General features: G+C 34.5%; 1 protein-coding gene across 2 annotated transcripts; it reads left to right on the top strand.

The window, feature by feature from the left end:
* Positions 1-20,037: 20,037 nt before the first annotated feature.
* LOC100917223 (carbonic anhydrase 13) lies at positions 20,038-66,650 on the top strand. 2 transcript variants are annotated; one of them, XM_031946204.1, is made up of 8 exons: positions 20,038-20,280; positions 23,789-23,986; positions 36,539-36,657; positions 48,985-49,080; positions 50,628-50,690; positions 52,688-52,843; positions 63,290-63,344; positions 64,421-64,495. In XM_031946204.1, exons 1-7 carry the CDS (start codon positions 20,244-20,246, stop codon positions 63,341-63,343), a joined length of 723 nt encoding a protein of 240 aa, XP_031802064.1. In that variant the 5' UTR covers positions 20,038-20,243; the 3' UTR covers position 63,344; positions 64,421-64,495. The 2 variants fall into 2 exon arrangements, with proteins under 2 accessions (XP_031802064.1, XP_003759714.1); XM_003759666.4 differs by lacking the exon at positions 63,290-63,344 and having other exon boundaries at positions 20,041-20,280; positions 64,421-66,650.
* The last annotated feature ends 55,246 nt before the right edge of the window (positions 66,651-121,896 follow it).

Here is a 121,896-nt window from a genome sequence, read left to right as displayed (position 1 = left end):
TTGCTTAGACTATTACAACAGCCTTCTAATCACTCTCTCTGCCTCAAGAACCCTCTCCCATATGATTCATCCTAATTGTGCTGCTACCGGGCTTTTTCTTAAGTACTGATCTGATGATGTCATCCTACTCTTCAATCAACTGCAGTGACTTCCCATTGTCTTTTGAATAAATTACAAATTTCTCACTTTATATTTTAAAGTCCTATGCAATCTGACCTCAACCTATCTTTCTAGACTAACTGGATGTTCCTCCCCTCCCACACTCTGCAATCCAGTCACTGATTTTCTCTCTTTTTCTCACCTATGATAACTCCACCTTCAGGTTTGGTGCTCTAGCAGCAGACAAGTCATCTTGTCTTCTCCAATTCTTGCTCTCTTTCACTTCACAAAATCCCTCACTTTAAGATGTTGGTCAGGCATCATCTTCCACACTAAGCTTTTTATGATCTCCCCAACTATTAGTATCTTTTCCACTAATCTTTTATTTAGTTTGTGTTTATTTTCTGTTTATTATCTATATATTTACATACACATATGTCCCTCTCAATAAAATATAAGTAGGTGGAGAATAGAGATTTTTTTTTTCATTTTTCATCTAATATCTTCAGTGCCTAGAATAGTGCTGGGACAAGCGCTAGGCATTTGACAAGTGCCTATTGATTAGTCAATAATTGCCTAGTTTTCCGAACAAATACTGCAAATCTGAACAAATTAAGTTTTAAAATCTTTTTTTGTCTGTTTCTGAATGATTTTATATGATTTCTATACAATTTAAAAACAATCTAAAACAGACAACTGCTAAACTTCCCCTTCACTTTTCAGGGCATGATCTAAGGTAGATTATAATTAATGGAGCTCATATTGCAACATACAATGCATCATTGTGTTAGAGACTATACAAACTAGATGTTTTGCAAACCTTTAGCATCTATCTTTGACTTTGTGTAGGGGGACAAATTATTTTGTCTTTGTCTCAGAGGGCAGAGAGGTAGGTTAACTTGCCAACTTGTAAGAATTAATGATAGAATGTCTGTCTGCATAGCCTGAATCTTCAATTTCTAAGTGACTTTATATTAAAAAAAAAAAAAAAAAAAAAAAGACAAATTAAATAAACTGAAATTCATTCCAAACAAAGCAAAAAGACAAGAGCAAACTTCATGGAAGTAAGTGTAATAATCTGATGAATCCATTTATACACTTCCCCCTAACAATTCTAAATTGCGTCTTTTCTCACTACAATATGTAACCTTTGTAATGTACTGAGATAACTTTTATAATCTACTCAGAAAAAGATATGAGACACTTTAAAAGAGAAGAGATAAATATTGCCATTAGAATCGGGTAGTATTAAGCAAAAAGGAAAAATAAAATAAATGATTTTAATCTATTGCACTTTTGTCTGAATATTTAAAAAATAAAAGATTTTGTGGTTTGTGGTAGGTCTGCAAGAGATCTCAGTTCTGTGAAAGATAAAAGAGGTGAGCTATTAAGATACTTCTTTCAATTAAAAGATCACAGAATCTTAGAGCAAGGAAGGGACTTAGAATTTAGTTATACTGACTCTCCCATGTTGCAGATAAGAAATCTAAGTTTAACAGTGGTAATTTGTGGAAGATCATGAAGTTAGTGAATGACCCTGGACAAGTCCCTAATTTGAAAAAAAAAATTGGTAGCTTTTTAAAAAAATGCCATTTTAATTTCTGAACATATCCTTTTCTTTCTTCTATCATCCCTTGTAACATTTTTTTTAAAAAGAGAAATTAAGCAAAACTAAACAATAGGAAATTATGAGAAGATGGCAAGTGGAAGTGTTTAAGGAGCTAGAGAATTCAAATGTCCTACAAATAATCGACTAAAGTTCAAAAAGGCAAACTAGGTGGTACAGTGGATAGAATACTGAGCCTGGAATTAGCAAGACCTGAGTTCAAATTCATCTTCTAGCACTATTTGTGTAACTTTGGGCAAATAATTTAGTTTCTGTTTGCTCTCAGTTTCCTCAACTATGGAAAGGGTCAATAATAGCATCTACTTCCAAAGACTGTTGTGAGGATCAAATGAAAGAATATTTATAAAACTCCTGATATTATGCCTGGCACATACTAAGCACTAAACAAGTATTTTCCTTCCTTCCTTCCTTCCTTCCTTCTTTTTTTCTTGCTCTCCACAAGACTATAGGGAAATGTGATTAGGAGAAAAAAATAAATGCTTGGTAATAGAAATTGCATTTAATTTTTTAAAAAGTCATATATATTCATATCAGTTCCTTCCAGAATCAGGATCAATAAACAGATAATAAACATTACCTAATAATAGCATATAGGTAGCATTTTTTCAATTTACAAAGTGCTTTTCTTTTAGCATCTCCCAATGAAAATAATGCAATCCAATTTAATTTATTAAGTATTTATTATCTGGCTCCTGTATACCACAGTCTATTCTAGTTTCTAGATGTACAAAGACACAAAAAAACAGTCTTTGCCCTCAGGAAACTTACATTTTCCTGCGGAGAAATAATATGCCTCCAAGAGTCAGTAGAATGGTGGCTCAATTCATAGCTCCATTAAAAAGTTATATGTGTTGTCTAGTTTCCTTTAAGAAATTATCATTTTCCAATTTTTTTTCTTTGTCAATCTGATAAGTATTAGGTAGTCTCAGAGTTTTTTAGTTTGCATTTCACTTGTTATTAGTGATTTGAACCGTTTAAAATATATGGTTGTTGATAGCTTACATTTCTTTTGTCCATTCATATCTTTTGATCATTTATTTATTGTGGAATGGCTCTTATTGCTATATATTTTTATCAATTCCCAATACATTTTGGACATTAAGTCTTTATCAGAGAAATTTGCTGCAAAAATGTCTCAAAAGTATTGAAAAGTATTGAAGAGCTTATAATTCTAATCAAAGAAGACATCACATATGAAAGAGTGGTGGTCATGGAAGGAAGTCTATGTCTGGGTAAGTTGATGTAGAGGGCAGTTAACTGACATGCCCTTTATGGAAAAAAATATATTATCAATTTATTACTGTGTCTAGAATAAGAGATGGGAAGTTGTATGTGTGGTAGGAGTCAGATAGCAAGATACCCATACTAGATGGCTGGATGGGATATGAAGCTAAAATATGGTCTGAAGGCTGGGGCCAGTTAGATGAAGTAGGAAGTGTAGTTGTTTTCACTCATTCAGTTGACTCAACAGTCAAGATGGCTAGACCCAAAGGCAAGAGTTTCAAGGAGAGGATTAACCACTCTAGAGATTGGGAGAATGGATTCTGGAGATCAAGAGTAGAAGTACATACAGTCCAATGAAACTGACATAGGTTTTGGGTGGAAAAAAGACAAACTATTTTATAGTATTTTAAAGGATTTTTATTTCTGGAGAACATAATCTAATTCCTTCAATATTCCAAGAGATGAGTAGAAAAAACTATTATTCTTATTTTACAAAGAAGTAAACTGAGATAAATAGGGGCAGTAAATTGAGGCAACTGGGTGGCACAGTGGGTAGAGTGCTGGCCTGGGAGCCAAAGAAATTTCTCTTCCTGAATTCAAATCCTGCCTCAGAAAATTACTAGCTATGTGACACTGGGCACTTGCCTTAACTTAACTTTCTTTGCCTCAGTTTCTTCATCTGTAAAATGAGCTAGAGAGGGAAATGGCAAACCATTCCAGTATTTTTGCCAACAAACTTCAACAGGGGTCACAAAGAATCAAACATGACTTAAAAAATGACTGAACAACAACAAAGTGAAGTGAATATTTCCTAGTTCACAGGCTGATTAGTAAAGTCAAGGATATAACCCTAATCGGTTAAGTACAAAGTCCACAGCATGTTTCTGTTCTGTCCTATGGCCCCAATTCATGTATTTCCTTCAGCAGGTACTTATTAACCAGTAGAATGCCTTAGAATTTGGATGTTTTCTAGGGAGTGGTAATATTTATGGGACTGATATGCTCTACTAATTTTTTGTTCCTATAATTGGAAACATTCAGATTGCCCTCTTCTTTTTATGAATTATGAAAAGTGGGTAAGATAAGTAAGATTCTAAGGATTCTGGAAAATAATTTGGAATTATGCTAAAATAGTGACTGAAATTTACATTCCCTTTCACTCATTCCCACTGCTAGTCATCACCCTAAGGAGGTCAAAAGAAAACCACCATATACTTAAAGAAGTTTTTTTTTTGTTTTGTTTTGTTTTTTGTTTTTTGCAAAAAGCTCAAAGAAACTAAATGCCCATTGATTGGAAACAAATTGTTTTGTATGAATACAATGAAATATTATTACAGTGTAAAAAACAGTATTGACTAAGAAGAGTTCGGAGAAATGGCTTGGGAATCAGAATATCTGGATTCAATTAACAACTTTGATGCTTCTTTCTTGTATGACTCCAGGCAACTCCCTGAAACATAGCTTCATGAAAAAGATGACCTCTGAAATTCCTTCTATGATGCATGATTTGCATGAACTGATGCTAATGGAAGCAGAAAAGGGGGACAGCAATGATTACAACAATGTAAATAGAAAAAAAAAAACAAAAGAGGGAAACTAAATGGTGTGGAAGAAGTTATAACCATGACTAAAGAAATCCTGAAGAAAAAATGAGAAAACATATCTTTCTCCCTTCTTTGCAGAGGTAGGGAATTATGGATGTAAAACATCACACACATTGCCAGATTCAGAAGATACATTGTTTAGTTCTTTTTATTTTATTTTATTTTTAATTAAGCATTTAGTTTGTCTTCCTCCAAATTTCCCCATCCTAAAAAAACAATTCAACAACAACAAAAAATGAAAACAAAACTTTTGAAAAAAAAATTAGTGATCAAACAAAACATTTTTACATTGATCATGATTAAAAACAAATGACTTATTTGAATGTTGAGTTTATCAATTCTCTGTTAGAAGACCAGGTAACATTTTTTTTTTTTAATGCTGCTAAAATTACTGCACAATAGTATGCATAGATAGATAAAGATACTTGTTTAGTCATTTTCAGTTGAGTCTGATTCTGTGACCCTTTTTGGGGTTTTCTTGACAAAGATATTGGGTTGATTTGTCATTTCTTTCACGAGCTCATTTTACAGGCAAATAGAGCTAAGTGACTTGCCCAAGGTCACATAGCTACAAAGTTACCTAGCTGCACACACACACACATGTACACATATATGTATATGTATATGTGTATGTGTGTATAGGTGTGTGCATATGTATATTCTGCATGCATGTATACATATATACATGTATACACACATGATCATATACATATAAATATTTAATTTGTTCAATCATTCCAATTTATGGGTACCTTCTCAGATTCTTTGCTACCTTAAAAAAGATCTGAATTTGTACAACCTTAGAGTTTGTTTTCTTTGGACTAATTTCTCCCTAATCTATGCTCTCTCTAATTCATCCTCCTTTTTCTTCCCTTTTTCTTCTGTTACTCTGTTGAGTGAAATTAATTTCTGTGTTCAACTGGCGCTCTGTGTGTGTGTGTGTGTGTGTGTATTTTACTTTCTTTGGAATAGTTCAAGTGAGAGTAATGTTCAAGTGATAACCATACCCTCAACCCTATTCTTATTTGTAGAATTGTGTACTTGTCTATGAACTGGTCTATTCCCACGCCTTTTTATTTGAGCCCCTTCTATCAAACCTGATAACAGGGTTCAGAGGGGCCAAATATATTATCTCCTTATATTGAAAGGAAGCAGTTTATTCTTTAGTAGTTTATCATTGTTCATTCATGTTTACCTTTTCATGCTTCGTTTTACTCCCATGTTTGTATTTCAAAGTGCCTTTACAATTCTAGTATTTCTAGCATTTCCATAATTGGAAGTTCTTTATTTCATTAAAAGTTTGGTTTTCTCTCTTATAACATTTTACTTAGTTTTGCTGGGCAAGTTTTTCTTGGTTATAAATTCAAATCTTTTGCCTTTGCCTTCTGAAATACCATATTTTACAACTGTATAGTGGTGGCTGCTAAATCATATGTGATCCTGAGTGTAACTCCTCAGTACTTAAATTCTTTTTTTCTGGCTTCTTGCAATATTCCTTTAACTTGGAAGCTCTGGATTTAGGATATGATGTTCATTTTAAGAGCTTTCATTTTGAGGTTTCTTTCAGGAAATGACTAGTATATTCTTTCTGTTTTCACTTTATTTTCTGGTTCTAAGAGATCTAGGCAGTTTTCTTTTGAGATTTCTTGAAAATTTCTGAGGCTCTATTTTTGGTCATTGCTTTCAGATGTCTTAAGGTTTTTTCCCTTTTCAATATGTTTTCCAAATCAGTTATTTATGCCATGAGAAGTCTTAAATTTTCTTCTATTTTTTTCAGCCTTTTAATTTTTTTTTTTTTTTGTGGATAGGGGGAGAAAGATGTAGGGTCAAGATAGTGGAGAGGAGACAGGAATTTATTTGAGCTCTCCCCCAAATCCCTCCAGAAACCTTTAAATAATGCCCTAAAACAAATCTGGAGTGGCAGAATCTACAAAAGGCAGGATGAAATCATTTTCCAACCCAAGACAACTTAAAAGTTTGGCAAGGTGAGAGTAAAGCACAATCCAGTGCAGGCCATGTCAGTGCTGACTAGATCCCAGCAAATCAAGATCAGGTCTTGGGAGTGAATGGATCAGTAGTTGTAGGAGCTGCCCCCAGAGCTCTCAGCCTAAAAGATAGTAAGGGAATTGAACAAATGGTCAGAAGGAGGTTATAGGGGTCTCTTTGATGGCACTGCAGACATGACTTTTCTTTGCCATTCTCAGATCCAAGTCACAGTCCTGAGAGGCAGTACTAGCACATCAGAGCTTGTTGCCACAGTAGAGCTAGGACCCTCATCATAGTTCCAGCGCAGAAAAGAGTGCTTGTAGTCACTCATAGACTAGAGTACAAGTCAGGAGAGTAATAAACAGACCTCTTTTTAAGCTCATAATGAAAAGCTTAGAGGTCCTGAGAAGTATCTTTAATACTGCACCATACCCCTGAAGCTTGTGACAGTGCACCCTCCACATTGGAAATAGAGCCCCACTTTAGCAAAGAGTTAAAAATCAAATAGGCTGGAAAATGAGCAAACAACAACAAAAAATTCTCACCACAGAAAGATACTGTGGTGACAAGGAAGATCAAAATACTCAGAAGACAGCAAACTAAAAATTCCTACATCCAGAGCCTCCGAGAAAAATATGGATTAGTCTCAGACCATGGAAAAGCTCAAAAAGAATCTTAAAAATCAAATAAAAGAGCTAGAGGAAAATTGGGAAGAGAAATGAGAATCGTGCAAGAAAATCATGAAAAAAGAGACAATAGCTTGGTTGCCCTTTGAGTATCTTGATTATTGAGCCTGACAGTTCTATCACTTATAAAGAATATGAATACATGATAGCAACAAAATGTGTTTGTTGTTAACATATTGCCTTTGGAATTGTCTTGGGTATTGTATTGCTGAAGATAGCTAAGTAGTTCACAGTTGATTGACATGTTTTTGTTACTGTGTATGCTCTGTCCTAGTTCTACTCATTTCACTTTGTATCAGTTCATGTCTTTCCAAATTTTTTGAGAGCATTCTGCTCATCATTTCTTATAGTACAATAGTACTCATCAAAACTACTTATCACTGTAATGGGCCAGAACGTTGGAGAAAGGTGTTAACTCAGTAGAATTGATAGACAATGGTTATTCAGTTAGCATGGTGATTAATAGTTCTCTAGTTCAGTATGATTGATTTAATCTTACAACAAATAATGATTCCCTAGTGAGATAATGATTGGTTTATAGTCAGTATACTGTAATGATGTAATTGTAATAGAGTATATAAATTGGGGACAAACTCAGCCAGAGACAGAGAAGACTTGATTACCGTCCTTGTGGCTCTCCTGTCTCCTGCATTCCTCCACTGAAATCAAGACACATTCTGGTGACCTTCAGAAAGTTAGCCTGGCCAAAGGCAAAGGAGACAGACTGTGAAGTAGATAATAAAGACTTTGGACTTTATTCCTGACTGTTCTCATGGTGATTATTCTGCTGGTTCCAAGACCTTCAGAAAACCAGCCGGAACATTACATATCATAACTTGTTCAGCCATTTTCCAATTAATGTATATCCCCTCAATTTCCAATTCTTTTCTATCACAAAAGGGCTGCTATAATTAATATATATATATATATATATATATATATATATATATATATAGGTTCTTTTCTTCTTTTGTAAAAATTCCTTTGGGTTATACATGTAGTCGTCTGTATATAACTAAAAAAAAGTATGCACAGTTTTATAGCTCTTTGGGCATAGTTCAAAATTATTCTTCAGAATACTTGGATCAGTTCTTTACTCCACCAAAATGGCAGTATTATCCCAGTTTTCTCATATCCTCAACCACATTTGCTATTTTTCTTTTTTGCTATTATATTAGTCAATCTTATAGGGATGAGCTGGTGCCTCAGAGTTATTTTGATTTGCATTTTTCTATTAAACATTGATTTAGAGCATTTTTTTTTAAGTGACCCTATGTAATTTTTATTTCTTCATCTGAAAACTACTTCATATCCTTTGACATTTTTCAGTTAGGGAGTAACTTGTATTTTTATAGATTTGACTCAGTTCTCTATATATTTAAGAAATGATGCCTTTATTACAAAAATGTTATAATTTTTTTTGTATGATGATTACTAATTACATATTTCTTTCTGTCCTGTTTATCCTTTACTATATCTTCTTTCATCCTATACCTCCTCAAGTGTGTTTTGATTCTGATCACTGCTTTCCCCCAGTCCATCCTCCCTTTTATCACTCCCTTCTCTCTTTTCCATTCTACTTCTTCCTTCCCCTTCTCTTAGTGTATGCTTTTTTATCTCCCTTTAATTTTATTTTTTAAGATGTGATCCCATCATAGTCAAATCACACCTGTGTTCTCTGTCTATACATATTATTAACTGTTCTAGTAATGAGAAAGTTTTATGAGTTACAAATATCTTCCCATACAGGAATATAAACCAATGAATTTTATCAATCATTTAAACAATAATTAATTTCAATACTATACATATTGTTTGAAAAAATACGAGAAGATGGTGGAAGACAGGCAGCAACCTAGATGAAGTCTCCTAACATTCTCCTCCAAACAACTTTAAAATTAGTTCTACAATAAAAAGTTCAGGGTGAATTATTTTTTAGTGTAAGATAATTTAGGAAGTTGATAGGAGATACCAGAGTGGGAGCATTCCCTGGTCACAGTAATAGCACCAGTACAGTTAGTTGCAACAGCAGCAACAACTTCTGGAGTTCTCAGCCAACACAGACTATAATAAGGTTGAACAACTAGACAGAATGAGATTACAGGGAACCATTTGCTGGCATTGGGTGCAGCTGGCACTGATTAAGAATTCTATTGCCCATAAGCACTTATAGATTGCAGTTCTAGGACAGAGAGAAGTACTATCACTTACAGCAGTAGGGGAACAGGGGACCTTCCTTAGTAAAAACCAGAGTGCAAACCAAGAGAGCAGTGACCACACCTTCCCCTGATCATACCATCTTGAAAGCACCAAAAACTTTTAGCCCCCAGAATTAGTTCTGAAAATAGCAGTAGAGAAAAAGCCAAAAACTTAGATCAGTGATTCTACAACCTAATGTGAGCAGAACTCAACTTTAACATAAAGTAAAAAGTAAAGAACTAGGTTGGAAAACAATAAAAACCTTGACCATAAAAAGCTAATAGGGCAATAGAAGAAGACCAAGATATAAGCTTAGAAGATGACCAACAATAGGAAAACAGCTATAAGCAAACCCTCAAAGAAAAGCACTCTTTGAACCGAAGCCCAAGAAGAATTCCTGGAAGAGTTTAAGAAAGAGATAGAGATAGGTAGAGAAAAAAATTGGAAAAGAAATGAGAGCACTACAAGAAAATCATTAAAAGAGAATTAGCATTTTGATAAAAGAGGCACAAAAAATACTGAAGAAAATATCTTGAAAACAGAATTGGCCTACTGCTAAAAGAGGCATAAAAATTCATTGAAGAAAAGAACTCCTTAAAAATCAGAATTAGTCAGAAGGAAAAAGAGGTACAAAAGCTTCTTCAATAAAATAATTCCTTAAAAATTAGAATTAAACAAGTAGAAACTAATTATTTTATGAGACAAAGAAACAAAAGTCAAAAGAATGAAAAAAATATGAAATATTTCATAAGAAAAGCAATTGATTTGGAAAATAGATACAGGAAAGATCATTTAAGAATTATTGAACTATTTGAAAACCATAATCAAAATAGAGCTTAGACACTGCATTTAAAGAAATTATCTTAGATTCAGAGTGTAAAATAGAAACTGAAAGAATCCACTGATCACTTCTTTTTTTTAATTAATTTTTAATAGCTTTTAATTTACAAGTTATATGCATAGGTAATTTTACAGCATTGACAATTGCCAAGCCTTTTGTTCTAATTTTTCCCCTCCTTCCCTCCACTTGCTCCCCTACATGGCAGGATGATCAATACATGTTAAATATGTTAAAGTATAAATTAAATGCAAAATAATTATACATGTCCAAACCGCTATTTTGCTGTACAAAAAGAATCAGACTCTGAAATATTGTTCAATTAGTCTGTGAAGGAAATCAAAAATGCAAATGGGCAAAAATATAGGGATTGGGAATTCAATGTAATGGTTCTTAGTCATCTCCCAGAGTTCTTTCACTGGGTGTAGCTGGTTCAATTCATTACTGCTCCATTAGAACTGATTTAGCACTGATCACTTCTTAAGAGAGATTCCAAAATGAAACATCACAGGAATATTATAGCCAAATATCAGAACTTCAAAGTCTAGAAGAAAATGCTGCAAGCAGCCAAAAAGAAATAATTCAAATGTCATGAAGCCTTAGTATTACAGATCATACAAGATTTAGCAACTTCTATGTTAAAGGAGAAGAGGACTTGGAATATGCTATTCTGAAAGTCAAAGAAGCTGGTATTATAACCAAGAATCACTTACCCAACAAAACTGTATATAGTCCTTCAAGGGGAAATGGATATTAATGAAGTAGAGGAATTTCAAGCATTACTGATGAAAAGACCAGAGTTGAATAGAAAAATTAATATTCAAAAAAACTTAAAGGAAGCATAAAAATGTAAACATAAAAGAGTAATTATAAGGAATTCTATAAAGTTAAACTGTTTGCATTCCTAAATAGGAAACTGATATATATATAAATCCTAAGAATTTTATAATTATGATAGCAGTTAGATGGTATCTACATGGATAGAAAACATAAGTGGGTATATATTATGTTGGGATATTCAAAAAAAAAAGGAGAAAGAAGGATGCACTAGAAGAATGGCAAGGAAGAGATAAAATGGGGGATTTTTTTTTCTTATAAGGGTAAGGTGATGGGCAATGCTTGCATTCAAGCCCTATGAATTGTTTCAAAGAAGAAAAAATACACATATACACACTTAGTTATATTTTACTCAATAGGAGAACAGAAAGGGAAAGGGATCTAAGATATGGGGTGAGGGGGAAGAGAATGATAAAAAAGAGATCAGATTAAGGGAGACAGTGGTCAGAAGCAAAATAGACTTGAGAGAAAGGACAAGGATGAAAAGAGAGAGGAAAAAGATAAAGAATTTATCTGGAAGAATATACATAGTAATCATAACTGTGAATGTAAATGGAATGAGTTTACTTATAAAACAGAAATGGATAGAAGAATAAATTAGAAATCAGAATTCAAAAATATGCTACTTATAAGAGACATATTTGAAACAAAAAGACAAAGAGTTAAAATTAAGAGCGGGAGCAGCATTTATTGTGCGTCAGCTGAAATAAAAAAGAGGCACAAGTTGCAGTCCTGATAAAGCAAAAGTAAAAAGAGACCTAATTAAAAGAGATAAATCTAGAAACTACATTTTGCCCAGAGGATTAATACATCATGAAATAATGTCAAAAAATTTTCCAGCAAGTTTCATTTCTCAAATATATAGGGAACAGAGTCAAATTTATAAAAATAAGAATCACTTTCCAATTGCTAAATGGTTAAGGAAAATGAACAGGTAGTTTTGAAAAGAAATAATCCAAACTATTTATGTTCATAAGAAAAAAAACATGCTATAAATAACTATTAATTAGAGAAATGCAAATTAAAAACAATTCTGAGGTACCACTTCACAGTTATCAGAAATGACCAATGCTAGAGAGGATGAGGGAAAATAGATACACTAATAAACTATTGATGGAGTTATGAACCAGTCTACCATTCTGGAGAACAATTTGGAACCAGGAAATCATTGTGCACAGTGAAAGCAATATTCTAATGATGTACAATTGTTCAAGACATGGCTATTCTGAACAAGATAATGATCTAAGACAATTCCTGTACTCATGATGAAAAATGCTATCCACCTCCAGAGAGAAAACTGATGGAACTCAGTGCAAATGAAATATAATTCTTTCTGTCTCTCTTTCTCTTGCTTGCTTTTCTTTTTTTTATGATATGGCTAATACGGACATATGCTTTGCATGTTTTCACAAGTATAATTGATATCATTTTTCTTGTCTTCACTATAGTAGTGTATGAGGTGGAAGGAAGGGAGAGAATTTGGAAATCAATTTTTAAAAAAAGAATGTTTAAAATAATTTTAAAAAAGGAAAAATAGGAAACAAGGGATCCTATAAAATTCCTTCTGTGACTTAAATATGATCCTGATGTCTATACCAGAAAGAGTCAAAAAAGGATAAAAATTATAGACCAATATTTTTAGTGAATATTGATCTAAAAGTATAAATAAAATATTAACAAGACACCTATTGAAATATAGTACAAAGATTAAAAACTATGATAAGACTGGATTTATTCCAGGAATTTAGGATTGGCTCAATATTAAGAATACTACAAATATAATTGATCATATTAATATTAAAAACCCCAAATAATATGATTGTATCAATAGGTTCAGAATAAGCTTTGGACAAAATGTAACTATTCCTGTTGGCAATATTTTCCTAAATAAGACAAGTAGTTATGTAACTAATAAGAGGCAGTATGGGTAGACCAAGCCAAAATAGTAAAAATCACAATGCTGCATAAATTAATTTACTTATTCAGTGCCATGCCAAATTACTTTGTAAAGTTAAAAAAATTATTTTGAGGAACAAAAGTCAAGAATATCAAGAGAATTAATGGAAAAAAAATGGGAAGCAAAGGAGCCTCACTGTATCAGATCTCAGGTAATCAAAACAATTTGGTAATGGTAAAAAAAAAAATAGAAAGGTTGATCAGTAGAACCGGTTAAGTACACTGATGTACAGAAGCAAATGAGCATAGTGGTCTATGTTTTAAATCCAAAGACCACAGCTATTGGAGCAAGACCTCATTTAGCAAAAATGTTAGTAAAACTGGAAAACAGCATGGCAGAAAGTAGATATGGTACAATATATTATACTTTAAGCCAAGCCAAGTCCCAAATGATTTAAACATAATGGGTACCTTATAAACAAATTAGAGAAGTATGGAAGAAATTGCTAGTCAGATTCATGGATGGAGAAGAGTTCATGACCAAATCAAATGAGATAATATTTGTAAAAAGTACTTAGTACAAGGTCTAGCATTAGTACAGGTTAACATTGTACTTAGCACATGGGATGTAGCTACTATATAAATACTTATTTATAGAAAAGAAAGATGTTTACAGGAGGAAAAAGTTTAATTTTGATTATGTAAAATTAAAATTAAAATTTGCTCAAACAAAATGAATATCCCCCAAATTAGAGAAGTATGAAGTTGGGGGAGAATCTTTGCAGCAAATTTTTCTGGCAAAGATTTTATTTCTAAGATATGGAGGAAACTGACTCTAATTTATTAGAATAAGAGCCATACACAAAATGATAAATGGTCAAAAGATTAAGTGATTTAGCTGGTCACACGGTGTTTGAAGTTAGATTTGAACTCAGATGGCAGGCCTGGTGCTCTCTCTACTGTGCCACTGCCACCAAACATGCTAATCATCTCCATATAGGGAGGTGATAGGATCAGAAAGCATATTGAAGTGCACACATGTACATACACAGAAAAAAAAAAGGATTACATAAAGGATTTTTATATGTAAATATATGTAATATTCATGTATATGAGAATACATATATACATATATTGGATATGATTAATGTGGGAATTTATTTTACTTAACTATACTTATTTCCAGTGGGGTCCTTTATCTTGCTTTCTCAATGGGTTGAGGTGAGGGAAAGGTGGCAGGAAGAAAATTTGGAAGTAAAAATAAAATGAAATTGAATGTAAAAGAAGCTGATACCCCAGATAGGTAGAGAGATAAGAGAATACTTAATCCATCCTAGATTAGTACCATTCATGAATTCCTGATGAGTTACATTCCAGGGAACTAATAGAATTGAGACTTGATGATAAGTGATCTTTAAAATAGGGGAAAAGACTGGAAAAATGCAAATGTTTATTTAAAAATAAAGAAGGAGTGAAGTCTAAAAGTTATACATTAATGAAATTAACTTCAATTCCTGGAAAAATTTTAGACTATTTTATTAAAAGAAGGAATAATAAACAAATGAAAAAGGAAGTGTTGATCATAAAGAGGTAGCATGGCATCATCTAGAACTGGTTATGCCAGACTAACCACATTTTCTACTTTGAAAATGTGTTACTTCATTAAGGGAATTCTAGATCTAGTTTACCTAGATTTTTGCAAAATATTAGTTTCTTAGGCTTTTCTTTTGGAAAATATAAAGTTATGTGAAGTGATGATAATAGAACTAAGTGCATTTAGAACTGGTTGAATAGGAGAGGGACTACCAGGAGCTCATGTCATAGAAACTAGATACATTTAAGAATCAGTGAAAAGTTAGGAAGGACATGATAATTCAGTAAATATTTGAAAAACTGTTATGTGGAAAAGAAAATAGACTTTCTCCTGAGCCTCAAAGGACAGAATGGAGGATTCTCAGGATAGAAGCTAAGTGACAAATTTAGACTTGATGTAAGGAAGAAACTCAATTAGGAATTGTTCAGAAAGAAAATAGACTGCAGGGGAAGGTAGTAGGTTTCCTCTCATTAGAAACTATCAGGCAAAGCTGTATAGTTGCTTATGAAGTATGACAAAGATCCCCTAAACAAGAGGATTTTTTAGTTTGGGTATAAGGTGGCTTCAGGGGCTTCTGAGATGCCTTCTGAGACTGAGATTCTGTGATTGTGTGAATGTTTCAGGGAAGACAGTACCTGAACTGAACCCTGAAAAAAGCCAACTATTTTAAGAGATAAGAAGTACCATCCCAATTCTTGAAATGGGGCCAAGTTAGATTATTCATATTACAGGTTTATGAGCTTGACTTTGATTCCTGGCAAAATTCTAGAACATGTTATTAAAGGGATGGGTTATGAGCACTTAAAAAAGGAAGACAGTGATCACTAAGAGTCAGCATAAACTCATCAATAACAGATCATAGAATTTAAAACTAAATGGAACCTTGTTGACATGTTCATTTTATTTTCCATTTTTGCAGGAAGACTAGTCTGATTTCTAGATCATGGAATACCATAGTTATATTTCTATTTCAGCAAGGTATCCCATAGAGTTTAGCGTAATCCCTTTGTGGACAAGATAGAATTATATGTTAATTCAAAGTATAGCTAGGTGTTACAAGTTAAATGACCAAATCCCCAAAAGAATGAATTATAGATCAATGATAATAATATAGAGGGATAACTTCAGTGGCACCACAGAGCCCTGTCTTTCATCTTGTAATAAACTTTTTTTTTTTTTAAATTAGTGATTTGGATGAAGAGAGTAGTATCCTTATCAAATTTAAGCAGTATAAACATAGTTTTACACTTAGTTTTTTACAAATCATTAATGTAAATATAAATTGTAAAATCTTGGCTAGACAATGATTCAGTTGGAAAAGATTCAGGAATATTCATTGCTCAATTCATTGCATTCAGTTCTGGTTGCCACATTTTAGGGAAGATGGTTTAAAAAAACTGGAAAACATTTAAAGGATAATGGTAGGGGAATGAGTGGACTGAAGAAGAGCAGACTTATAAGGGGCACACAAGTTCTGTTTTTATTTAATTTTAATCTATGGAATAAAACTAGCATTTTCATAACATAGTACAATAAAAAAAGAATGATTTCATATGAAAATGAAAATCTATTATGCAATTTACTATTTCTTTTAAATATATGACAATGTTATCATGTAAATTTCATGTTTTTTTTTCCTTTTTCTCTCCTCTCCCCAGTTCTGAATATTTATATCATTTAGCACAAATAAATTTCCTTTTATTTATTCTTAGACTTTTTCTTAGATTTGCCCAGGGTCACACAGCTAGGAAGTGTTAAGTGTTTGAGACCAGATTTTAATTCGGGTCCTCCTGACTTCCGGGCTGGTGCTCTATCCACTGTGCCACCTAGCTGCCCCTCTTAAACCTTTTTTGGTGAGGTAGAAGGATGAGCTTTGCTTTGCTTGGAACTGGAGCAAAACTAAGAACAGTGAAAGGAAATTACAGATGGGTAGATTCCAGTTGGATATAAGGAAATTTTTCTAAATTGAGTTATTCAGATATATAGGAAGTATATAGGAAGGAACTGAGTTACCTCTTACCACTAAGTAGACTAAGTAGAATCTCATCTTATTATTAATTAGAATTTTTACTCAATTAAGAGTTGGTCTGGAATGAATGAATGAAAAGAAAACAAAACAAAACAAAAGCCCAATATTTACTAAACACCTACTCTAGGTAAAACATTTGATAAGTGCTAGGGAAGGCCACATTTATAGAACATTTTAAGGCATGAGTCAAATGGAAAAGCCCCATCGTCCTTAGGGAGCACAAGTCATCTGGAAAAGCCCCACAGTCTTTAGAATTGCAGCAGCCAAACAGTTTGTATGTCATTTCCATAGGTAAAGCCAAATCAATTTCAGATGTTGAATCACTTGAATGTGCCTAAGACTTTGGCTTTGAGAACTTTCTTAGATCTTCAAAAGCTGTGGCTGCTAAGGAGGTGGGGAATCCATCATCTGAAGAAGTAGTTACAAGATATTAGGTCCTCAGAGGGTAGTTTCTAGAAGGTTGTTTTTGGAGCCAGCTCTCAATATAAGAGCCAATTGTTAAACTTTCAGTATGAACATTTGTACCTCAGAAATACAAGTTTGATTTATTACTTTGTTGATTGTCTACACTTAAGAAAGTGTTAATATTGCAGATTTGTTTTAAAAGTGTGGGTCTATACGTATTCCTATCTCCCTACCCCTTTACCCTTAGTCTGATTGTTAAACATTTACCAGTACAACCCTGTATTGCCTATTTATATTTCAGGAGAAGGCTCAGAGAATGGAATCATTAACAGACTGGATGTGTGGTGGTTGTATAATAATGATAAAAATAATAACAATAATAATGATGATAAACACAATAAGTTGATGATAATAACAATTGGAATGATGATGATATTTGTATTTATAAAATGCTTTGAGGTCTACTAAGTATTTTACATGTTATTTGTACCTCATATCACCCCTGGTTACTTCCAAATCATTCCCAAGCCATGCTGCACTACACTCATGCTTAACCCTTCATATCCTACCAAATCTAAAGCTTAGATTCTGGGACCACCTTAGTCTCTAACAGGTGAGCTTTCACTTTATTTTGTCTAGAACCAAGCTTCTACTTCATTACTGGCCATTTCCAAACTATATGTACCCTTTTAGTTCATCTTTGTGTGAGCTAGATTGTAAATTCTTGAGGACAAATATACATCCCTAGAATTTAGCAGTTTCTGACACATAATAAGCATCTGCTATATGCTTTATCATCCATCCATCCATCCATCCATCCATTCATTCTCTGAATGATGGTTGATGGGGCTGGAGTGAAAATAGGGTCAGTGACCCAGGAGAGTAGGAGATGGATTGCTATAACTTGCACTTTTGGGCTTCTCTGCCTGACAATGCTAGGCATCCAGTAGATGTTGGTGGTAGTAGGAAAGATGATGGTGAACTCTGGATGCTCTTTTTTAGTTGAGTTTTCCAATTTCCAATCTGATTTCATAGTTAGATAATTGTAGTATGGTGGGGGGAACCCAACAATACTGGAGTATATATAAATCGGGGACCTTAATTCTAGTCTTGCCTTTGCCACAACTAACAATATGATCTCTGACAAACCTCTTCTTTTTAATTCTTAGTTCCCTCATCTGTAAAATTAGAGGATTGAATTATGTGGTATTTAAATCCCTTCTAATTCTAAAATTCTATGACTGACTTCAAGCTTCTAACTGGAATATATAGATAGATGTAATCAATTGTAGTATGTTGTCAGGACTTTTACTCAGTCAATTAAATTGCACTTTGGGCAGCCTAGGTAGCTCAGAGGATAGAGTGCCTAGGCTAAAGTCGGGAAAGATTAGTCTTCATGAGTTCAAATCTGGGTTCAGTTACTAGCTGTGAGACGCTGGACAAATCATTTAATCCTGTCTGCCATTTAACCCTCTTCTGAAAAATGAACTGGAGAAGAAAATGGCAAACCACTTCAGTGTCTTTGCCAAGAAAATTCCAAAAGAGGTCAAAAAAGTTGGACAAGACTAAATGACTCAACAACATGCAAACAACTATGTACAAACAAGCTTTACAGAGGATTAATTAGAAAAAACAGAAAGAAGCCACTAACATGAAAGGAAATCTGAGTTTTCTCATAGAAGAGGAAGTTTTAGCTGGGACATGAAGAAAGAAAAAGAAGTCAAAAAGCCCAGAGGCAGAGAGGAAGAGGGAGAGAATTCCAGGCTCAGGGAGACAGATCATTTTGTGGGAGGAACTGGAAGGAGGACCCTGTGTGTGGATCCCAGAGAATGAATGAGGGAGTGAAAAGATGTGTTTGTGTGTGGTGTTTCAAGTTATAATGGACTTTGAACACTAATCAGAGGATTTTATATTTCATCCTGGAGGTGATAGAGAGCTACTGGATTTTATTAAGAAAGGGGAGTGACATGGTCAAACCTGACCATAAGGAATAATCTTACTCTGACAATTAAGTGAAGTATGAGTTGGAGTGGAGAGAGATGTGGCAGGGAGACCAATCATCAGGCTAATCTAAGGATAGCCCACTACAGGCAGAAAGGAGGCTGGATGAGAGCTTAGGAACCATTTACTACAATCGACTTATTTTTTTCTGGGTCTGTGAGGTGGTGCAGAGGATAGAGTCCTGGGCTGTATCAGAATAGATCTGAGTTCAAATATGATTTCAGATACCTACTGGCTATGTGACTTGGGCAAATAACTTAACTTCTTTTGGCCTCAGTTTTCCTCTTCTGTAAAATGGGTAGGGAGAGGGATAATAGCATCTATCCCACAGGGTTGTTGTTAGAATCAAAAAAGAAATAATGAATGTAAAACTGTTTTTATATAGTAGGCACTCAATAAACAGCTGTCCTTACTGGGGCCTTAGAGACTGGGCTACTAAATGGGCAGTGGGTGGAACCCCGGACCTTTAATCAGCAAGACCCGAGTTCAAATGTGACTTTAAATGATTACTGGCTGTGGGACCCTGGGCACACTCTTCACCTGTTTTTCCCGTTTTCCTCATCTGTAAGATGGAGAAATTAATAGCAGGGTTGTCGTGAGGACCCAGTGGTAGTTTCTGCTATTGTTATTAGTATTGGGACCTTAGTCATGGGGAAACTGAGGCCGGGAGGTTAAAGTGACTGCCTATGTCCCCCACGGCAGAGGAGGGATTAGAATCCAGGACCTCTGCTGCCCTGGGGTTCCTTGACTGCCTTAGGGGATCTGTTCGACTCCAATTTGGGGGATTTGGGAGGAAGGGTAGGTACCGGGCAGAATTCATTGCTTTTCTCGTGTCTCTCCCTGCCCAGCCCTTTGTCGTTTTAGCCTGCCCCCGATCCCCTTAGGGCGCACGGTTTCCGGAACGTCCCTTCCTTCCCCTCCGGGGACGCCCACCCCGAATCCCCTTGGCCCCTGGGCGCCCCGCAGCCACACACCCCTACCCCTCCCTACCCCGCCCCCCCCCCGCGGCAAGCCTCCGCCCCGTAGTGGAGATGATGGGAGGGGCGCCGGGACCGGCCCGCCGCGCGCCTTAGAGGTTCGCTCCGGAGCCTGCTTGCTGCAGCGCTCGGAGTTGGCGGCGCCGCTTGTCGGAACGCTGCGCGCTTCGCTGTCCGCTTGTCCGCTTGGAGTTCTTGCTGTTCTCTCGGAAGCCTCTCCTCCCACTCACCCCGAGGGAACATGTCCAGGCTCAGCTGGGGATACTGCGAACACAACGGTGAGGGAAAGGAGCTGGGCTAACCCGGAGGAAGCCGAGGCCCAAGCGGGAGTAACTAGTGTACAGGGCGCGCGGCTGACTTTGCCCTCAGTGTGTGCGAGCGCACTGCCCCGGGCCGGGGGGAATGGTGGGCTGCAGGCTGAGCTGCAGAGGGTGCGAGAGTGGCCTGAGGGATGGGCTTCGGGCGTGGGCTGCGGAGGCCGCGGAGGGTGGGTGGAGAAGGCGTCGCGCTGCTCCTTCGGCCGCGCAGTTGGAGGAAACTTTCTGGTTCCTCTTTGGTTGGTTTGCAAAACCCACAGCCGGGGAAGAGTTGGCAGGGTCTGTGACGTGTTGCCCTGAAAAGCATTACTTATTAATTTTTTTTTTTTGGCGAGAGCTGGTATGTGTCATCATTGTCATGGTTACAAAAGCCCATCACAAAATAATTTCCTAAAATGTTTGTTAACTTTTGCTTTGCAGTTACTGCTTAATAAAGTAAGGAAGATTAGTTTGATCAAATCAAGCAACAATCCTATTTTTAAAAATTTATTGAGGCGTGCCATGTGTCAGGCATTTCTCAGCTCTAGGTCAGATACTAACGTGTGCAGGCCATTGCAACATGCGCAGGTGTAAGGAGACGTTTTTGTTTGGAAAGAAGGGGCGGAGGTGAGCAGTGGGGAAAGGACTTTGTGGCAGCTGGGATGGCAGAGGAGCGGAGCATACAGCAGTCTGGTTAACGGTTATGCCCCGTTTTCCAAGTATGAGATTCTTCCCTGTGAATTGATGATGCATTGATGCTCTTTCTTAACGCTTACTACCCCCTATCGAGATTAAGCCATACTATTTGTCATTAAAAGCATAGATTTCATGGATTGGGACACCTCCCAACAATGATAGGCATGTTTGTTCATGTAGATCCTTAGCTCGATGTAGTGAAACAAAAATTCTAGTTTTTCTACTTTAAATGCCAGTAAGTAGCAATCATCATCCCATGAATTCATGTTATGTATGGCTATCAATTAGGTCACTGTAAAATGAACCAAACGTTGATTATTTATATTTCCATATAAGATTTGTATTTACATATATATATATATAAAATATAAAATATAAAACTATAAAACAAAATTCAGTTTCCTGTGTTGTTCTGTGTATAAATATCTGTAGCATGCATACTAGGGAAGATGAAAAGATTGATTTATTTTCTAATTAGTGTTATCATAGAGTTTATAAAGAATGTGTTAGTTAAGTTAATGGCAGTAGGTGAAATTTAGAAGTATAATTTAATGAGTGTTATTATTTTAGAGCATTTCTTCCCAACTGAGGTCTTAATTACAATTTTATATTTGGCTAATTTCATCTCCTACTTTGAAAGAGAAAAATGCATTTCCCTTCATTTCCCTCTCAGCTGGAATCATTTTTATTATTATTATGTATTTGTTACTAGATGCCAGAAGTATGCTTAGTATTCAGAAGGAAGAAAAAAACAACACCCTACTCAGTAAGGTATTGATTAGCTAGTGATGAATGAAAACGTATGGCCTCAAGAGAAAATCATATTTAATTCTAAACTCTTTTCTCAGGCTTAGAAAAGTTTTGAGCAAATGAAGAACGTCTATCTTTGCTTAGGACTGTGATATATTCCCCTCTCTCTTTTAAATTCATTATTGTCTTGGACAGAGTATCTGAAAGTGGATCACCAAAAAGACATTTAATAGGTTTTGTCTGTTGCTTTTGCTCTTGGATATAGAATTTTCATATAACAAAAATTTAGAACTGAATTCAAGAGATGATTCTTGAGTTATTGAAGGGAAATCACTACATAACTGTTTTAAAACTGTCCATATCACTTTAAAATGTGTTTTAAATCTTATGCTCTCAAAAAAAAAAAAAAGAAAATATATAACCTTTTTAAGAAGTAGATTTGCTATTGCAACAAACTCCATATAATTCTTAGTTACTAGGTAATTTGATGCAAAGTAGCTTGAATGCCGGCTTTGAGCTTCAAATGGATTTGGATGGGAAAGGACAGTAAATACATGCTATACATATGTATATATACATATATGTATGTATATATTTTCATGGTCCACCTGTAACCTAATTTTCTTCCACTTACATCAAAACTTGTCACTCTTGAAACTACAGTTTTGGAAGTTTCTCCCTCATAAAAAGTACAGAGATACTTAAATGAGAAAATTGATACGGTAACTTAACCTATCCTTACTGATAAATTGAAATCAGATGATTGAAGCAAAGCTTCTAGTTAAGGTCACTGGACAAGACAAAGAGCTGAAGGAAACTGAAAAGTCTTTTAGCTTGACGTGATAAGGATAACTGAATTGACCTTAGGGAAGCATAAAAGAGGAAGAGTTAAAGATAAAGATATCTTGGTGAGATTAAGCAATGAGAGAGTATAATTGAAAAGAGTATCTAGGTTGTTTGATTTTCTTTAAATTTTGCTCTAATTTATAATCTCCCTTATCCAAAATTAGTAATTAGTAATTATGCTTTATTATTTTAATAAAGGACAGATTTTGTTTGTTTTTCCTAGAAGGAACTTCATTTGCTTACTAGTATGTTAAATACTTTTCAATTACCTATCTTTATTTAGCCACTTAGCTGGGGAAAAAAAAATTGTCACCACCATTTAACTAGTGTTTGCTATGCAAATTGAAAAGAGAGTGTTTAGGAGAAAATAAAAAGCCTCTCTAAATCTTTCCTTGCAAGCTCAAGGCTATAAGGTGAGGTTCAGCTAGCCAGGCGACTGTACTTTTCCTATTGATTTTATTGAATAGATAGGTTTTCAATATAATACTGTTCTGGTAATATGGTATTCATAGTAGTGTGAGAAAGCAAAAGTTCATAGGTTATTTACTGTGGGACCATATGTGAAGGAGTGTCATTTCCTGAGCCTATGCTCCATACTAAAAGACTGAAGGAAGACCATTTATTAAATTTTTACTTAAGATGAGGGTAGAGTGGCACAAATGGAGGCCTGTCAGATGTTTTATTTAAGATGAAACAAGGGCATCCTTAGGTTTCCCTTTCTGCCCACTTTCCTCCAAGTTTCTGCCTCACCTTCTGTAAGCCTGAGGGTTGCTGTCTACTACATTTACAAAAGGTTAGCATTCTATTTCTTAGAACATAAAAAAGGCACATCTTTTTCTGATAATGATGTTTTGGTTTTCTTTGGAAGTTGATCTTTTAAGGAACATGTAAACTTGTGTGACTTTCACATATACAAGGGGAAGATATTTTAAAAGTTGCTTTGAAAATTAATTCATAATTAAATTTAATTTTAAATTAAGGAAAAAAACCAAAGAGTTTTATATTGATAATAAAAAATTGTTGTAAGCTACAACTAGACCAGTAGTCTCCTTGAGATCAAGGATATTTTTTTTCCCTTTTTGTTTGTTCCTTAGCACTCAGGACATACTAGTTCTCTTAGAAAGACTGTATAGATTGTATAAATGTTTAACAAACGAATGAATAAACCGAGTTACTTAGTTCTTTCTTATTATCATAGGCCCTATTCATTGGAGTGAACTTTTTCCAATTGCTGATGGTGATCACCAATCTCCAATTGAGATTAATACCAAAGAAGTGAAATATGATTCTTCTCTCCAGCCTCTCAGTATCAAGTATGATCCAACTTCAGCTAAAATAATCAGCAATAGTGGTCATTCCTTCAATGTGGACTTTGATGATTCAGAAGACAAATCAGGTTGGTTTGGGGGAGGAGGAGAAAATACTATGCTATGTTGAAATTATTTTGTTATTGCTGTTTAGTTGTGTTTGACTTTTTATTACTTCATGTGGGGTTTTCTTGGCAAAGATAATGTACTTCAGCTCGTTTTACAGGATGAAAAAATTCATATAAATGAGGTTAAGTGACTTGCTCAGGGCCACATAGCTAGCTAATGCATTTTTGAGACTGTATTTGATTTTAGATCATCCTAACTCCAGGCTTAGCACTCTGTCCACCTACTTAATTATTCAATTAAAAACCTAATTCTGTGTGTGTGTGTATGTGTGTGTGTGTGTGTGTGTGTGTGTGTGTATGTACATGCACACAATTGTATTTCTATTATGCTTTAAAAGTAATCTTAATTTGTAACTATGACTACATAATATTCTATATCATGGAGTTGTTGACAACTCACTATTATTTTATAAAGTGATTACTTTAACTTTAGAATTCAAGGTATCACATACTTAGAATATTTAGAGCTGGAAGGAACCTTGTAGACATCCAGAGTTGCACAGCTAATAAGTGGTAGGGGCAGGATCCAATCCTATCTTTTCATTTGCAGTCCAGCTACCATAACACTGTACTATTAATTGGAACACATGCCATTCTTCTGAATAGAAATAGTTAGGATTTTAATTTTTAAAAAGGATATAAAACAACTTTCTGTCATGTGTTGATAAAATAGCAACTTGACATTAAAGGTCATGCTCTGATCAGCATTTACCACAGCACCTTGTTCACATCAAGCATTTTAATAAGTATTTGATGACAGACTGATTAATCAGTCCTAATCAGTACTTTAGTAGATCTATGATTCCTTCAGTTTGTATGCTCCCTCCTCTGGTGTAAAATAGAGTCTATTTGCTTCTTAGTGGTTAGATTTTAAGTTTTCAAGGGGAAAAAAAGAAAAAAAACGTATCTTATGATGATAATTCTTTCAATGATGATGATGTTCTCCTTGAGATAGGTAGTTCTCAGGTAACAGATAGAGTCTTTTCCTGGGTGTATCTTTGAAGACTTTTCAGTTTGGTAATAACCATTTAGGAGCTCAAGTTTTCTGCCTTAGTTTAAGGTCATTTCTACATCTTTTACAAACCCAGATGAATGTAGAATATATTACATTGTGCTGTCTTCCTTTAAATGAACATTTGTGATTTCTTTAGAAGCTGAGTGTGTGCGTTTTTACATTTATGAGGATTCCCTAGAAAATGGGTCATTAAAATGAGGCTATGGATGACAGAGAAAACTGTATAAGAATTGTACCCAGAGATATTCCTTGCTATCTTGGTTTTTTTTTTTTTTTAGTTCTAACAAATCATATAAAATGTCAAATTAATTGGAAGTTTTAAAAAGATTCATTAGAAGAAAATTTTCTCCTTTTTAGAGAAAAGTTGCTGTAGTTTAGCAGTAACATCCTAGATTTATGTATAGTTTTGCAACTGGCAAAAATTATTAACCCTCACAAATTTCTTTTTCCATATTTTCCAAATTTGCAGTGGTGATATATCTTTGCCCAGAGCATAACTTACTTGAAGAAGTACTGAACTCTTACAATAGACTTCATTTCTATTTTTATTTCCCTTCTATTTCCTATAGAATAAATCCATTTTCTTTCTAGCTTTCACCCTCAACCCTTTAAGCTAATTGGTGTGCTATGAAAAATAGATACATGAAACACACACTCCAAAGTCTAAGACTAAAGACTCTAAATACAGAGTATATACTGTTATTATTATAATTATTATCAATAATAATAATGTTTAGTGCCTTTGAAAAAAAATTATTTCAGGTTACTTAAAGAAGTATGTCCATCCTCTTTTTGTTTTAGGATAATAATTACTTAGGTTGTATATTACCTAAAAGTTAGCACTTTGTTTCCAAAGATACATTACATTTCATTGAAGGGGGCGGGTATTATCTTCTAGAACTGATGTTGGGTTGTGAGTTTTTGTAATAGCAGTGTCATACTCAAGATAGAAATAGATCCCTGTTTGTTGCATATTGATTTAGAAAACTAAAAGTTAACATCATCATTGTTTTATTGTATTTTTATTTATTTTGTTAAACCTACCCTAATTACATTTAATTTGATTCTTAGGGCTGCAAGTTTAACAACTCTGCTTTATATAGAGAAAAAGCAGAGAGAGCCTAGTGGTAGATTTATGCAGCACTGGGAACTCTAGTTACTTGGGTACCTTTCCATGTGTGCTTGCTTTTACTTTCTCTTTGAAGCATCTCTTGTGTTTGTCTTGGCTGTAATCTACTTGAGGTCCTAGGTATAGAATGAACTTAAGTGCTGAAACAGTGGTTATTTATGTCACAAGGTCTACATCTATGACAAGTTCCTGCAGGGCACACCATTTTAATCTTTGTGTCCATTTCCCTTTCTAACATAATGCCTGATACTTAGTAGACACTTAATAAATGCTTGTTCAATTGAACATCTTTTTAACCTTTTACTACTCTTTCAGTATGCCAGAGGTCAGCCTCTCCTGATAGTATACAAGGAACCCTAACAAGCAGCCATCAACATACAAAGGAGGTATCCCTTATTTTTATAGCTCTAGAGCTGGTGGAACTGTGACCTTAGAAGGGAGGATGCCCTTTGATAGCATGGAATAGTGTTGGACTTCTTAGCTACTTATTAGGTTTGTCACTGACCAAATCACTTAATCTCTCCAAGACTCAGTTTCCCCATCTGTAAAATGGATACAATAGCAACTAACTTAGAGGGTTCCAAATTGATGAGATCATAAACAGACCCATTTGAGCATATGCACTGTCATTAACTTTCCTTGGATCATTTACACAGAGTCAAGTCTTCAGTGATTCTTTACCAACAAGAGCCTTGAATTAAGGTGGGGACAAAATAAATATGATGATAATAGCTCACTTTTATAAAATACCTTAAGGTTACAAATCCTTTTTCTTTTCTTTTTTTAATATGTTGTTTTGCTAATTATCTAGATATATTTTTTAAAAGTGACAGAGAAAATGTTAATAATGCAGGTTACACTTTAAAAGATGTTCTGTGTACATTTTTTGGAGGAGAGAATTGGGTTGTCAGACATTTACTAAGTAACCCCTGAATGACAGATGTTTTTCAAATAGCAGAAGCCTATGAAGGTTACATTACACAGCCAAGTAAAAGGCCTATATAGGACAATAAAAGGGAATATGGAATTTCATTTTCTTTCTTTCTTAAATTTTTTTTTTAAGATCCTTACTTAAAAAAAAAAAAATCATCAGTTTATTTCTTGCTTGTTAAGGGGCAGGTCAATTCTCCAAGAGTCTCCACAGCTGTGGATCATAGTATCTGAAGGAGTTGTAGGCAGCCTTTGCTGACACAGATGTTGCTTGTGGACTGGGAATGAAATAATTGGAGGCAGAGGGAAGAGGTCAGACAATGCACCTGCCTCTCAGTGGAGAGGTCAGAGAACTCAACTGCCTCTCCTTGTATCATCCTCTCACAAGAGGAGAGATCCATTCTGCAGATCTGGGTTGAACCTCCAGCAGCCACTGTCAGGTGGCTCCCAGTAGCACAACATTTGCATTCCTTTTTTTAAAATGTTGAGTTCCAAATTTTCTCCCTTTCTCCAACCCCTCTCCAACCCATTGAAAAGGCAAGCAGTATTATAGCAATATGAACCCTTTTTTGAAACAACTATGTAAGGTAGGTAGGCAGTACAAATATTAATTTGTAGTTTTCTAAATCAATATGTGAAGATGCAGTGGCTGCCATTTTGTTCTTTCTGACAGAATATAGAAAATACAAAACCAAAAATAATCGGGATTAGAAAGTAATGCAAATGATTCCTTTGAAAGAGGAGCAAGAACTTTTGTTTTTCTTCCTGGATTATTTTTACCTTCTGTATCCAATTCTTCCTGTGCAACAAGAGAACTTTTTGGTTCTGCACACCATATATTGTATCTAGGATATACTGTAACCTATTTAACATGTATAGGACTGCTTGCCATCTGGGGGAGGGGGTGAAGGGAGGGAGGGGAAAAGTCGGAACAGAAGTGAGTGCAAGGGATAATAAAAAATTATTCTGGCATGGGTTCTGTCAATAAAAAGTTATAATTATTAAAAAAAAAACAAAAAACACCACCAGTGGTGGAACAACACCAGCACAAAAAAAAAAAAAAAAAAAAAAAAAAAAGGACCAAGAAAACAAGATTAGCCTAAGAAGATAGTTAATAAAGCATAATAAAATGCTTTATTATTAGCATGTCTTGGGGAATACTGTAACATAGGCAGGGTCACTGACAGAAGAGGAAGTGGGTGGGCCACCATTGATTGGTCTGACCAGCCCCAGACATATAATAGCTGGGTGACTGAGCAAGTCACCTCATCTCCATTTGCCTTAATGCACTGGAGAAGGAAACAACTCCACTATGTGTCAAGAAAAACCCACTGACAATATTGGTAAAATATTGTCCAAGGGTCACAATTGAACATAATAAGTTAACAGTTGGAGTGCAGGGAGAGGGAATCAAAAAGGATTTCATGTAGGAGATAGCACTTGAACTGAGTCCTAACAGAAGTTAGAAATTTAAAAATGTGGAGGCCTGGTAAGAAGTATATTGACCACATATGGGACAGGCTGTGCAGAGGCACAAAGGTGAGGGATGGAATGTTGTTTGACAAGAAGAGGACAATTCACTAGAGTATAGAAAGTATAAAGAGAAGTAAAATATAAGGCTAGAAAGATGGGTTTGAGTCAGGCTGTGAAGAGTTTCCTATTAAAAGGGGGATTTTATATTTGATCCTAGTTTTTAGAGATATTTACTAAGATATTGATGAAGTACAAAATAACCATTCCCCCTCCCCCCCCCAAAAAAATAATCTGTGACTTACAAGTATATAAAGAATCCAGGAAAAAATGAGCTCTAGCTTACTAAGGACATATGACAAATATATAACCTATAGCTCCTGGTTGCTGAAAGTAGTCTCCCATTTGTGGGCTCTTTAAGTGTAATGGATGTGTGTCTTTGTGTCTTTGGACCCCAATGCTACAACTGACTGCTGTGGAGGTTCAGGGACAGGCAAGAGAGGGAAGAGGCAGAGGGTGTGAGGATGCCATGGCTCAGATGCTGGTGAGAAGATGCAGAAATTCAGAATCTGTATCCTTCAGAGCTCATGAGGTCCTTGTGTACCTAGAATAGTGTGGGGTAGGAGATCTAAGGCTGAAGTGGAAGCCCTGTTTCCCTGACGGATGGTTCCTTCTCAAGGCATTCTATAAGAACTCTAGCTTCTGGATTGAATTAATTGTCAATTTGTTTGGTAATTTTTAGATGATCCTTGGGGAATGACCAAATTTCCTTGACCTATCCAAACATGATTCTTGGGCAACTCATTCTAGTTCAAAGGACTTTTTACACTTAATAATAATAGCTAGCATTTATAGCTTTAAAGTTTGCAAAGTACTTTATATATGTGGAATCATTTAATTTTCACAATTACCCTGTAGGTGGGTGCTGTTATTATTTCCGAAATGGAAATGAGGAAACTGAGGGACTATGAGAGCTTAAGTGTCTTGTTCAAGATCATCTAGTTTAGGAGTGTCTGAGACTAGGTTCAGACTCAGATTTTCTGGTTTCTAAGTCCTCAACTCTATCCTCTAGACCACTTAGCACTTACCCCTTATTTTAAGTGATGTAGAATTGAGTAAATCAGTTAATCTCATCTTTATGGTGGAAAGATTGATTAAAAATGAAAGCATGTCAGATTAACCTCATTTCCTGTTTTGATAAGGTGAGTCAACTGGTTAGTCAAATGAATACTACTGAGATAGATAGAATATATAGGTATTCAGCAAAGTATTTGACAGAATAGTTCATGTTTGTGAATAGAAAGGAGAGATAAGGGCCAGCTTAGTTGAATAGTTGGAGATATTGAGAATGTTTCAATGAATAGACCCAAGTATTAGTCATTACTGAGTTAATGACAAACATTTTTTTTAAATGTTTATTGTTAACTTGGATAAAGCATAGGCAGAAGCTTATCAAATTTGAATGAAGGGAATCAGTTTAGAAAGATGACCAAATTAAATGATGTGAAACTTAAGAGATAAACATAAAAATATTGAGTATCCTGAATTATCAACCTTACAAGTTCAAGATAAGAAATAATCAAATAACAAAGTGTTTGAAAATATTTTAAGAGTTGTATTGAACTACATGTATAATATGAGTGATTAATGTGATTTGGTGGATAATAAAACTAATGTGACCCTGGATCCCATTGAGAGAGGTATAATGTGCAGAACAAGTCAGAACTCTCACTCTATTCTGCCCCAGTGAAACCACATTTAGATTATTGAATTCAGTTTTGAGTGCTACTTATTAGCAAAGACATTATTAGGAAGGACATTGACAAACTGGAGAGCATCCCAGAAAATGATCAAGAGGGTAAGAGGTCTGGAAACTATTCAATGTGAGAACTGGGAGAAATGGAAAGACAGAGTAAAGATATAGGGGATTCATGATAGCTATCCTTTAAAGAGCAACTGTGTGGAAGAGGGAGGCACATTTAGGTCAGCATAAGAAGTCATATGTTTTGGGAAGTAGTGCAAGATTTCAAGAATAGATTAGATGACCACTAGTTAGAGAGTTTAGAGCCAACAATTATTGTGGACCCTTCCAGTGCTAAGATTTTAAAATGCATCTTCAATCAAATTGAAATTTTCAGATGTGACATTCTATGTAAGTGTTCATTAGTTAAGTGTTTTAAAGAAGTAGATCTTTTATTTCGATCTCAGGGAATTTCTATGATAAATTTGAAAATGTATCCCTTAGAGATAAGAACTGTATAAAACTGGGTCAGCATTATTCTGTGTTTCTCAAAATAAGTTAAAAGAGAACACTATGTTCATTTTATAAATTAAAAATGTGTATCTGGATTTAAGAAAGAAATAAAATTTCTTGCAGAGAGCTAATTGAAGAAAAAAAGCTGCTGCTAATATGTACTTGTAAACAGAAGAGATCTTACTATACTGATTTCATTTCTTTGGGAAGGAGGGGGGAAGGTTGACTTCAAGTAACTATCAGTAACCACGAGCAACATTCTGATCATAGGCAAATAACTGCAAGGGAAGTTTCTCAGTAGGAATTTTGAAGGCTTTACTCTTGGCAAGTTGGGCTTTGTGAACTACATATTCAGGGAATGTCATGTTTGACTCCCTAGTTGCAGACTCTACTTTTACCCTTTTTCAACAGTAGAGGGGGTTGTGAGATCTCTAACCACCTGGGGGAATATGAGAAAGTTTTAAGGGAAGATTCCTATTGATATAAAGAAATAATACTTCATTTAGCTCATAGAAGGCAGTTCTTTTCACTCCTGACCCAAATAAGAATACTTCTAGGGATTTTTAAATTTTCTTCTAAACCTGGGATTGAGAACATTGAAAACATTGTGGTTACTGTGAATGTAAGTGAAATACAGTGATATTGGAGAAGAAAGTGAGTAGCAGAATAAGTGTCAGGGAACCTGACTTCTTTTCCAGGGGTTGGTATAGTCATTTAATCTCATTAGCCTCATTTTTCTCATCTGTAAAGGGAATGATACTATATGATCTCTTTCATCTCTTCTGGTACTTAAGTGCTATGACTGTCTATTTCCCAGCAGAATATGCAGGCTATCTGGCTTATTGTTGCCATTGAAGTATAACTTGAAAACTTCAGCATATGGTACTCACCTAAAGGTAGTCAATGCCTCCCCCCCTTACAGATAACCAGGCTTAAAAGGCTTCAAAATATCTAACAATTTACATTGTTACACATTTAAGGATATAAGAAAGGATCCATGTCCAAATCCATGAACTAGAGATACCTTTACTTCTCTGATGGATTACTTTTTTGAAAAGATCTGTTTTCTCTCTTTGACTTTCACTGCTGTCCTGAAAACTGGAAAATAGCATGGGAGAAACTAGCTACTGACCAACATATAACACCCTATACCAAGATAAAGTTGAAATGGATTCATGATTCAAATATAAAGAGTGATATTATAAGCAATTTAGAAGAACAAAGGATAGTTTACATCTCAGATCTGTGGAAAAGAAAGGAATATGTGGCCAAAGAAGAACTTGAGTACATTATTGAATGCAAAATAGATGATTTTGATTATATTAAGTTAAAAAGAAACAAAACCAATGTGGACAAAATTGGAAGGGAAGCAATAAACTGGATAAAACCCTTCTACATTCAATGGTTCTGATAAAAGCTTCATTTCTAAAACATATAGAGAATTGACTCAAATTTATAAGAATACAAACCATTCTCCAATTGCTAAATGGTAAAAAGGATATGAACAGGCAATTTTCAGATGGAGAAATTAAAACTATTTCTAGTCATATGAAAAAGTGTTCTAAATCATTGATCAGAGAAATGCAAATTAAGACAACTCTGAGGTACCACCACACACCTCTCAGATTGGTTAAGATGACAAGAAAAGATAATGATAGATGTTGGAGGGGATGTGGGAAAACTGGGGCACTGATATGTTGTTGATAAGAGTTGTGAAGTAATTCCAACCATTCTGGAGAGCAATTTGGAACTATGCCCAAAATGCTATTAAAAGTGCATATTCTTTAACTAAGTAGTATTTCTCCTGGGCTTGTATTCTAAAGAGATCAAAAAATGAGGGAAAGGGACCCATATGTGCAAACATGTTTGCAGTAGCCCAATGTTGTAGTGGCAAGGAATTGGAAACTGATGAATGCCCATCAGTTGGGAATAGCTGAATTAGTTATGGTATATGAATATAATGGAATATTACTATAGTTCTATAAGAAATAATGAGCAGATTGATTTCAGAGAAGTCTTGAAAGACCTTACACGAACTATTGTAAGTGAAGTGAGCAGAACCAAGAGATCACTGTACACAGCAACAAGATTATGTGGTAATCAACTGTGATGGACTTGACTCTTCAACAATGAGATGATTCAAGGCATTTCCAATAAACTTGTGATAGAAAGTGCCATCTGCATCCAGAGAGAGAATTCTCGAGACTGGATGTGAGAAAAAGCACAAAATTTTCATCTTTTGTTGTTGCTCTCTTTGTTTATTTTCTTTCTTGTAGTTTTTTTCCCCTTTTGTCTTGCACAGAATAAAAAATATGGACAAATGTTTAGAAGAAATGCACATGTTTAATTTATATCAAATTGTTTACTGTCTGGGGGATAGGGGAGTGGAGGAGAGAGGGAAAAAAATTTGGAACACAAGGTTTTGCAAAGATGAATGTTGAAAACTATCTTTGCACATATTGGAAAAATAAAATACTATTTAAAATATACTACTGTCCTGGATAGAGTTCCAGTAATGAGGAAACTTGGATTTGTTTTTCTACATTCATGTTCTATTTGATGCTTTTTTTTTTTTTTTTTTTGGAACAACTCTAACCTGAGGTCTATAAAGCTTCATTGTTATTTTGTTGTTTTTTTCCTTCAATCCTAAAAAGGTATCCTGGGTTCTCTTATTATGCACTTATTTATATACATGTCATCTCCTTTGTAGATTGTAAGCTCCTTGAAGATAACTTAGGGCATCTCTTAGGTTCAATAAGTATTAATCAAATAATTGACTGACTTTTCTTAATTTATTATCTTAAAACTGCCTTGCTGTGGTTTTATTTTGTATTATAGCCAGATAATTAAGAAACTCAAGTCTTACTCTTTTCTTTTTTTTTTTTGTTTATTCTGAAGGATATCTACATTAGTCATGTTCTTCATGGCTGTACTCTTGCTGATTATAAAATATCTGCATATCTGGGATAAAACCCTCAAATTCAAGGCTCAATCAGGGCATTTTTGGCAATTTTTGTTCTGTGATCAAGTAATACACATCCTATTCAAGCCTAGATTCTGAACTTGACTTATTTTAGGAATGTGTTTTTGTTCTATCACTTTCCCACCCTCCTAGACCAACTTGTCCTCTCCTTTTTTCAAAGTTCATTCCGCAATTATTATTTAAACTCTGTAATCTTTTTATCTGCCCAGTGAATGGTTTTATGGTTTAGCTAGGGTCTTATTATGCAACAGGAAGTAGAGAAATAATATCCCTATTGGTCACTTTCCATGAATTATTTCATTGCCTCTTAGTAATTGACAACGTCATTTTGCAAAGCACTCTGCTTAGATAGACTTATTTCACTTTAGGAAAATGTGTTTTTTATAAAATCAATTGCCCTATAAATGACTTTCAAAAGTACTTTGTTAAAAGTTCTAGATGTACAAAGGATATGAACAGACAATTTTCAGATGATGAAATTGAAAGTATTTCCACTCATATGAAAGTGTTCCAAATCACTATTGATCAGAGAAATGCAAATTAAGACAACTCTGAGATACCACTACACACCTGTCAGATTGGCTAAGATGACAGAAAAAAATAATGATGAATGTTGGAGGGGATGCAGGAAAACTGGGACACTGATGCATTGTTGGTGGAGTTATAAACGAATCCAACCATTCTGGAGAGCAATCTGGAATTATGCCCCAAAAGTTATCACACTGTGCATACCCTTTGATCCAGCAGTGCTACTACTGGGCTTATACCCCAAGGAGATACTAAAGAAGAGAAAGGGACCTGTATGTGCCAAAATGTTTGTGACAGCCCTGTTGTAGTGGCTAGAAGCTGGAAAATGAATGGATGCCCATCAATTGGAGAATGGTTGGGTAAATTGTGGTATATGAATGTTATGGAATATTATTGTTCTGAAGAAATGACCAGCAGGATGAATACAGAGAGGCTTGGAGAGACTTACATGAACTGATGCTAAGTGAAATGAGCAGAACCAGGAGATCATTATATACTTCAACAATGACACTGTATGAGGATGTATTCTGATGGAAGTTGATTTCTTTGACAAAGAGTCCTAACTCAGTTTCAATTGATCAATGATGGACAGAAGCAGCTACACCCAAAGAAGGAACACTGGGAAATGAATGTAAACTGTTTGCATTTTTGTTTTTCTTCCAGGGTTATTTCTATCTTCTGAATCCAATTCTTCCTGTTCAACAAGAGAACTGTTTGGTTCTGTACACATATATTGTATCTAGGATATGCTGTGACATATGTAACATGTATAGGACTGCTTGCCATCTGAGGGAGGGAGGGGAAAAGTTGGAACAGAAGTGAGTGCAAGGGATAATGTTGTAAAAAAAAATTACCCAGGCATGGATTCTGTCAATAAAAAGTTATTAAAAAAAAAAAGTTCTAGACATATACTCAGATTTTTATCATATATTTGCATTGTGGAAATATAGCTGTCTAAAAGAGTGAGAAAGAATGGAGTCCTCTTTTCTAATATATAAGGTTAAAAATTATTAATTTTCAGGCTTCTTGTGCCTGCCACTATTGAGAAGGCTCTGGGAGATTGATATCTTTTTTATTATGAAGACATCTGAGAAAATATGTAAAGCCCTTGCCAGTTGGCCCCGTCTCAAAACTGATTAAATATTCTCAAACCATAGTCTATAAGTATAAGCTCTTATAATTGTGAGGAATTTTTAAAATCAGCACTTATTAGTCACAAATATTAAACTTGAAACACAGAGTCCTATTGAGCAAGGGAAAAGTGACTTAGAACAAGTAAATCTGTATAATTGTCACTATGAATTCCTGCTTTTCCACATGAAGCAAAAAGAAGAAAATGTCTCGGGCAAAAAAAAAAAATTATTGTTTTTGATTTAGTCTTATATTTGATTTATTCTTCTTGATTCTTTTTTCTTTTAGTATGCAATTAAGCCTGGTACCTCTGTTAGTAATTTTTATTATCACATATGGTAGATTGTATTTTATACTCTAATAGGAGAATGACTTTAAGTGAATTTTTAAGTGAATTCTTTGTCACCTTTTTCTCTCACAATTAGACAAATGGTTTTTGACAGGGGCTCAATAGTGCTTATGGTATTTCCATCTCTTCCACCTTCACTACTCACATTTTATTTTAAGTCTGCTCAAGGTAGAAGAATTGTGATGCGATTGCTCTCCTTTATACAGTTTATTGCTCTGGCTTTAGAGTCTGTAACATATGAAGGTTGGACTAGATGAAAGTATTCTTCCAGGGTGCTAAAGTTCTCTGGTTCTGTGTTCTTCCTTCAAGGGGACAAGATACTACCTAATAACAAATTAATTATTTTTTAAAGAGTGAATTGTGCCATGACCATCTCTTCTTTATGTGTTTATATCAGAATAATGGGTGGAGGGAAGAAATGCTTTGAGAGTTTTCCATCTCAATGAAAAAAGAGCTAACCTTATAGCATCATTTTTAAAGATAACTGAGCCAAAGTTCAAAGAGAATGACTTAGTTCAGATTTAAGGATTGCTATTTCTGATTTTGATTTTTTAACTTCTTTATCCATTTTTACTTTAATTGTATTTAAACAGGGAAAAACATTCCTTCTTGTTCTTTAAAAAGTTACTATGTGGACTCTGAAGGCTTTTAAGTCATTGATCTTTAAAATTGCAAAAAAAAGAATCCTTTTTCTTCTTAACGATATAATTTTTATTGGTTTTAGTTCTGAGAGGAGGTCCCCTCACTGGAATTTACAGACTACGACAATTTCACCTTCACTGGGGCTCCACTGATGATCAGGGCTCTGAGCATGCAGTAGATGGAATGAAATATGCAGCAGAGGTAAGACATCTAAGTGTATATTCATGACTAAATATAGAGAGGGTATTTATCCATTTGGTATAATTTGAGGGTAAGAAGATTTTCTTGCTCAATCCAAGTGCCACAGTGTCTTCAATTCCAGCAGTCTTATTTTTGGGTTTGATAGCACTCTCTCCAGGAACTTAAAAGCATAAACATTGGCAAGAAAAAGACAAAATTATTCCCATTTTCAGAGGATATAATTCTTTAGAAAACTCTGGAGAACAAGTTGTGATTAATAACAAGTATGGGATGCAAAAATAGATTTACAAAAAACATGAGCATCACTATATAGTACTCACAGAAATTTGGAGGAAATGATAAGAAAAATACCATTCAAAATAACTACAGAATGCACAATCTAAAACATTTAAGATTTCAATCGCCAAGACACATGCAGAGCATATATAAGTAAAGCTACAATACAAAATACTTTTTATAAAAATTAAAGAATACTTAAATAATTGAAAAGATATTTATTGTTCATAGTTGATCTGGGTCAATGTAATAAAATGATGAAATTACATAATTTTTTTCTTATTATAGCTTTTTATTGACAAAGCATATGCATGGGTAATTTTTCAACATTGACTCTTGTAAAAACTTCTGTTTCATTTTTCCCCTCCTTCCTCCACTCCCTCTCCTAGATGGCAGTTAGTCCTATACATGTTAAATATATTAAAATATATGTTTAATACAATATATGTATACATATTTATACAGTTGTCTTGCAGACAAGAAAAATCGCATTTAGAAAGAAGGTAAAAATAACCTGGAAAGAAAAACAAAAATGCAAGCAAACAATAACAGAAAGAGTGGAAATGCTATGTTGTGGTCCACACTTATTTCCCATTGTTCTTTTGATGGGTGTAGCTGGTTCTGTTCATTACTGATCAATTGGAACTGATTTGTATCATCTCATTGTTAAAGAGAGCCACGTCCATCAGAATGGATCCTCATATAGTATTGTTGTTGAAGTGTAAAATGATCTCCTGGCTCTGCTCATTTCACTTATCAGTCCATGTACGTCTCTCCAAGCCTCTCTGTATTCATCCTGCTGGTCAGTTCCTACAGAACAATAACATTCCATAATATTCATATACCTCAATTTACTTAGCCATTCTCCAATTGTTAGGCGTCCATTCAATGTCCAGTTTCTAGCCACTACAAAGAGGGCTGCCACAAACGTTTTTGCACATGTTTGTCTCTCTTCCTCCTTTAAGATTTCTTTGGGGTATAAGCCCAATAGTAACACTGCTGGATCAAAGGGTATGCACAGTTTAACAACTTTTTGAGTATAGTTCCAAATTGCTCTCCAGAATGGCTGGATCCATTCACAACTTCACCAACAATGCATCAGTGTCCCAGTTTCCCCCCATCCCCTCCAACATTCGTCATTATTTTTTCTAACCTTGGCGAATCTGAGAGATGTATAGTGGTATCTCAGAGTTGTCTTAGAAATTACTTAAATTAAATTGCAGACCTAGTGCTACACCAATCAGATTTTCTAGGGATTACTTTATAGAACTAGGCAAAATAATAAAATGTTTTAGGAACAAAAGTTAAGATCACAAGAGAAATAATAATAATAACAAAAATAAAAGGGGGCATAATATTATTAGGTCTTAAACTATACTACAAAGCAGTTAGATAAAAGCTATTTACAGGTTAAAAAATACAGAAATAGATCAAACTAGTGTCAGCTGGACCAGATCTCTTGACCTGGACCTGAACAGACTGAGTAAGCAAGAGCAATTATATAAAGACTAAGACAGAAGTTCATTTTCTATAGGGAGGGAAATGTCTTGAGTAAAATTAGGTATGTGCTGGGGACCCTGTCTCAGTGTGGACAAATCTCAGTACTTATACCAGTGGCTACATAACGAGTTGTAACTCTGATAGTGAAAGGTAACAGCAACAGTGAGATAAGTTTGATTCATGATAGAGCTTCATGACTGGACTGGAGGTACTTGTCTAAGCTTAGGGAGCACTTGGTATTCGTCAAAATAATACAATAATTATGTGAAACAGTTCTGGGATTTTGCTGTGGCTGAGATTATCCAGACAGTGAGTGCAAAGGATTAGTGACAAGCTCAGGGCACCACCTGCTTGTTAGGCCTTAGCTCTGGAAAACAGGATATATCCTAATACTATCTTGACAAGCAATCAAGTCAGTAAGCAATAAGCTCTCAATGTATACTAGGCACACACACAACATTTGAGAACAATTATAGTTTACAACTGATATTGGGGGATGGAAATTTATAACCAAACAAGAAACAGAGGCAATCACAAAAGAAGGAAAAAAATGGAATAAGAAGAAAAATGTTAAGTGGAAGAAAAAAATCTTTACCTTATCTATGTCTAAAAAACTCTGTTTTTACACACACACACACACACATGTAAAAACACACACACACACACACACACATAATTTCTGTCCGACTCATTCTGACCCTGGGTCAAGCATGAAAATGATCATAGCTTCTAATTGGTTAAGGCTCCAGCATTGGCAGTGGTTCTGTGGGTTCTCAGTTACCAACTCAAATCCTTATTCAATTTCTGGTCTTTAGGACTCTCATCTGGTATCAGTTAAGTAACCCTGAGAATTTCCCCACCATATATGGGTCTGATTTAGGAATGCCCCTTCTCATATTTGGCATTGATTAACCTACTCTCAACCAAACCCATATTTAAAGTATAAAACTTTCCCTCATATCCTAACTTCTACTGTGTACTGAAACTGAAATCTTTCATACTGTGATTGTTAACTTTCCTTAAATATATGACCCTGGCTCTAGGTATGTGGCTTAATCTCCATATTATCATAATATGTGTGTATGTATATGCTGTGATTTTGCTTGTTTGCTACATATAAGTTGTACTAGTTCCAAAGAACCATTTTCTTATATATTTCAAATCCAAATCTTTGTTCTTACCTGTGCTGTGAGATCAAATTTAACTTTTATGAATGCTTATTCAATGCTTAATGGCTACAAAACTTAATGAAATGCAGTGACTAGTCTTGGTGCTAGAAGACAAATGATGAATTACACAATTCTTCTCAGTAGAGAGATGGAAGGCAGTGAATGGAGAATGTTACATATGTGGTTGCTATATATGGTTTTGCCTAATAATTTTTCTTTATTACATGAAAAAGTTCATTTTAGGAATAAGTAGATGTTGCATTGAAAACTGCCCTTTTTAGACAGTCTTAAAAATACAATGGAACTGTTCATAAAAGGGGTACTGTGTTAAATCCCTAAGATCTTAATGTGAGCAATTTTGTTAATTTGCTTTCTTCTGTCACAGCAAGGAACTAGGACAGCTTAAGAGTCCTTATTAGGGTGTTTAAAGAAAGGAGAAAGAGGGCACCAGAATGAAACCTTATTATTTTTTTGTTTGTTTGGGCTGATCTTCTCCATAGTGAACACAATCATTAATGTATAGTAAAATGCCGTAACCCACATCGAGTATGTGCTATCATAAATAAAGTTCCATTTCTCAGAAAATTATCAACTATCTTTTCCTACCCATTCATTATGCCTTTACAAATATAACTTGAAATCCAGGTTCATTTAATTAGAAATATTGATGGGATTATCAGTGTTTTAGGGATATATTTCTTGCATATCAGAAAGTTTTGACAGTTACTTTCTTTACTGTAATTAGGGGAGCATATATATATGTATGTATATATATATATACATACATATATATATATGTGAATGTATGTATATGTGTATTATTTATTAATTAATGCAACTTTCATTTTTCCAGATTTCTATTTGGGATGTATCTATGTGACAACAAGAAAAATTGATTTACTTTATAATAGCAAATGTTGATGGTGTTCAACTTGATTAGAAAAAGTTGGAGAAGTTGTATGATACATATAGAACTTGTCCAAGTGAAAAGAAATAACTGGAATACAATCCAGGCAAGATAGAACTGTTACAATGAGACAAAAATAAATTTTCCTCATTTCCTTTTAGTCTTGAGGAAGTCATTGTGTATTGACATCTATTCAAGATCATAACTGGTTCAGAACATCTTTTTAAAAATTTTTCTCAAGTAAATTATGATCTGTTCTTTAAAGAAAGAATAAAAATGTATATAGCGCATTTAATTTTTAATAATTTTATTGATTTTTTGTTTTAAAATCACTTATTTTAGAATATGGTTCATGCTAGCCATTGTAACAAAATTTAAAAAAGAAATATGATGAGAGCAGTACACTAAAACTAATCAGTCCATCATTCATTACAGTAGATGTAGTATTCCATTCATATAGTCCCCCCACTTCTGTAAAGGGAGGGAAAAGGTATATTTTCTTATTACTACTCCAGAGCTTGGTCATTATACTTCAGCGTTAACTTTTTTCCTTTTTGTTTATATTATCTTGCTGTATCATTGAGTATAGAATTTTCCTTGCTTCTTTTGAATTCTTCATATTTATAATTTCTTATGATGCAGAATATTTCATTTATGTCCCAGAATATTTTTGGTTTTGCCCAGTTGATAGATATCTACTTTGTTCCCTGTTCTTTGTAATCTTCCTCCAAAGTGCTATTATGAATATTTTAGTGTATGTGTGGTCTTTTTTTCTGTCTTTTATTTTCTTGAGTATATCTACCAGTACAAAGAGTATTAGACAGTTTTGTTACTTTTTTGTAGTTCCAAATTCCATTTCAAAATTGCTGGACCAATGTTTTCAACAATGTAAATGGAAAGGAGACGTGGGAAAGGGGAAAGGATACCTTGGAAAATAGTGATCATGTAAAGCAAAAGGTGACCAAAAATTATTTTAAAAACCTAATTAGTAGCTAATATGAATTAGTAATCTCTGAGATAAAATGCTGAGACCCACATAGTCATGTTAGTACTTCTGAATCATCTGAAATGTTTAGGTGCTCTCCAACTCATTTTGGTTGCACTCTTAACTCCTTCTCTCCCTAGCCTTTCAATTAGGTATTAGGTCACAGGTGTAGAAATTTAGACATTTAGTTATATGTGCCTGATAATCCGTGCATACTGTCCTGGACCTGCAGGGTCATATACACCTGTCTCCGGGATAATCCTGGATACATATGAAGACGAGCTGATCTTGAAGTGGGAAACAACCTCTCTTTATTAGTAATCTCAGCAGGGGTTAGCAGGAAGCAAAAGCAAGAACATGCAAGAACAAGTGGGCGTATGGGTGCCTGCATCTCTCTCAAAGTTTGATTCAAAGCTAGCTGTTTATATTTACTTTCTTCCAGGATTACCCCGTGCCTAACCCATTCACTACTGTATAGGCGGATTCATAGAAGGGAAACACCTGGTGTTAATGCTGTGTCCTAGGTGGAGATCTAGCAAGAGGACAGATCCCTTGCTATCTCAAGGAACCTATTCGCAATTTCTTTAATACCTGCAAGACACAACCTCCTGCCTCAGAGGCCAAGCCCCTTTTTACCTCCTGGGCCTGCCTTACCTGCTGACATGGCAATTCTCAGAGAGAGAAAAACATCCCTACCTGTTGTATTCCTTCAATTTACAGAAAATAAAATAGGGATCTACCAAGACTTAAGTAATTACCTGTGGTGATACATGGATCTATTTATCACTTAGGCTTCTTTCCTTTGAATTTCTTCACTTTTCTTATTTATTTCACCATTAAAGTAACCCAGGAAACTAAGTACTAAAGTTTATTTCAATGCAATAATTAATGTCTCTATTTTTAGAGAGCACCTACTCCAAAAATAATTAAGTTCTTTATAGAGCAGATGCTAAAAAGAATATTAATATTTTCTAGTTAAATAAATTTCTAGAAAGTTGGTATTCTCTAGTTAAATAAATCTCTAAATGCAATCCGACAGAAATCAGTTTTGCTCATTTAGGGAAGTAAAATTTTTTAGATGCATACATCTGTACTTTTACTCCTAACACATAAATATTATGTTTATCATGTTTGGATGCATATTATATTTAGATAAATTATGATCTGATTAATATTATGACTAATTTTGATTGTGAAAAAATAATATGTTTTGATCTTAATTATTTCTATTTATATGGCATATCGGATCTTTATCAGAGATAATTGACACATACTAATACTAATGTCCAGCCAATTGTTGCAGATCAGTACCTGATATTGGTATCTCCTAATTTTTTATGGTATGACCTTTAATATTCAGCTCACATTTACTTTGAGTTTATTGTGCTGTGGACAATAAGGTATTCAAATAATTAGATGCTAAATTTGGCTTGTAACTCATGGTTTTTAAGATTTTGCATGCTGTTTTAATTGAAACTGTATCCCTAAACTTGGACGTTGGCTTCTTTTGACCATTTCTGATTTCTATAAATTATAAATAAACATAATTTTACCTTATTAATTTATGTCCACACTTTTTGAAATCGGCCAATAAACTCTTACATAGCAGCAAGTTTACTTCTCTTGGCAATGTTTTCTATGAGAAAATTTTAATATCCTGATATTTGGCAAAATCTCATGGCCTTGCTCTTCACAACAAAACAAATCTTTTGATCTTTACATACTCAGAAAGGTGGCAAGCATCTTATTAATTTTCTATTTATTACTGCTTATTAATAATTTATAATGTTTTACTTGTACCTGAAGAAAATTCATACAAAAAACACAATATTATGAATTAAAGACAGCATGACTTAGAGGAGAGGAAGCTGTCTGGAAAACCTGGATTTTTGTGTCTATATCAACCGTAAACTAGATATGTGACTGCACAAGTTACTTAATTTCTCAATGCCTTCAGGCAGTTCCTTAGGGCTATAAGTTGCAGATGAATTGTTGGTCTATTCTGTTGGAACTTCTTTTACTGCTGATGATGTGTGTGAACTCTGTATCTAGACCAAATATAAATATTTTATTTTTACATTAAAAGGTGAAACTTAGAAACATTTATTACTTTATATGATTTGTTCTATAAAGCTTTTCAGAGAATAATCTCCAGATAGATTACTTCAGTTGTTTTTGCTATGAATACTTCATTCAAATTTCTACAAATTTCAGTCTATTAACACCTTCACCTCTTGAGTGACTTGTCCATGTTCTCCTTTAAGTACTGAATAGAGTCTCGTCCATGTTCTTCTTTAAGTACTGAATAGAGTCTCCAATCTACAAACTGGGGTCCTTCCCCCCGAGGAACTTTTGAGAAGATGTAGGTAAAATGGGAGTTCCTGAACTATCCACTGGTTTTTCCCATTCTCTTGCTACATGATCTACACTTCCTTTTTTGATCATATATTTCCTTGATTATATCTTTTACCTCACTTTTCCTGCACATTTCTTTATTGTGAGTGTGCTGCAGGCTATCCATGCCAGTTATGCAAATCTCCATTGCTTTTGGTTGACTATCAACTCAGTACTTTTGAAATTGAGGCATTCCATGATCAGAGACATAAAGTATCACTGAAAGAGTGTTGGTGACTGGAAGAGTGTTGGTGTTTAAATTAGTGGTCTTTTGGTCTTTTGTTTCAGGAAGAAGACATATTAAAAGTGTTACATAGTTTTGCCAAGGTTATTTAACCTATTCTTTTCCAACTCTCTGATTTTTGGCACAGTTCATGGTTCTTCTGCAGTGAAAGTCCAACATAGATGTACTGATAGACTAACTCAACAGCTTATTCATACAGCTACATATCATAGTCTGGATAATTGAAATCTTCATTCACTTGACTTTCCTGGTGTGAAGTTAGGATCAATTCTTCTGAGTAATTGTGATTTTCATTAAAGAGGCTTTGTAACGTTATGGGCCTTGAGACAGCACTAGAGGAGAAAGGAGTAGAAGGGAATAAACATTTATTAAGCACCAGCTATATGGCAGACACTGTGATAAGTACTTTATTAATATTATCTCACTTGATAGGTCACAGGTTCCTCAGAAAGGAGAATTAAAGAGTTTCCAGAGTTGATTGAGACAAAAGGAAGCATGACTTCATGAGATAATTGTTCATTTTAGCAATGCCCTGTATTTTACATGTAGCATTCGGGATCCATATGACTAGTTTGTAGTATATCTTTCCTGAAAAAGTACCACCTAATGGGATATTTAATAAATTTGGTCCTGCTTAGCTTGATTATAGATTGAAAGATAGAAAAAGCCTTAGAAATCTAGAGAACATCTTCCTTATTTTTAAGATAATGAAACTGAGACTCAGAGAAGTTTAATGATTCCTGCAGTGCAAGATAGACAGCAAGTAGTCAAAATTTGAGCTCAGATATCTTGACTCCCAATCCAACCCAATTTCCATTATATCATGCTGCTTCCATTTCTGCTTCTAATAAAACATAGGTCAAAGAGAGAGGAGGAAGACATGCACTGAGGACCATATATTTTCCATCATTATTTGAGTTGTTACCAAATAATTCACCCTTTTATCAGCTGCCTACAAATAATGAGTCTTTCTGCAGTAAGCTACACTGGTTCTCAGAAAGTTCATACTCTTGGTCAGCAAAGACCAACTAAATCTTGAGCTCCAATGGCAAAACTATCAAAAAGCTCAGCCACTCTCACAAGCCATTAGAGTAGGACTGCATCATCAGACGTAAAGTTTTAAAATGATTGATTCAGATTCAGGGCATTAGGCATGACTTGGTCTCTTTGCAATTTTTTATATGTCAGTAATTTTACTGGAAAATGGTATTGCCTCAGAATAAAAGAGACAACAATAAATACAATTTAAATAAAACTCTTAGCAGAGTTTTTAGCTTCAATAACTAGAAATATAAAATCCACAATTTTCATCAGATTGAAAATTTAAATATTTCTTTTGTTCTTATTTATTTTTGTGAATTTTGAATAATTTGAATACTGAAATTGTTCAGGATTGGTTGCTCAGAACCAAAATCAAGTCAGGAGTTTGCAAAACTCAGATTGGAAGGATAGTGATAAGGCTTTGCCTTAGATAATACCACTTTGGAAGCACTGAAAGTGTCTTAAGTCTTCAACCTCAATTGTCTGTCCCAGAGATCCTGGGATAACACTTAAATTCTCCAAAAAATCAGCAATAGGACTAACCTAAATATTCCCTAAGTGTTCAGAACCTGACCTTAATATAAAGCTCAAAGTCTGGAAATAAGTTGGAAGAATGAGAAAACAAAAAAATTATGGTTTATTGTGCACATAGATATAGGGCATCTCATAGCAAAAACTGACTTGGCAAATAGATTAAGTAAAAAAAAATAAGAATTGATGAGTAACTCAAAAGCCATGAGAAAAAAAAAGTGCGTGGGCATCCTATTTTTAGGATACTTTAAGAGAAAATTGCTCAGATCTTTTAGAAACAGAGGGCAAAGTAGAAATAGAAAGAATCCATTGAGAACTTCCTAAAAGAAACCCCCAAACAAAAATTCCAAGGAGCGGCATTGCCAAAATCCAGAAAAAAGATTGAAAGTAGCCAGAAAGAAAGAGTTCAAGTACTGAGTTGCCACATCATCATCAAATTAGATAGAACAACTAGAAGTGATTCTGCTGTCTCTTGTTGATTTTAAAAGAATAGAAATAGAAAGAAGAGCAATACAAAAGGGGAGGATTAAGGAAAGTTTTCTCACAAAATCAGTATGTGCAAGTAGAAGTCTATAAAAATATGGAAGAAGAGTAAGGGGAGCAATGGATACTTGAACCTCAGTGAACTAGTCAAAGGAGGTGCAAATACATTTGTACACACATAATTGGTTACAGGAATAGATTTCACTCACAAAGGAAATAAGAGAGAAAAGGGAATAGCGAGAAAGGGGAATCATAGAAAGGGTAGAATAAGGGAGAGATTAGTTCTAAAGAAAACAGATTTTGTTCTTGTTACTTGTTTTCAGTTAGGCCAGACTCATTGTGATTCTTTTTGGGATTTTCCTGCCAAAAATATTGGAGCAATTTGCTATTTCCTTCTCCAGCTCATTTTATAGATGAGGAAACTGAGACAAATAAAGTGACTTGCCCAGGATCATAAAGCTAGCTAATTAGTGCCCGGAGTTAGATTTGAACTCGGGTCTTCCTTACTCCAGGCCTAGCACTCTATCTGTGCTATCTAGTTGCCCAAAACAAATATTAAGGATGCTCAAAATTTTTTGTAGCTCTGTTGATGTGGCAAAAAATTGGAAACTGAGAGGGAGCTCATCAATTGAAGAACATACGAATAAATTATTATGTATAATGTGATAGAATTATATTGTGTCCAAAAAAAAATACTGAAGGAGATGGTTTCAGAGAAATCTGGAAAGATTTGGAACTGATTTGGAGTGAATGTGAGCAGAATCAAGCGAAGAGTTTATACAATGACCATAGTACTGTAAAGAGAAATAACTTTGAAAGACTTAGGGACACTGATCAGCATAATGATCAGCCAGGATTACAAGGAATAATGATGAAACATGCTCTCCACCTCCATATAAGGTAATGATGATGAAAAACTCAGAATACAAAATGAAACTTTTTTGTGAGGAATAGGAAGTTGGAGATGTAGCCAATGAAGAAACTTGTTTTGTTTGCTACTTTGTAATTGGTTTTGTTTTCCTTTCTCAATTAGGTTAGAAGGGATTTGGGAGAGAAAGAAAAGATTTTTTTTTCTGATTGAATAATGTTAATTTAAAAAAGAAAAATTAAATGAATAACTTCTTCCACATTTAGAACTCTATTTGAAATTATCTTATGCTCAGTGTTTTTCTATCTTCTTTGCCTGATGAATCTCTACCTATCCTATTCCCCTACATGCAGTCTCTTGACATAGAACTCTGATACATTAAACATGTAATATTTTGTTCATTATCATGAACTATGAATAGATAGTTCATAGAATATCTATTCTAATGAACTAGAATAGAACTTCATTAAGACAGAGACTAGTTCTTAGCTAAATTTTATCTCTCAGGATCTTGTACGGGGTTTTGTTGAGTGAGCATGAATGATTGGGTAAAGAACAAATGTGAGTGCAAGCTTAGTTTTCCAAGCAAAGGATACATAATTTCATTCACCATTGTTATGTTGGTTTATAAAAACAAAGATGAATAGTATTATTATTGAAAATAATTTGAAAAATTCTGAAAACTTTTCAGTTAGGAAAAACAATCCTTGCTTTAAAAAAAAAAGATTAGAAGAACTTTCTAACTTGTCATATGGTTTGAGTCATTGTATGGCAATAAAAATTATATCATACAACCAACTTGATTTGGCTCTGTTACTGCAAGTTAAGCAAGATATGTGGGAGGGATGGGGCTTTTTTTTTTTTTTTAAGATATTTCTCATTGCTTCCTATCATCTTTCAAAATGCTGTAGTTTTTTTCTTGAGGGAAAAACAGGAGCATAATATTATTAACAAGTAGCTGTCTTTCATTTATAAACTCCATTTATTTTTGTGACCATAAAGAAGTTATTTCCTTGTTAACTCTTTGATGTTATCGCTCACTAAATAAACTGCTATATAGGTGCCAAGATATTTAAAAAATTTTGACCTCCCACTCAGCCTTCCCTTTCTGAAGATATGTGTGTGTCTCATATAATCCAAATGTATTTTGTTTCACTTGTGCAATTTGTTTAGGCTACTTTGTTTATACAACCACCCAACACAGACACTTTCACCATGTGGTTAGAGGACTCAGAATTTCCAGTGGCTTTTCTAACAGCTTCCTTTTGTCACTTATACAGAATAAGAATGGTTTATTATGAGTTTAAATTGTTGATTTCCTTTTTAAAAAATATGTAAGTACAGCAGAACTGCCCTGTAATATCATGTTTTGTAAAGCAGAATTTGGTCAGTGAAAAGATTTAAGTCATAAAAAGGAAAGCACTGTCAGGAGACTTCCTCTAAGAGGTTCTGTGGAGAGCATTTTGAACTTGTGATCTCATTCTTTCCTTCCCCTCTTCACCTCCCCTCCCATCTTCTCTGCTCCTCTCTTCCTCCTATTCCCTTCTTCCTTTCCCCTCCTCTCCCTTTTTCTCTCCTCCATTTTTCCCCTCACCTACTTTTTTCTTTCCTCCAATCTTTTCTTCGCCTCCCTTTTTTCTCTTCCTCTCTTCCCTTCCTCTTCCCTTTTTCTCTCTTCCCTTCTCTCTTCCCCTCCTCTCTTTCCTCCTCTCTCTTTCATGATTCTCATCATTCTTTGTCAGTCCTTTCCAGTATTGCCACTGTCCCAAACTTTGGTTGGGAAGTATATTGCACTTTGATGTCTCAATTTACCCTTCATTTGAAGTTATACGCATGAGTATATTTAGCATATAATATAATTAATTAGAATTTATTATGCTTTTAATTGTGGTTATTATTACTCTTTGAAGTTATGCCCTTTCTTTTTAGCTCCATGTGGTTCACTGGAATTCAGACAAGTACCCCAGCTTTGTTGAGGCAGCTCATGAACCTGATGGATTGGCTGTTTTAGGTATTTTTTTACAAGTAAGGACAAAGTGATTTCATTTATAATATTGAGTTTGCTAATAGCACCTGAGTTTCATGCACAAAGTAGGCACCAATTATCTTTTGATGATGAATTAGACTTAAGATTTACTTTTTTCTTTTCAAAACTGAATTTTAAAAAATTTTATATTATAATTTATTCTTTTAATGCTCTTTGATACTTATTAGATATTTTATAGGTTAAAAGAAAAGGACCCAAGGTTCTGAGAAAATAAGTCATTTGCTAGCTGAGCTTCCTTATATAAAAAGGCAGAAATATAGCCAAGAGTAAAATTCCACACTTTGAATCCCAGAATGAATGGTGGATAATTCCAGTTCCTCTAAACAGAGAATGGCTTTTTACATTTTCGCATTTTTCTTCATCCATTGAATTCAGTTAGACAAATAATTTTTTCTGTAACATTTATTGTCACGATGTCTACGAAAGTAGCATGATTATCCTGGGTTCTAATGCAGCCTGTTCTGATAGGGACAATACTTTTGCCCTGTCTGAGACCCCATAACACAGCCATGGAGAAGGGGTACTTGGGATTGGAAGAAAGAGAGGAGATAAGGCACAAGTGAGTACTGAGTCCAATAGCCTCCTTTTCCCCCCCAGCACCTACATATGGATAGTTTCCATGGTGGGGTGGGTGGAAAACTGAAGTTTTATACTTTGTACTTTGACACCAGAGCCTTAAAAAGTAAGAAAAGGACTTGCAGCTAATTGCTGACAGTGGCATGATCTAAGCAGGGGATCCAAATATCTTTTATTTAGGGTAACTTCATAGTCTTTTGACCCATAAGATTAGTGATACTTCTGAGGTCATTTTCACTTCAGTTAAAACAAAAAGCCCCAAAGCCTGTCATCTACATACATGTAAATGAAAGAATTCCTATTGCATCTTGAAAATATGAATTTGGTGGGGCAGCTAGGTGGTGCAGTGGATAGAGCACCAACTCTAAGTCAAGAGGACCTGAGTTCAAATCTGGCCTCAGACACTTAATACTTCCTAGTTGTGTGACCCTGAGCAGATCATTTCATCTCAATTGACTCGGCAAAAAAAAAAAAAAAAAAAAAAAAAAAAATTTAAGAAAGAAAAGAAAATATGAGTTTGGGTCCCCAAATTGTGGGGATATTTTGACCAATACTTTGATTACAGTGGTAGCTGGTATGTCCTGGAAAGTTATATCTTGGCTAAACAGTGAAAATGTCATGACTAAAGATGGAACATCAATCTTCTCAGAGGTTTTAGAGTTAATTTCCTTACTCCATAATGACTCATTAAAAAAAAAAAAAAAAAAGAAGTTCTTGTTGGATAAAGAACTAAACTGACTGTTTGGTTAAGTAATAATGTAATAATATCTTCTTGGTCTGTCTCATCCATAATGATAGGGTCAACAGGTAAATCATTATTTCATGAACAATCACTCCTTCACTCCTTGTTTTGAATTCTATTTGCTTCAAAGAGAATTTGATATTGATAGCTGAAATGTACTGTGACACATGTGTAATCCTGAGGAGCTATATATTGTGTTGTTTTCAGATTGGTGAACATAATCTACAACTGCAGAAAATTACTGATATTTTGGACTCCATTAAGGAAAAGGTAAATTACCTGTAATTTTTTTTTTTTGGCCATGTAGATAGTAACATGCTTTAGAGGAAAGTTCTCAAAGTAAATATCTAAAATAATTCTTCTAAAGGAACTCCTTTTATTTTATCTTTTTTTTCTTCAAAGCTTTTTATTTTCAAAGCACATGCATAGAAAGTTTTCAACATTCACTTTTGCAAAACCTTGTGTTCCAAATTATTTTTTTCCTCTCTTCTCCCCATCCCTTCCCCTAGAGGCCAGTAATCTATGTTAAATATGTGCAGTTCTTCTATACATATTTCTACAAATATCATGTTACACAAGAAAAAGCAGATCAAAAAGAGAAACAAATGAGAAAAGAAAAAAAAGCAAGCAAACAACAACAAAAAAGGCAAAAATATTATGCTATGATCTACATTCAGTCCCCACAGTCCTCACTGTGGATGCAGATGGCTCTTTCCATCACAAGTTTATTGGAACTTTTGAAAGGAGCCAAGTTCATCACAGATGATCATCACATTAATTTGTTAGTGCTTTGTACAATGTTCTCTTGGTTCTACTCAATTCTCTTAGCATCAGTTCATGCAAGTCTCTCCAGACCTTTCTGAAATCATCCTGCTGATCATTTCTTACAGAACAATGATATTCCATAACTTTGATATACCATAACTTATTCAGCCATTCTCTAACTGATGAGCATCCCTCAGTTTCCATTTCCTTGCCTCTACAAAAAGAGCTCCTACAAACATTTTTGCACTTGTGAATCTTTTCCCCTTTTTTATTGTCTCTGGGATACAAACCCAGTAGAGATACTGTTGGATCAAAGGATATGCACAGTTTGATAGCGTTTTGGACATAGTTACAAATTACTCTCCAGAATGGTAGAATCAGTTTGCAACAACAATGCAATAGTGTCCCAGTTTTCCCACATCCCCTCCAACATTCATCATTATTTTTTCCTTTCATCTTAGCCAATGTGAGAGGTGTATAGTGATAACTCAGAGTTCTCTTAATTTGTCTTTTGCTGACCAATAGTGATTTAGAGAATTTTTTCATATAACTAGAAATGATTTTAATTTCTTCATTTGAAAATTGTCTGTTCATATCCTTTGACCATTTATCATTTGGAGAATGGCTTGTATTCTTATAAATTTGAGTCAATTCTCTATATATTTTAGAAATGAGGCCTTTATCAGAGCCCTTGAGTGTAAATTTTTTTCCCCAGTTTACTATTTCCCTTCTAAAATTGTCTGCATTGGTATTGTTTTTACAAAACCTTTTTAACTTAATATAATCAAAACTATCCACTTTGTATGAGACATTTATTTTAGATGGAAATTCTGAGAACTTTTCTTTCTGCTGATTTATGTTTCTTGCTTTTAAGGATAGTTAAAAGAAAAAAAATAGTATAGATTAAGAAATGATCTATTGCTACTATTCTTTTGTAGAGTGTGATAAGTTTAATTAGCTATGGTATATGAATAAATGATGAATCTCATTATTTATAATGATCCCACTGATGGGGGAATCTTAGCACATTTAACTTTTGTGAAAATGCTTTAAAGGACATTTCTGTAAATGTAATCAAAATTTATTTGCTTTAATAAAGCTAATAAAATAAAGTTCTAATTTTAAGTAAATTTAGCTACACTATACTATAAATTTTAATATAGTATATTTAAACCATACTATATTGTTTTTCTAATAAACTCTGAAAGCTATATATATATATATACACACACACACACGTGTATATATAGGTGTATATGTGTGAGTATGTGTATGTATCTATTAAACTATATAGTATGGTTAAAGTATACTATAGAATACTGTACTGAATCATATAAGAAGTAAGTTGTTTAACTATATTATTTATTGGCCAAATACATCTTTTATGTTTTTGGCATTCCTAATTAACGTAATAACCTGGTAATCAGAAGACTTTCTCTCTCCCTCCTTCCTTCTTTCTCTCTCTCTCTCTCTCTCTCTCTCTCTGTCTCTTCATTCTCCAGGGTAAACAAATCTGTTTCACCAATTTTGATCCAACAACTCTACTTCCTCCATCATGGGACTACTGGACATACCCAGGCTCCCTTACAGTTCCACCTCTTTTGGAGAGTGTCACTTGGATAGTTTTAAAGCAGCCTATAAATATCAGCTCTCAACAGGTACCCTTCCCCTTGTCCCTCTCTAATTTGGTCTTTTTTTGGGGGGGTGGGGTGGGGGGAGATGAGGCAATTGGGTTTAAGTGATATGCCCAAGGTCACACAGCTAGTGTTTAAGTTATCTTTATGTTTTCAAAGGAAACTCTCTGGGAGTTTTTAGAACTATCTTAAATTAAGTTTCAGTTCACATATTTATCAGTGAAGCTCCTTGATGGAGTGAAAAGAGTAAGTCAGAAAACCTGGATTCAAGTCCTGCCTATGCTACTATTTGGTTGACCTTTGGCAAAATGTTTAACTTCTTCAACCTTCAACTTTCTCATCTGCTAAAAAAAAAAAAAGAGAGAGAGAGAGAGAGAGAGAGAGTATTGGATAAAATTGCAGGAAAACCAAGAAAGGGCAATGTAACAAAACCCTAGAGATGAGAGTATTCAAGAGAAGAATCATCTATAGCAATCTGCAAATGTGAGAAGAAGCATGAGGATTGAGAAAAAGCCATTATATTTGATAACTCAGTAACTGGTGACTGGAGAATATGGGTTCATTTGAATGATGCTGTTGAAAACCAGTTTTCAGAAGGTTCAGAAAAGAACAAGAGAAGAGGAAGTGAAGGCAGCAAGTGTAGATTGCTCTTTTAAGGAGTTTAACCAAGCAGAGAAAGAGAGATTTGGGATGATAGCTAATATGATTGGTCATTCAGATAATTTTTTTAAGGATGGAGAAGACCTGGACATGTTTGTAAGAGGCATAGAAAAAAAGTCAGTGATTGAGGAGTGACTGCAAATGATAGTGGGAATAATCTGTTGATGATACTTGTAGAGGAGTTGACAAGAAGGGCTGCCTCTTCAAGGGATATAGGGATGAAAGAGGAGTGATACGAGATGTAGAAGAGTGAGTTTTTTTGGGAGTAGGATTGGAGATATCCTCAGCTTAGAGAAAGAAGAGGAGGTACTGTGGGACGCTTGAGAATTATATAAAATGTGATAATAAAGGTTTTAGATTAAAAAAATAAAAATTTTAGGGGAAAGCCCTAGCAATTATGGGAAAGTAGGACAAGCTGTATCTAAAAGTGGCACTTCTTTATTTTTATTTTATCGTTATTAATAGCTTTTTATTTTCAAAATACATTCAAAGATAGTTTTCAACATTCACCCTTTCAAAACCACCTTATGTTCCAGATTTTTTTCCCTCCTTCCTCTCCAGCTCCCTCCCCATAGGTTAAGTATGTGCAACTCTTTTAAACGTATTTTCATATTTATCATGCTGCATAAGAAAAATCAGATAAAAAAGTGAAAAAATGAAATAGGGAAAAAAGCAAGCAGACAACAACAAAAAAAAGGTGAAAATACTATGTTGTGATCCACATTCAGTCCCCACAGGTCTCTCTCTGGGTGCAAATGGCTCTCTTCATCACAAATCTGTTGGAATTGGCTTGAATCACTTCATTGTTGAAAAGACCCAACTCCATTACAGTTGATTATTACATAATCTAGTTGCTATGTATGATGTTCTCTTAGTTCTACTCAGTTCACTAAGCATCAGTTCATGTAAGTCTCTCCAGGCCTTCCTGAAATCATGCTACTGATCATTTCTCATAGAACAATAATATTTATATACAATAACTTATTCAGCTATTCCCCAACTGATTGGCATCCCTTCAGTTTCCAGTTCCTTGCCACTACAAAAAGGGCTACTACACACATTTTTGCACATGTGGGTACTTCTCCCTTTTTTGTGAACTCTTAGAGATATAGGCCCAATAGAGACATTGCTGGATCAAAGGGTATGCACATTTTGATAGCCTTTTGGGTATAGTTCCAAATTGCTGTCCAGAATGATTAGATCAGTTCACAACTCCATCAACAATTCAAGTGTTCCAGTTTTCCCACATCTCCTCCAGCATTTATCATTTTCTTTTCCTGTCATCTTAGCCAATCTGAGAGGTGTGTAGTGATATGTCAGAGTTGTATTAATTTCCTTTTCTCTAATCATTAGTGTCTTGGAGCATTTTTTCATATAAGTAGAAATGGTTTTAATTTCTTCATCTGAAAATTGTTTGTTCATATTCTTTGACCATTTATAAATTGGGGAATGGCTTGTATTCTTGTAAATTTGGGTCAGTTATCTATATATTTTAGAAATGAAGCCTTTTATAAAAAAAAAAAAAAATCCCAGTTTTCTCCTTCCTGCTTCCCTTCTACTCTTGTCTGCATTAGTTTTGTCTGTACAAAAACTTTTGACTTGATATAATCAAAATTATCCATTTTGAATTTCATAATGTACTCTAGTTCTTCTTTGGTCATTAATTCCTTCTTTCTCCATAGATCTGAGATGTAGACTATTCCTCGTTCTCCTAATTTGCTTACTGTATCACCCTTCATGTCTAAATCATGAACCCATTTTGACCTTATCTTGTTATAGGGTGCTAGGTGTTGTTCACTGCCTAGCATCTGTCATACTATTTTCCAGTTTTCCCAGCAATTTTTGTCAAATAGCGAGTTCTTATCCCAGAAGCTGGAGTCTTTAGGTTTACACAAACACTAGATTAGTCATTGACTATTGTGATTTGTGAACCTAATCTATTCCACTGATCAACTACTCTATTTCTTAGCCAGTACCAACTAGTTTTGATGACAGCTGCTTTATAATATTGTTTTAGATCTGGTACATGTAAGAAAGGTACCACTTTGTGCTTTGAATTCAGATGTGGAGATGGGGAAGAAATGCATTACAGACATAAAGTCAAAGGCATAGAAACAGGAGAATAATAGCAGGGAGGCCACTTTGACTAGAGAAGGGAATATATATATATATACACATATATATGTATACATACATATATATGTATATATATGAGAATCTCATGTAGTAACCACAGAGTCCTGTTTCTAGTCCTTCTTCACTCCAAATTAATATTCTTAAGACACAGCGTAGGACTTGCACTTCTTTTGATCAGAAATTTTAATGCTTCTAAGGATAAAATATAATCTCTTCCATCTAGCATTTAGTGTCCCACAGTTTGGCTGCCATTTACCTTTCAAGCTCATTTTCATATCATTTCCTGTCAAGCACTTTGCATTCTAGTCAGACTAGCCTACTTGTTAATCAACAGCCCACTAGTTTTTTTGTGAGTATGTAACCGCAGTGACTTTCATCTCTTCAGGTAGTTTTTCCTGATATCCCTGTCTGTGTTCTCACCCTCCTTAAACTACCTTGAATTGATTCCTTTTTGGGCCTTCTCCCCAACCTTTCCTAGGAGCAAGTTCCTTCAGAGAAGTAATTGTTTTATGATTTTTTTTTTTGTTTACCGAATTACCTGTCAGGGCCAAAGACAGAGTCTTGGGCCACATCCACAATAAAGGGGCCAGAGAACCCAGCATAAGTGAAGGGAACCAAGAAGGAATGGGAGAACAGGATTGTGCAGGTCAAGAGAAGAGAGACTTTCCATGGGAATAGTGTTTTGTTTTTCTTAGGTATGAGTAGAGGCTTAATAAACATTTGTGGAATTGAATTGAATCATTTAGGTAGCTTCCTTGCCTTGAATTGGTGCCACAGAACATAGCCTTATGGTGGATGACATACACCGAGGCCTTGTAAATATATCATAAAGGTGATAAGAATAAGATCCATACTTTGTGAATGTGCTTCTTATTAGATGTGTGACTTTAACCAATTCACTTACCCTCAAAGAGAACCTATATATTTCTTCTTCTGGAGAATGAGAAAAGATCTTTTTCAGTTCTTAAATTGTAATTTTGTTACTTTAGGTAACTTTGTCCAGGCTGCCCTCCAGTCCTGTCACTAGAGGCAGGACTAGGTTAGATATAGTTGCAGAGTTATCATTTACCATACAGAAAGCACAGAGAATGACAGATATCTGTTATCTTATTTGTATCATTAAATGAAAATGAGGAGCCAAGAAACCTGGGTTCTTTCAAGAATCCTGCTACTGAGAACTTTGTGACTCAGACAAGTCATGTAAGAATTCTAAGCCTCAGTTCCTTATCTATAAAATGGGGATGATCATGCATATTCTATCTAATCCAAAATATTATTTTGAGGATCAAAAGAAGTTAGTTACAGGATCACAGATGTGGAAAGGACCCCAGAAGCCATTTAATCCAACCCCTATCTAGTCCTATCTTCTGTGTGGAAGACATTTGAAAGTAAACAATGCCATACAAATTGAAATTGATTCCCCAGAATTTGTTAGGTATTCCACTTTCCTTATGATTATAAGAAATATTCAAAAGAATAGAGTATCAGTTAGGAGATACAGGTTCTGAACCTAATTCTCCCATTATCTGTGTGTAATCCTTTCAAAAAAAAATTATAACAGTATTTTATTTTTCCAAATACACATAGTTTTAAGCATTCTTTTTTTTAAGTCTTTGTGTTCCAAATTTTTCTCCCTCCCTTCCTTACATCCTTCCTCCTCAAGAGAGAAAGCAGTCTGATATAGGTAAAACACATCCAGTCTTTTAAAATATTTCCATATTTGTCATGTTGTGCAAGAAAAATCAGACTAGGAGATGCTAAGTGAACTGAGTACTAAGTGATGCTAAGTGAACTGAATAGAACTAAAAGAACATTATATATAGACTGTGAAGATCAACTCTGATGGACTTGACTCTTTTTAACATTGAGGTAATTCAGGCCAGCTCCAACACCCCAACAAACTTGTGATGGAGAGAACCATCGGTCTCCAGAAAGAGGACTATGGGGACTAAATGTGGATCACAACATAATGTTTTCACCATTTTTGTTTGCTTGCTTTTGTTTTTCTTTTTCCTTTTTTCCCCTTTTTGATCTGATTTTTTTTGTGCAGCATGATAAATGTGGAAATATGTTTAGAACTGCATATATTTAACCTTTATTGGACTACTTGCTGTCTAGGGGAAGGGGAGGGGGAGAAGGAAAGGAGAAAAATTTGGAATACAAAGTTTTGCAAGGGTGAAAACTATCTTTGCATGTATTTGAAAATAAAAAGCTATTATTTTTTAAAAAGGAAAAAAAAAGAAAAATCAAACCAAAAGAGAAAAAAACCAAATAAACAAAAGGTGAAAATATTGTGCTTTCATCCACATTCAATCTTGACATAGTACTCTCTCCACATATGATTGGCATTTTCCATCTCTGTCTTGGATCCTCTCATTTCTGAGAAAAGCTAAGTCCATCACAGTTGATTATCACATAATCTTGTTACTGTGTCAATGTTGTCTTGGATCTGCTTACTTCACTCAGCATCACTTCATATAAATCTTTCCAGGTCTTTTGAAATCAGCTTGTTCATCATTTCTTATAGAATTATAATATTCTATTACCTTCATATATCATAACTTATTGAGTCATTCCCCAATGGATGGGCATCCACTAAGTTTCCGATTCTTTGCCATTACAAAAAGAGCTGCTATAAACTATGTATAATCTTGTATAAATTAATTTATTTCTCTGGGTCTTCTCTTCATCCATGAAACAGGATGGTTAAATAGATGAGAGCTACAAGTCTACCCACCTCCAAAATTCTTTAATTCAACCTCAGATCCCATCTCCTACATGAAATCTCTCCTGATTTCCTTCAATTGTTACTGCTTTCCCTACTCAAAATTAATGTGTATTTATTTTTGAAAAAATTTTTATTTATTTACTTAGGAATGGGTTTCTCTCTTATCCCTCCTCCTACAATAAAAATTTAAGTTCCGTAAGGGTAGGAATTGTTTGGGTTTCTTTTTACTTTATGTACCTTACCATTTAACTGGTATGTTATAAGCAGTTATTCAAGTAGTGGGCAAACATTTATTATGTGCTAGGCACCGTGCTAAGAGCTGGAATGAAATATCCACTGCACTCAAGAAACTTATGTTAATAAGTATTTGACTTGCATCTTAAATATCATGATTAATAGAAAGAGCTCAGGTTTTAGAGATGTAGGACCTGCATTCAAATTTTGGCCTGTGTGAGATATGTATGACAATGGCCAAATTATTTAACCTGTATGCATTATTTTTATCTGTAAAACCTGCATAATAATAAAGCCCTTCTGAGACTCTTACATCACTACAAGATGGTTTAACTTTTAGAAATTTTTTCGTGAACTGGAATGACCACCAGACGAATCCAGGAAATTTGGGTTCCACTTCTGGCTCCCTTAATCTTTACCTGTATGACATTTTCACAAATGACTTCACTCTCTTACGTATAAAAAGGAAAAAAAAACCAGACATTTATTAAGTAACTACTAATGCTAGGTATTGTATTAAGTGCTTTACAGATACTATCTTATTTGATCCTTGCACAAACCCTAAGAAGTAGATGTCATTATCTTTATTTTATACTTTGGTAAACTGAAGCAGCAAGCAGTGACAAACCTTGTCTAGGATCACTCAGTTATTGTCTATAGCTGGATTTGAACTCGGGCTTTCCTGACTGTAGGGCCCATTTTCTATCCTTGTACCATATAGCTGCCTCTTAAAAAAAAAAAAAAAATCTATAAAATGAGCAGAAGGAACTAGATGACCTCTAAGACCCCACTTAGTTTTATTTCTGTGATAGAATGAGGATAATAATTCTTGTACCTCCTATCTCATAAGGGTATTATAGGGAAAATGCTTTGCAGACTTTAAAGCATATGGGAATGATTTTTCCTTAATCTTAATGTCTTCCTTCTATATTATTTCCAGTTAAACCCACTGTATCTTGTTTATGTAGTTATTTGTATATTGTTTTTTCCGTTAGACTGTGAGCCTCCTTAAGAGTAAAAACTGTCTTTGGCTTTTCTTTGTTTCTCCAGTGCTTCTCAAGTATAGTGCCTGGCATATAAGAGGCACTTAATAAATGCTAGTTGATTAATAACAATGATAAAGTTAGGCTACCTCAGAGGACCCCTTGGCCTTAGCCTGTTTTATTTTATCGAGTGAAAAGTGCCATCCCTGGAAATTCTCCCTAGCATCCTTATCTCATCTGAACTGGACTGCTTTATGAAGTCTGACCGCTTCTAACCAAGTAACAGACATTGGGGAACATTTTCTGTTGAGCTTCAAACATGTCCCATTTTCCATTGGATGTTCCTCAGAATTCTCTTGTCCCTGTTCTTCCTTAGAATGGGAGGCAGTCTAGTACAATGGTAAGCACACCTAACTCTGGAATAAGAAGACCTAGGTTCAAGTTCTGTCTCTGACTCTTATTGATTGTGTGACCTTGGATAAGCCAGTACCTCTTTTGACTTCAGTTTCCTCTGCAAAATGGAAGAGCTGGCGTAGATGGCTTCCAAGGCCCCTAGCCATTCTAAATATATGATTTTGGTTGAGGCAAAAGACCTAGAAATGTTTATTTAACCTTTCAGTAGAAATCTGAAGTGGGCTATACTTGACTGAGATGGCAGCTACCCAGTGAATGGTTTTCAGCATGTCAGGTAAATTGCAGCCTTACAAAAGTCCTTCAGATGTCAAGGTGATTCTTCTTCTATCTCACATATTCTCTTATTTGTTAATTTCACCAGGATATGATTAATTTATTAAATACAGAAAAACGTGATTCTCACATACTTCAATGAGGGCATGATTGATTCTTTAAAGCCTCTTGAAAAATGTTCAACCAGTCATAGAATCACAGACTTAGAACTGGGAGAATCTTGGAGATCCTCCAGCCCAGCATCCTCATTTTTCAAATGAGGAAACCAAAGCCCTGAGAAATGAAATTATTTGCCCAACATCATATAGGTAATAAGTGGTAAAGTGGCAAAATTAGCATCACCTTCATCATTTTACATATAAAATTGTAGCTGGATAGGTTTTTAAGAAATCACAGCTCTTAAGAATCACAAGGTATTCATAGTTTGTCCAGAATTGACTTTTGAAGGGCAATTAATTAATGGATAGGACACAGACCCTGCAGAATGGCCATTCTTTATAGCTTAACCAAAGAACAGTTGCAAAGCAGAGTGCTAATGTGATTGTTTCACTTTGAAATGCTTTAATATGAATATTTTTCATAGTCAATAAAGAGTGTCAAAACTTTTCAAAAATGTTCATTCTTAATTGGGAATGAGGTTCTTTTGAAGGGTGGTAGTTTAAATATTTCTGTATAGAGTTTACAACTATGTTATGAAATAGGCATTAAGCTTTTTATTTTTTCAAAACTTTATTAGTATTGTGTGTTTTTATATCTCCTTCCTTTCTTAATATGTCCTTTTGTCCCATTATACTGAGCAAATCACTTTCTGTAACAAAAGAGTAAAAAAAAAAAAGAGGGGACAAAAACAATTCAGTCAATTTAAAACCACACATCAACTGAGTCTTGGTGATACATGCAGTGTTCCTCATCTATAGTCTCTCACCTTTGTTAAGAAAAGAAGGAGGCGCTGTAAAGTTACCCATGTATATATCCTGTAAATAAAAGGCTATTAAATAAATAAAAAAAAAAAAGAAAAGAAGGAGGCAGGCCACTTACATTTTTTAAAATATAAAAGGTGATTAAATGTTTTTAGCACTGTTGATAAGAGTTTTCTAGTCACTAATTTAATTCTTTTTATGAGGGAAAGCTAATAAATACTGTTTTTTATTTAGGTACCTTATAATGTAAATAAACAATACACTTTTATTTATCCATCAGTGCTTGTGGTATGTAGTCTCAGCAGTATTAATTGCTAACATTTTCATTAATATTTTAAAACTATGCTTTCATGTCACCTTAAACTTACCTCATACTTGGAAGAAAAACATTGGCAAGTAAAAGAGGTTTTTTTACATAAAAATTATTTTAGGATCCCTCTTCCACATTTGTATTTTTCCTTCTCAGTTTTCATAGATTATTTTTTTTTAATTAAGCATATTTGTGTTTGAGACTCTGTCACATTCTACCACATAATGTTATGAGCAGGGAAAATTTTTTTCTCTTTATTTAGGAAGTTGTTGCCAAATATTTTTCCCTTGAGCTTTGCCGTTGTTCTACCTTGCCAACTGAAGCTGTGGCCTGAAGTACAGGTTAAGTGTTTCAATCTCCCTTCTCCTGATTCACTCAAACCTATTTTTCTTCCCTGGACTCAAAACACTTAAGTGCTAAAGTCTTGATCTAATTAACATGCCAATGGGAAGATTTACTGTTTTCTAACATTTTGGGGAACATATTTTTCATTCTTGTCATTAATGCAGCTTGATTGCCAATGATTCAAGTTGTGACTTTTGATCACCTAGGTTGTCTGAATTGACTTTGCATATGAAATTCACTGGATCAAATTGCTCAGCTTTCTTCAACTTCATTATGATTTTTTTTACATTGTTTTTCTGTTAGTGATATTGGAGTTATATCAGTCTATATCCCAGAAAAATGACATAGTCTTTGCATGTAACATTTTTTACTATATGGTATAAAGGAAAAAAAATCCATTATTAAATTTCTTTCAAGTAATATAAAGTTCTGTAAAAATTTACCTTGCATAAAATCTATGCAATATAGAAAAATCATGAAATGTCCTTGGATAATCATTTAGAAGGATACTGAAAAGCCAACTTGTAAAGAAATTAATGTCCTGAAAAAGTCAGGAAATACTCTAATAAGCTTCATTGGTGTTACTGCTTCAGAAATGTATTAAGAGTTTGAGTTGAGAAGAAAAATTAGGTAAGATTTTCTTGGTCACATGGGTTGTCTCTAAATCATCAAGTAACTAGAAAATCTCTCTTAACTTTCACTGTGAAGACTTGGTTTAATCTGAGTTTTATATGTTGTAAACATCAGTATCCAAATTCCTTGAGATTACTTAATTTTTGTCTTGAATATAATAGGTGATTAATGAAAGTTGGTCTAATATATCACAGTGTATACAGTATATACAGAAGAATGTACCAAATTATTTACTATGGGCCTAGTGACTTTGATAGTAATAATGATAGCTAATATTTAGAAAGTGCTTTAATATTTGAAAATAACCTCATAACCTCTATTTTATCATTTGATCCTCACAACAGTTGTATGAGGTAGATATTTTTATTAGACAGTTTTACAAATGCGAGAGGCTGAGAAAGATTAGAGGCCTTGCCCAGAGACATATAGCTAGCTAGCTTCTGAATTAGGATTGGGATGAAGGCTTCTTATTTCACTTTATAGATGAAACATTTAGGTCCAAATACTAAACCAAAATATAACTAAGATCAACAACCAATATCAGTTGAATACAATATATAGTAGAAGCAGCTCAACATCTATTATTGACTTTAAGCTTTAGTTTAAACATTTATGAAACATCTATTATGTGTCAGAGATCGTGTTAAGCCTTGGAGATGCAAAAAGAGGCCTAAGACTGTCCTTGTTGTCTAGGAGTTTATGGTCTATTAGATACTTTGGCCAAAACAACCCAGGACCAACCTTAAAGTTTTCCATGTGTATTACATGCATTCTCATTCAGTCTTCACAACTCTAACAACAGTATCTTAATTTGTTATTTTTACCATTTTACAGATGGGGAAACTAAGGTTTAGAGAGGTTGTCCCCAGGCTCTCAGGAAGTGTTTGAGGTGGGTCTTCCTGACTTAAAGTTACATCTCACTGAGCTATCTGTCCAGTGATTATTCCCACTTAATAGATGAAAATGTTGGAGCTCTGAGAGATTGATTTATCTAAGGTCTACATCTGTCAAACAGTGAAACAAGGACTTTAAGCCTATGTCTGTATGCTGGATTTAGTATCAGAGGATCTGGGTTTAAATCTTGGTCCTGTCACTTAATAATGTTGGACTTTGAACACAATGAAATTAACTTCTCTCTCCCCGAGTTCCCTCATTTAGAGAATGAAGGGGTTAGATTTAACAACCTCTAAATTCCTTTCTAAATCTTTATCTACAATTCTATGACCTGATTTCCATATGAATACTCTTTCTACCATATTGAAACAATATATAGAAAATCACCTCAGTGAGAGAGAATGAAAGCCAGAACTGAAATAGTGCCTACTCTCAAGGAGCTTATGTTGTATTTGTGTAGGGCAAGAGGAGTGTTGTGTGTGTGTGTAACAATGCTGAGCAACATATGTGATATGGTCTATTGTAATGTTCGGGATTGGGAAGCTTAGTGGGGGAGGAGAAAGGGAAAGACACCAGGGGCAGAGTGCCATGGGGAACTGACCCAAAGAGAACAGCAGCCATGGGATGGTCCGCAAGTAGAGTTTATAGGGAAAATTTAACCTCAGGGACATGACTGGGATTTCTACATAGGGTGGGTTTCAGGAGTTTGGCATAACTTGGATTTCAGACTGGACCACCTCCCCAAAGGGTGGGACCATGGAGCTAAACTGATCTCTACCAGAACCTTTTGCCTGCCTGCCTCAGGGATCACTTCTTTAGTTTTTCTTGGTCCAAAACAATATTCAGGATCTCATCATATGGACATTCAAAAATATTAAATAATATTTATTTAGAAGAGAGGAAAAAGAGATGTTAGTAAAATTACTATATAGTTTCAGACTGACTGGTCATAGAGTTGTAGTAGATCTTGGCAAGGGTTAAGTGCTAGGTATGTCAACTTTCTGTGTGGAGGTATTTACCCAGTTGGCGTGACAATTGAGTGTTGAAATATCTGCCTCTTTTCTTTAACAGCTAGCCAAATTCCGAAGTCTCCTGTACACTGCAGAGGGTGAGGCAGCTGCCTTCTTGTTGAGCAACCACCGTCCACCACAACCTCTGAAGGGCCGCAAAGTGAGAGCCTCGTTTCGCTAAAAGTTTTCCCTGAAAACAGCTGAAACAGATAGATGGGACTGTGGAAGGGCCTTCCCTTTAAATTCACCTAGAGTGATTTGCTTGAAACCTTATTTAGTTTATGGGCACGACATTTTGAAGACTGAAGTCCTGAATTTATTTATGATGAAAGAGCACGTCTTTAAATCTTTAGTGCAAAATGTAATTTGGTCGCCCCAGATTAACACGTTAGCACACATGCATTAAATGTTGTTTGTCTTGTCTCAGACTGTGATATTACCTTCATGTCCATTGGTGAGAAAGTATCCTAAACAATACACCTTGCCAGGGAAGCCAAATTGCTCACTTCTCTTAAGGAATTTTTAATTAAAAACTGAATTTTGTTTTTAATGTTAGTAGGATTTTACTAGTTCTAGTACCAATGAATCTGTTTAGCAAATTAATTGAGAGTTTTAAAATTTGTAGCCTGTGGGTGCTGTCTCTTTTTAAAATAAATCTTTTGTCTTAATTGCCAATTTAGGTATTTGGAATTTTTTTTTTTAAAGAATTAATGTATTAGTCATTAAGGGACATGGAGCAAACTATTAAATGAATGCATCTGAGAGAGCCTGGATTAGTGGATATAGATCTTCCATCCAAGCAGGAAGGCAAGTCACTTCAACTCTCAGTGCCCCAGCCTATTCTTATACGTACTGTGAGTTACAGAACAGTTGCCATTTGATGGAGGAAATTCTCTGGAGAGATGAAATCCAGACTAAATAGAATAAATCAAAAAGTCTAGAGGCCAAGCATGACTAATAAAATATGTGGCAGAATAATCTGCTAATTGTATTATAAGGAATAAATTGGTACTTGATACTATATTTGACTTTTGCCATAAAAACACATTTTTATTAGCTCATTTGGAAACAAACAGAAATTTTTAAAACTGTGTGGAGTTCTCTATTATCTTATAAAGTGACTTTTGTAGGCTTCATTGTATTTCGCAGGCAAACCTACGCCTAGAGTATGGCGTGAACATAATGATCCATTGGCTCTAGGCTTTCCCTCCTCCAACACAGATACTTGCCAGTGACTGAAGGAACTAATCCTATTTCAGAGAAAGGGTAGGAATAGGGAAAGAACTGCATTGATTTGCTAGCTGGTGCTAAAATTACCAGAAATTCATGTCTATATACTACTCACAAATTTTGGGGTGCAGTATACCCTACTTCACTTCCACATTTGGTGAATAATTATTATGGTTTCTTTCTGGCTTTTCTAGGTGTCCACTTTATTTTAACTTGATGTAACTTGGTATTAAAAGTCTCCTCTGGGGTTATCTCAATTCATTTTTACTATTAAATGAATTAAATGACACTAAATAGAATATTTTACTGTTTCCAGATGGTTATAATTAATTTTCTTTGTTCTTGATTTTTTTTTTTTGAGAAAGTGTTGATTCTGTAGATTTGTTTTTCTTTGATTTTACAGATTTGTTTGATATTCAACTTTATTTGAAAATGGATTTTAACTATGAATTTGTTTCGAAATATTTTCTCAGAGTAATTTGGTATTAAATACATAATTGTAATAATTGTGTTTTATATTTTGGTTCAATTTAATTTGAAATTCTTTGAACATTTATATTTCTTCTTGAGACTAATATACCAAGAGTAAATTGAATGTTAAAAAATAACCTCAGGTCAAATGTCTTTATGATATAGTTTTTAAAAGGGGAATTCTGATTAAATTCTGATTAATTGAACTTATACACATGCTTTTGAGTTATAATTGTTCTAAAAATACCTGTGTTGAAAAAAAGAAACCAATTTGAAAAAGTTAACTGTGAAATCTTGTAGTTGGTTAAATAGCCTTGTTTTTCTCAGAAAATCTAGGAATATAGAACTGGAGAATATAGCCCTAATTGTGGTGTTCCTGAGTTATTGTTTCGGTATTATATATGAATTTCTTTTTCTATACATTTGTCTTTCAAATTTACCCTCAGGTTTGGCACAGCACCTAGACAAGCTAGTTCTTTACCTGCAGAACCTGGTGTCTTGGTTTCTGGCATCACTTCTGCTCTAGATCATGCAAGTTTGCTCCTATAACCTCTCTTCCCTTTCTTTTCTTCTTAGCAGCTGTTTTTTCCTTCCCTGCTCTTTCCTCTTTATCCCTTCTTTCTTTACTTTTTTCTCGTCTTCTCTCTTCTCTTCTCCCTGTTTTCTTTTTTCTTTCCTCCCTCTTTAAATACCACCAAAATGGAATACTTTTAAGTGTTGGGGACAGCTAGATGGAATAGTCCATAGTACTAGTCCTGGACTCTGAAAAACCTGAGAATAAATCCAGCCTTAGACACTACCTATGTGACTTTGGGCAAGTAATTTAATGTTTGCTCCAGTTTCCTCTTCTGTAAAATGGGAACAATAATAGCAACTATCTCCCAGGATTGTTGTAAGGACCAAATGAGAAAATTATAAAGCATTTTACATAGTCCCTGGCACGCAGTAAGTTTGATATAAATACTAGCTATTATTATGAAACAAATGACCTATCTTAGTTCATTTTAAGCCTGTTGCTAGTTGTTGTGAATACTTAAGGGGAAAAAAAAGGAAGACATTCCTCACTCTCCCTTAAAAGTAAGCTGCTATTATTGGGTAGACAGGTTAAGTGAGAAGAGAATAAAATCTGCTGGTTTACATGATAATGAATGCTATTGGGCCTAACACCTTAGTTAACAAGCTGCTTTAGTTGCTACATTGACAAGAGATATTTTAGACAAAATTGTAAAGAAGGGAAAGTTTATGGTGGGGGTAGTAGCATCTTTCCACTTAACCTTTCAGCGTGTTTCTTCCTTCAGCGCCCTCATTCCCTTCTCTCATAAACTAGAACATCTAGCATTTCTGACATCAATTATTTTTCTCTGTCCCTTTATCTTGATTAGCTCCATTTCCTCACATATCCACTTCTATTAAGTTAATTCAATTTAACATTTATTAAGGGGTTTACCATGAGTGAAGAACCATGCAAGCCAATCACTTTCCAATTGATAAATGGTCAAAGGATATGAACAAACAATTTTCAGATGAAGAAATTAAAACTATCTATAGTCATATGAAAAAATGCTCTAAATAATTATTGATTAAAGAAATGCAATTTAAAACAACTTTGTGGTATTACCTCATACCTATCTCTAACCATATTAGCCAATACTCCTTTATTTCAAGAAGCTCAGAAATCTCATTCTAAATATCATCAGGCTGCTCATTTATAATTTGGAATAACAAGAGAGGAAGCTAGGAGCATAATAAAAGCCTGTACAACTTGCCTTCCTTTCCATGCTCCTACACTCCCTCCAGGAAAGAACCCTTGTGGTTTGAGACCCAATAAAATTTGGCAAATGATTTGACCCATTATAAATCTTTTGGTCGTCTGTCTTTTATCCATATTATGGTAGACACCTTTTTGGGATTCACTTTTGCAATACCAGCAGCAAAAGAGACAGCCCAAGTGGTCACTGAATTCCTCATACAAGCATTTGCAGTTATGGGTGTGGCACAAGCAATAAAAACAGACAATGTCCCTACATATACTTCTAAACATTTTGCACACTTTTGTGTACAATATAAGATTTTACACACCACTGGCATACCTTTTAATCCTCAAGGACAGGCAATAGTAGAGAGGAGAAACAGAGATATTAAGACACTTCTCCAAAAACAAAAGAAAGGGGGAGCCACAGGTAGCCCTAGAGAACTTCTAAATCTAGCTCTTTATACTATTAACTTCTTGATTTTTGACAAAGATGCACTGGCTCCGGCAGACAGGTTTTATAACCCACCGGAAGGTCAGTGTCCAGTGCGAGCAGCTCCACTATCTTTAGATAATCTCCAGGTGATGTGGAGAGACCCAGAAAGTGGTGAATGGAAGGGACCAGATAGGTTAACTTGGGGGAAAGGGTTTGCTTGTATCTCTACAGATGGAGAAGGAATCAGATGGGTGCCAATGAGACATGTTCACCTTGTCCTTTAGAGAGAGACAGAAAAAGAGAAGATCCTCAAAAAAAAGAGAAGACCAAGAAACATCTGATGGTTCCATCTCTGACCACATGTGCCACTGAAAAAGCATGGCAGTGAACATCAAAAATTGTTGATGAGACTACTACAGGACTTCAAAATCTGTAGGAATCATCGAATTCCCTGACACATGATGAGACTGTTGCAAGATATCAAACAGTAAATTACCAACATTTAGGGAGAAGTTAGATTCTTTACCTTAATTTACATTGATGTCTGGCAGTAGTTAATCCTTAGCCTCTGTGATGGATGCTTCAGTCACATGAGAAAAGAGATACTAGATAGTACATTATATTTCTGTCTCTTTGGATAGACAGTAACCCAAAAGAGAAGTTTAATAAAACACAGACCCCTTTTCTTAAAACTTCAATTTCAAGAGAAGGTAGTATTACCTCAAGTCTTCTGTTCCAAGATCACTGTAGGATGAAGACTTACCTTGGTATTGCTTTTCTTGGTCACAGCTCATTTTTACCTTATTCTACTTTTCCTAATTGGCCTTGGACTATTGATTCTTTCCAGCTCCTTCCTGCACCTTCCAGAATCTTGAAATCTTTGATTCTTAGATAACTCTTCCTTTTTATACAAGCATGTAATGTTCAGGCTAGCTTTCTGAAGGACCTCAGGACCAGCCTTGATCTTACTGCAGGAGTGCAGGAGGCAGGAGAGCCCCCAGGAGGATGGCCAAAAATGGAATGTCTCTCTTGCAGTCCTTCTTAGCCCTTATATACCTTATTGTAATTACATCATTACAGTATAGTGATTATGTGTGAACTAGAGAACCATTACATCACCATGCTAAGTACTAAGTATATGTATACTAGAGACTCATCATCTCATCAGTTCCACTGAGTTAACATCTTGTTTCATGCATACTTCTCCAGAGTTCTGAAGAGTAATTTGGAACTATGTCCAAAGAGTTATTAAACTGTATATAACCTTTGATCCAGCAGCGTTACTACTGAGTTCATATCCCAAAGAGGATAAACGAGGGGAAAGAACCCATATGTACAAAATTGTAGCAATTCTTTTTCTTGTGGCAAGGATATCCATCAATTAAGAAATAGCTGAACAAATTATGATATATGAATATAATGGAATATATTACTATTCTTTAAGAAATGATGAGCAGGCTGATTTCAGAAAATCCTGGAAAGACTAGCATAAACATGAAGTTGAGTGAAGTGAGCAGAACCAGGAGAACATTGTACACAGTAACAAGATTATGTAATGATCCGCTGTGATAGATATAACTCTTCTCAGCAGTCTAGTGATCCAAGACCATTTCAGTAGACTTGGGATGGAAAATACGATATGCATCTAGATAGAGAAGTATAAGATTGAATACTGATCAAAGCATAGTATTTTCACCTTTTTGTTTGTTTGTTCCTTTGTTTTGACTTTGTTTTTTTTTTTTTGTTGTTGTTGTTGTTCTGACTTATCTTTTACAACATGGCTAATATGAAAATATTTTTTAAACGATTGAACAACATATATACCCTATATCAGATTGCTTGTTGTCTTGAAGAAGAGGGAAAATAAGTGGGGGAGGGAGAAAAAATTTGGAACTAAAAATCTTACAAAAATGTATGTTGAAAATTATTTTTACATGTAATTGGAAAAAGAAAATACTATTGAGAGGAAAAAAAGAAATACAGGTAGAACAAAGCAGAATTGAGATTCCATCCTAGACCCTTTGCCTCCGTTTCCTCACAAAGACTTGATGGTCTCTGAGGTCCCTTTTTGCCTCTCTATCTGTGATCCCATGGATGTACTCCAAAAACAGTATTTTCCCCACTGAACCATGCTGCTTCCTTCAGTGTTTGTTATACAGGAAAAATCCATCTTCTGAGAAGTATTTCTTTTGTTTATTTTCAAATTAAAACTTTATTTTTTTAGTTCCAAGTTCTTTCCTTCTCATGTTCCCCTTCTCTCCCCCTTGAAAAGGTAAGAAATAAGAGCCATATGAGATATGTATAGCAAAGCAAAATAAATTTTCACATTAGCTATGTAAAAAAAAATGGAAATAAAATAAAATATATTTCAGTCTGTACTCTTAAGTCTATTACCTTTCAATCTGGAAATGGATAGCATGGCTCATTATGAGCTTTTTAGGTTTGTGATTGGTCATTGTGTTGATCAGTGTTATTAAATCTTTCAATGTTACATATCTTTACCAGTATGTTGTAATTGTATAAATTGTTCTCCTGGTTCTGATCTTTTCACTTCTTATCAGTTCATATAAATGTTGGGTTTTTCTGAAAACATTTCCTTTATTATTTCTTATAGCACAATATTATCCCATCACTTTTATATATCATATTTTCTCCAATACATAGCACTACTTCATTTTTCAATCCTTTGCCACAACGAAGAGTTTCTATATAAAATTTTTTATACTTATATGTGTTTGTCTTTTTTCTTTTATCTCTTTGGCCTCATAAATCTACCACTTTTCACTAGGTCAAAGGGTATTCACAATTTAATAGATTTTGGGGCATAGTTCCAAAATGTTTTCTAAAATAGTTGTTAAACTCCATATGGTGTGTTAAACTCCATAAAGTACTTTCCCTCAGGAAATATATCATTTCCTTCTTTTCCCCAACTGTGCTGCTGTGAATATGAGGTGGTGCCTCAAAACTGTTTTTATTTGCATTTTTCTAATTATTTGTGATTCAGATAATTTTTCATATATAGCTATGTATACCTTGAATATCTTTATCCAAAAAATTGCCTATTCAAATTCTTTGACCATTTATCATTTGGGTAATGGATTTTGTTTTTATAAATTTGAATCAGATTCCTATATATTTTTGAAATTACCAGAAAAACATGCTACAATTTCCACACGTCCCTCACACACACACACACACACACACACACAATTTCCTGCTTCTCTTCTAATTCTAGTTGCTTGCTTTTGTTTCTGCAAAAACTTTAATGTTATATAATCAACTTTGTCCATTATTAACCTCTCTCTGTTTTGTTTGATCATGAATTCTTCTCTTATTCATAGATCTGACAAGTAATTTTTTCCCTGCTCCTCTAATTTGCTTATAATGTTATCTTTTATATCAAATGAGCACTTAGAGCTTATTTTGATGTGTGTGTATATATATACATATATATATATATATGTATATATATACATATACATATGCATATACACACACACTACTTTTTAGTTTTCCCAACGATTTTTGTCTAATACTGAGTTCTTACCCCAATAACTAGAATCTTTGGTTCATTTGCTTCTGTATATTGTGTACCTAGTCTTTTCCACTGATTAACTTTTCTGTTTCATTTGTTGCTCAGTTGTTTTAATCATGTCTGATTCTTTGTGATTAACCTCCCCACCCCCATTTTGGGGTTTTCTTGGCAAAGATATTGGAGTAGTTTGCCATTTTCTTCTCTAGCTCATTTTATAGATGTTAAGCGACTTGTTCAAGATATCCAGCTAGATTTGAACTCACGAAGATGAGTCTTTCTGACTTTAGGTCTGATATTCTATCCGCTTCACAATCTTGCTGCCTTCTTCTATTTCATACCCAGCACCAAAAATATGTCTACAAATATTTTGTAGTATAATTTGCTATCTTACTCATTCCTTATCAATTATTTTCATTAATTCTTTGATATTCTTGAAATTTCATTCCTTCAGATGAATTTGTTAATAATTTTTCTAACTTAAGATAATATTTGGTAGTTTGATTAGTATAATGCTGAATAAGTAAATTAAGTAGTATTTTCAATTGTATTATATTGACTGATTCTACCCAGAATAACTATATTTATTCAGTTGTTGTATCTGTCTTTGTGTAAAGAATGTTTTATAATTTTGCTCATATATTTCCAGTGTATGTCTTGACATATAGATTCTCAAATATTTTATATTTTTTGAAGTTATTTTCAATGAAATTTCTCTTTCTATATTTTCCAAGAAGTATTATTTGAACCTTGCTATTTCTTGAGCAAGAGGAGATGACAGAAAAATGAGACAGTTCTTTAATTCAAGCACCATGTAACATTTATTTGTGAAAATGACTGTTCTATATAAAATAATTAGGGAATATTGTGAGGTACAGACAGGTCAGGGAAGCAAGACAGACTGGCATATTTAGGGAATGCTTATTAGGGCTAAAAGGAGGAATAGGGTTTGAAAAAGTGGAGCTAAAGTAGATAAAAGGAGGGAGAACAGATGCAGCAAAGAAAAGGAAGGAAGACATTAACTATGTCATGCTCAATTAAGAGCAAGCTTAGTAGGGAGAAATTAGGTTGAATAGGTTGGGTGAGACCAGACTATGGACGTCCTGAAAAATGTGAAATTTGGATTTAATTTGGCAGGCAATAAAGGACAGTCATTAAGTTTTTGAACTGTGAAGTATGTGGGAGGAGGAACATGGTACCTAAGAAGATTAGTCTGGTAGCCACAGGGGTGGAAGAGGGCAGAGCTAGAGAGTCAGTTCTGTGCCAATGGAAAAACACTTCTTAAAACATTAATGTCTATTAATGGTTTAATATATTACCTCTCACAAATGACACTCAAGGCTGTTATTATCCCTTAGCTTGCATATTTACCCTGAGTATTATGATGCTACATGCTGGATTAGTGGCTGCCACAACTTCTTTTTACCTCTTGGCTGCTGCCTTGGCTTTGGCTTCTATAAATCTAAGTCCTATTCCTATCTTTCTCGTCTTCTTGCTGTAGCCCATTCTCAACTTTGGGGCCAAAGACAGATGAGTATATATATTAAGTAGGACTAATATTATCAAGGTTGTAGTAAAAGGCCAGTCCCCAGTTTCTTGTTTCCCTCATGGCCCAAGTCTTCTGGAATTTTTTTTCTAGTATCCCTAGTCCATGACCCATATTCTTGCCCCTTTAGGGCAAAGAAGATCATCTTTTCTGGACATCTCAATCCTGCCTTCCTTTTCCCATAAAGTGAATCACTCTAAGGAAGAAAGAAGCATATCAATCATTCTTCTCCCTATTTGTTATGGGCCAGAACTTTGAACTTGAAACAAAGGATTCTTACAAGGTACTAAGTGGAATTGATGAGACAATGGTTATCTAGTTTAGCATGGTTCAGTATGATTGATTTAATCTGACAACAAATAATGGTTTCTTAGTGATATAATGATTAGTTTATACTCAGTGTAGAGCATATAAGCTAGGAGCCTCAGCTAGATTCATACAGAGGCAGAGAAGACAAGAGAACTGGAGGCAGGAGCTTAAGCTCTCAGGACCAAGGAGAGAGATTCATTCGATCTTCAGTCAGGCTCCTGGGGGGACTGAGAGGCTCAGAATGAGAACTAGAGAAGACAAGTGAACTGGAGGCTGAAGCACAAGTCCTTGGAGTGAACTTCACCTTCATGCTCCTCTTTGGGGTTTTCTTGTCAAAAATACTAGAGTGGTTTGCCATTTCCTTCTCCAGCTCATTTTACAGATGAGAAACTGAGGCAAAGGGGAAAGTGACTTGCCCAGGATCAAGCAACTAGTAAGTGTCTGAAATAAGATTTGAACTGATGAGGATGAGTCTTCTTGACTCCAGGCCTACCCCTCTATCCATTGAACTTCTTCTGAAGATCTAAGTTCTGAGTCACCCACTTTGTCTCTTGAATCCCTGTATGTTTGCAAAAAAGCTCTAGGCACATGCTTCCTGGAATGGCTCCTATAAGCAATTTAATCTCTCATACTTAGTTATGATTTAGAAGTACAACAAACTTTTTAGACTTTTTTGGACTTCTCAGATTACAATTTATAAACATCTATTGTCTGTATTCTGTCTACTTGTAAGCCCAACTCCTCAATGTATATCAAGTGAGCTATCATGGACCAGAATAAGCCTGGCTTATTCTATTACCACAGGTAGCTTGTTGATCAAGCATAGAGGACACCTCTTTGGAGACTGTTGATCCTAAAGCAATAGAAAGCAATAGAAAAAAAGACAAAAATCATCATGATTGATAAAGGGAGAACCAAAGTTCACCAAGGTTCTGAACTGAGGAATACAAATAACTGAGGGAGGGGGCAGTTGAAAAGGAAACTTGGGGGTTGGGACTGAGTCTGCATATCTAATGAAAGAGGTATTGTTAGTAGAAAATGGGAACCTCAGCCAAGAAATCAACCCCCCAGTTAAATCTTTCACAGGAGAGTTCAGAGAATGGACTCAGTTTATTCATATGCATGAGTTCATGCACATTCATATATACTTTCACTTTCATATGTTCTGCCATTCCCATTTGTAATAGTTCTTTCTCTGCTCCAGCCAACTAGTGCTGCCCAAATTCTCTGCATTTACTAGCAATTAGAGGGGACTAAATACCACAGAATGTCCCATGATGCAAGACTACCAGGCCTACTTTCTAGGAATGGCAGGCTATGTGATGCTTGTCTCCTACTTTACAAATGTACAAAAAGTTCTAGTTTCCTTTTAGGTCAGCCAGACAAAAGCTTTCATTGCCCTGTGGAGGAATCCAACCCTTCTGGGAAGTTAACCTTATTCCCATGAGGTAGATTGCCTATCTCAGAATAGCAATGTGAATCTTTCAGTGGAGTCTGGTGACTTTTGGGACAACTAAAATTGCTTGCTCTTTTGTTGAAGTGATGGACAGATGATGACTTCCTCTGGTTGTTATGTGAGATTCTAGAAGATATTAGGGAGAAGGATGAAGATAACGTACAATTGATCTGGTAAATTCATCAATAGCTTTTACTTTGTTACATTTACACTGACATAACCTCATTCCTTCTGAGAAGACAATAGTAGCTGGTGGGATGGACTTCAACGCAGGAAAATCTAGGTTCAAATTGGAGTGATCTAGAGTTTCTTCCTTTTTTCTAAAGTTCTGATTTTTAAAAGTTCAGTCTTTTAAAGGACTTTCTTATTCAAAATCCTCTTTGAGTACAATAGCCATTGTTTTCTGCTCAGGCTTAAATAAATTCTTTGAGTAGATTGCCCAAGGCTGAGGGTGTTCAAGGTATAGAGATAGTCTCTCTAGGCGTGACATGTCACTCTGAGCCCCTAATTATAATCTTTTTTTAATTAATTGTTAATCAGAAAACATATAAGAATATATACACCCTAAACCTGCTATCATGATTGTTTTTGGTCTAAGAGAGAGGGCCAAATATCTATCCTTTTATTAATAAGCATGTTGGCCTCATTAATTAAATGATTAAATTATCTAGAAACTTTGTCTTTGACCATCACAAAATTCTGCTTCCAATACTGTTCTTCAGTTTCATCATTGGTAAAATAAATATGATAATACCAGAATCATCCAGGATTATTGTTAAATTCAAGTGAAATAATTTCTTAAAGTGCTTGTTAAACCTTAATGTACTTTGTGAATGTCTATTATAATTGCAAAAATAATTATTATTCTTTTAACAATTATAATTAATACAATAATTACCACATAAGCAGTTAGATTAAAGGGTGACCAACTCCCTTAAACTAATTTGGAGTACATGTACAATTTTGGTTTGATATTGAATTTTCTTTTAATTATTCCCCTGCTTTTTCCCTTTGCTATATTTTCTGCTCATCATTTGCAGGTGCTGAAGTTGATTCCTTTTAGCCTCATGTTCCCAGTTTGATTTCTTCTTGTAAACTATCATTTTTTTCCCTGGATCTTCAAGCTGCTCTTTCTGTATGAATAATTGGCTACCAATATTTTCTTTTTTCTACTTTTGTAACTTGTGCCTTCACTCAGATATGCACAGTCATACTTTATGCATTCATATTTACTCATCTGTTTCTAATTAAAATCCTTTTTAACTGGGTGAATCTGGCTTGCATATTGACAATTATGATACTCATAGTTTTAATTAGAATGATAATAATCACTGTTTTGATTGGAATGGCAATCAATGACTTCTGTGTGTTATGCTATTTCTAAAATATTTGACTATGTTATAGTGATTGCTTAGCAAGGTGACACAGTAGATAAAGTGCTAGACCTGGAAACATGAAGTCTTGAGTTTTAATTCTGCCTCAGATATTTATTAGCCACCTCATCCAAGCAAGTCAGTTAACCTCTGTCTGCCTTAAATAAAATGGTAATAATAGCACCTATTTCCCAATGTTTTTATCTTAATCAAATGAGATAAATCTCCCTTGAAATAATATTTATAAAGTATTTAGCACAGAGCCGGTATATAATAGGTTTTTAATAAATGCATTCCAGTATGTGGCAAACTTAATCTTTCAGTGGTTTTTAGTAGGGTCTTTTCTTGATGCTGCTGAAAGTACTCCTGGCAAATAAGCCAAGCTTTATTCTCTCTCATCTGTGCTTCTGACTTTTTAAAACTTTAATACTATGCCCTGACTCAGGTTCCTTTATGTCCTATTTCCTTTTCCACCATGCTGCTTTTCATTTTCTTTTTTTGTTGTCTTCCTTCATTAGAATGTAAGCTCCTTTTTGCTTGTATCAGTATGCCAGGTGATAACATGGTGTGTGATTCTTTTAATACTTGTTGCCTTCTATTATGACTTCATGACTATTCTCATCCCTTTGCCTATGTTTCCGTGGTCAGGAGGACCATGAAAGGGTCTGATAAGTGTTGAAGAAACCAAACTTGAAGGTATCTTGTCTAGATCTTTTAGACTGGTCTGACAGCCAAAATTAATTGATGGCATCTTTTTCAGAAGTTATTCTGATACAAGTAGTTTTAGTACATCTTGAAGTGTCTTTTGTCTTGGGAAAGTTGTTTGCATTTTTAAAAATTGAGCTGTTTTCACTAGAATGATGATTCAATTGGAATTCTTGCTATTCGAAATGCAAAGAAATCATATTGTCAAATAGAAAGGATCCCTATCTTGGTACCTGCTTATTTCCTGAAGACTCTCCCCTACCATACCTTCTCACCTTTCCTGTCACTTGATTGTCTTCTCCCACCCCTACTCTCCCTGAGGTCTCAACTAGTTCTTCATTAGAGAAGTTTTAAATCTGCACTACCATAGCAAAAAAAGGGTTTATCTTCAAACATACACAATTTAACTCCTTCCCAAGAATCTATTCTAGAATATATTATTTTTACATGTAGTCTGTTCGAGGAAATAGACTAATCCAATAACTCTGAGCCTCCCTCTCATTGCAATAATACTGTCCCTAATCACAACAGCAACAATTCTTTTCACTGAAAAACTGCTTTAGAATTTACAAAGTATTTTCAAATGATACAATAAGGAATTCAGGGTAGAGATCATTAGCCTCTTTCGACAAATGGGGAAAGTACATCTCAGGGAGATTAACTTGTTGACATGTCTAATAAATGGGAGAGTGAGAAGGAGACTCAAGATTATTTATTTCCCAGTCCATTGGTCTTCCATCATTTGTTGTTGTTGTTATTGTTGTTGAATCAGGTGTGGCTCCATTTGAAATTTTTTTTGGCAAAGATACTAAAGTGGTTTGCCATTTCCTTTTCCAGCTCATTTTACAGATAAGGAAACTGAGGCAAACAAGATTAAGTGACTTGCTCAGGTTCACACAATTAGTAAGACTCTGAGGTCACATTTGAACTCAGGAAGATGAGTCTTCTTAACTCCAGGCCTAGAATTTTATTCACTGTGCCTCCTAACTGCCCATGTTTTCCACCATACCAAAATTATAAAGACTTGGGAAGTTATAGGTATGTAGTGCCCATTTGATATGGCCTAAAAGTATCAGTCAAACAAATATTTCCTCGCCAGATATTATGCTAGGTGCTGGGGATACAAGTACAAAGAATGAAATGACCCCTACTTATATTTTCTAATGGGAGAAACAAATGCATATATACACATACACACACATATATGTGAAGGATAGATAGTGAATAAATACAGATCTATCTATCTAAAGTAGTTAAATACAAGATGTTTGGGAAGAAGGTCATTAATAGTTGATGGTGCTTGACCTGCATTTTAAAGGAAGGGAGTGATGCAATGAGGTGAAGGCAAGGAAGCCTTGCCTTCCAATTATGGGGTACAGTTTTCAGTTTCACAGAATCTTATAGCTGGAAGAGACCTCACATGCCTTCTAATCCTATCTATCCTGCACAGGAATCTGCATTAACCACAAATTTGACAAATGATCATTCAGTTTTTATTTGAAGATTTCTAGGCGTGGGAGTAAGGCAGCTAGATGGTGCGGTGGATAGGGTTCTAAGCCTGCAGTCAGGAAGACTCATCCTGAATTCAAAGCTGGTCATAAAACTTACCATCTGGGAGACCCTGGAGAAGTCACATAACTCTATTTGCTTCAATTTTCTTATCTATAAAATGAGCCAGAGAAGGAAATGGCAAATCACTCCCATATCTTTACTTAAAAACCCCAAATGAAGTCAGAAAGAGTTGGACTTGATTAAAAATGACTGAACAACAACATAAATGATGGAGAAGTCACTTTCTCCTGAATCAGCCCGTTTCTTTTTTGGTAGGTCTAATTTTTGGAAGATTTTCCTGGGTTATTTGTTTTTCTTTTGGGTCAATGTGGCATTTCATTAGTGTGGCCATTCCTAAATCAACATTGCGCCTATAACATGTCCTTAAAAATTTGTTTGGCATACTGAGAAAATGAGTGACTTGCCCAGTCATACAGCTAGTAGAATTAGATGAAAGGCTTTAACTTAGATCTTTCTGACTCCAATGCTGGCCCTCTATTCACCTACATGGCCTCTATAGTAGAATTGAACTTTTGAAAGTCTGATGGTTTTTACAAACTATTTGCAAAAAGAATTGGAAACTGAGAGTATCTCCATCAATTGGAGAATAGCTAAACAAATTGTGGTTATTAATATAATGGAGTACTATTGTGCTATAAGATAATGAACAGGCAGATATCAGAAAAACCTGAAAAGATTTAAATGAATTGATACTGAGTGAAATGAACAGAACCAGGAAAACATTGTACATAGTAACAGCAATATTGTGTGATGATCACCTGTGAATGACTTATTAGCTTTTCTCAGAAATACAATAATCCAAAATAATTCCAAAGAATTCATGATGGAAAATGCTTACATTCAGAGAAGGAACTAATAAGAGTCTGAAACACAGATCAGGGGATACTATTTTCACTTTTTTTACTTTCTGTATGATTTATTCCACCCTTTTGGTCTGTTTCTTTCACAGCATAAATAATATGGAAAAACTTTTTACATGATTGCACATATATAACATATTAACTTGCTTACATTTTAGGGTGGGGAAGAATAAATGGAAGGGAGAAAATTTGGAACTCAACATTTAAAAAAATTAATCTTAAAATTGTCTTTATATGTAATTAGAAAGAACAGAATGCTATTTAAAAAAAAAAAAAAAAACAACAAGCTATTTGTAAAGTTGCCATATAACTACAATTTCTTCGTTAGTCTTGGGGCTCAAAAAGGCAGACCTGATCCTTAACAGTTGTGTCTCTCCTAGACATCATTTAACTGTTAGATGATGCCTTTTTTCTTTTGGCTGAAGAACCAAGATATTAGGTTTCCCAGTATGTCACTGGAACTTCCTGATACTTAGCAAAGAAACAATCCTTCCCAAACCCATATCTGTTTGCCTACTTCATTTGTAGTAAAGCAGATATACTTTCCATGTTTTTCTTCCAGAAATCTGAGACAGAGCAAACAAGGAATTGGTAATGCTCCCTCATTTGAACAATACAAGGCCCTGTTGTGCTCTGATGCTGCCAGTAAGCATACTTTTATTTTGGCTGAGTTCAGTCATCAGTAGATGTTGGAATGTGAGCCCTGATTTTTATTTTCTTTTTAAAAGGTTTGCTGAGAGAAATAGAACTAAAACTGGAACTGTTCTTGGCAAAAAAAAGCAACAAAGGAGAAGATGTGGGGAAAATTCCTTTTTTCCATTCAAGTAGATGGTTCTATAATGAAAGTATAGTCTTATGTATTAGAGGGAGTAAGGATGAGTGTTCAATAATAAGACCCATAGGTAGCAACTTAGAAGACACTGGGATATAAATAAGACATTGGGATAAAACACAATTGTAACATTTCACAATATATCCTCCTAGCACATTCATGCTTTGGATTCTAGTGCCATTCCTTAAAACACTATTTGCAGTTAAAACATCTGTGGACAGTTTAAATCTGCTTGTATATTATAGTATATTACTGAGGGACCTGCAACACTGTGGAATCTCATATCTGAAATGTGAAAATTTGTGCTATCCTAAGTCCCAAATATATTGTAACAGGAGACTCATCCAGACACTGGATAATGTGGGGTCCATTCACCAATCAGTTCCAGTTCCTCCCCAAACTAATGGGGGCCCAAAATTCTCTGGGAGCAGAAGGGATGATCTCATCTTCTGAAACTACTTCCTGCTGAGAGTGGGCGTAGAGCTAAGTCACCTGGAAGATCCCATGCTTTTATAGAGAGTAGGAAGCTGGAACTGATTGAAGTATCCAATGAGTTGATTCAGTTCCTTGAAGCTGGTCAATACAGCTGTAATTGACCAAAATCTAAAATAAAAAACAAATCTAACAAATAGAGATTAGCATAATCTGAGATAGAAAGACAAGTCCACAGGGACTGCTATAAGATGTAGAGAAGTCAATATAGATTGGCCAGCAACTTTTCATGTGAAGAAATATATTTGTGTCATAGGAAACACAGTATATACAGATATTAAAGATGTTTCAGCTTTAGTTATAAAACTAACTAAACTATCTAAAACTGTTGAAAATAATAGTTAGTTCTTACAATCATGTTGATTGTTCTTACATTGTTTTGAAAATCTTTAAGATTGAAGGCTGGATTGCCAGAATTAAACGATTGACAAAGTCAGCAAAATTCTCATTAGATCCTTGCTTGATTTTTGTATAAGATGTTCCTCTATCAATTTTTCCTGGTACTTTTACCATGCTGCTCTAGGTTCCTCAAAAAATGCTGCCTTCCATATCAAATAGTCTCCTTCTTCTAAGGTAGTTTTTGCCACTGAGCACAAATCTAAAAGTATCAAAGCAGTTTGGGAGAATGCTTTCAGATAATATTCTCTGTCCCTGCTATCTGACTGATTTTGCCCTACTCCGATTAAATATGTGTACTATATTGATAGTAGCTGGACAGAGATGAATCTTATAAATTTTCTTATATTTTATATTTTTATATCTTTTATTTTATATTTTTATATCATAATATATACGCTATCTTATATTCTATTGTCATATATATACATATATATATAACAATATATATCATATTGTTATCTGATATCAAATATCTTATAACTTATATTTTATGTGTCATATAGTATATCTTACTCCTTATGTCAGCCTGGTGATAAATTACTTTTGGTGATTGATTACCTCTTGCTTGCTTGATCTTACCTCTCGTGTAAACTGCTTTCCCCTCTTACCTTAATCAAGAGGTCACTCTCCTGCCAGGACAAAATCTGTCAGATAGTTGGAGTCCAGTTCCAGTGAATACCAAGAATATGAATGAATATCCAAGGCCAGGCAGAAGGTATTCTTTGCAATCTTCATTTATTAATTTGAGTGTCAGAGTTTATATGCTCTTTAGTGTTATTTTAATACAGGTGATGCTATATACCTTCCAGGGTTAATGCATAGACCATACTTTGACATTTCAATTCACTTTAACTAGCAATAACAAATCATAACAGGGTAGTCAATCTCAGAAATTATCAGTAGCAAAGATATTTGTCAAAACAGAGATGTAAATAACATAGTTGTGATGCCTTGTTCGTATCAATGGATCCTCCATCAAGATTATTCTAAATTTATCCCGAGTATGTCTTTCAAAAATTGTTAAGGTAGATGGTGATCCAGTAGTTTGAATGGCTTCCCCTAATAGGGAGCAGGTCTCAGGTAATACTTGGATCAGACTCTTGCTGTTCATGGATTTATTCAATACTGGACCTCTATACCATAACATTCATATACCATAACTTATTCAGCCTTCCATTCTGATGGACTTCCATTCAGTTGTTAGTTTCTTGCCACTACAAAAAGGGCTGCCACAAACATTTTGCACATGTGAGTTCCTTTCTCTCATTTTTTGCTTTCTTTAGAATACAAGCCCAATAGAAACACTGCTGGATGTGCATTTTGATAGCACTTTGGCCATAGTTCCAAATTGCTCTCCAGAATGGCTGGATCCATTCACAATTCCACCAATAAAGAATCAATGTCCCAGTTTTCCCACATCCCCTCCAACATTCGTCATTATCTTTTCCTGTCATTTTAGCCAATCTGTTGGGGGTGTAGTGATATCTCAGTTGTTTTAATTGGCATTTCTCTGATCAATAATGATTTAGAGCACCTTTTCATATGACTAGAAATGATTTTAATTTCTTCATCTGAAAATTGCCTGTTCATATCCTTTGGCCATTTATCAATTGGAGAATGGCTTGAGTTCTTATAAATTTGAGCCAATTCTCTATTTTAGCAATGGGGCCTTTATCAGAACCCTTGAATGTAAAATTTTTTCCCACTTTATTGCTTCCCTTCTAATTTTGTCTGCATTGGTTTTGTTTGTACAAAATGTTTTAAACTTAATATAATCAAAATTATCCATTTTGCGTTCAATAATGTACTCAGGTTCTTCTTTGGCCACAAACTCCTTTCTTCTCCACAGATCTGAGAGGTAAACTATCCTTTGTTCCTCTAATTTGCTTATAATATCACTCTAAATGTCTAAATCATGAATCCATTTTGATCTTATCTTGGTATAGGGTGTTAGATGTGGATCAATGCCTCGTTTCTGCCATACTAGCTTCAATTTTCTGAGCAGTTTTTGTCAAATAGTGAGTTTTTAATCCCAAAAGCTGGGTCTTTGAGTTTGTCAAACACTAGATTATTATAGTCATTGACTATTTTGTCCTGTAAACCTAACCTATTCCACTGATTGACTATTCTATTTCTTAGCCAGTATCACATGGTTTTGATGACTGCTACTTTATAATATAGTTTAGGTTTGGTTCAGCTAGGTCACCTTAATTTGCATTATGTTTCATTAATTTCCTTTAAATTCTTGACTTTTTGTATATTTTGTTTGTCTAGGAAAATTTTGAAGGTTTTCTGAAGAGGAAGTGACATAATCCAGTGTGTTAATAGGCAGATGAGCCTGATAGTAGGTAGGCAGCATGAATTAAGCTCATTCCCTTAACTTCCTTATTATGTAGAAGGTTGTTAGTTGAATTAAATTATTATACTAGAGACATTAAGACCAGTTAGAGAATGCTGAAACAATAGCAGCAAGAAATTAATTGCTCAAAGTATTTTATGAAGTAGTAATAAAAAGATTAGATATTAGCTAATTTTTTTTAAAGCATTTCAATTAGTATAGATAAGCAAGAAATAAAAGTAATAAAAAGAATAGCCTAGTGTTTGATAAGTCACTGGAAGAAGAGTTCACTTTTTGACAAGAATTGTTAGCAAATTTAGGATCCACTTTGGCAGAAATTAAATTAGGATCTTATATCAAGTGCCATAATAAACTCAAATAGAGATATGGGACCAGAATAGAACAGGTCAAATAAAAACTTAGAAGAAAAAAGATGTATCTTCCATAGCAATGACTGGAGGGGGATGGGGTAAAGAAAAATGCTTAGCCAAGCAGGAGATAGAGAAAATCATAAAAGACAAAGTGGACAATACTGAATATATATAAAAAGTTTTTGCATGAACAAAATAATTGAAAGTGAACAAAATGAAAAAAAATAATAAAACAAATTCATATTATTTGTAACAAATTTCACCGATAAAAGTCTAATATACAAGCTATAGCTATATAGTGCAAAAATATTGGACTAAAAGCCATTTTCAGTAGATTGAACAAAGGGTATTAAAAAAAAGCTTTTTAAAAACATTGTGTTAATTCCAAATCACTAGTCGTAAGAGAAACATATCACAAACCCTGAAAATTGAAGATAGCATGTGTACCATACTGAAGACATAAGGATATACTGTTAGTGGAGTTGTGAGAGCATTTTGGAATTATGCCAGAATAGTAACTAATCTACCTGTACTATTGAACTGGATATATACCATCCCAAAGGTATAAAAGACAAAAAGGTTTATTATACAACTATGTTTATTTTCTGCAGCAAAGCACTAATAAAATAATGATTGTCCCTTAATTTGACAAAAGCAAAAATAAAAAACCCTATGGCATATAAATGTCTTGGAATATTAATGTACAACATGAAATTATGAATATGAGAGTTCAGAGAAATATAAGAAGATCTGTAAGTACTGAGGTAGAGTGAACTATGTAAAAAGAATAATCAAATGAAACAGAAAACAAAAACCATAGACAATCATAAATGATGTCATAAAAATTACTATAGCAATTATTATAGAATTGTATCAACAGTTAGATGGCTTGAATTTTACTTAATCCTCTTATCAGTCATTAAGGACAGTTTCCTTGGATTTTACAGAAAAAAAAATTCTAATCCATATAACAAGGATGGAAAATCTGACCTGTCACACTGAGTAATTAAAAAGTAAATGATAGTCCTAGAGAACAGATAATGAAATCTGTCTTCTGGTTCATGGCACCTCATCACTATGTCAAATATTTCTATTTGCTTTATTTTGTTATAAGGTAGGAAAGGGTTCCCTTTTGTACAGGGGCAGTTGAGCATGGATTTTTTTCCCCTCACAGAAATGGCTATGACATAACTACAAAAGGCATCAAGAAAAGATGTTTCCAAATAAATAGACATACTGGAGAAAGAAAGTTTATAAGAACCTTAACTCACATCATGAATCCAGCACCTAGAATGATAGATACCTATAGGCTTGTTTAATCAGTTTGCCTCCCACATACTGTGGCTACCTAGCTGCCACCAATACTTTGACACAATTCATACAGAATTTATTAACTGTCCCCTGTGTGCCAGGTGCAATGTGACGCCCTGGGTATGACCAAAAAAAATGAACTACAAAAACAAAAATGAAATCAGTTCTTGTCCTCAAGGAGCTTACAGTCTTTCTGAGAAACACCTAATATACAGATAAGAAAACAATAAAATATATACAAAGTAGTTTGAAGTCAAGCACTTTCTAGATGGGAAGTTTGGATCAAAGGAAACTAGCATATGAACATCTCCGTGGAAATTTTAGGCTTCTCTAATTATAAAAAGTAGCTTAAGACTTTAACTGATCTCTACCTCCATATCACTTACATATCAGTCTAGTTTAATTATCAACCAGCTACCTGCTTCATTCCAGTAATTTTTAAACATTATAATCCAGAAGTTTTTAAACATTAAAGACCCACTAAGAATCTAAGGAATATTCAGTAATCTGCTGACCACACTTTGAGAACTACTACTTTGAGATTCCTATCAATTGCCATCCTGAAGGGTGTCTGAATCCCAGTGATTCTTGGGACTTATTTAAGGTATAGATAGAAGAAGAAAAAATTTTTCCACAGAAAAACTTTAGGCACAAAAGAGAAGAAAATAGGTAGAGGTTTAGTGGTTTCAGGTGCCACTGATGATTTCTACTGGATGTGAGTGTTCAAACTATGAGAACCTTGGAGTCAAGATTAAAGGCATGTGTAGTACAAACCAGCTTAACATGGAGGCCCTGAAATGTCAGCATCTGGAGACTAGGAGGAAGTCAGCTGAAAGAAAATATAAAATGTCCATTTGTCAGGTATTGTCTAGTGTTAAAAACAGAAGCAAACAAAAGAGATCAGAAGCTGGGCCTTTAATATTAAAAAATTCTAGTATCAAAAAAATTACTATGTTATGGAAAGATGTTTTATTTCCTAAATTCAGAATAAAATAAAAAAATTTTTAAATCAACTACTGCTATAATTTCATCTTATCAGATACTCTCATATCTGTACAACTCAGCCTTTACCTTCCTTTTCATTTTTGTCTTTGTATTAAGCATCTAGCGTAGGAGCTTAATAAATATTTGTTGATTTTAATTTTTGACTTATACCACTATCTATCCCTTGTTAATCCTTTTCATTGTGCCCTGTGGAATTACTTTTCCAAACTGAGCAAAAGCCTCTTTATTCTTGACTTTCATTGTTAATCATCCTGCTTCATGGTCATCATAGTTTTGGAGTGTAGAAAGCTCTTAGAAACTGTTGAGTTTATCTCCTTTTACATGTAAAGAAACTAAGACTGACTCAGTTTCAATGGCAAGAGAACTGAGGCAGCCCAGTTTTCTTTCAGATAGCTCTAATTGTTAGAAAGTTCTTCCTTACCTAAAATCTAAAAGTTGTTCTTATTAATCTTATGGTAAGCCTCTTATTTACATACTAGCCTATCAATAATAAACAAGCATTTATACCTGCTATGAGCTAGACACTGCAATCCATACTAGGGCTAAAATAAAAGGGACCCTCTTAGGACTATCAACTACCCATTGGTCATAGAAGTTAGTTGGACTTTCTTTTTTTTTTGCTAAAGCAATTGAGGTTAAGTAACTTGCCCAGGTTCACACAGCTAGGAAGTGTTAAGTGTCTGAGGCCAGATTTGAACTCAGGTCCTCCTAACTTCAGGGCTGGTGCTCTATCCACTACACCAACTAGTTGCCCCTGGACTTTTTAAGGAGCAGGTAGGCAGGATTTATGGACACTCATCTAGGAAAAGGCTGAGAAAAAGGTACTGTCCATCAGCTATACAAAGGTTTGCTCTTCCAGATATGGGCACTGAGAATGATGAATCCAATAAAGTTAGTTGTGTGTATTATTAGAGGATATGAGAAGTGAACCTAGAAGCAATTCCCTTCCTAAACTGCAACAGAAGCTCATAGGGTACAGATTCAATTCATAGAGTCTGAACAGGCTGGTGACTAACCTAGCATGGCTGCCATCCCAGATGGAGACACAGGAATCTATAATGATTCTGATGGTCAGCCCATACCAACTACAAGCTCTGGCAAAGAGATCAATCAGAGACAGGAGAAGTGAGCCTATTAGACTAGTCATTAGTCTAAGTTATGATATTACAAATAAACTTGAATATAGTCACGTGTCTCCAGTCAATAATACCTACTTAAATATGCCTCTCATGTAATTACATATATTTATTGCTATACCATGTGAATAACTGCATCATTGAGTATGCTACTTTTTATTTTGCTGCTATGTTCATATGACTATGTTTTATGTTATCTTGATGCTATAAAAGTGTCCATTTGTTGATTGTTTTGTATACAATATCTACTAATGCTTATAGATATATTGGCTTATTGATAATGTTATTATTGTAGTTAGCTAGCTTTGTTAGTTAACCAACAAATAACATGGTTAACCATGTTATTGCTTTTGATTGATTGCTATATACCACAGATATTAATATGCTATCAGAATGTTCATTGTGTTATATGTTAGTTATATCATCTCCGTAGTTATGTTGTCTCCAAGTCATGATCTGTATAGTTCCATAATAATTGCATACATTATTAATATGCATTTGTTTTATATTTCAGTTTCAATGTTACTGATGATTGGTTTTCTGGAATGACAACAAAAAATCCTTGCTATTTTAAAGTTCTAATTTTTGTGTTTATATTGTAGAGTTTCAGGTTTTGGAATTGTCCAAGCTGATCTTTATAAAGGAATACAAAGAATTTTGGCCCAGGGGAGGAAAGTAACCCTAATTTCAAATCTCAGTAGTATGGATCTCTTATTGATGCCTTATTCAGTTCAGGGTAGAGTAGAATTGGTGAGAGCAGGAGAAATCTAGCTTTCTCCAGCCTTCAAGTTTTGAGTTGCTTAGGTTCCTATAGTTTCTTCAGGTTCTTCTGGCTTCCAACTTTGAGAAGGGAAGTGGAAAAGGTCAACACCTCTTTAGATGGCTGAAGGAAAAATTTCTATGAAGAAGTTGACATGAGAATAGCTGGAAGTCTTCATTATGTTCCTACACACAGTTTGCTACATAGAAATTTGGGGAAATTTCTCTTTGGGGTGAAATCTAGAACAGTCTCTCTCTCTCTCTCTCTCTCTCTCTCTCTCTCTCTCTCTCTCTCTCTTTCCCTCTTTCTGTCCCTCCTTTTCTCCCTCTGTCCTGCCCTCTCTCCCTGCCTCTCTCACTACCTCCCACCCTGTGTGTGTGTGTGTGTGTGTGTGTGTGTGTGTGTCTTCTTTCTTGCAGAATTACCTTGTTTCCAATGGGAAAGCTCCTTTACTCTTTATTCTCTGGCATATATTCACCTAAATCATCTCTAATTTTTGTTTTACTGTGATTGGATAAAATTATTTGCTAATTGTCATGTGTATTCATTGTGGAACTGGTATTTGATGGGAACGGAGTCAAGCATAGATGTAAAACTTGAGTCTTTCCCCACAGTAATGAAACAGCAACGGGGGCAATCTGTAAATGTGTATAATATAAAAAGAAAACCTAACAATGAAACTTTAGATAACCCATAATAATACAAATGCATTTATGCTCACACAGTGTTTCATTAATTAGTTCTTCACTAAATTTAAATGATTCACTAGTTACTTGAAATCATTCATAGGATCACAGATTTAGATATGAAAGGGCCCTTATGGATTAAGAAACTAGCTCAAGGTTGAAGAAAACTACTAAATTTACCCATTTTAGTAATTTATTCATTAAGATAATATGACTCAAAACTTAATAAATGTTCGTCAGGGTTATAGTACTATGCCTACACTTGGGATATTTTCATCTTGAGCTCTCCTATAAATAGGAAGAGAGAAGGGAAAACTGAGAAGAGGAAGTTTTCAATCACTCAGCATTTATTAAGTGCCTACTAAGTGTCAAGTCCTTTGCTAAGTGTTGAATACACAAAAAAGAGGCAAAAGACAGTCCTTGCCCTCAGATTTTAGATTTAAGGAAATAATTAAGTGAGAGAGGGTCATGGAAGGATGAGATATCCATGTGAGAAAGATTGCCTGAGTTGGGATTATCTGACTTTGTGAACAGTTAGTGAAATAAAGGCCTTTCTCCTTCATTTCCTTTCTTTTCTCTTTGGGAAAGGACGCTATGCAGTCTTTGGATTGGATACTCACTATGCCAATCACCAGGTAGTGGTACAGATCCAGGAGAGTTTGTTGTAGAATTAATGTTGAGAAGGAAGTTGGGAGTAGGAAGAGGAGGAAGGCATTATCATTATGGATTTTTTTTTGATGGTGGAGGGTGAGGATATGTACTTTGTGAGGACTATAATAATATTTATTCATAGTACAGAATATTGTAGGGTGGTTGGTTGTAATTGGGGAAATAATTATTTGGGTAGTTAAAGAAAAACAAATACTTTTTGATGATTATGTTATTGTGGAAAATTAATATAGTTTAGATGTTATTGATAGATGTGAATTATATTTCATCTATGTCTCAATCAGAGAAGAGTAGCATTTTGCCTGTTGGAAAAAAATTGCATATTCACATATTCATATTCATCATCCAATAACTAGGAGAGACTTGAACTTTAAGAAGGACTAAAACAAAGAAAAATTTTAAAATATCAATCTTTTCATGAACAATATGACTTTATTTAATATGGTAAATATAAAACAATGGAGTATTCCCATCAGGCAAAGCCAGAATTAGTTAGTGGTTGGGAATATAAGTACTATGGTACAATTTACAAAGAGACACAAAGAAAAACCCCTGTTAATATAATTTTTTTTTTCTGAATGCATACTCTTAATTTTTGAAAATTCTGCTCTTCATTGCATTGTAGGTATTTATTATATGGTATATCATCTATGCTTGTTGCAATGGGAATTCAAAGCCTTTGGTGGAGCCTAAAAAAAAAAAATTATCAGGACAGAGTCAAGATGGCAGAGAGGAGACATTTTGTTTTCTGAGCTCTCCCCATAGCCCTTAAATTAACAATAAATTAAGCTTCTGGACTAGTTTTGAAGTGACAGGACCCACAAATATTTGAAATGTAACAAATTTCCAACAAAAGTTAATTTGAAAGATCTTCAGAAAAGTTCTATTTCAATTGACATGAAGGGAGGTGGGCCAAGTACAGGCAGCTGCACAGAAACCCAAGTGCAGGCAGTGCACAGACCTAGGGTGGTGTGGACTCTGCATGCTGGCAATCTACCAAGAGGAATCTACAAGAATGTTGGCTACTCTGTCCTGTTGCAAACCAGTAGATCAGCAGATTATCTGTAAGATGTATAATACAAATACAAAAGGCAAACAGTGAGCCCCTAAACTCCAGAATATCAGGACCTGGTCATACTCACCCAGCACCAGAAGTCAGTCAGCACTGACCCAGTACAGCCACTGTCGTCTGTAGAGGAAGCCTGGACAATTTCCCCTTCATCCTAAAACCATACCTGAGCCTTTAAAAAAAAAAGAGCAGAAAAGCAAAAAGAACTTTGGCCATAGATAGTTTTTATGGAGAAAAAAAAGAACAGATTTAAAATCTGAGGACACTAAAAGTAGATCATCTCCAGATGAAGACTCAAAAGGTGATATGAATTGGTCCCCTTCTCACAAGCCTCTCTTGCAAGCATCCAAAAAGGATCTTAAAAGAGAATTAGAAGAAAAATGGGGAAAGAAAATGAGAACTTTGCAAGAGTGTTTAGAAAAGGAAACACAGAAATGATTTGAAGAAAACTTCTTACAAGATAGATTTAGTGAAATGGAAAAAGCATATAATTCCTTACAAAATAAATTTGACAAAATAGAAGAAGAAAACAATTCTTTGAAAAACAGAATTTGTGAAATGGAAAAAGAAAACAACTCCTTGAAAAACAGAATTTGTGAAATGGAAAAAAAAATCAATAGAACAAAACAATTCATATAAAAACTAAATTGGCCAAATATAAAAGAAGCTTAAAAAAGGTAGCTGAAGAAAATAATTCACTAAAAATTAGAATTGAACAAATGGAAATGAATGATTCAGTGAGACATCAAGAATCAGTCAACCAAAATCAAATAAATGAAAAAATAGAAGAAAATGTAAAATATCTCATTGGAAAAACTGATTTGGAATATATATCCTGGAGATACAATCTAAGGATTATTGGACTTCCTGAAAACAATGATGAAAAAGGAGCCTAGACATTATATTTCAGGAAATCATCAAGAAAATCTGTCCAGATTTCCTAGAATCAGAAGGCAAAAAAGCAATCGAAAGAATTCACTTATTACCTCCTTAAAGAGACCCCCAAAATGAAACCTCCAAGAAATATCATAGCTAAGTTTCAGAACTTTTGGACACAGGCAAAAATATTGCAAGCAGGCAGAAAGAAACAATTCAAATATCACGGAGTCACCATAACCTAGGATTATTTACAACCTAACAGCTTCCACCTTAAAGCATTGAAGGGCCTGAAATCTGATATTCCAAAAGACAAAGGAACTTGGATTGCAACCAAGAATCAACTGTCCAGCTAAATTGAGCATTGTCTTTCAGGAAAGGCGATGGAATTCAATGATACAAGTGAATTTCATTTATTTCTGATGAAAAGATCAAAGTTGAACAAAAGAAAAAACATTGAACAATGATTTTGAATGAATGAATGAATGAAGCATCTATTAAGTGAATACTATGAGCTCTGTTCCTAAGATATAAATAGAAAACAATCTCAATTCAATAATCAAGGAACTCACACTTTTTTTCTTCTGTTTTATAACTAATGTTTTGATATGCAACTGGAGGCTCAAACTTCATTCTATCAAACTATAATAGTAAAACAAAAACAAACAAAAAATACAGCCCTCCAAACACACAAACACACATCCCATCATCAAGTCAACAGATTCCCAAGCAGAGGGAACATAAGACAGGCTAAGCCAGAGAGGGGAAATTAAGCCCCAGACCCTGCTTGTGAAGCTTGACCTCTTCTTGACCTCCTCTTTGTGAGCTCAGTAGCAAGGCTATCTTCTCAAGAAGTTCCACCTTCTGTCCATCTGCATGAACTGTTATCTTCAGCAATGCTCTCTGGCTTGTGGAGCACAGGTTCAGGACTACAAGGGATTCTGGTTCTATAAGGACAGAGTGGCAAAGAGATCATTCTTTATGGATAGGTCCATCGTGTCTCTATTGAACACAATAGCTCACCTTATGAGGTAGACCACACATATACAAGATTTCAGATGGATAGGTCCTTAGGGTGCAACATTTTCTTTAATCTAAATTTCTGCTAATAAATTCACATGTTTCTGATGTTGAAACTTTCAATAGTGCTAAGTATAAAGTGAAAATAAGATGGCAAGAATCTTATTTTCTGAGACTTCAATAGGATGACTGATACTGAGGCTGGAGCACTTATCTAAGAGGTTGCCCCATCACATCTCCATGGAGAATTAGTTCTTGGAGGATAGTTCTGGAAGCTAAGATGGAAGCAAAGCTTGCTGTCTTTGGTCTGTTTCCATCAACACTTGAGGGAGGGTAATGGTGGTAGTGATTGACTCTCCTGGAACATGTGGTCTTTTGCCTTTCCTTCAGGGTACCTTGATTTTCAGTTATTCTGTCTTGCTCTGCTTTTGGCAATTAGTGGAAATGGATGAGATGAAGGAACTCATTCTCCACACGAGTTGTTTCTCTGACCACAGAGGCTGGCCTGAAAATGGGACCAGAAGAGGAGGAAGAGATAGTAAAAGTATTGCTATTATTGCTGCTGTTGCTATTTACATCTTTCTTGGGCTTACCTGCTCATGGGTGACAGTTGGTTAGTAATTGGTGCTGGGAACTATAAGGATGATGGGCCACTTCTTCACTGGGATTGCTCCCTCTAATGGTGGATGGAAGAAAATCAGGTTGGAAACTGAGTTGGTTTTATGGTGGGATGGAACACTGATATTTCCAGGGCTTGGAGGTTATGGTCTGGCATATGGTCATGCACATGTCCTGCCATCATCTTTTTAAAAGGATGTGGTGTTTGAAGTGGTAGAGGCAGTTTGAATTTCTTGCCACCTCCTGTCATTTCCTCATATTTCCTTTTTGAGTTTAAATCTTGATCCTAGTCCTAATTTTGGCCTAATCACTTAATCTCTTAGTGCCTCAGGCAACTTTTAAAAATTATATATTGCAGAACAGGTACTGGCCTAAGTTTAGGGCAAGTTATCTATAGCACAAAATCAAAAGCCTAGTTCTCCCTGTAGCCCAAAATGTTCTAGGCAATAAGGATACAAAAATAAAAATGAGATAACCTGACCCTTAGGAGCTTGCTTTTTACAAGAGTGATGTACAGAAAGTAACTAGGGGAGTGATGACAATACCTGGAATTAGAAAATACTTTCTGATGAGGTGAGCCTCCCCTCAAAATGAGCAAGAGGCTGAAGTGAACAGCATGGGAAAATAAAGAGAGAGAGAGAGAGACAGAGAGAGAGAGAGAGAGAGAGAGAGAGAGAGAGAGAGAGAGAGAGAGAAGCAGAAGAGAAGGAGGAAGAGGAAGAAAGGAGGGAGGGAGGGAGAGAAGGGAGGCAAGGAAAGAGGGAAAGGAAGAGAGAATATAGATGTCATAGAAACATATACACAGGGTAGTTTTAACTGACAAAGCTATCCCATACCTAAGGTATCTCAAGACTTGGTTTGCCAAGCTGTCTAGAAATGTTTACGAGGAAGAATAACTCTAATCCTGTCTTTGTGGCCTTAAATAGACCTGAGAGTTAGCATTCCATCTGCAGTTACCTTTCAAATAGCTATTCCTCAACACAAACATACACACCACCCTTGTCTCTTTCCTTGCAATCTTTTGACATTAAGTAAACATTCCAGATTAGTGAAATCTCTTATCCTGTCAACTGATTCCTGGGCTTTGGGCTACCTTGAAAAGAAGTCTATGCATACCAGTCTCTCAGGATTTGATTGAAACTCTGGATGGAAAGTTCCAGGAATGAGACCTTAAGATTAACATGAAGTTGTGGGAGTAAGTGCCTAAAGGCTTAGCTCTGTCTTATGGGAAGATATACAATAGTACTTGAAGGACTTGCCAGAAAGCATGGGTGTAGAAAAACAAGGGCTCCACCTAAAATCCAGGCCTGCAATCAAAGGCAGTTAAAAAAATTTCTCAACAGAATGTGAGATTGTACCAGTACTTCAGGAAATGACTTCAGAGCTTCAAACTAGATCATAAGCTAAGTGTGTCTGTCAGCAGTGCAGTTAGTTCACTAGTTAATACTGAGCATCAGATATTGGGAGATAGAATATATATATGGGACCAGAAGTGACTTTTTGGACATTTAGCCCTTGTCAGATACTTTGGGAACTATATACCTAGTCTGGTACTCTGTGACTAAAAGTTCATGGAGAACTTAAGTGGGGATCAGATAATATCCATCAGAATGTTGGAAAAGATGTGAAGGCATTAAAAAAACTTTAGAACAGAAGATCATTAGATCAGAAGACTAGTGTTTCAACTCCATTTTTGCCAAACTCTCTTCTTGACTTCAGGAGGTTACTTAACCTCTCTAAGTTTTAGTTTCTTCAACTGTAAGTAGAGGAAGTTGGAGGAAAAGTAATGAATGCCAACACAATTATGAAAAATAATACATGCTTGGAAGCTACTATCCAAATTCTCATTCCCAATGAGGAATTAAATCCTAAGAGCATAGCTACTAAATCCTTTTAGCACTTGAGGGGTTGAAGGTTATCTTTTTTAATCCTGTAGCTCACCGGTGTGCTTATCATGATTTTTAGTTGACATCAGTTTTATTAGTTTCCAGAAAAGGTTATTTTATGGTAATTTAGTTTATATAGTTGTTATCCCCCAAGGTTTTTATTTCCCTGAAAGTCTATTACACCCTGTCCCTTCAGAACATACAGAGTACAGGGAAAAATTCTCTTTCATTGAATGATTTATTGAGACATGTTCTCATCTGATAAGTTTATCAAGGTAAAGCGGTCACAATGTGTTCTTACCGGACAAATATATTAAGGCTAAATAGGTAGGGTTGATTTCTATTTGATCCATAGAAAATAAGTGTCTTCTAATTCCATCTTTGGAAGAGAAAAGAGCAAGAAACACTCTGATAATACTCTTCCAAACTGACGTTTATACAAAAGACAGTTTTCTGTATTAAAAAAAAATACTTTAGATCTGCAGCTGGGAGGAACCTCAAAAGCCATCTGGTCTTAGCTCTCTGCCTCCTCAAAGTACAAATGCAAGAGGAATTAAGTTCAAACTGCTTGATGTGGGCCTTGGGTAATACTTAATTAAAATTTTCCTAATTACAAACTCCTTGTAATAATAATGATAATGTAGATCCAATAGTATTTTGCAATATTCATAGCTTAATTTTCATATAATATGGCTTCAAAACAACCTTGTTGGGGCAACTAGGTGGTGCAGTTGATAGAGCACCAGTCTTGAAGTTAGGAAGACCTGAGTTCAAATCTGAGCTCAGACACTTAACACTTCCTAGCTGTGTGACCCTGGGCAAGTCATTTAACCCCAATTGCCTCAGCAAAACAAAATAAAAAAACAACAACCTTGTCAATTAATAATACAATGTAGTAGTTAGGGAAATGTATAATCTTCTTTTAAGGGGAAATAGATTCTCAACTATTTGGGAATGTTTTGGTATCATCCTGACTAAAGGTAGGGGGAAGAATTAGTCAGGATATTTCAATAATTAGGAAGAGTCCAGGCAAAGTATTTGTGTATCCTAGGCAAGGTTTGAAAATTATATACCCTATGTGTATCACTGCCCACTTGAAGACTTTAAGTCTTTTCTAAAACACATGTAACAACATCAGAAACAAATATCTTTAAATCATGAACAGTAGAATTTTTTGTCATTAAAAACATGCATTTATAAAAAGTAAGAAAAAAGTGGTCCTGTATGTTATAAACAAAATGGCTTCCTTGGTCCAAGTTCCACATCTGTCAATCAATAGTTAGGATCTACTAGGAGATTTCAGAGATTTAGGATCCCAGTTTCATAGATCTAGATCTGTAAAGAACTTTGAAAATTTTCTAGTGTAGGATTCTTAACCTATTCTTTGACAATCTGGTAAAGACTATTTATTAAATTCTTCTCAGAATAATGCTTTTTAAAATACATAAAATTGTTGTGTTGTGGTTGGTTTTCTGGAGGTCTCTGGACCAGCCTTCATTTCAGCAAAGTAATCACCAGGAGAATAGCTAGGTGTTAAAGCCCAAATTCCTTTATTATCTCCTTCAAAATCTTGTCTCCTTACCTGGAGCTTGGCTAGCTTTCTGGAAGTCCTCCGGAATATATCTTGGTTTCTGTAGGGAAGGCAGGGGGACCACAATGGTCTCTGTCTTGAAATCTGTTTCAGTCCGAAAGCTTGTCCTCCAACCTCCAGCCATTGTATTCACCCAGTTTGTTCCAGTCCCCTTCGGAGTCTGTCTCCGAGCCCTTCTGATCTGTCTCTGGCTCAGATGGACCTTGGTCTCAGTGGAGAAATGAAGGAGGACAGGCCTGCCACTAGGGTGGTGTGAGATGGAATGAATGAATCTGGCTGAGTTTGTCCCAGCTTTATATGCTCTATTATAATTACATTATCATAGGTGTGAATCTTACAGAACTATATTAAGTACCAAGTACATGTACTGAACTAGATAACCATTGTATTATCAATTCCACTGAGTTAGCACCTTGTAAGAATCTTTGTTTCAAATACAGAGTTCTGGCCCATAACATAAAATACATAGAATTATAAGAAATAAAGTTATGAAAATATAGTTTAAAAATCATAGATCCCAAATTAAGAATCCCTGATTTAATCCAATGGCCTGGGGAGTTTTAGTGATTTGGTCAAAGTCATACGGGTAGTAAATGGTAGAAATAATGTTCATAATCAAGTTTCATCATTCCAAATGTAGTGCTTCCATTGCACTACACTGAGCTTCCCATCTAGCAGTTCTCTAAGCTAACTGCTACACCTGCAGAAATTTTATTGCCAGCCTTCACACCAACCAGTGATCGTAAGGTCCTCCTCACAAATGGTTGGGGATCCCTGTATTATGCCAATTTGTACAGAATATCAGAGGTATTGTACCTCAGAGGTCATCTGTTCCAACTCACACCTGAATAAGAATCCAATCCATAACATTCTTCTACCATTGACCATCCAGTCTCTGATTTTAGTCAGATCATCAAGGGGACAAGACACACTACTTCCAAAGGCAACCCATTTTGAAATAATGCTGAGTATCTGGAAGGTTTTTTTTTTAATGTAATAAAGACTTCAATATTTTTGCTCCATCTGGTGATTCTGCATCTCAAAGATAGAATTTTTACTTGAAAAAGTTATTCAAACAAGGGAGCAGTAATTCAGTGAAGATATGGGGAGAAAAAGGGGGAGGAAGCTAATATTTTGTTACTTTTTACCTCAAAAAATAGTTTCCATCAATGGGAAACCCAAAACTCTTTTGTGATAAAATAAGACTAGGGGAAAGATGGACTGAATTCAGTTTTCTCACTGACGAGCTGGGTACCAGCATTGGGAGTGAGAAGTTAAAATCTTCTGCCAGAGTACCACAAGGTGTCACTGCTACCAAACTAATATTTGCTGCTTTCAAGAAAGCAGTTTGTAAAATTTCTTCTTTAAACCCAAAAGATGATCGTTTCTTTAGTGAAGAAGATGGAGTTTTGATTTCATCACTTTATAGTTATTTATAAAACTATCTGTGTTAGCACATAAAGCTCACACCAAAGCATCTGGAAAATCAATTGGCAATGGTAGGCACTTATATATAGGTAATTAGTTGTTTACAATTGGGGCAAAAAAAAAAATGGACTCAAGGGCTTATAGAAGGTTTGATCTGAAAGAGGCTTGAGAGAAGAAATATTCCAGTTCCCCACTTAACAGAGGAGAAGAATGATTCCCAAAAATTGAAGTGACTCACACAGTAAGTAGTACGTCAGGGACTCAAATATAGTTCTCTGATTCTGAGGTCTGTCTTTCCCTCCATACAAACATGTTTTAGAAATTTTTTTTAGGAAATAATAGTATGTAGGTGCTTGAAAACACAGATTCAGCTTTAGAATTTGGGAGTATGGATGAAAGCATTTCTTCTCCCTTGCCTCGAACATCCAATCAATTGATTCTATTTCTTCAATATCTATGGTATTCCTCTCTGTTTCTCCTTTATCATTGCCATTAATCTAGTACATGCCTTTGTTAGTATGCACAGGGAATATTGAGATAGTCCCTAACTATTGTTTTTTCCTAACAGATCTTCCCCCTCCAGTCCATCCTTCCTTTTGCTGCCAGACAAATCTTCACATATATGTGACCATATCATTCTGCCCAAATCTGGAGTAGTCCTTTAATACCCACTGAGTAAAGTTTAGATTTTTTACTTAGTATTAAGGTCCCCTACAAGCTGATGTCACCCTGATTTTCCAGCTTTATTTCACATTGCTCTTTGATACATCATTTATGTACTACTCAGTTAGATGGTACTTGTATAAAGTGCTGGGCCTGGATCAGGTATTCTCAAGTTCAAGTCTAGATTCAAACACTTACTGGCTCTGTGACCTTAGCCAAGTCCCTGTTTGCTTCAATTTCTTCAACTATAAAATGAGGATAATAATAGTAATTATAATAGTAATAATAATAATAACCTTTCAGGGTTGTTCTGAGGATCAAATGGGATGATTGTAAAATGCTTAGCACAGTGCCTGACACATATTAGGCATTATACAAATACTAGCTATTATTATTATTGCTACTACTATTATCATAATCAAACTAGACTACTTTCTTTTCACCAGCATTTCTTGTGCTTTTCTTTTTGCATGATCCTGGTTATTATGTGTTAGAACCCAGGGAAGCAGCAATGTAAATGATAAGATCAATTCTAGTTGGTCTCAAAGTCAGAAGTTTTACTTTCAAATCCTGGCTCCAAAACTTGAGTGATCCTGGGCAAAGACTTTTGGCAAAGAATAGCAGGGAAGGACTTGACTTCAAATATTACTACTTAGTGTCATAGGGATTAGAAGTAGAAGAATTATTAGAGAATATTTAATCCAAATAAATCATTTTACAGATAAGGAAACTTAGTCCCAGAAAAAGATTAAGTGATTTCTATAGAATCAGAGGTCATCCTGATTTGAACCCAGTCTCATCTCACTGCAAACTTTGTACCACAATCATCTATGTGGATTTTGGTAACAATCCCCTTGGGATTTCTTTGTGGGATTTTCTTTCCCCTCTTTGCATCTATGTTGTTTTGGAATATTTTTAGTATTTTTGTGGTAAAAAGGTGGAGGAAAGTGTGCTTATAGATAATGTTTCATTCAAGTATCTTGGTAGAGGTTTCATAACTTTCATAAATTTAAAGCTGAGGGGGAACTTGGGAATCATCTGATGCAATCTCCTTATTTTGCAGGTGAGGAATCTCTGGCATCACTTTTCTTATCTGTTGAAAAAAGTTTGGACAATGTGACTTTTTCTATGACCCCTCTAGAGATTGAAATAATAAATAATTTAATTTCTCTATTTCCTTCTCTTTAAAAGACAATTTTAATACTTATTTGCACTAACAACCTCACAGAGTTATTGTGAGATAGGCCTTTGCAAACTTTACATAAACATAATAAAACATAAGTTTATATTGTGGTTATTTCTGTATGCATTGCTATCCAGCTAATCACAAGTAATAACTATGTTTTCTTGAACCCTTTTTAGATTAACAAGGATTGATAGTAAAAGTATTGTTATCCCATTTTACAGATAAGGAAACTGAGAAGTCACACCTAAGGCCACACACAGATTTGTTTAGCATAGGTCCCTTGATTCTTTGCCTTGATCTCTTTGCCTTATTAGAAAACTAAAGGTATAAAACATCTAGTGCTGGCATTTTTCTTTTGTAAGCTTAGCAAAGAGAACAAGAAGCAATTGTGTCTTTGTGTACTTTTCAAAATGTCATCCCTTATGGAATGGACAGGAGGTATAATTTCCTGATAAAATATAAGGATTCTGATTTCCCTTCAAAGAGTCCCCCTCGCTTCCTTTATTAAGTCTTCTAATTACTGCCAGAGTTCATAAGGCCATTCTGGGATTCTCATTGTAGTGCCTGAAGAATTAGTCTCTCCTTCTGTACCTATATTGTCTTGCCCAATAGTGTTTCTTCATTATATTAGAAGTTTTTTTTTCCCCACTTGACTGGTGAAATAATCGATCTTTCTGCTGATTCCTCTCCTTTTCCCTGAAATTTCTTTCTTCTCTTTGCATCTATGTTGCATATTTTTATCAAAACACATCATTGTTTTGAATATTTTTAGCATTTTTGTGGTGATAAGGAAGAGGAAGGTGGGCTTATAAATAATACCTCATTCAGGTGTCTTGCCCGAGGTTTTATTACTTTCATAGATTTAGAACTGGGGAGGGGGAACCTTAGGGCTCATCTGGTCCAGTCTCCTCACTTTGCAGGTGAAGAATCTGAAACTATAGAGTTTAAATGATTTAGTTGTAGAGCTCAGTGAGTGGCAGAGCTCACACTTGAAGAACCTCTGACTCTTCACTCTCTGTAACCATGTCTCTTCTGATGAAACAGATGGACTCAATCTACTGGATTATATCGATGAAACCCTTCATGTTGGAAGGGGAAAAAAAGGAAGAACTAATCTTTTATCTTTAAATCCATGAATCAAGTAGCAACCAGGAATTTTCCTATCAAAACTCTATTTGAAGTTTTTAGCTTTGATATCTTGGTGTTTAGATTTTTGGAGAGGAGAGCTCATTTGAAGTTTTGCAGAGTGGGGGGCAGAGGGCTGCGGGTTGACCCCACCAGCTCATAACATCCTCACAGCTGCCTACATATTCAGATTTCATTGATGTCATGGGGAACTGCCTGTGCAGGACAACAGAACAGTATGGTTCAAAATCCTTGGAGATTTCCAGCTCTGTTTCAGGGACTTGTACCCTAGTGATATAGGTTGTTTTAACTTTGTTATGGTTTTGCCTCTTTGTAGGCCTTAGAGGCTCTTGGAGCTAGGATGTTGTCATGTTGTAGGGTAAGAAAAGAACATGGATATAACTATGAAAAGCAGAGACAGAATTGTGTACTGGAAAAAGGAGTGAACTTGATGGTAGGAGATATGAACTCAAATCTTAGCTCCCTGACCACTATTGATTGTGTAATCACTGGCAAATCAATTCACTTTTCTGAGCCTTCAAATTCAAATCCTGCCTAAGCCAATTACTACGTGTATGACCTTGGATGAAAAGCTTCAACTTTCTGGCCTGAGTTTCTTCATCTGTGAAAAGAAAGGGTTAGACTAGATGATTTAATAGTCTGTAGTTCAAGAACAATGATCCCTATGGTCTCTAGAGAATTCCAAAATTTCCAAAAGCAGTTATTCAGCACACTTTTTAGAATAATATTTTATTTTTCCAAATAAATGCAAAGATAGTGTTCAATATTTACCTTTCCAAAACCTTATGTTCCAAAATTTTTTCCCTCTTTTCCCCATTCCCCCATTTCAAGACAATCCAATATAGATTAAGCAGGTGCAATTCTTCTAAACATATTTCTATATTTATCATCAGCAAACATTTTTAAATTTCTACTATGTTATAGGCATTGTATTAAGTGTTAGGGACACAAAGAGATGCAAAGGACAAAACCTGCCCTCAAGGAACTCACAGTTTAATAGGGGAGCAGAAAATAAGCAAATGTGTTTTAAAAAACTGACTTGCCCACAGTCACACAGTGACAGTGGCCAGATTTGAACCCACATCCTCTAATTTCATCTCCAGTGTTCTTTTCATCGTACAACATTGTACTTCTTGGGTTTTGTAGGAAATTACTTTGTAATTTTATGGTAACTGTGTAACTTTGTAATTGTGAGGTAATCACTTTGTAATGTAAAAGGCTATATAAATTTCAATTGTTTTAGAATGACAAGTGCTTTAGGACCTGGGAATATGAAACTAATATTTCGGTGATGTCTGTATGAACTAGATCCCTCTAAGAGAATATCTTGATGTGGCACAAAAACATTAGACTGGAGTGAGGCTGGGGGCATCAGGAAACTTAGATTCTTGCTCAGGTCCTACTATTAACTAGCTGTGATTTCAAAGGAAAAGTCACTGAAACTTGCTAGGGGCTTGGTTTCTGTGAATATAGAAGGAGATTTGGCTATGTGGTCTCTAAGATTCTTTCCAAGTTTAATATTCTATGGTATTAACCACTTAGTACAAAGTCACAAATTAGAGACTGTAAGCAGGTCTGAATCTAGTGGAAGGTTTGGCAGAAAGGCTTATAGTTGTGTCATTTAAGAAACGAGGCAACTGTGTGATTTTAGATAAATTGTGATAGCCCCAAATTAAGCATTAAGTGGTTTGGGTTAATATACAAAAACTGAGAAGAAAGATCTACTAATCTATTTCTGGAAAAGGCTTTGTTTGTGCTTGAGCCATACTGTATTCTTATTATTGATATTAAAATATGACAGGTAGTATATTAATTTTCTGGTGTTCCTCACTTTACAATAATAGAACTCCTTTCCCATGGAAATTTGTTGGGAAAAAAAAGATTTTAGTATATTAAAATTAGACCTTTGAATTATACAAAGAAGTATTTGGAAAACTGAATCACATTCATTTCATATTTCCCCTAAGTTTCTTGTTAAAAAAAAAAAAAAAGGAAAGATATCCTTTAAAGAACAAACAACAGCAACATAATGCAAACTTAACTCTTGTAAGACCCTGCAATTTTCAAATCTTCTTCAAAGAATAGATGATTGAGGTTTCTACCTCCTGTTTGTACTGGCAAGAACACTCACATGAAAGTTCAGTTTGAGATGAGACATGGGTTCATCATCATCATCATCATCATAATTAACAATATCAATAATGCTGTATAGTCCTTTAGCTTTTAATAATAATTATATTGTACTTATAGCTTGCAAAGCAATTTGCATGTTATCTTAAAGTAATCCTATGAGGTAGTGTACTATTCTTATCTTCATTTTAGAGATGAGGAAAATTGAGACTGAGAGAAATTAAATGATACATCCAGAATCACACAGCCAGAAACTATCTGAGATAGATTTTAAACTTTGGTTATCTTTACTCTAAGACCAACTATGCTATCCACTGCACTACCAAGCTACCTTTGTTTATGTGGTCTTCCTTAAAATAGCCCTATAAAGTACATAATTTAGATATTAGTGAAATGACATACTTATAGTCACACATCTAGTGGGCTGAGACTCAAAACTGGGTTTCTCCTGACCCCATTCCAGTTCTTGGCAACTTAGATCCTGTGCCATCACCCCACCCCCTGTGCCCTGCCTATTCTTCTGCTGAATATTAGTATTCCCATAGTGTCCAGGGTCCTTCATCCTCAACCTACTCTTCTCAAACACAGTTCTAATTCTAATAGCAATGACATGTGCTTCCATTTTCAAGTGGAATAGCAAGAGGAATGCTAAGGCAGTATTGATTTCAATAAACACTGCTACATTTTGAGGCTTTTGTTCCAGTCCATCCAGGGAAACATAGAAGTAGCAACTTATTTATGGGCAAGATCCAAAATAAGGGAGCTAGCCAGTGACCACGTGTATGACCTCTTTCTGGTCAAGGAAGAAAATAGAGCATAGTTCAGAAAAGAAAGGGGGAGGAGACAGAGAGAGACAGATATACACACACATACAGAGACAGAGAGAGATAGAGAAAGAGAAATAGAGAAAGAAAGAGGCAGAGAGACAATTAGAGAGAAAAGGGAGGAGAGGAGAGATAGAAGAATACAGAGGAAGAGATAAAGTGATAGACAAAGAGACAAGTAGAAAGAGAAAGGCAGAGATAGACACACACATACATACACAGAAATAGAGACAAAGAGACAGACAAAAAGAAAGAGGCAGAGAGACAATTAGAAAGAGAAGGGGGAAGAGGAAAGATAGAGGAATACTAAGGAAGACACAGTGATAGAGAGACAAAGAGACAGGTGGAAAGAGAAAGGCAGAGATAAACACACACACACACACACATACACACACACACACAGAGAATTCCTTGAAGTACTTTCCCATTTTGAATGTCTCCAAAGATCTTAGTGCCTACTATAACTTCTCCCTAATTTGACTGAGGTATACAGGGAATCCCAGTTATGAAGGAGCCATGACGTGGGAAGAGACAACTTGAGATGGTTGACTGGCATTTCATAAAGGTCACAGGGCAACCACAAAAGGGCTTGGACAGAAGTAATAGTCACTCTTCTACTATACAAGGAGGAAAAATTCAGGTGCAGAAAATCATAACACTAAAGAGGATTTCAGAGGTTTGGGCTCCATTCCCCACCTTCCCACACTACTGAAAGGGCTGCATTTAAAAACCATTCAAAAAAAACAAGAGAAAATGGAACAAACCCCATAAAACTAGTCCTATTTTGGAAGCTATGCATGCTTCAGCCAGCTGGCGTCAGTCACCTCATGCATGGTATCTGAGCAGACACTCCAGAATAGCACAAAGCCCTTTTGATACTTTGGTTTTTCCTTACCTATGGGATTAGTTTTCCTTGTTTGCTTCTCAAAAGACAATGTTATATTTTGACCAGAAGTTTTGTGCCAATGAAATAAATCCTGGACAAGCACTTAGAAGAATCAGGTTCTATTACCATCAAGCTGTATAATCCTGTTGCTTCTTATTTACTTTTATGCTTAGCTTGCTCATCTGTAAAATGGGGATACTTGACCTACAATTCATTCAGCTAACTATGCAGAGTACTTACCTTATAGGGTTAATTTGAAGAAAGCACGTTGTAATTTCTCCTATTAATTTAAATTTATTTTCACTGGAGTTAAGGAAAGATACTAAATATTTTATTTTTACCTTATAATAAAGGTACAGCATATAAGATGGGACCTTCTGAAAATACATGGAGAAGCCCAGTTATTCTTGGTGTACTGTTGGCCTTTTAATCAGGGTGTTTTGAAGAGGAAATAAAGACAATAGACTTACTTCGATGATTTAATAATAATAAATAGTTTTTATGTAATATTTAAAAGTTTGCAAAGTGATTTACATTTATTATATTATTTGATTCTCACAACAACCCTGTAAGGTGATAATCAGGTCTTCTTAATTTTAAGTTGGGCATTCTATTCACTATGCTACTTAGCTGCTATACTAGGTATAGAAATCCAAACAGACACAAGAAGTGATGAAGGATAGAATTTCTTTTAAAAAATTTAAATTTAATTCTTCACAAAAATTATTTTTATTGATACATTGTTTTTGTAGCACAATTTTTGAATATTTTTCTTCTCTTCATCTAGTGAGCTTTTAGTAAAAAATAAAAATTGGAGAAAACAAAAGCAAAACAACAAAACTTACACATCAATGGACAGTTGAGGAATGTTTGCTCCCCTACCTCTGTAAAGAAACAGGAAAAGTAGATTATCTTCTCTCTTAGGAGAAGAATGTCTAGTGAGGATTTGAAGCAAATCAAAGATGGAAAAGTGTAACATGGCCCACCAGCCCAGCTCTCGTGTGTTATGATAGGCAGCTTTCCTTCTTTATTGCTTTGCTTCATTTGGTGTGCCAGTTTTCCAGGAGTCCAACACAACTCCCAATAAACTCTTTGGCACCTCTTGCTAATGTGACCCAGAAATGATTAACATTGGCTGCAAGATGGAATTTTAGTGTCCATCTATGATTTAGTAGTCTGGCAATATAGTTCCCTGTGATGACAGCAGAAAATAAGGCTTTTGGCTGAATGTATAGCATGTATTAAAAAGTATGACGTACACCAGAAGTTACACAGGGCAGGTAGTAAATCTGAGACCTGATACCTCTTTTGGATGGATGTAAGTAGAAGGCATAGAGAATTCACTCTCTCTTGACAAGAGTACAGAGAAAGACCAATGATTTTTTTTTTAGTTGAATGCTTCTTGTAACCCTCAAAAAGCATTAGATAAGTAGCAATTCAAAAAATATTTCTTATGTATATGCCATGAATGATATCCTGTTTTGAGGACTTGGATGTCATAAGATAGTTCTTACATGTGCTCATCTGGTCTTAACTCAAAGATTCTCAGGGGACCTTCTAAGTCAACCCATTCCACTTATGGACATTATGAATTATTAGGAAGTTTTCCCCTACTTCAAGTTGACATTTGTTTCTTTTCAACTTCTTACTTCCTAGTTTTGCCCTCTTGAGCCAAGCAGGAAAAAGTCGAATTTATCTTCCATGTGAAAGTTTTACAAATAATCAAGGATGGCTATGAAGTCCCCCTAAGTCTTTTATTGTACAAGCTGATATTATTTGTTTTCTTCAAGTCATTCTCAAATGTCACAATCGTGGGACTCTATCTTCCTTTCCATATGCTATCCAGTTGTCTTCTAAAATGTGGTACCTAGAGCCGAGCACAGTCCTCCAAATTGGTTCTGATTAAGGAAGAGTATAGTGGGATTCTAACTTCTTTAGCCTTATACTTGATTCCTGTCTTACTGCAGCTTGAGAAGAAAATGGGAAGAAAAAGGATCAAACTAAGTGGTATGGTATTTAGGTCATTGGACTTGGAGTAAGAAAGACTTAAATTCAAACCTTGCCTCAATTACCAGCTATGTGACTTAAGATAATCACTGTCTCTCAGTCTCAATTTCCTCATCTTTAAAGTAGGGATAATAGCACCTACCAATTGAGATATTAGAATGTCTTTTTTCTATTCTTATTCTTTACCTCATCCCCCAGTTAGATGCAGAATTAAGCATGGTCAAATATTTCCTTCAAGGAGTGTTTTTAAATGAGAATAATTTGTTTGTTCTTGGCTAGAAGCAGAAAACACCCAATGAATGTTAATTTACCCCTTCACAAAAGTATTTGTGTTTTATTTCTTTTCCTGGGCTTTGTACTCAGGGTAGAAAGCAAATGTTTTTAATTCAAGAGAAGTTTTTAACTCTTTCCTAACTGGTTTTTAAAATGCCTTTTGAAGGCATTTTACAACTTAGCCTACAACAGGGTAATCAAATTCTCATTGCCTAGTTTATGATCAAGCATTAATCTTCATCAGGGGCTTTTTTTTTGTATGTCACAAAACACCTTTGGCAGTCAGGTGAAGCCTGTGTCTCCCTTTTTCATAATAATGTTTTTAAATGTAAAGAACAAATACACAATATTACAAAAGAAATAAATTGAAATACAATGATCAATATATACATTTTGAAACCTCTTGGAATCTATCTACAAAATATTTCCGAACTTAGGCTTAGAAACTCTAATCTACATGATGACTTAAGTGAGTGACTCATCTTACCATTTTTCTCAACTTGGTCCTTTGAAATCAATTTAAGAGAACTGTGGGAAAAGAGTTAGCTTCATTCCCCTTCTCTCCCTTCCCCAGCCATGAGTTGTGCCCTTTCACTTGTTCCTAAAGATAAGAAACATAAGAAAATCATGCAAGGGGAGAATGTAGGAGAGGGTGTTTGTTTTGAAGGGCTATGTATTAGGTAGGAATATGGCAAAAAACCCAGCATAATATAAGAGCTCTCAGAGGTGACTTAACTAGAGGCAATGCAGATCTGTTTAGGGAAAGGTTATGGAAGGAAGAGTGAGGGAGAGGTTGAGAGAATAGAATGGTACATATGTGAGATAAGAGGAAGATATCAGACTACTCTGAGAAATATCTAATATAGCACAAACAAGAGAAAAGGTAATACAAATAGCTATAGTCATGGCCCAAAGTTATCATGTCTACAATTGGGACCTCATATTAATTAAGGGAAATCCCACCTTCGCCCTCCTCAAGACCCAGTGTTCTGGGGAGGGATAACAATTTCACAATGAAGGAATTAATGAAAAAGTACTAAGTTCTCTAGGGACTCTCTTAAGCTTTGAAGATACCCTCAAGGAGTTTATATCCTCATAGATGGATAATCTAAAGAGGTAAGGTGTAGGAAGAGTACATATAGAGGACCAGCCAGGTAATAGGATGGTAAATCCCTTTTGTTCTTTATTCATTATAGATAAGGAACACATAGCTATAAAATATTGCTTTTCATGCCATAAAACTTGTGCATATAATCAGACAAATGTTCATCATATGGATCTTCAACATCCTTTCTTGTCCTGGTTTGGGAAAGAAGGAAAAATTGCCCAAAGAGGCTACATGAAATATAGAATGGAAAGAACATGGGGGCAAAACTTTTTTTCACAACTTTAAAATCTGTGAGAGTTGTTAAAAGTACAAGAAAGACCTTTTCCAGAGAAGCTTCATTAAACCAATGTCTTTGGTTCACTCATAATGAGTTCTATTCTGGCCCATTTTGAATTTGGGCTAAGGTAGATCATTTTTCTTGAAGGAAAAAAGCACATATTTTTCTCTTTTAAGACAATTCTCTCCATAAAGATTCAGGATTGTCTCTCCATAAAGACTGATTGCATCTTACTAAGCAATTAGGAGAACATTGAACTTGCCTGTTCTCTACATTGAACCAGGAGCTTTCTCCCTTTAACTAAAATCAAGGCAAAATCAAGACAGAAGACAGTTCTAAAATTCTATGGGTAAAGGAATTTACTTGTTCTTAGCAAATGTCTATTTTTTCCAATTTCCTTACTTAACAGAACAGTAATCATTTATATATAAACTACTGTCTGTGTCTGTCAACACATGTATATATCAGTAATCAATATATATATAATCTGTATATATACATACTGATTACTGATATATACATGTGTTGACAGACACATATATTTGATAGACTAAAAAAATTACATTTTTTCATAAGATAAACAAGAAATAGCTCCATTGGGAGAAAAGTAAAGAAGAATCATAGGGAATAGAAGCCCGTAGATATGGGTTTCATTAGATAAGAAGAAAAATAATAGTAGGGACTATACTTTCTGAATACTTTGAACATTCTTATACCGCAGTTTTTAGCACAGAGTATATCTGAACTACCTCTTTATGCCAGAGCACTTAACACTGCATACACGATGCTCAGTATATTTTTATACTATCTGGTTAAGGCTTTGTTAGGTAAATAATATGTATCTCTAACAGTTATTATGTCATATAAAATAGATATAAGCTGCATTTTAGATTTATTTGCTTCAGGGAGCCATTCTTATCAGCATATAATTTATTTTATTATCTTTCATTTACTTTGCTCATAAATTCATCTCCCCCTCTGACATTTTGCATACTTGGCTTCCATAGACAGAATCACTGAGATACAAATGGCCAAATGATGTAACATACTGTTAATGCCTTCTATGATGCATAGTGTCAAGGACTGAGCCATAGCAACCTACTTTCTGAGTTCATTTGTCCATGTATTTTAAGACCAAATTCAGAAGGTGCTTTTTAAAATGTTAAATTGTGTGCAGTTTTTAAATCCTCTGAAGGAACTTCTTAAAAACATCTTTTTGAAGCAATCTAAGAGGAGCACATATTCTTTTTACATGGTTGTTCTAACAGAAATCCACAGAGCTTGGCATTCATCAACCTAAAGAGAGACATATTTGAACTAGCATTAGACTTGCCACTGGTTATGTTGTTTTCCATTTTTATTGGCATATTTTTAAACGTCTTAATAGAGTTCTTTTATGGTTAGATCAATTTCTTTAAGGGCCAAATGAGATTCAGTTTATTTGCTTGTTGTTTTGGAGAATACACCATTAGGGAAACCAACAGATATAAGAATTCAAATCCTGTCTGTACTGTGTAATGAATGATACATGATCTGGTTTTTTTGGTCTCATAAATATTAGCTCTCAAAGAAAAATTTCCTGAGATAAGATTTTTATAAACTATTAGGAGAAAATGCATGGCTCATAGTGGCTACAAGAATACAAGAGGAATAAGAAGAAGCCTTAAGAAATTATGACCTAATCAGGTCATGACTTTGGATAGCCAATATGAAGTTAGAAAATCTGATCTGAGCAAAACAAAATAGAATACTGGGTCTAATGGCAATTGTACCCAGGATATCCTGTGTCCTCTGACTTTTCTTTATTGATCATGACTTGTGTCTGCTATTATCTAGGCTCTAGAAAATACAAAATATCAACATCTATCACCAATTAAATCTGTGAGGGTTGAGATACTGGAGAAACAAGAGTAGCGCATGGCTGATATGATAATCCAAACAAGTATGTCTTCCAAAAGGCATTTCCTTTATCATCAAGCAATGCTGGCTCCAGTAATATGATAGCTGACATATGTGTCTGTGTCATATAGATGCATATGCATCTATGTGTCTGTAGATACATATATGTGTGTTTGCATAATTGCCCAATTTATAAAGCACATTATATACATAATCTCATTTGCTTCTCACAACAATCCATTCAGTGAGTAGTGGGAATACAATTATCCCCATTTTACATATGAATAAATTGAGCCTCTAAGAAGTAAGGTGCCACTGTAAGTTAAACAACTTGAGCAGGGCTGAAAAGCAAACCCAGTGCTTCTGACTCAAAGCCCAAGGAACTTCTGATCACACCATGCTGCTCCTGTGAGAATAGATATGGCAGGTTCAAACCAGTTTTTAAGGTCAGAGAATAGTAAGTTACTCCTCTTGTTAATATTATTTGTGTAAAGCCATGGCTGAATGGAATTGTTGAATGCATAGTTCCATAAAGAGCTGATGTTTTTATCTTCAATTTTACCCAAAAGTAGAGTGCAGCCCATAATTCACTAGTCCATTTTTCACGCGATAGTAGGTCATGTCTTAACAACAGGCAAAAAAAGTAAAAGAATCTATGAAACTAGATTTTAACTGCACAGGAAAGAATACCTTCAGTTTTTCTTTTATGGCTTCAAAACAGTTCAAATGTGCTGGAGAATGGTAAAGATGCTTTAGCATAGGAAGTTGGAGAGGAAAAGAATCATGAAGAAGCAAGGGAAGAACAGTGGTGATAAACATTAATCAAACATCTTATTTTAAATAGTGAAATATGAAAAAATTCTAAGTAAATATACATTATCCTGATAACTATATTGTTAATATGTGATAGTATATTTATATATATACTTATGCACACATACAAATTATTAGAAATATTATTATTATGTAGTACAATGTATCACAAATGAATAAGATATATGAGAATACATTGTAACATATATTATGTTGTTAGAAATTATTATATTATTATAATACAACATTATTGTATTATTCAATTCATTAAAATGATATACAATATACTTTGTGTTATATTATTATATATCATATATTATGTAAAGTATGTCTATTATATAATATATAGTATACCATATTATTGTTATACTGTGTAATATATTGTATTGTTATGTTATATTATTTATTATATTTATAATATATTATATATTTATTATATAATATATAATTTTTTTCCTTTCAAGGGTACCTCATTTTAGTTGGATTTAGTGGCCTATATTTGAACTCATACTTTATAGTAGAGACAGCCAGCTAGGATTAAATCTCCCTCACCCAGAGATCTCTAATCCACAGCCTATGTTATTCTATGGGACAAATTCTCATATTGTATTACACAGGCTGGTAATCTGAATCTTAAAAGGTCCACATAGAGGTGATGAAAATAAAAGGAGTTTTTTTTATTCAAAGCTTTAGTAAAGCTTTGAATGTTTTGAATGGTATTGAATGTTTTTTTTTTTTTTTTGGTTTGTTTTTTTGGTAAGAAGATTGAGAAAGATTGATCATTGAGACAGAGATGATATTTCTGGTAACATTTAGTTTAATTTTATTGCTAAATGAGAGGCTTTAGAATTTATCCAGTCGACATCCTTTTTACAAAAAAGGAAACCAAAACCCAGAGGTGTTTTAAGTGACTTGACTAAGATTGCATAGCTGATGACAAGCTGAACCGAGAATTCAGTTTTTCTGATGCCCCAATTTAGTGCATTTAAGTCACATCTTACTATAAGAAAACCTGAAATTAAGTGGGAATAAGGGAATATTGTATTTGGAGTCAGAGGACCTGGAGTGGAATAATGGCTGTGTCCATCAGCAAGGTACTAGAGCTTTTCAAGTCTCATTTTCCTCTTCTATAAAATAAGGTGTTTGTATTAACTGGTTTCTATGTTCTTTTCCAGCTTTAAATCCTTAGATCCTTGGTTCTTATGGCTAAAGAGAACTTTGAAATGAAGCTTTGAATGCTATGTGGGGTGTAGTAGTCAGAACTCTGTTTCAGAGGATCTGGATGTGCTCCTTTTGACAAAGCCTACCTATGGGATCTTGGACAAATCACTTCATTCCCTCATCTTCCATTTCCTCAATTTCAAAATGAAGGATTTGGATGAGATGCTCTTTGAAATGTCTTCCAGCTCTAGTAGGTAATTTTATACAAATGTACAAAAGCCAATAACTAGCAGTGTAAATCTCACCCAGGGATTTTAGCCAGTAAGAAGAAATAGAAATTTGTTGCAATAGAAAAGGTGAAACTAATAAGTTATAGGAGGCATTGAAAATAGAATGAAAGTTAGTGGAAAACAGTTTTTAAAAACACAAAATGGGAAAAAAGTAAGAAAGGAATAGGACAATGCCAAGGTAGTCAGAGGAAAATATGTGGCTGGAAGTCTTAGCAAACCTTGAGGAAAACAAGGTTTGGATGTCAGAGATCCAAAATTTTGTTGGCAATTTCTGTTTGGGGGTAAGATATTGGCGATTACAAAACATGAGGCTGAAAGTAACAAAGAGGAATGGTGGGACATGGGAAACTTCACTGCTAACCAATAGCTCAGTGGAGGAAGAAGGATGGTAAATTAGACCATCTCCCTCTCCTGAAACTAACTGCCTTAGTCTCAGTCTTATGGAGTCTTATGTTCATGGGGTATTCCAAGATCCAAAAAATCTCTCTCTCTCTCTCTCTCTCTCTCTCTCTCTCTCTCTCTCTCTCTCTCTCTCTCTCTCTTTCTCTGTCTCTCTCTCTCTCTCTCACACACACACACACACACACACACACATACCTTTGGCTTAGAAAACTGATTTAAGGGTCTCTTTCTTGCAACTTGTTCCAGAGGTATCTACTCAGGATGATAGAATTGTTAATTAAAACTCTGGTTAGACCAGTAGATCTCCACGGTTCCTTCCAATGTTTGTTATTTTATTCTCTATAATTTCAGTGATTGAGGTAAATTCCTCTTGTCTCCACTTAGTCCTTCCACTACCTATTTTCTGATACTTGATATTTTTTGTAACCAGGGCATGCAACCTTCTATTCTGCAATTAAAGAAAAGGCTGAAATGCAAATATCCTGGGAGACACGATGATTTGTACTTCATCCCATCCATAATCTCTCAAGCAAGAGAATAGTGTGTAATGTGTGCACTAACCCATGTATTATGAGTACTAACTCATTCTTACCTTCTTCTAAGCAGCTCTTGTCCATAGCTACCCATCCATCTCTCAGTCTATATAGGACCGAATATTTGTTTTAAATTCCCTGTAGTATAAATGAATTAATCAAACTGGGATAAGGGAGAAGGGTAGAGACAGGCAAGGTCTTCTGGGTACCAGATGAAGAAAGGAGCACTATGAGGGAAGGAAAGGAGGAACATGAAGGTGGCTCCCAGAGACAAACTTGTTTACTTCAGATTTAGTCCCCTCCATCCCTGGACCCAGTGGATGATGTTATATTGTCCATGTCTGTTTACTCTAAGTATTGATTTCTATACAGGAAACCCCTCATCATGAAATGAGTGCACATATTCCAAGAAGAGCAGACTCTTCAGGCATTGAAAATAACTTCATTTATAAAAAAGAATATTAAACAGTGTTCTGTACTCTCCACATCTCCATGTGTGTTCTCCAAGGCTGCTGCCTTTCTTGATGACCTCTCTAGTTCTTGTTCTACCCTCATGTACTGTATGTTCCTGCCAAACAGAGCTATTTGACATTCTGAAAACATACCCTGTGCTCTCTCACCTCTGTACCTTCTGTCATGTTGTACTCGGTGCTGGGAATGTACCCCCTTTCCCATATCTTCACCTATCAAAATTCTGGCTAAACTTTAAAGTTCAAATCTTTCTTTGGAGTCTTCTTTGAAACTCCCAGCTGGAAATACTTCCTCACCTCCTATCCATCTGATATACAAACAATTCATACTTCTACATACTTAGTGTGTTATTATTTGTATTATACTTACCTTTATACATGTTTAATCATCCCCACTAGATTGTCAATCAGTCAATAAGCATTTATAAGTATTTACTATATACCTACTATATACTAGTTATTGGGCTAAGTACTGAGGAACAAAAGAAAATCCTCTCCACCATCAAAAATCCCCCCAGATCCTGCCTTCAAGGAGCTTCTGGTATAATGAAGGTAATAACAACATACAAATAGCTATATAAACAAGAGAGATACCAGACAAATTGGTCTTAGTTTCAGAAGGAGAGCACTAAGGTTAAGTTGGACTGGGAGAGGTTAACAAGAATATAAATTTCTTGAGGTCAGGGACTGTGTCTTGTTTATCCTTCTATCTATCCTAGCATATTTTATAGCTTGGCACAAGGATAAATGCTTAATATATATTCATTGTCATGGTCCTATTGAGTGAAAAAATCTATTTATAGCCAAGCCATGTTTGTTGATAAGAACAATGTCCCCCAATTTACTTCAGCAGTCACCTTAAGTCCAACCAAGACTCAAAAAAGAATTCCTTCTGTAACATGCCTGAATATTGGTAACCTAGATTCTCCATTGAAACCCCACAATGAGAGAATATATACTCCCTTTCAAGGTGCCTGTTTCATTTAAAGAATCCCAATTGTTATGAAGGTTTTTCTATAAAGAAAAAGCCTAAATTTTACCCTTTTTGGAATTTCATGCTCATTACCACTGAATCTTCCTTCAGGGGATAGACTGAACAAATTTAATCCTTCTTTCACATAGCAACTACATGCTCTTAAACATTGCAACCATATCTTCTCTAAGCCTTCTCTCCTCCAGGCTAAATTATTGTCTCATCTATAGTTATATATATATATATATATATATATATATATATATATAATTTATAGCTATGTATTCCTTTGATTTCTTCTTCAAAAACTGCCTTTTCATATCTGTTGACTTTTTATTAATTGGTGAATAACTTATTTTCTTTTGGGGGACTTATTTATTTAAGACTTAAATTTTTAAAAAATTGCCATGTACATGGAAGAAAATAAGAGAGAACTCAATATAAAATAATATTTCCACTTGAAGAAGTTTATATAATAGATACACATTGTGTTGAGAGCTATTCATCTTTTCTTTGCTTTTTGGTTCTGTACTTTTTACTTTATTTTTCCCCCTTTATAATTCCCACTCCCTGCCTGAAGGTTTCAACTAACTGTGGATATATTTACATATATATATATATATATATATACATACATATAAACACACATCTATATACACATATTTATATGTGTGTATGTATGTATACATGTACACATACACATGCACATATTTTGATATCTATAATCATGCATATATATACACATATACATTCACATACATCTATGCAAGACCATACCATGCTTGTTTATCCTATTTTTCTAAAGGGGATAACATCTTTCTTCCTAAGTTCATATTTTTCTAAATCCATTAACTCATGGTTTTCATATTTTTCTAAGTCCACTACTCATTTCCTACACCACAGAAACATTTTAACCTTATACTGTTCAATTATTTTAAATAGTCTAAAAACACATTGATTAATATGATTGACAAAAAGTATAATTTTCCCATTTTTCTCTTTTGATTAAATCTATTTTAGCTTTGACTTTGAGATCAATGAGACCTATTTTTTTAACCTAATAAAATTTACTCTTGATTTTTATTATGTTGCTGTGTATCTTATTTCTTATCCCTGCTAAATCCTCCGCATTACTTCTACTCACTACCTTGGTTTGTTATTACTTAATCTACCTCTCCTCCCAAGGATCCATCCTTTATCTCCTCCCTCTACCCTTTCCCTCTTTCTTTATTTAATTCCCATTAAACTACAACATCTTATCCCTTTTCTGTTAATCCATACACTCTTTTCTACTCCTTATCCTTATCCTTTCCTTATCCTATTCCTTCATCCTCTTATTTCTTCATAAATTCAGAAGACTTTTATTCCCTTCTAAGTGTAAATATTCTCTTTAACCCAGATCTGATATAGAGTTCCCTTTAAAAATCTCTCCCTTATCCTTTCCTCCTTCCCTATCTCCATGCCCCTTTCTTTCAGAATTTAGAAAACTTTTTTACCCTTCTCTGTCTCTCTCTTTCTCTGTCTCTCACTCTCAGCCATTTTTTTTTAATAAAACATGCTATCCCCAAATTTTGATCTTTGTGTTTATCAAACATGAGGTGATAATAGCAATTTATTAATGAGTAATATATACCTATTCTATTTCATACATATGTGTGTATTATATATATATACATACATATATATACATATATATGTGTTAGGCATATATATATATGTATATATTATACATATATATGTGTGTATTGTTCCCTCTTTAACTCATTCCCAATAAGACTAGGATTCCAGAACTAGTCCTCCTTCCCCTTCTAATTCCTTTCTATCAGTTCTTCTTCTCACACAATTATTCGTATAATTACTCTTTTTTATCTTTTCCTACATAGATTTGCCCTTTAGAACTCATACTCAGGTCCATTCCAATCTTTCTTTTAAACTATTGTTCAAAAGATTTTTGATTACTAATGTCAGTCTTAGACATATGGTTTACATTTCCACATATAAAATGTAAACAATTTGTCCTTATGGAGTCCCTTGTAATTAGTTTACCTTATATTTCTCGTGGATCTTATATATCAGATTTTCCATTAAGTTTCAGTCTTTTTGCAACAAAATCCTGAAGTCTGACAATTCATTGAATATCCATTTTGTTGTTGTTCAGGATTATGCTTAACTTTGCTGGGTATAATATTTTTAATTGCAATTTCAGTTCTTTTACTCTTTAATATATAGTGTTCTAAAATCTGGGATCTTTTAATGTAACTGTTTCTAGATCTTGTGTGATTTTAATTGTGACTCTAATGTATTTGAATTGTCTTTTTTTTTTCTTTGTTGCTTGTATTTTCTCCTTGACCTGAGGGTTTGGGAATTTAACTATGACATTCCTACAAATTTTTCTTATAGGATTTCTTTCAGATGGAGATTAGTGGATTTTTTTTCCTATTTCTAATATTTTTCCCTTTCGGTCTAACACTTCACACAATTTTCTTGAATTATTGCTTGTATTATTGTATCAGGATTTGTATTTATTGAGCTTTCAGATAGTTTGATTATTCTTTTGTTTCTCTTCTTGATCTGTTCTCCAGATCAATTGTTTTTCTTAAAGATGTTTTATATTCCTTTCTAAATTTTTTTCATTATTCATATTCTGTTTGATTATTTCTTGGTCTCTTATAACTTCTCTGGCTTCCCCTTGCTTAATTCTAGTTTTCCAGGAATCATTTTTGTCCTTAAGATTCTGGATCCCCTTTTCTAGTTGCTTTATTTTCTTTTCATAATCTTGTTTTTCTTGAATTATTCTTATTTTTCCTTGTCAATCTCATTTGATTTTTAAAGTCTTTTTAAATTTTTATGAATTATTTTGGGGCAGATGACTTTTTGACTCTACTCTTTGGAGTACAAGAAGCTTTTTTTTTTTCTTTAGTGACTCATATTCTTATAAACTTGATTCTGTTCTATTTTTGAGAAAAAAAGGTTTTTTATCTTAGAACTTGGCTATAAAAATTTTTATTTCAATTTTCTGCTTTCTAATCTGAGCTATATTTTTATTTGTGTAACCCCTTTTTATTTAATGTAATAAAAATGATCCATTTTACATCCCACAGTGCTCTCTACTTCTTGTTTACTTGTAAATTCTTCTTTTCCATAAATCTGATAGGTAATATGTTCTAGTTCTTCTGATTTACTTTTGATGTCTTTTTTTATAGCTAGGTTATGATGGAAGGTGAGGATATTGGTCTGTACCTAGGTTCTGGCAGACTGCTTTCTCATTTTCTCAACCATTTTTTTTTTTTTTAACAAAACATAAGTTATACTCAAATTTTGATCTTTGTGTTTATCAAACATGTGGTGATATTAGCAATTTTTTAGTGAGTAATATATACCTATTCTATTTCATTGATCTGCCCTTTTATTTTTTAGGCACTCTTTTAGTTTTGCTAATTACCATTTAAATTAAATACAGTTTAAGATCTGGTACACTAGATCTCCTTCCTTTACTTAAAAAAAATAAATTCTTTTGATTCTTCCAAATAAATTGTGTAATTAATTTTTTCTTGCACAATAAGATAATTTTGTAAATATATTAGGTTAGGAAGAATAATCATTTTTTATTATATTGGCTCAGTCCACTTATGAACAACTAATATTTCTCTAATAATTTGAATCTGACTTTATTTGTACAAAAATGTTTTATAATTATGTTCACATAGTAACTGGGTTTGTCTTGGCAGGTATTCTCCCAGGTATTTTATTGTCTATAGTTATTTTTAATGAAATAGCTTTTGCCATCTGTTCTTGCAGGGCTTTGTTGGTAACAAATAGAAACCCTGATGATTTATGTGGATTTAGTTTATAACCTGTTATTTTGTTAAAAATATTAACGGTTTCAACTAATTTTTGTTGAATCTCTCGAATTTTCCAAGTACACCATCATATCTGTTTTATTTCTTTATTGCTTATTCTGATTCCTTCAATTTCTTTTCTCTCTTGTAATGCTATTGCTACCATTTCAAGTACAATATTGAATAATAATGGTAATAATAGGTTTCCTTGCTATGCTTCTGATCTTATGGAGAAGACTACTAGCTTATCAGTATTACAGATAATGCTTGCTGATGGTTTTAGATAGATGCTTATCATTTTAAAGAAAAATCCACTTATATCTATGTTTTCAAGTATTTTAAATATGAATTATAGTTATATTTTGTGAAAAGATTTTTCTTTATTGACATCATTCTGATTTTGTTATTGAAATAATTAATTGTATTAGTAGTTTTATGTTAAACCAGGTATAAATCCCATTAGGATACAATGAATAATCTTTGTGATATATTGCTTTAGTCTTCTAATTAGTATTTTATTTAGAATTTTTGTACTGGTATTCATTAGTGAAATTGGTCTATATTTTTCTTTATCTATTTTTGGTCTTCTTAGTTTACATATCAGCAGCATATTTCTTTCATAAAAGGAGTTTGGTAGAATTCCCTCTTTGGCTATTATTCAAAATAATTTATTTAATATTGGAATTTATTGTGATGAAGTCACTTTCAGTCATGTCCAACTCTTCATGAATCCATCTTGGCAAAGATACTTTAGTGGTTTGTCATTTCCTTCTCTAGCTCATTTTATACATGAGGAAATTGAATTAAACTGAATTAGGTTTTTTTTTTTTTTTCTGAGATCCCATGGATAGTAAGTTTCTGAGGACAGATTTCAAGTCATTACTGGAGTTAGTTGATCTGTAAGGGTAGAGTAGAATTCACTTGCAAATCCATCTTATACTAATGCTGTTTTCTTAGGAATTCCAATTATGGCATGTTTAACTTCTTTTTCTAAGAGGTTTATTTAAATTTTCTATTAGCTCTTCTGTTAATCTGAGTCATTAATATTTTTGTAAGAATTCTTCCATTTCACTTAGATTGTTAAATTTATTGGCACATAATTGGGCAAAAACGCTAATAATTTCTTTAATTTTATCTACATTAGTGGTATATTCACCCTTCATTTTTGATACTAATGATTTGGTTTTCTGATCTCTTTTAGAAATCATATTAACCAATGATTTATCTATTTTATTATTTTTTATGACAGCTCCTAGTTTTATTTATTAATTCAATGGTTTGCTTACATTTAATTTTATTAATCTCACTTTTAGTTTGTAGGATTTTCAATTTGGTGCTTAATTGGGGGTTTTATATTTTTATCTTTTATTTATTTAATGAATTTTTATTTATTAAATTATATCTTACTTAATTCAATTAGTATTTTATTTTGTCATGTTTGATTCTGACTTTATTTTCCAGGGAGTTAGCTGTCTTTCCCAGCTTTGTGTCATCTTCAGTTTTGACAAGTGATGCCATCCAATGTTAAATAGCACAGAGTCAAATACAAATCCCCTGAGTACTTTATGCAATGTTTCTTATAAAGCGGACATCCAACTAATAATGATTGATTTTCAAATTAGGCGATTCACCAATTTCCAAATTCATCTAATTATATGATCATCTTCCACAAGAGTAGTTATGGAAAAGTTGATGCTTTACTAAAAGCTAGGTAAATTAGGCTTCATCATTCCCTTGACCTACCAGTTTAGCAACCTTATCAAAAAAGGAAATGGGGTTAGTGTGGCATAACCTACTCTTAAGTTTAGCTCAGTTTTCCTGCTAGTTCTCTTCTATGTATTTTTAAAAATTAACTTATTGGTACAGATTGCAATATTCACAGGGCATGTCAATATTCTGTCCTTTTTAGGGCTTCAATATAGGGCTCATTGACTCAATTCACTAGTATTTAGACTTAGTCATATAAACCCACAAAATATATTTCTTTGTTGCTGTTTTTATTTTTATTTTTTACGCCTGCCAAATGTTTATATTTTTGCAATCCAGGATCAAATATTGTTCAATCTTCCAATCTCTAAAAATGTAGACTGGAAATGAAATAATATGTAATGCATTTTGAAAATTGTAAAGTGCTCATTCTCACTCTCTTTTTCTCTATCTCTCTTCCCCCTATATATGTATGGTAGATATTTTTATGACATGTTATTATTAAATTCACATGATGATAATTTTATTGCTATAAATATATTTATATAATTATAATTACAATCAATTATATTTGATAAGTTCTATTTATATATGTATCTCATATATAAATTTTGGCTATTATTGCTACTGTGATTTTGTGATATTATATAATATTACATGATTAACTTTAACATTAAAAAATTAAACTATAATAGTCTTCCAGTTTGCAATCTTAAAACAATAGTCCCTGAGAAATCTATTGCAAAATTAATGTGAAATAATCCATAATCAATTGATCAATTCTACAGTCTTGTATGTTTCAATTTTAGTAGAATCCTGAATCCCCAGAAAGGCCTGGAGAGACTTACACGAACTGATGCTGAGTGAAATGAGCAGGACCAGGAGATCATTATATACTTCAACAACAATACTAGATGATGACCAGTTCTGATGGATCAGGCCATCCTCAGCAACGAGATCAACCAAATCATTTCTAATGGAGCAGTAATGAACTGAACTAGCTATACCCAGAAAAAGAACTCTGGGAGATGACTAAAAACCATTACATTGAATTCCCAATCCCTATATTTATGCACACCTGCATTTTTGATTTCCTTCACAAGCTAATTGTACAATATTTCAGAGTCTGATTCTTTTTGTACAGCAAAATAACGTTTTGGTCATGTATACTTATTGTGTATCTAATTTATATTTTAATATATTTAACATCTACTGGTCATCCT

The sequence above is a fragment of the Sarcophilus harrisii genome, chromosome 1 (genome assembly GCF_902635505.1).
Source record: "Sarcophilus harrisii chromosome 1, mSarHar1.11, whole genome shotgun sequence".
NCBI lineage: Eukaryota > Metazoa > Chordata > Mammalia > Dasyuromorphia > Dasyuridae > Sarcophilus > Sarcophilus harrisii.
The sequence above is the reverse complement of the archived record's forward strand: the minus strand, read 5'-3'. Positions and strand labels throughout refer to the sequence as shown.

Bases quoted from the DNA above. Each gene is read 5' to 3' on its own strand.
- LOC100917223 (XM_003759666.4), top strand. From the start codon at position 20,244: ATGTCCAGGCTCAGCTGGGGATACTGCGAACACAACG. The intron at 49,081-50,627 runs GTAAGGACAAAG...TGTTGTTTTCAG, and splicing joins TTTTAGGTATTTTTTTACAA to ATTGGTGAACATAATCTACA. The intron at 52,844-64,420 runs GTACCCTTCCCC...TTTCTTTAACAG, and splicing joins TAAATATCAGCTCTCAACAG to CTAGCCAAATTCCGAAGTCT.